Raw genomic sequence first — 102,706 nt, 5'->3', positions numbered from 1 at the left:
AAATATATATTTAAAAAAAAGTGTAGTAGAGAAGAGGACTGAATGCACCCACTGCTATCACAATACTCTATGTACTTAAATAGCAGAGCTTGGAGCCTCAGGCCATCCTTTCATCACACTCTGATGAAGACAGTGTATACTGCATGCATGGGGTCCTAATTCACATTGCTTCTACTCTTTGCTCCACAGTTACTGAATTTGAAACGCAACATGATTCTATACTGCCCCAGTTTTTTTTTCTTTTATGACGGAAAAATTTGAAGACTGTGGACTGTGGAGTTCGTCTGTGACCACCACCGGTCACACAGCGGTGCATCTCCTGGTGAAGCAAGTGCTTTAAGTGTCCCGTGAGTCTGGTAAATGTAGTCTCCAGTTTGGCAGCAGAGTGCACGTTCAACATTCAGAACAAAATTCAAACAGACATGAGAAGTCGTCTGTCTGAGGACAAGAAAATCTGCTTTGGGTGTGTTGACTTGACATGAAAAGCTACCTCACGGTTGGTGCCGCGTCTCTGTCTATCTCTTCTCTCCACACTGGCTTTAACAAACACAGTCAGTACAGTGTGCGCTGCAGCTGCCGCTGTGTGCTGCACTGTCTCAGTCCAAAACTCAAAAATCATTACCGCAACTCACAATATATTTTAAGGTAATGAAATATCCTGCTTCAATCTCGTTTTGAATATTAAAAAAAGGTGAAAAAGTGGCTGTATATTTATGTCTTATAACCCTAACCCGACAACGACACAGTCAAACGTAACCACTGGTCAGAATCCCTCTGAAGTTTGTGTTTTTGAGGTGTCTTTGGAGATATTCAGTAGGAACCGATGAGCTTGATGACAGTTGATCAAACTGTATTCATAAAGAGATAAGGAAAGCGATACTTACAGCAGTTGGTGACAGCGAAGCTGTTGGCCACCTCCAGGTTATCTATGTGTGGAGTCAGTCTGAAATCTGCCATCCCAAACTGAACCATGCCGACTCTGAATGCACTGTACTCCTGATCGGCCCCCCTGGGGAATAAACCACCTGAGACAGACACACAGACAGGACCATGGTCAGAATGACAGAGAAGACTTATATAATATCAATTATATAAACAAGGTTAGGTAGTTTTCACTGTAAATATTGTCTCACAGTACACCATAATATATAACATACACACAACACACACAATCACAGGTTTCTTTATCCAGAAACAGTAACGGGACCATGCAGCATTTTCATTTAATTATAATGCCAAAGAGTTGTTGTGTGCTCCAACAACTACGACAGCTATGAGCGAGATGGATACAATGAAAACGCCTCTGGTGTACAATGGCAGTCATAATCCTACAGTATTATGCACTTTACTGCAGAATTTTGACTGTAAAGAGGAGGTACACAACAAAAACAATGGATGAAAGGGAATGCGGAGGAACATGTGCAGTAGGATTATCCTCGAGGGTTGCTGGGGGCTGCAGGCTAGCTCAGCTGTCACGGGCCGGGAAAAAAAACCCTGGGTGGGTGTTTCCCACAGGTTTGAAACATCCTTGTGGTGGTAGCTGATTTGGGGGATGGGGTGGCGGGGAGTTGGGTGTCAGACACATAATTTCCTGCATCCTGGTGATATTTTATGCATCCATTTATAGTAGAAATGTCGTTATGTAAAGCAACAGTGCAACATTCATCTTGTGTGGTGTTAAGGTGAATCACTTCTGAGTTAGTCATGAAACTGATCCGAGTTTACGACGGACTTGAGTCACTTGAGTCAGCATCACCCAGAGCATAGAAATGCTATCGGTGAAAAGCGAGCCCACTGTCTCCAACTACAAATACATAAATTCAAACGTAGGCTAACACTTAGTCTAGCTTGTGCATTTTGATGAAGGAACTGAAACATTGCATTTCCATCCAGCCTGAAGTAGCCTATTGTCAAAAGGTTCTATCGACTTGAAGAATCAGATTCACTCAGGCTATGCAAGTATGGGCTCTTTCGAGATGAGCCAGGGCTGCACAGCACAATCACCGGTGATCAACGCACAATGCATGCCAGTTAGATTTGTCTCCAACTTGATCCTGATCCCACTGGTGTTCGGCCTACATGGGTGGTTTACATACCCACACACAACTGGATTAAAGGGGCAGTCTAGCAGACGTCTAACAGCACCATAAATAAAATCTGTGCAAACATAATGAGAAGGGTTAACCCCCAAATAGTAGACTATACACCAATCGATCAAGCCTGATTCGACTGCCAATGTCACAGTGGAATCATCGCAGTGAGAAGAAAATGTGGTCATGAAATCCTTCATAAATTACAACATGGTCATTTAAAAATTAAAGAATAGGCCCACATTTATGAATCACAACACTCACATAAGAACGTAGCACACAAAACTGTGTCTATTGTTCTCTGCCCCACGTGAGTACGGACAGCGCCGCAAATGACACATACACCAAAAAAAAAATTGATGATCGGTCAACAATAGGCAAGAATCAGATTTGACCATGAACATCTTAAGTCATGGTCACCCCTTAAAATCCGAGGCATGCTAGCATGTTGTAAAAATGTTTTATGTGCTACAATAATATGGTGAAGAATAGAAAAGGATAAAGGATATATTAGCTAAAAATTCACAACAGGCATTGCATAATTTAATATAGTTCTGTTGTCATGACCACACAAAGACCATTATCGAGGACTCTTGTGTAGAGCGACAATCTTGTAATATCCTCCATTTTTTTACTGCTTGTCTCCTTCCTAATCCACCTTACATGTAGGTAGATTGCAAATATTCAGAACACTTGTAAATGCAAAGAATTGATGCTGCAAAAGCCTCTGCTTTTTGTTTTAGGTGGGAGTATGACATTACAGGCCTTCAGGGTTCACGCTGCACTAGCTGCCCATGGATACTGTCGGACTGCATCCACAGTCCCAGCCTCCCAGCAGCAGAATCTGGAGACTGTGTAGTTTCATCAGTCAGCCAGTGAAAACACTGGAATTTTATATTTATTTGCCCAACCTGCTTTATGATCATTATTATCAGATTTCTTTTATTTCCATTTAAATGTAAGAACGTGGTCAGCTGAGTGACTGATATGTCATGTCGTATGTCTTTTTATATTTAACATTTCTTTTCTATCTTTCATTCAGCCTCCAGCAAAAGCATTTCACAATGAGTGTGCATCTTGAATCTCGAGACATCTGTAGTGAATATTGTCAGATTCTGATCAGTGAGAACAAACCAACATGTCTTCACAGGGTCACTCACAGTGCATATTGATATTGATTTTTTTTTAAAGACTGAATTCTACATAGAAGAAGAAAAAAAAATCAATATCAATTAAAAAAATCTACCTCAGCTCAGCTGAACCACTTGTGGTGGAGCTGGCAGAATGAGGTCATATTTCCACGCACACAATCTTTGGCCCCGAGTAGGAGGCTGAGGCCATACAAGGCGAGTATCTACTGGCAGTGAGGCAGAATTATTAGTTACCGTGACTGACAAGTCTTAACATGCCCGCTGAGCTTCTGTCATCAGAAACAAGGCCACTATTAATAATCAGCCATTATCTTAGTCAGGATGTCACATGGGCTCCTTCTTCATTTGTAGCCTGCTGCCAATAGTTTTTAAAGTTAGGGGCTGTGGAGAAATGATTGCGTTGTGGGTGTTTTAAGTGGGTGTAAGTGCATTACTCAGTATTTCAACCCTCAGTATAGATGATGGTAGAGTTTTTTACTTTGGTACAATAACCTGCCTAATTATCACAGCCAATACAGACAATATCAAGGCAAAAACCTCAGGAAGAGTAATGGAATTATACAGGAATACACTCAACAATATACAATAAACGAGCAACATCATCCATCCACCCACTTCGTTTCACCATCCCCATCGGACGACAATCTATTCAGATAAAATCAGGACGACCACGTCCAAAGTTTCATTCAGCCCACGCCAGCAGACCCAGTAACAGAAGCTGAAAACTTCCTGCTTTCCATAAACCAAAGGACGAGAAGACTCGCCTCGATCTGGGTGATGGCAGTGCCCAACGGATTCCCTATCGAAGTTTCCCCACAACACATTCTGCATGAGCTACGAGCAAATCAAGCCTCGCACATCAATCATGTTTTCTGTAATAACTATTTTATTTCATTTATTATGAGGAAATGGTCCTTACTGGTGAAACTCAAAATTTGCGAATAGATATAATTTATTAACGACGGCATATGAGGGCCACTGCAGGAAAAAAAAACGGAAAATATAAAGTAGCAAATTTCTCCTCAGTCCTCTAAAGCAGCGCAGCACACACACACACACACACACACACACACACACACACACACACACACTCTGCCCTGCTGTCGCACATTGACGCAGAAGTGTTGAAGGATTCTTTCTGATCCCTTTCCCATTGTTCTCAATAAGGTAATTTTAGACCTGTTTAATGTTTATGACTGGAATCATGACTCAGAGAGGGAGAAACAAAAATGACTAACGTGCAAGACTATGTAAAATAATCCATCACATCCCAATTCAATATTAAATCAGTTCAGTCAAAACAATCATTCTTCTTCACCACATAAAGTCTAACCAAATTACCACCAACCTCGTAAAAATATGACATAACCAAACTAACAAAAGGCAGACTGAGCCGGTTTCACCAAACATACATACAACCAGTCATGTAATCAACCATAGCGCACCCACACGGTCCATTTTCAATGAATCATTCTGTAACCTGCTTCAGAGCTGAGCCTCAGCCACATATCAGCTCTTTCTCCTACAGCTCTCTGTACAATTTACAGTTAACATCCTTCAGCTCATCAAAGTTTAGGGTTTTCCTTTTCCTTCTGTCTTTTTCCCTTTGTCTTTTGCCTAGCGACTCTGGTGTAATTGGAGTCTAACCTATGTAGTTTCTGCATGTTCTCATTGGTAGAGGATGGACTTTGTTCCTTCTGCCAAACACTGAATATCTGTGAAAGTCGGTGGAAGCAGTCTTTACATATCGCTTAGGCATTCAGCGACGTTTATGACATTTTCAGTCCCAAAACCGACACCTGGGTGTCGGCTGATACTGAGAACGGATCATGTACCAGTGTTCAATAAATCAGCTGTATGCCTGGTGAGTGAGAGATTGATAACAATATCACCCTTGTTACTAAAGCAACCCATGGCGCCATGTTATTTTCCACTAGTTGGCTACTTATCCTTACTTTCTGATGTTCAATTACAAATCAAGCACTAAAACAATGGCTTACAAGGTGCCTAAAACACTTAACCGCTGTGTAATCAATGTGTGTGTGTGTGTGTGTGTGTGTGTGTGTGTGTGTGTGTGTGTGTGTGTGTGTGTGTGTGTGTGTGTGTGTAATGTGTCAGCAGAAGCCGTTAAGTCCAACAAGTGGTGAGTGGAGTGCAGCGGTCCATGGCCCATACCAGGCTCCAATCCCTACCTATTGCAGCACATAAATTACTAATGAAATTATTACATAAATTATTAATTAAACTTCCAGAAGTTCTACTGCCGTTTGGAGGAGGAGCCGCTGCTGCAAGGTGCAGAACAGTCTACCTCCTACTCCTCCTCCCAGGGAGGGACCGATGAAGAAGAAAAAAAAATATTTGAATAGCACAAGATGATTTATTGTAAAATTAAAAAAAAGTGAAAAGCCATCCTTAGAAATAAAGCACTTTATTCATAGACAATGACACTGACATAAATTGGCTACACAGAGCAAAAAGTAGCCAGAACTTTTAAGTCCATCGGATTAAAGGGTTCCTTCTGTTGTGTCAGCTTGTAATGGAGCTCTGGGATCAGCTGTCAACCTGTCACGTCGTCCCGTGGAGGCCGAGACTGTCCGGATGCTGCTTCTCATTCCGTGAGGAGAGTCTGGTGAGTTCAGGGACACGTCGACAAACAGCAGCTTTGAGCCATTCAGTGTTGGATTACACTGTCGGATGCATGACAGTAAGTATGACGGGGAAAAGTTATAGTTTATTACCACATCCTCTAACGTGTAGTTGTAGATAGAGCTACACACTAAAATGAGAAGTAATCCGTTTTATCAAGTGTGGAGAAAGATGTGAATGACACTCAGGGTGTAACTCAGTATAAAAAGTGCAACTAGCGACCAAGTGAGAGGCCACTAATATTAATTTATCTGTGAACTAGCATGTGGTTCAACAATCCAAGCTGAAGTCTGCTAAATAAACAATAAAACAGCATAAAAAATGGCAAAACTTACAGCGTCCAAATTGACAGACAGCCGGTCCAGATTCATCCTGAGGTTCAGTTTTGAGGTTCTGGTCAACGTTTCAGTCAAAAATCCTAAAACACCTCGGATGATGGGAGCGCATGAATCATTTTCTACTGCTTTCTTGCAGTCGACAGAACAAGTAGCGTGCTTTGCTTAGCGGATCTGTGTCAGGAGAGGATATCACAATGGCCGACAGCTGTAGATTCAGCACCTGCTCCGTGGATGGGGTCACCTCGCTGGAGGTGGTTCTACTGATCCACCAGCAACCTGAATATGGCATACAAACCCCAAGGGGACAAATCTGATCGTCTTTACACACATCTTCTGATAAATGGGGGAGGAGAAAAAAGAAAGAGGATGCTCTTTTCTGACACTTTGGAGGTCTGTAGACACACCAAGCACATATTTAGATTTAAAAAGCCATAAGAAAATGCATGTATGAGTGACCTTTCATTGAAATGTCTCACCTATTGTATTTTCATTAAAGTGAAGACATTCGTGTTCCCCTGAGGATACATATAGTAATCCTTTATCTTTTCATCTAGGGCCATCCTTTGTTTAATGTTTTAATTTGTGAAAAGCTTTGATTTATGACCAAACACTTGCAAAACTAATGATATTCCCACCAACCTCAGCTGTACACTGTGTTTAGTGCTATTTAGCAAATGTTAGCATAAAATGCTAAGCAAGACACTGACCGTAATTAAGTAATGACTGCCCCTGCTTAGCGTCAGCATGTTAGCATTGTCATTGTGAGCATAATAGCACCTTCTCAAAGCAAAGCTGTGCAGCCTTGCAGAGTTGCTCCCATGGCACTTATGCCTGATTGAAGCTTTGTTTGTACTCGCACAACGCAGCGCTGCCTCCACAGATGGCGTACGAGCTACGAGCACCTACAAAGACGTTTCACGCTCAATGCGCCGTTTGTTGCATTATTCTCCCAAATCCCAGAGGACTTACTGTATGAGTCCAACCATCAAAATAACATCAATCAACCTTCCCGAAGACAAGGAGGAATTCTAATTATGTGTAAACTCACATCTCATGTTAATGGACACAGTTTATCGCCTTTATGCAGTATTAAAGGGATTACAATGAAACAATTTGATTTGACTGGCAAAATCATGACACTTAAATCATCAATTATTACACTTAAATCTACAGTCAATCTTATAAAGTGTAGATCTTTAAGACCTCCTGTTCCGAAAGCATTTAAAAACGAATTCAGTTGATGATTTGTAACAGCTGTGTCTTAAAAAGGCTGACCTTGCACATCGTTCCAAAAAATTCAGAGATGCGTGACCAAGAGCCACAACAACTTGCAGAGCCTTTTGCGTTCACCGTGCAAAATGCCAATGGCACCATTTTCTGGCACAAGGTGCGCGTAGGTTCACTATAGCGAGCAGGAACCACAAACTATCCAAATGCGGCTGTGCTGATCAAACTGAACTGAAACTTCATCAAACGTCAGCGGCGTCAGAGGTGCGTATTACGCCACAGATATCTGCTCTACAAATGTAGAAGTGGGCCTTTTACCACGGGTGAATATGTCTCGATTTTCTTTTATTAAAATGCCAGGATGCAGGAAATGATCACCCTGCATTCATTTTGCCAACACTAGCTGGCGGTTGCTTAGTAACTTCATCCCTACTCGAGCCTGTATATGTTACCTATATTACACAAACTCTGTGATGGTTCTAAAAACTGAAGAAACAATCCCACACAATCTGAAAAAACGGAAGCTCACCGTCTTGTTTTGCCTGTGACTCACACAAGCCCACATCATACATGCGGCCCACATCTGTTACGTCTAACCAAAGCATTAGTCTTATTAATAGATGTTGGGCAACAATGGAGCTCCATGGCATAGAGGAAGACTGCTTTGGACGCTCACACAATACTTGATAGGGGGATCAATTCATTGTAAGTGTGGGTATTTTCATGAGGAATTGTTGACAGTAAAAAAAAAAAAATTATGTAAATGCATCACAATCATTTTTTTTTCATAGCTAGGCCATATTTTCATTCTAGCAATAGACAAATTGAGTCATTTTATGTCCATGTATTTGAATGCATGTGGCTGAAAATTCAACAATCTATATCATGAGGTTGCCAGCTAGGAATGGAGCGCAGGAAATGTGTCTGAGGGGCTGGATTTGAAGTATTTTTTGCGGTTTACCTGCGTTTTAGCTGAGAGCCAGTTTGCTGTGTAAGCAGCAGCACCTTGAAGACAAACGAGCCTGCACATATGCATGCGCGACACGCTGCGCTGGTAGTAAGATGCACGCGCGTGTATAAGAACAAACATATAAAAGATGAAAATGTTGACATAATTAGAACACTGCAGCAGCAGCAGCAGCAGCCGCTGTACGGTAAGAAGGCCTCTCGTAATGAGCGGCACAAGGAGGACAGGAATGAGAGAGGCCCACTTTGGCAGGAGGAAGACACGGGGGGCGATGAATGGGTGAGGGAGAAAGGCAAACGGGGAGAATAATTAAGACAGACGGATGGACGGGTGAGGTAAAGATGACAACGTTTTGGGGCGATGACAGGAAAAAGGCAATCCTACCGATCTGGACGCTCGGAGATCCGCACAACGCCTCGCGCCATAAGAGTGTCACCACAAACAGCAGCTTCATGGTCGTGTTCGGGCTCCTCGCGCGACGCCACATCAGCCTACGGTAGCGGTTCCTACCAAAACATTACCTTCATCACACCCGATGCGAGCTCATGGCGTCATTCCAGGTTCGCTCAGAAGCGTCTCGAGCTCTCTGCAGATGCCCTATCCGCTCTCCTGAGATGCGCGTGCCGCCGCCGCCGCCGCTGCTGCTGCTGCTGCTGCTGGACTGGGGGGCGCGCGCGCCGAGGATTGCCCAGGAATACCGATGAGGCACGAGGAAGAACCGAGAGCAGCCGACAGCGAAACGTAAAGCAGCGTTTAATGAGAGCAAAATGAAACTAACTCTACAGCACGTTAACATGATTGGTGCACACAGGACAAGCACATGAACCACTCTGTCATTTTTATCACTATAGATTCTACCTGATAATATCAAACAATAGGCCTGTGTGAATAAACTGCCTGCTATAGTTCTGTTTGGCCTCGTCGGTGGCCCACAATGACATAATTCATACATTTAAGAATAATGAAACAATATGACGTATGCACACACAACCTCCCATTTATTCCAATAACAACATGCAGAAAAGCTAAATCGATTAAATTATTATAATAAATGTTAATGCTTTTTTTCTTGTCTTACTATACATAGCAATTGCCATAATAGCATTAGCATTTAAATTAATTTAAATTAATTAAAAATGTTTATGAAAGCTTCCCTAATTTCCTAACGGTTTTGAGTTTAATTATATGATGTATGGATGTATCATGTTACAGTAATTAAAAAACATGGCCTTCCTAATAATAAAATAATACTAATAATAAATACCTATAAATAAAGGTGTGAAAGTTGGAATGGTGTTTGCTTGTTATTCAAGCTTTATTTTTATTTATTTATTTATCATACTTCTTATTATAAGTTGAAGCAACTTATATAGAGCATACATTGCGAGTGTCTGGTTTAAACATTATAAGAGGATAAAATACTGATCAGTTTCACCACTTTTTCTGTATTTTGCTATACAAAATATTTTTATTATGAAAACCAAGCAATTGTATTATTATTATGAATAATAACAACAACAATAATAACAATAATAATAATGTAGAAAATTAAAGAACAGGCTGCTACTTTACTTTTGGTCCAGAAGATGGTAGTAAAGGCACAAAATGAACCTCATGTCATAATGACAAAGAAAGAAAGTGTAGGTTGATAATTACCCATTAAAGTCAGGACTGCAACCACTTTAAGACTGCTGTACTACTTTAAAAAAAACTTGACATTTCACATTTCTTGCATCGTCACCCTGAAGTGTGTTGTGTAACACTCTTCGGCACATAGGAGGAGGAAGATATAACTCTGGTCTAGTTATTGAAGGTGAATCCCTAAAGCTTGTCATTGTGTCCTTGAGCAAGAAGCCCCAAAGCAACTCACTGCTCTCAGGACAAACCTGAATACATATAAATGCATTCATGTATGCAATCCATTTACCATTATACATTCAGCATTGTACAGTAACATCAAGAGCACAACAGCTTGTGATGATGCACATCAAGAGTCTATATTTTGGGTCAAGCACAGCAACTCTGGCTTCATTTAAAGTCTCAACAGGGTCAGACTTTTCATTGACCTGATGCACACAAGTGAATGAGTAACCGTTGAACCCTCTGAAGGCTTTTCTGAGGTGGGCACAGAGCACGTCAGCAGCCTCCTGTCACAGCATGTGAAAGGCTGTAATTGGACTTACTGCTCTCTGTATGTTCAACATTTTAACAGATGATCTCAAAGCTTGGAGCCTCCAATACATCTATAAAGGGAATGTTCCAGGAGCTGTATACACAGATATCTATAGGGGTAAAAGCAAACATAAGGCAATGAAGCAGTGTCAGTGGCTGCAGACTGTTAAGTCGACAGCAGCACGTTGAGTTACTTTCCTATGTCGGCATTACATCACACAATGACATGGTGATATTAACAAATCAATCAAATGTGAGTTTAGTACACCACCAATTACCACCAAACACAGTAAAGTACTGCTTAGGCTGACGAGAGTGTCATCAGTTGTGAAGCGACCCAGCTCGAAGGAGAAGCAACATAAAACCAGATGGAATTGGTTAAATAATGTTATTTGGTTAACAAGGAACATGGGTTGTAACAAAACACAAATGAGGCACTCGACAAAGACAAATAAAGGGCCAGTGGATTGCAGTTTCAGAAAGAGAGGCAACTTAAATTCTGGGTCAGTAACCGTGGTAACTGACTCTGTGAACCTAATCGGCATGCTGGCAGGTATTTTTCTTCTTCCCTCTTACAGAGCCAGACGTTTGTTTTGTCATTGATTCAGTCCACATGTATCAAAGCACAATAATAAGCATGCTGTGTCAGTCAACAAAACATAATAATTCCTTGATTAAAAAATAATCAGAGCCCTCTGAAGCACATTTTGCCTAGTGTGTAAGTCATTTTTCCATTGATACTTTGTATGTTCTCTCCAAGTCCAAACACACAGTAATCCATCTAATCTATAACCATGAACGTGTTATTTTGTATGGTATGGATGCGGTTTGGCCTTTGATGGAACTTGCGACCCAGAGTATCCCACTACTTCTCACCTGGTGCATGCTGGGATTAGGATTGGACCCTTGATCCGACCTTGGTAAAGAAATGGATCAATGCAGGCACATGATAAAGCATACTATTTTAAGCTTATGTGGCTTTAAGTCAAATAAATATGAAGACATAGAAAACAGAACTCTTTGGGTGTACACACATACGCAGAGGGAAGGGAAGATGATTTTTTTCTTCAGGCATGTTTAGGTAGAACAAACAGAAAAAGGTCTATGAAAGGCCTTTAGTTATGGGGGCACATGGAGAAAAGACAACAGTGTTTTGAGAGAAGGTTCTCAATGGCAGGTAAAGTCATGTTTATTCGCTTTCTTGCCGAGTTATATGAGAAGATCAATACCACTTTCATGTCTGTTCAGTAGGCTAAATATGAAGCTACAACAAGCAGTTAGCTTAGCTTAGCATAAAGACAGGGGAAAACAGCTCACCTTGCTCTGCCGAGAGGTGACAGGATCAACCTACTAGCTTCTTTAAAGTTCACTTATTAACAAGTTTTATGTTGTTTATTAAGGTATACAAAGACCAAAATGGGGGGGGGGGGGGGGGGGTTCTATGCCAGACAGGTTAGCTTTGGACAGGGTCAGGTTAGCTGTTTCCCCCTAGCTTTCAGTCATAATGTTAAGCCAAGCTAACCAGCTTGGCATTGACCAAAATATTGTCAAGAATACAAAAAGGTATATTTACCAAACTTTTCCTTGTAACTTTCTTGCATTTACTTATTTCATTTATTTGTTTACTTAACAGGGAGAGTGCACAGCGTCTTAGCTGAACCAGAGTTAGCTATGAGCTAATTTACATCTGTAGTCCCTGGGCAGGAAACAAAGAATACCATCTCTGTTGAGAAAATTAAAACTGTTGTATAAAAACACATTTACAAGACAGTACATATTCACTGCACAACAGCAACAACATCATCAGTAACAACAAGATTTGACGAGATTGAAGTGCAACTTGGCCTCTTGCCCTTTATTGCATTTAGAAAATGTACCTGTGATAGACTGGTACCCTGCCTTCGCCCAATATCAGTTGGGATTGCCCCCCCCCCCCCCCCAGTACAGGATAAGCGGAAGACGATGGAGTGATGGAAATGTACCTCTTTAAGAAAATGTGTTTACTCTATAGCTTCTATCACGTCATTTGAAGCTTCGTAGTTGATTAATATGGCATTTTCATCTTTTCTCCCCACACTTGATTACTGTTTATCCTTATCGCTGGCTCGCCCCCCCAGGATGATCAGACACACTTTGCAAAATTGTTATCTCATGCTGGTTAAACCAATAATTGAGAGCTGTGCAATAACAAAATCTATAACATGTTTTGTTGTTTGTTTTTCTCATTAACTCTCACTAGCTCAACTGAAAGAGCAAAATGACTGCTGCTGTGCTACATACGTCAGTCAAAAATACCATTAATAATAATTGTCAAAAATACCATGCATCTGGTATTTTTTATATAGGGTATATTTTATATCAGGGTTGCAGTTCAGGAAGGGTTTTCATCTCTGGTCTCCAGTCTCAGGAGCTTCAAAGCAGCTTTGCTCCAGTGACTTCCTGCAGGTTCGGAATATTTTATCACCCCCACTACCGCTTTAGACTCACACTGAGCACCTTAAGGGATGTGCAAAATATTCTGCAGGTCTCTCATATTCCCTCAGTAAATTAAGAGATAGCATCATGTGGCACTCCTTGGTTATCTTGAATTTTTACAATCAGCTTTTACATCTGCTCAAGCTCGGTTTCTGAACACGCCCCACTGAAACAAAAACACAATTAAATGTGATATTCTATCACTGAAAGGGGCTCCTGAGGTACTGTATGTCAGTTGAGAAAGAGTGAACTGACATACACCCAGATAAACTCAAACACACACACACACACACACACACACACACACACCTTGACAAATACTGTGGTCAAACAAGCAACATAAACTGATTGTATACAGCAACCTTAGGCAATTAGATTCTGTACACCCAACTAACTAAATCATTTTTCCTATGTCATGTCAAACAGTAACTTAACCTGCAGTTTTTATATGAGATGACTGAGTCACGACTCTGTGACTCACAGTCTGGAGGAGTACGCCTTCTGTGTAAATGGGGTCTGAAGTGCTTTTAGCGCAGCTTTGTGACTATAATAACCTTTATTGTATACATTTAATTAAGTCTCCCCAATCCTGAGTAAATTAATCTCTATTTAGAAAGGGCAGACGGCATTGCATGAACTTTTGGCATTGCTGCGCAAAAACACATTGATTTAGTTAAGGAATTGAGTAGTTATATGATTGATTTTTATACTCTGTTTATGTGCACTTATAAACAACATACATATTCCACCTATGGCTTCTGCATCATGAACACGCATCAACACAACAACATAGAACTTACATGTTCAAAGACAGCAGCATAGGGTGAGTCACATGACCTCAGCAGTGGTTGAAGAAGTACTCAAATGTTAAGGAAAGTAACATTCTCACAGTGTAAAAATACTTCATGTTGCAAGTAAAAGAACAAAAGTATTAGAATTAGCATTCACATCCATTTGGAATCTCCTGCCACAAAAACTTGTTTGGTCAGTCAGATGATTGAGAGGACTGTTCTGTTCTGTTCCTCTTTACAAGCAGAAATTTTGTCTTTTTTTATAAAAAAAAAATGTATCTTGTTCTGTACATGGAGAACTAAACTGCATAATGGTTCAAACAGACTGTAATTGAAAGGGCAGAATGACATACTAACAAGAGCTGAATAACAGTAGAAGAAATCACAAGTTATTGGTAAAAGAAGATGGAAGATGTTAAGCCCAGATTTTAGGGTTAGGGTCACCTTTCTGGACTGGAAAAGAAAAGAACTGAGACACTGACAAAATCAGTTTTAATCATTTAATTATCCTTATTGAGACCAAAAGTCAAATGCAAATAATACATTTGTTGTGTATTTACTATCTCTGTAAAATATTGAAAATATTTTATACAAACACACCAACACATCACCTATTCACATGACACTTACTGTGTGTGTGTGTGTGTGTGTGTGTGTGTGTGTGTGTGTGTGTGTGTGTGTGTGGGGGGGGGGGGGGGCAGAATCCAGCCACAGCATGCCATTTCCAGGCCTGGGGTCTGGATCAACAACCAGATGGAGGGTCGTGCCTGGGGTCATGTGCATGTGTATGGCGTGTGCACTGAGGGTAATGGTTTTTGAGGTCTGAGAGGTTGGGGGTGGGGAGGCCAATAATTCTGGAGGTATTGTGTGTGATGTGTATGAGTTTGTTCATAGGAGCAGTTATAATGGTGAAGAGACTGAAGACTAGAATCTGGAGCGATATGGTTTTCCCTCACCTTGCAGTGGATAGGAGGGGGGCCAGCGATGTACTCAGCTGTGTTACTACTTACGGAAAGTAACAGCAGGTTAAGTGATTGCTTTGTTGATGTACCTAGGCAGAGATAATAACAACAATAACAATATAGGAGAATGTGTTTGACTTATTTCAGAGTCCTCAGGTGATATTTTTGTGGGAAAAAGCTTGCAAGAGGACCCTGAGGGAAGATTTGTCTGATTTATGGATTTCAAGGAGGTAAGGCGTTTCACATTTGTACCTTGACAAAGAAAGCCTGAAGGAAGAATGACAAAGACCTCTATAGATTTTCCTTCCTACTGGCATTTAACCAGCGTTCTCGGCACAATCCAATGAGCCATGACAAAGCCACCGCTGTCTTCTCCCCCTGAGGCTCCTCTTCATCCTCATCTCACTGTGAGATTTACATTCACAACACAGACCTTTCTCCCTCTTGCTTAATCAACTAGCCAATTATGTCGCCTGCAGTATAATTGTAATTGCTTGATTAAATATATCCCTACCTCCTCATTCCTATACGACAGAGCTATCCAGCGGAAAAAAAACATTAGCATTTCCCTTTTTATGGTGAAATCCCATGGTCGGGAAACACAGGACTGGCTTTGTTTTGCCTTCAGGACCAAGGTTGATGCTCACTTTGGGGCTTAACCCCACCACCTAACCCAGCAGTTAAGAAGCGGGTTTTATTCTTCTTAATTGGCATATTTATTTATTAATTTGCAGTGCGTTGAGTTGTCAGGGCCACCGTAAACTTCAGATAAATGCATGAATATAAAATGATATTAATTGTGGAGTATGAAGGTGTTAAATAGGGACAGGGCTTAGATAGCCATATCCCTGTTTTCCTTTCTTGATGCTAAGCTAAGTTTAGCCACGCCGCTGTCAACAGACAGTAAACAGACATCAATCTTCTCCTCTAAATCTTTTCAAGAATGCCGATTTGCAGATATTTTACAAACATGTCAATCAATTCCATTAATCCAAAATTGCCTTTCAAACGAACTATTTTGGAAGCTGGGATTCACAATTATAATTGTAATTCTTAGAGGTTTTGGCTTGAATCCATCATGTTTTAATAAACTTGTTAGAGCATGAAGTGGAATGATTTGTTGACCAGAGAGAATTCAATCAGGAGGATTGACGTGAAAATAATAATTGTTTACTATAACAAAATAAATGATAAAAATGTCTGGACTTTGGTGATTGGACTCTATGAGTATACCTGTCCATCAGAGATGCAATTGAATGAATACAATTTTCCTTATCGAAATGTGTGTTGTTTGCAAAATCATATAAAGTTGCCCCACAAACTTTATCAAGACAGATACAAAATGTATCCAGCCACAAATAAAACCTCAGTGACCTCAGTAAGATGAGGTGATTTTCAGGTGGAAGCAATTAAAAGAGGTCATGGACACGTGGTGCAATATAATCCCTCTGAAAACTGACAGTGTAAATGCTGTACCAACCGACTGAATACTAAATATGGTGTACTTTAAACACTGAACATGTATATGGAAAAACATGCCCATGCTCAGGTTGTGTGTATCAGGATTTAACTACAGGCCTGTTTCAACACATTTTAACTCTAGAACATTATTAAATTGTATCTTGGAATAAAAATTCAAAAAACAAACACATTTGGCCAATCTCAGTGAGGACTGTATTAGAGTTTAGACCTGAAGTGTAAAGATGCCTCTGCTGTCTCTGTACTTTAAATGATTACATCATGATTGCTGTTTGATTTGTGTTTGATTGGCTGAAAAATAATAATAAAGACGACTCTTAAGAATGAGGACAATTATGCCGTCACTTATCTGCAGTTATTGATCTGAGAAAATTGCAGGCCAAGAAGAAGGTACGTTTTAAGAATAAATCTGACTTGCTTGAGTGAGGAGGAATAAGAGTGAACAGAAGCTTGAATGACTATTGCTTCATTTCCACTGCCTGCTTTATCTCAACTCTCACTTTTGGTACCAGGTCCGGGATCGTCAACATGATAACCGTTAAATGCTTAATGAGTTGAGGGTTTCGGTTCAGATTCACCAGGTGGCTGACTGATTAAATGTTAAAGCATTCAACACTCCCCACGGTAAATAATTACATGATTTGCCATTTGCCTTATCAAATACACGATTCAGATTTGTTGGCTATCCTCACATCTCGTGCCCTTTGCAGTCAGAGTGTTACAATTAAAAAAAATCTATTTTATGATATGACAGTTTGGTTTAATTAAGACACTGAAACAACTTGGTTAGGTTCAGTGAAATATTGTGGTTTAGGTTACCTATTCTACGAAGGTAGGAGAACCATGTATTGCTTGAGGTCTCCATTAAGAATAAGGGACCTCCTTCAGTGTGGTTACAGTGATAACACTTGATCACTGTCACACTGAAATACTTCCACTGTTGGATGTCGGCTGTTTTGTTGACCCAGACCTGCTCATTACGTGCACTTTGTGTCACAACGTCGCCCGACTTCCTCCTTTGCTCTCATCGTAATACAACTGCTGCTCGAAGGCTTTGTCGCTCGGATGGCAACGCATGTTGTTCTGGGACTCGATTGCTGCCCCTGTTCTTCTCGGAAGGGCAGTCAACCGGATCCTACTTTTAAATGTTGTCTACCCAAGGACAACAGATGCAAATTAGTCTCCAACTCTCTGTTTTAATTGCGCTCAAGAAAAGAAAAAGTGGCCAGAAACATGACCCCAAATTAATAATCATGTTGCTGCACGTCTGCCGGGTGAGGGACTGCTAATTCGTTGCCATAACAATGTTACATAGTGGTAATGTGTCAATGTTGTATTTACGGTTAATTGTAGCAGAACCGATTGACAAAAAACAAAAGAGCAATGACAAAATATCATCATTATCACAATACATCACATAAGAATACTACAACGACGTATTAGGGCCACGGTAGGAAAAAAAATGGAGCCAAGAGAGGTGAGCAATATTCCGAGACAAAAAATTTTTTTGCGACTTTATAAAGAAGCAAATTTGCTTGTTTTAAAGTCGATTATTACGATGCTAACAACCGGCATTTATGCTCACTAACTTCCCATGAATGTTGCATTTATTTTTCTAATTAATATGTATTATAATAATATCTGATGTTTTGTATTCTGTTATGTTATTATAACACATCCAGATCTCCAACTACTGATGCACATTTGGACACTAATGGATCGGAGAGAATATAAATATACTTTCACCTGTTGAACAGCAGAAGCAGCATAGTCCAACTGCACATGTCAGTCAGGTTAATTTGGCATATTTCTCTGCGTGAGCTCAAGAAAAGGATAGTCAGTAGCCCTTCCATTTTATTTGAAGCTTGCGTATGTTAGTCATCTTCTGTTAATGTACCTAAAACTTTATTTTCAAAGAGCTGAGGACATTCAGTGCATCTCCTCCCAGCCCTGTTGCGTCAGAGGGGTCAAGAGGGGACGCACTCCACATCTCATCATTTGAGAAATGAATATCTTTGAATCTTTATATATATATATATATATATATATATATATATATATATATATATATATATGATCTTATTTACCCATCTGCAGTCGTTTGTTGCATCTAGTTAAAATATGACAAGATTGAGACTCAGATGTCCTGTAGCGAATTTGATAAGGGTTTACACTTACACTTTAACTGTGGGAAATTGCATCTACTTAATTCCAAAATATTTAAATAAAATATTCAAATTAAGTCTTCTTATGCATTTTCCCCAAATTAATAGATCAGAAATCTGTCATCAAGGTGGAAATTGTCCTAAAATTGAGCATCTATTCCTTTTAATCCCAGATCCATAACTTCATGGATTCATTTTTTTGATTAAAAAAAAAAAAGAGGGTGCTACCAATCAGTCTGGGACTAACTGAAAGGGATTCAATTGGCAATTGGACACTAACTCCACTTTCCCAATCATCAGTACCAATATTAATGATAATTCATTTGCATTTTCTAGAAATCATAACTGAAAAATATCTGTATTCTGGTAATCCCCTCATCTGTCTCAAATGCATCAGCAACATGAATGTTAATTAATGATGTGTAATAGTAAAACATTAAACGTGTATTTTTTGCATCTACTCTGTACTGTGTCTGATTTACAAATGTGGGAAGTAGTACTAACTTACTGTACTAACTTACACCTAATTTTCAGGTATCTTTAATTATTATAGTATTTTATACAGTATTTTACTTTTACTACCCACAAGTGCACAATCAGGACAATCCTGACTTATAAATGCAGGTAATTTACCATTATAAATTCACCATAATCAGAGGTGTCGACAGACATTTTAAACTCAAGTAGAAGTACAGATACTTGTGTTCAAAAAGACTAGTAGTACCGATTCTACTTCTTTATTCAAGTAAAAGTGAAACAGTACAGGTTGTGAAATGTACTCAAAGAAAAAAGTATCCCTATGAATGACGTTTGTTTTTGTTTTTTACAAGGCTAACTGAATCATGCGTCATATGAATAATATTAAAATAACAATACTCAAGTAAATTACAGATACCTGATACTTCTACTTAAGTAGAGTAAGTTTTTTTTTATTTCCCACCTCTGACCATAATACATTGAAATCCAGGTCACAGCAGCCACTGACAATCCAAATGACATAAAGATAAAGTCTATTTTTTTGGATCAAAGGTCAAGCCAACTATGCAGCAACTTTTAATTAAAGTCTCAACGGGGTCAGACTTTTCATTGACCTGATGGACAGAAGTGAATGAGTAACCGTTGAACCCTCTGAAGGCTTTCCTAAGGTGGGCACAGAGTCAGTAGGCAGCCTCCTGTCACAGCATGAGAAAGACTGTAATTGGACTGACGGCTCTCTGTATGTTCATAATTTTAAAAGATGATCTCAAAGCTTGGAGCCTCCAATACATCTATAAAGGGAATGTTTCAGGAGCTGTATACACAGATATCTATAGGGGTAAAAGCAAACATAAGGCAATGAAGCAGTGTCAGTGGCTGTAGACTGTTAAGTCAACAGCAGCGCTTTGAGTTACTTTCCTATGTCGGCATTACATCACACAATGACAATGTTAACAGATAATATTAATATTAATGAGAACTTAAGAGGTATGAGAACTTGCGATTTCTCACTGTTTTCTTCTATTTTTTTTTTTGTTAAACCACACAGACAACCTATTAATAGAAAAAAATACATTTCAAATTGAAGCCACATGCAGTAAAACATTATTTGTCTCAAAGAAGTCACTTTGAAGGCGTGTAGCTGCTGCATATGTTGCTCAACCTCTGGCTCACTGGACTAGACGAGGGACTTTCAAAGGGTTATTTTAGTAATCGGTGAAGAGGTTACCCAATAAAAATAAGTACAGAAAATAATAGTGATGCCAGCGAAAGAAACCATGAGAAGGTCTAGTTTAAGAGAGGTCCCACAGTAGGTGGCTGGATATGAATCAAATGACTGACTTATACCAATAAACAAATATCCCTTTAGCTTTCTTTTGACTTCTACATAGATAAAGCTAAATATGTGTCCTAAAAACCCACTCAGTCACTTCTTGTGGATTCCCTGAAACAAACTGTAATATTGACTCAGAGACACTGAAATATGAGAGAAACAAGACTGCATTAGATTTTAAATATCAGTGATGCAAAGTATCAATAGAATATTATTACAAACATTCATTTATTCTGATGTTTCAACAGAAAAGATACATTGCCTCTAGACCATGATCATCAAGCTTTTAGTGGCAGTCAAGGGGTCACACATATCACAAGAAAAAGTAATGAATGGTAACTGGTCAAACTGATCAAACCTCATGTCTTCCATGTGCGTAACATCTGTGAAATAAATGTTCATGTTCCTCAAGAAGAGGGTAAAAGCATCTGCAGCCGTGTTTTTCATTCATGAGATGGCCCCACATTGACACAGTCTTCGACCATCTCGAACAAGACGTGATGTGGGCCCGTACACCTGGCCACCTCGCTGGCCGTCTCCCCGCTGCTGCTACGAAGCCACGGCTTCAGGTTTCGCTGAGAGAGGAGGAGCTCTAGCGTATGAGGAGAGTCTGTCCTAAAGGAGTTCGTGTTGGAGGCGGCCAGGTGTAGTGGTGTGAGCCCGCCGTTGGTCTGGGCGTTCAGTTCGGCTCCATGCTGCAGGAGAAAACTCGCCACGGCAACCCGGCTCCAGTGGCAGGCGCTGTGGAGGGGCGTCCAGCCATCGATGGTGCGAGGGTTAACCGTAGCCCCATTGGCTATTAAAGCAGAAACCACATCAACATGGCCACTGTACGCTGCACGGTGCAGTGGCGTGTATCCGTCCTCGTCACAGCAGTGCACCAGCAAGGGATCAACCTTTAACAGCCTCTGGACTGTTGAGAGCTAAGGGAAAATGCAGAAATGCTAAGGGTCAGGAAACAAACTCATAGGCCCATGAGATAATTATGTTTTACTTGAGTAAGTCCTGTAATTGTAACAACAACTGATTACTTACTACCAGCCTTTTATTTTGGTAACAGCCTACAAAACTATTCAACTTAATTATCTTCTATTCTATCTATAATTCAGTACTTAAAAGCACAATTACTTCCTTTATCTGTATGAAGGCTGTATTATAAATACTTCTGAAGAGTGACCTTCTGGCAAAGATGGATGCTTGAACCTTTGTTGAAAGTAGGTGTAGGTCATATCGTCCTATGGTCATATCCACCAGGGGGATATCATAGAACCTTGAAGCTTTTGAAAGCATTTAGTCTGCGGGCCTGTGCTTGGTGCCACAGCATCACAGCATCACAGCATCATGCTTCGTTTAACATTATTATCGCAGTCAAAAAGAAAACTGCCTTGTGCTTGAGCCATGCACCTGTAGGCTATTAACGGGGCAGGCTAGCAGCAATCTAACACCACCATAAATATAATATATATACACCGCAAAAATACAAAATCATACTTTTCCATTTCTTGGGGTGAAACAAATATATATATAATATATAAAAAAAATGTAGAACTAAGACTTTGTAATTAAAGCTTTCAAATTCACAAATATCTCCACTACCAATTTGATTATGAGCTGATAGAGAGTCAGTGCCAGACCTCCCGCCCCAATTGATTTAATTTTTGGTGATAGATGTTGAAATCTCTAAGGGTATCTTTGGGTTATATTGGCAGGACACAGCCGAGAAGACACTTTTACATTGTCAAAATGCCTCACTAGAAAGAAATAATGAGTACAAACTACAATTACAGGACCTCCTTGAGAAAGAGGGGGACAGAACACTCTACCCAATAAGTGATTTTAAGACACAAGGGCGTCTTAAATTAATCTAAATGCAAAGTCACCGCACCAGAAATAATCAGAAAGCAAAAAACAGCACAGAACTAAACAAATATCACACACACGACAAATATAGTGTGTGGAAAATGGTTACATGGCAACAGAGTTAGTATGAATTGTGATTAAATTAGGATGGGGAGGATGTTTCCCTCCAAGGGAAGCATTGTTTTATTATCCACAAGGCGCATATAGTCTTTCATGGCTTTTACGCCTTTGAGGTTTCAAGGTTCAATAAGTGTGTTTGCCGTTTGTCAACTATTCCCTTTGTGCCATTTATCGTCTTGTGGTATGCAAAGTCACACAGGTTTTCAATTCTTCAGCATATTTCTGCATTCATTAACAACCCAATGCGCTGCAAGGCACAACCGTGTGTTTTACTTCTGTTTGAAAGTTCTGCTGTCACAAAGAGTGTATTTTCTTTCAGATTGAAATGGCACTGCAATAACTTCTTTGGGAGTTTTTTTTTATTATAGGTTTACAAATTTGACATAATTGTCTTATTATTATATATATATATGATTATAGACTTAATACACTGCTTCTGCTGTGCATAAACACAACTTTTATAATAGTCCAGAACATTTTTTATTTTGTCTGTTAAACTAAAGAAGAAAAAGCTGAAAGAACACAAATGAGAACATTAAATGAACCACTTCAACATTATTAATTTCTTACTAAATTCAAATGTGAAATTAAACCATGCAAAAAAAACCTGTTGCACAGCTGCAGTCCAGAAAAATACATTTCAATGTGTCACATTTGGGCTGAGAATTTAAGTTGTATCACAAAGCATGGCATTGAAGATATGCTGCTACTTTTCATCGTGAAAAGAACGCGTGAGCTTTTCACTTGTGATTCGTTGTTTTAATTATTTCCCTTTCCAGAGATCAGTCTCTTCAGCAACATTAAATAAACAATCTCTAACATAAATACCTCAGTGCGAGGCCCATTTAATGGAACAATGCTGGATACTTTATTCCTAAATCAGCATGGAAGCCGGTCTCTCACAAACACATTTGTTACGCTCCAAGTGCTTTTCATTTTAACATAATAAACAGATAATATCAACTATCAAAAAACAGGCACACAAACAACCCCCTCATTAGTGTTAAATGATTGCATGGGGTTTACACAATTGGTCTTTGGTCATAGCTAGTTTTTAGAAATGCTTGTTGGGGTGAGTGAGGGAGGCAGAGGGGGTGGATAGTGTACACCCTTGTGACCGAGGAGCTCCCTCTTTCAATACAGCCATTCATTTTTTTATTTCTTAAATTGAATTTGGAAATTAGTGTAAAAATCAGGATTTGACATAAACCGTGGACCATTTAGTTAGTCTAACCTGGCTAACCGTCTAAACCAACTGGCATGCTCCAGCCTCGCTACAGCTGATAAGAGGTGGGACTGACACACTCTTCTGTCCACACAAATGTGTGAAACAGTTAAAGGATGTTGAATCTGTTGTCTCCATTCACCCGCCTCACTTGCTGCTAACACCAGGCAACGCATACAAATTAAAAACAATCGATTGCGCCGCTCAATACTCTCTTTATAACCTGTAAAATCTAATTTTAACATATCCGAGTCCATCGAATGACCCCTAGCAATTGGCCGCGGAGACTCAGATGAGTGACACGTAAACTTAGCTCAGTTTTGTGATTAACGGAAAAGTCAGAGAGTCCGCACACTGAGTCGAGTTCAGCACCTCTACAGCTGACAACTGGTGCGCTGCCAAAACTCCAAAGGATTTAGTACTAAAAGATTTTGCACACCGAACGTCCTGTACCAGTTCAATATGAATACATGTATTACTCCGTATACTGCAGTAAACACTTTCAGAGACAAATTGCTCTGATGTTGTTTGAAGTGTGTGGCATTAGAACGTGTGAATAATTTGAATTACACACAGTGGGAGTCTTAATATGCTGAGCTGCAGGCTGAAAACATTTATGGGTGATCTTTCACTCCCGATTCTTTGGCCTAACTGAAATTAAGTCTCAGTGACTTCTTGATCTTAGCTCTTTCACAAAAAAAAAACTGTCATGACACTAAAAGGTGAAAGGCCTAATTGCATTCCTGTGAGCGTGACTTCCCACGCTTCAAAATAAATATTCCATCTCAGTACAGAACAAATGTGTTTGAAGGAACGAGTTAGAAGTCTATCTACCAAAAGTGAGCGCTGAATGTCTGGTCAGAGTCTAAATCTTGTTTACTCATTCTTTGAAGAGAGAGACCCTGATTTTAAATCAGAATTTTGCCTATTTTAGACTATTCTACACTCATTTTACTGCGGCAACATTTTGTCTACTTGCGTCTGTACAAAATAACATTTCATAGTTTAGCTTCTATTGTGAAAAAGGGGTTTGGTAGGAAAAACATCCATTATTCTTAAAGTAGGGTACTAAAAAATATTGCTTTGATATCAGCGCTAGTTTCAAATAAATTCAAATGATACCCACACTTAATTACCATTACTATTTACAGAAATAAAAACTAGAAGTCTACAGTCCTACAGTCTGGATATCAACTAACTGTTGATAACTGTCCTACTACAGGTGCATATGACTAATCACAGACATGGAAAGGTTAACTCTTAGCAGAGCAGCATATTTTTCAGGGCAACCTACATTTTAAAGAAATAGGAAGAAGTAAGAAACATAATTCAGGCTAAAAGAAAATTACAGTGTGAATGTGTAGATTACTATAATTATAATATCACTGCCTCACACGATACATGTGTGTATTCCATTAAATGAATGTGTTACTTTGATGTATTCCTATGAATAGAACTTTATTCAGCCCCTTGGGTAAAATTATGGTGTTTATGACAATATTATCCATATTATTTCAGCTACAACCCCAGTGGTGTGAAACAGACTTGGAGCAAAGAAAAATAACATGAATAGAAACCCGTTTTCATTTTACACAATATGCACATTAACTGGAGCTTTCCTAAAATGACACTGTTTTTTTGCAATCGGTTGTCCTTGTGTGTTAAATATGTTGGTAGGGTGAGGATTAAATGGTGCCACAGAACAATTGGTGAATGTGAACTTGAAAAATTACAAAATTTGTTTTGTTCATAAAGTAGAGTAAAAGTACACCTAAGTTGATTGACAGTTGGAACAGTTAAAAAGCACCGTTTGTGTTTAGGAAATAAAAATGCGCACACACACCATTGGTAGTTGCTTGTTCGACCTGCTGTCTGTGTTGTTGGAATAAAATTAAACGTCATGAAACATCACAACTCATTTTGTCTGTTCTTTTACTTTGGAGATTTTTTAAAAATAGATGACTAGCTGCCAAAATCCCTTTGGTGGTGGAGGTAAGTAATTGTTTTTTATGATGACCTAAGGTCATCAGACGCCGTGTATTCTTGTTGGAAATGGAATCATGAAAGGTTGTTGTATGTGGGCTTTGGCAGGCAGCTGGTTTCTGTTTTCCCTGGTGCGGTGTCCCGGCACTGAATCTTTTAATGGTATGGAGTACCAGACTACACATGCCTACTTTCAGCCTTGGCTACATGGGTTGGTCAAGTAATCTCCATCTCCATTGAACCACTATTTATCGCTAGTTGAGAAGGATGAATAATCCTACATTTAAAGAGTGGTGCCAGAACAAAACGTCACTTACGCGATTGTTTTCCACCGCCCACAGTATGAGCACCTCTGGTGTGTCTTTGAGACTTTCTTCTTTTTCTAGATACCACTCCTGTCTGTGTTCCTCCTCCTCTTCCACCTCTTCATCCTCATTCTTGCTTCCAGTCCACAGGCTGCTCGCCCCTCGGGGGATCAGGTTCCCATGTGTGTTCAGAAGTTCAAGCTGGTTGAAATCTTCTGGGAACTCCATCGCCTGCTGTTTTGGCGAATTCAATACAAAAAGAAAATGACATGGAGATATTATTAAGTACCACCAGTTCTTTTGTTGGAAGCCCAACAAAACAGAAAACTCTTCAGTTAACATACTGGGACTGGGACTGCCCCGTACAGAGGCTGAACCGTCACACAACCGAGTCTTACTAGTCAGTTATCTCTGACGTGAACTTACAGAAATGTAATATGAAACATGTATGGGTGTTGTCCTTGAGGCGTGTATCTATTCTAGCAAACCTGACTGTCAGATCAGAGAGGGCCTTGAAGATTCAACGGGCTCCTGCTGATCAGGTTCACTGTCACACTGTTCTAATGAGCACCACCAGTGATTTATATGAGTTCAGTGGAAAAAGTACAAGTCTAAAGTGAACAAATTAAAAGCCAATTCTAACAGAGACCTAAATATTATTATCTTGACAAGTGACAAGACATGGAGAGATGTGATAGTGTGAGGAGGTGTTGAAAACGATTGTACAAACAAGCTATTGTTGTTGAGTGGAATCACAAGGTTGCCTATTCTTATTTTTTGTACGTTTATATCAATCAGATCAAATATTATAAACACCACTTGTGGTAGCGTAGTTAAGTAGTGTGGTTTTAGCTAACCTGTAGCTAACGAACTGTGCATCGTGAAGCAAAACAAGTAGATAAACATTCAACAAACGTTCAGATTAACGTTTCATTGCATCAATATGAGCCGGTTTAACGGCATTTACGTCCATGTTAAACGCAGAACTGTTCGTGTAAGTTGCTGTAATGCGTGTAGTTAGCTACATAAAAACAAATACGTAAACATTAGCTTACGTACAACGGTTAGCGTTATGTTTGACATAGACATTGACGTTAATTTGACATTTACGTTGACGTCCATTTCAAACATGACGAACTACAATTTGAGCAACACGTCTCTTGTTAGCAAAAACAGTTCTCGGGAGATTTAATTAACCGACTTAAAGGTATAAAAGCTCACATGATTTAACCTCACGTTCTGGTTTTGTGGTCTCTGTTTCGGTTTTCTTCTTCGTGTTGTTGTTGTTGTTCTTCTTCTTCGTGTTCTTCTTCGTGGTCTTCTTCGTGGTCTTCTTCTTTACGGAGGTTGTCATCCACTTGGTACATTACCGCCACCATCTGTTCCGGAAATGTAACGAGTCCCCCCCCCAAAAAAAGACACACACACACACACACACACACACACACACACACACACACACACACACACACACACTGAGCTGTCAGGATTTCAGTAGGTTGTCATGTCACAACTATTTCACAGTTCATTTGCCATGAAGAAACGTAAGGTAAAGGAGGAGCGGCCATTATGTTACCATGACAGCATTCTAGATTTGCATTCATGCCAGACTGCATAGTTTGTGATTTTGGACGCAGCCATATGTGAATGAATATGGAGCCAAGTTGTTGCTTAGCTGATACCCCCCATTCACAATAAAGTGCAATAATCAAGGAGTAAACAAAAAAAGGCACAGAAAAGATCAATAAAGGCACACAAATAAAAAGGGCTAAGGATAAAATAGGTTTAAAAGGTCCAATAAAAGAGAACAATTAAAAAGTGTCCAGAGGCAATATACACTGGCACATAAAAGGAGACACTAGCCAAAGGCAAGTGAATAGAGGTGAGTCTTTAAAAGGGACTTAAACATATTTAGAGACTGGGCTGCACGGATGTGGAGGGGGAGGAAAACAAAGGTAAAAAACATACCTATATCGCCAGTTCCCCGAAGAAGATGTCATTGATCATATTGATGACAAATAGCAAGCTTATCACACTGACTTGTGCCTTTTTAAAACGTGTACAGAATACTGCAGGACTCATCACTAAATTTCATCCTGTGTGATAACCTTTCTGTTATCATCCATTCTATTATCTTTCTTATATGTGATGTTTGTCCTATTGGCCTTTAGCTACTGGATTCGGATGGATCCATGCCAGGTTTTCTTATTGGAATCACTACTGCTTCTTTCCCAGCAATAAGTAATCTTCCCTCGTCCCACACTCTGTTATAAAGGTGCAGTCGCTTCGAGAATGCTCCTCTGCCTAGATGTCTTATCATTATATATATATATATATATATATATATATATATATATGCTGACTCATGACTAACTTTCCTTCCTCTTTTTCCCTTCTTCTAATAATTTCTCCAACTTGCTCTCACAGGCCCATTTCATATTGAGCTAACTGTCACACTGTCAAATCACATAAAGCGCTTGATGGCTTGCTTGTAGGCATTCAAGGCCTTTATGCACACTTTCCATAATTCCAATATGTCCACATTTTTGCAGACCTTGCTTGAAGTAATAATCCATAATGCATACCAATATACACAGAAATATTAACATTCGGGATTTCAGATGGTATACAAAATACATGAAATCAGAGAAATGCAAGCCAAGGATGTATTACACACTTTTTTTCCCTTCATTTTGCTTATTAAATAGTGAATTTTGAATGCAGCCTTTTAATGAGCATTGCTCAACGATGCTGCACAAAGTGGCAGGATAGGACTAGCTATCTGCAACACTTCTCACTGGATAAAGGCGTCGTCTGCAGCTCTGAGATGAAAGTGTCGCAGTGGGAAAGCAACAAAGCTAAAAGTGTATCGCATATCTCAATGATCTCTTGAGATTCTTTGAACGCTTCAGTAAAGGAAGTTCGAAGCTTGCTTACTCTGCCAACTTAATTTCATCTTCAAAAACAAACCCATGCATTTTATTTGACATTATTAATAATGTTTTTTTTTACTGTCGCTCTCTACTTTATCATGTTATCTAAATGATTGTAACAAGGTCCTTGCATTCTTTGTGGATGAGGTACTTGGCTATAAGTTCTAGTATTTATCCACTTTCCCTTCCTACATTCTTCTACTGTTCTGGACTCTTCCAATCTATCTGTCTTTTTTATTATAATCTATATACATTGCATTTTAATTTTAAACTTGAGATCATTTATTTCAGATACAAATAAATGTGTTTGCCTGTCACGCCAAAGCTTTTTCAATATCGATATCAATCCTGACTCTGTCCTAGTGATTTATAATTCCACTCCCGCCTGTTCTCATGTGCTATTTTTCTTAAACTGTTAAACCTGAATATTTGTATATTAATATACTCTCTCCATTTATTGTCAGCATACCATTCCTTCGGCCAAATGTTATTTGTTCTAATGAATTATTTTCCCTCTCCTCTACCATTAACTACCAATCATTTTGTTGCATTGTCTGCTTGTGAGCAGGGACCCATCAAAACTGAACTTCTATGTCCTTTGTCATGTTAGGAGCACGCTGTGAATTTCTATGAGATCTTCTGTTGTGTTTGCCTTGTTGATAAACCTCTGTGAGCTGCAGTGGAATCTAAAGAAATTCCTGTTTTAATGGCTTGTTCTTGTCAAGGTCAAAATATATTATAAAGATGTATGTTGAAAATAGTGGCAATTTGTCACCCTGTGGTATTTATTATGAATACATTCTGATGAAAATGTCCTGCATGCATATCATCAGGATTAATCGAACCTGTTTATACAGTAGGCTACTCATGTGGACCCTCGTTCTCTGCTTAAATCGCACCACTGTAGTCCAAGGTGTAAAATGAACACATGAGCCATAATTATCCAGATGTACTTATGTATACATGCAAAAGTAAAACATCTGTAATTAAAACGTGCGGCTTTTAAATTATAATTCCAGCAGCATTCGCTATAACCACTAAGATACATTAATTGTGCCTGTATGCTGTGTCGGAATAGAATACAAAAAGCTTTTTAATTGCAAAGGGAAGGACAACTTGGATACTTTGCATCTCCAGCCAGAAAAGTAATTAAAAATATCTCGTGATAAATGTATGACATCTGTCCTATGCATACAACATCTTTAGGAGTAACTTGGGTTCGGTGAGAGCAGCAGCTGGGAATCAATTTGCCAGCCTTGTGATTGAAGAATGACACACACTAAAACACTGAGCCAAGGCCGCCATCAGTCACTGCATGAGCCACATATCCCGTCTCGGTTGGATCGGAGTATTATAATAAAGTGTCTCTGCCTGTTTTTTATTATTTTGAGTTAGACACGGTGCCTTCACTGCTAAGTAACCTGATGTTTGTTAGTGCTTCTGCTGGAAAAAAATCATTGCTTAAAAGATATATATACCTCGATGGCAGACGAGTTGTGCTGATGGAGCCTTGATGACATTGTTGATCCCTGTTCCGGCGGACGGAGTGAATGAGCCACTCCATGCAATAAAGCACTCCAACGTTGTATGTGTGTGTGTGTGTGTGTGTGTGGTGCATCATTGTTCCATGGCCAACAGGATAAAGAGGTTATATGTGGGTCCATAGCAACCAAGCCAGCAATGATGGAATTTGTCGCATTCCAATTTTTTTTCTGGCAAGACCCTAAAGACTCTTTGTGAGAACAAACTCGAGATCATATACATTCAATGCAATTCTACCGTGGGCACTTGTGAACAGGTAATTTGCCAAGCACAATGAAAATGGAAGTGAAATGACCCTGTGAAGCCTATCTTGTAGTTGTAGCCTTCAGTTTGTGAAATCAATTATAAACGTCATCTGAGCACTCAGTCTTTTACTCAACCTGCAGCTGCAATAACCATGTCCATAATAGCTTTGAGAGTTCGATAGATATAAAATAAAATACACAATGTGCACATGCAGGCAGTTACAGCACAGCACATTTGGAGAATCATTTTCCACATTATGTAGCACGCAACCAAGTTTTTGAATCATATAATCAAATCATAATACTTCTGGTAAAGGCTACAAGAAACTTTAAAAGTCGTTTTAGAACATTCAAATATTTGTACTTCTTTCACTATAAACACTCCAGATGTTAATGCTATTTGGTTTACAGTTCCCCTTTAAGTCCAAGCAGGTTGTTTTAATTGCAAGATTATCTGAGAAGAGATCCTGTGTTAACTTTCCTAATTGAAACAAACGGAAAAAGAAAGAAAAAAATAACTCTTATCAATCAAAGCTCAGCTTTGTGAAGGGAAGAGATAAGGGACAATGTGGAAGCGAGAGAAAGGGAGCGAGCCGGGGATGGAGATTACAGAGCAAGAGCAGCATGCCTACTGTGCCCAGGATTAGCACGATGTCCCAGCGCTGTTCAACAACAACCAAAACTGACGTGATGGAGATGTAATGCAAATGATGTATCTATAAACAGTAGCCCCTTGGGTAATTAATACTCAGTTGGCTCAATTCACAAGAATTGTTACTGCAATACAAGTTATTTAACTTAGATTACCCTTATCATTTGTGCTTTCAATTAACCTAATAATTGTAAGTAACGCATTCAATGAATCCAATTCATTTAATTAAAGTCAATGTTTACATTTTCTGGGTGCAACAGCAGTAAACGTGACCGACTCCAGCTCAGCTCTTACTAGCTTCGTTTGCGGACGTGACAAAATATAGCAGCTGGGCAGATTATATGCAAATGTGTTACTATGTGACGTTACCACTTTACGGATGAAAAGGCAACATTTGAATTGCGGCACTTAAAGAAGTGTTTCTGTGGGGACTGGAGACTTTGAAACTCTGGAGACTATTACATGTGGAAAAGAAATATAGCGATAAAGCACAGGGAATGAAAGGGGAAATGCATCAAAGCATAATATAAAGGGAAAGAAACCCAGATTAATCTATAATGAAAACAGTTGCAGCCTTTCATATGTTGCTGCAAGAGCTAAGTTTCTCCCCTCTCTCTCTCCCCCCTCCCTCTCCCTCTCGTTTAGAAAGCTTTATAAACTGTATCTCTCTGCCTTCGCATCACACAACTTGTTGCTCATGCTTCAGCATCAGCACGGTGACACCGCAGCAGGTGGTGAAAGTGGTGCCATGAGAGCTCCGCGGGTTTGGCTGTGCGCGGCGCTGCTGCTGCTGTGGGTGAGCGGCCCCGGCGGGGCAGCGGGACGCAGCAACGACTCCTCGCTTCTGGCGGAGGGGCTGTTCTCCCACACGGAGCGTCTGCTCAACGCCTCGGGGCAGCTGGAGAACCGGACGGGCTTTTTCCTGTTGGACTTTGACGAGGGCATGCTGGAGGACTGGCGCTCCCTGGCCAACAAGAAGCGGCGCGGCGCGGAGTCGCAGGACCAGAAAGTGAAAGCGCTGCTGGTGGCCGCCTACTCTTTCATCATTGTCATCTCCCTGTTCGGGAACACGCTGGTGTGCCATGTGGTGGTGAAAAACAAGCGCACCCTGTCCGCCACCAGCTTGTTCATCATGAACCTCGCCGTGGCCGATATCTTCATCACTGTTCTCAACACGCCCTTCACCCTGGTAGGACCACCTTTCACCTTGAATGGGGGGTAGCTCAGCCCCAAACTGTCCATTAACACGCAAAGAGGAAGAAGTATTTAGCTTATGTTTAGTCAAATATGCAAAGGCTACTATAAGTGAGTGAGAGAACAAGTAACAACAGCATGTAATCATGCAGTATGGCCCATTTCAGAATCATATCTTAATTATTATTAGTGCAGATGGTAAGATGGGGCTAATTGTTTTTGCTTCATACACTGCTGTTGATTTTTTTTTTTAACCTATGGCATATATCATAATGTATTAGTTGAGTTATATTTTCACATGAATACTGATACTGAAAAAAAACTGACTAACATCAAATAAATGTTAATGTAATAAGGGTCCATTAATGGAAATAAAGGAAAGTGCAAACCTCAAAATGTCATTGTCATCATCTGGAGTAAATGTACTTATTAGTCCTATTTTCCACCACTGGAGTACTGATTGAAGTGTTGGTATACAGTGTGTGTGTGTGTTGATTTGGATCTGTGTCTGGTGGTAAATTGTACACAATGTTCTCTCAGGTCCGGTTTGTGAACAGCACCTGGGTGTTTGGGAGGACAATGTGTCACATCAGTCGCTTTGTACAGTACTGCTCCCTGCACGTCTCCACGCTCACCCTCACCGGCATCGCACTGGACCGTCGACAGGTTTGTCCACGTCAGGAGAGTGATGTTGTGATGCTCTTCTGTCCCGTTATCCTATGAAGGAGAACGGAGCTGCAAGCTGTGCTCCATGTTCTGGTAACAAAATGGGAAGCCTTTAATACAATGAGTCCCATTTTTATAAAATGTTGTCTTCTGCAGTGCTGGAAGGCAGAATAAATACTGTGGTTATGTCATAATAATAATAATAATAATGAGCTACATTTAATTTACCCGAGTGTTTCCATTTTCTGCTATTTGCTCTGTTTCCCAAGCCCAAGGGAAATATTGTAATTTTTATCAGAATCAGAATCAGAATTCCTTTATTGTCCCTCAATGGGGAAATTTGTTTGCCACAGCAGCCAAAGGACAGAATGTTACAAAAAAAAACAAAATAATAATAATAACAATAGCAAAAATTAGTAAGTAAATAGTAAAAAGGTAAGAAATAGAATAGACTTGTATATACATATAAACAATATAGTGTAGAGTGCAGAATGAGGTCTATTGGGAGCAGTGCTGATTGTAGAGTCTGACATTAAATATATCTGACAACGTTAATTACTCTTTACTTTTCAGATTAGGATGCTAGAATTTAAAAACATTTATGTTGATAAAGTTTCTGACGATACAGCGGTTCACAAACTCTTACAAAAACCACCATTGAGCCCCTATTTAAGTTGCAATTCCACCCAAAAAGAGAATTTTCCCCTCTAAACTTTTCAGATGGTTTCATTTAAATAACTGTTACCATCAAATATTTCATCCAAAGAGAATAGATAGAATGTTTAACAGCACTTGATTTTATGAGTCAGAGGACATTTGTCTGAGAAGCAAGAAAAGTATGTTCTGAATCTAATCATATGCAAATTGCACCTCCTACATGACACATGTGATACATGTGCAAGAAAATGGATTTCTTTAGCTTCAATTTGAGTTGGCTTGTTGTATCTATAAAGATGACAGTGACATTTTATAGACGTTCCTCCTTTATTCCTTTCACCATAGAAGTGGTGGCGGTACCTGAGTGCAGGTTATTGGCTGTAATCTTGTTTTTATAACTGTGTCTGAAATTGCTCCTTTGTTCATTGACTTCTCCCTACATGAATCACAACAATGTAGACTTCATCCAGTGAAAGCTCACAGTGGACCCAATCGATCAACGAAGCCCTCTCCTCATAATGAGACACGTCGGCTGCTACAGTGAATAGTAAACAGGGATTTCAGATTTTGTCTCACTGCAGATGTGGAGATTCATGACTGTAATCTCTTGTCAACGTTGGCAAATTTATTTGCCATTTTTAAATCCATTGTTTTTGCAACACTCAACTCTTCCACAGATAACCAACATTCCATACATTGCCAATGGATTTCAACACTATTATATATTTTAGTTTATTGAGTTTAATTTAATTTCATGTTGCTTGTCAATCTCTAATGATGGGCATCTCAAACATCAATAGGTAGCAATCCAATAACTGGAAGTGGTGTCTTGACAAAACCAATAGTTTCATATTCATATTTTCATTCAACCATAAATGAAATTGGTCAAACTTGTGTTTTTAAATCTATTTGAATTATTTTCCTTTATTTTCTTTGCACACAGCTTCATGGGAGACTAGTATTCATCAAAGCCCAGTCAGATATCAAGGGTGTTTTAGTATGCAAGCATACTGAGTGCTTTAGTCAGAGTTTTATACAGAGTTAACAGAAAACAACAAGGTGTGAGTGGATTTGTATTGACTCAACCTTCCTAGAGAAAGACTTCCTGAGAAGCCGAAGGTGTGACTGCACTTGGAGCAAGATTGGTTTCTCTAATGTCACAACAGGGGCCAATCACTCGGCTTTGATTAATCAAAACCCCCTTTTAGACTGCCTTTTTGTTGCGGGAGTATTCCGCCGTTATTCCGCTCCATCATCAGTCAAAACGCTCGTGGAGCCGGAAAGGCATACCAGAATATTACACCTCTGAGACGGCAACGGAGGTAGTCACAGAGACCCATCAGAGCGAGACGAGGTGATACGGCGGGCTATCTAAACACCCGAGGCGGAAAAGACGTGACGTTGTGAAGATGCGTAACCACCATTACGGCGGAATCATCTGTCGAACGACAGCTACTCAAGTTTCTCGGGAGTCGGTCCAGGAAGGGGGAAAAACCAAAAGGTCTTTTCTCCCAAGATCAAAGAGAAATACTTCTTCTAATCAGAATAACAAAAGTTAACCACAACCAAAAATAGAAAGCAGGAGTGCAAGAGAGAGGAATATTAGGATGAGATGAAATTCAATCTGTGAAGTAACTCATTTTCTTCTAGACAATCATTCAGCTTGCTGGGCATGATATGTTATTTTTTTCCTGCCACATCTTTGATTGTATCTCTCTGTGTTGTACTCTCATATGTGCTGTAGAAATTGTATGTACAAGGTGTCATAAAGACATACACCTCCATTCACCATTGTATGCATTCAACAGCAGAATAGAAGTGATGCGAGGAGAGGATTTTAAAATATTTCCACTCTACGGTATTTAGACGGCGTGTCAACAACTTTAGGTCAAGAGTAAGACATATGATTATTTTCTGAACAGAAAGAAAGGATTGGGAGCGTGTGAGTGACGGGATTTGAAAGGGCAGAATTGAGAATCTGTGCAGGCAATGATTATGGTGCAAGCACCTCCACGTTTAAAGTGTTTTAGAAAGAGAATAAAGACATCTGGGTGGAGTGTTGAATCTAAAAAAGGTGACATCTTGAGCTGGATCGAATAAATTAGAAGAAGTGGTAAATTCACCACTGTTTAGGATCTCATAAAAAGCAAGTTAGAGAGAGAGCAGTAAGAGAGAGTCCACGAATGGAGAGAAACCACCGGGTCTCAGACTTGCTAGCATCGTTTCAAAATAGAGAGTGTAGACTATTATCTATGTTGTCGGGAGAATCTTTTGAAATACTTTGGAGTAGCAGTTTAATGGAAAATAGCCTGGGGAAGGATGCATCAGAGCCTCTGGCAATGAACTGGATAAGAGCGACCAGACTTTTGATGTACTGTGGCTTGTAGAGATGCACATCAATGCAAAGAAAAATGAATGCACAAACAGCACTGTGACAGATTTGAGTGGCAGTTTCAGAGAAACACACAATAAGACAAAGGTTTCAAGGCAAAGTCAGCCAGAGGTTTCTAGACCTTTTGTCATTGAAATCCTGGCAGATTCATGGAAAGGCTGATTTAATAAAGGGCCAATGGTTCTAGACGTGGGATGGCTCAGGGTTTTAGGCTGGCTTCTGGGCACAGACTCTTAAAAAACTAACTTAATAAAAGATGTAACGTCAACAATGACATTAGCATGACCTGGCACATAAGACATTTTGAGTGACAGATTAACTTGTAATATATCTCTAAATCAAGGCTGATGAATTTAGGGCAAGATGAGCGCCCTTTATTAAAAATGCCGTCAACTTTTGCACTGTGATGCGTTTGGGTATCCAGAGCTTCTCCCACAAGTGACAAACTGATTGAAATGATTTTAAACAGAACGGAGTAGGAATCAAGCTTGGGGAAGGAGCAAGGCCATCTGCCGGTGTACTGTTGAACGTAATAATACCCACCGGACCCCATGGTGTGTGGTTAGATACAACAAATGTACAGACAGCCTAAGTGTAGTTTCTCTGGCTGAATTTGGAGCTCGAGCCTCACCCAGGAGAACACTGTTCGTTATCAGAGTGAAACCAGTAGTCAATGTTAAGTTATTTGGAACACCGCTGCCATACTTGCTGCAATTTGTTGAGCTACAGATAGAAAAGTACAGAGGGATCTCTTGATGTGGATCTTTTTCAGGTCTACACTGGACTTGAGTTGGGTGATATGGCAAAGAAATAATATTGCGATATTTTTAGGGTGCATTGTGATACACAATATACATCTCGATATTTTGAAATCACATCAGTATGATTCTAGTAGTCCCAGCAAATGTGGAGCAAAACCTACAACAGTTTCCCCTGGTTAGTAGAAGTCTTCTATAAAGTAGCAAAAGATGGAAATATTCAGAGCATATCCAGTGCCTACACGTGGCTATGAGAGGGATCATCCAGTTTGGCAACATTCCGACACCAGACCACAGCACAGCAGGTTAGATAGAGATTTTACATCTTTTCCAAATTAGAAACCTGAAAGAGATTGATCTGAAATACATACTGGATGTATTGGACAACTTCATTCATTAACGAGCCTAGCATAGATAGGGAGTTTTCTCTCGCATGAGTCCAAGCATACTGATGATGAGCCAGATGAAAAAGTCTCCGAGCGCCACATAAATCGTTAGCCTCAATTAATTCAACAAGACAGTTCTTGGAGGCTCCATGGAGTTCTGAATGGTTTTTGCCTCAAGCTGCAGTGAAGCATATAGTCTCTCGGTTTAAAAAAACACTCTCTCTGTGCCTACAGGTGGAGCATACACATGAATGAAAATCACTTTGACGTTTTCCAATCCTGCTTGTATTTTCAACAAGCAACCTCAGTAATTTCTTCAGTGATACACGAAGGGTCAAACGATCACCGTTAGTACCGCTATGGCATAAAACAACAACAAAATCCCATTCCCTCCTCCGTTCTTATTCATGCTCAGCTGTACAGTGTGTTTCCTGTCAAACTGTAGCACTGACAACCCTACAAACCACTATTAAAACCATGGACAATAATCTTAACTGAAGCGTAAACTGTCAGAAATGTCAGTGCAGCCAATCGGGGCCGTGCGCCACTATGCAACAACATCATTCTGAAATGGGGCGGAGAACGACAGACATAGTCATTAGTTTGGTTTAACCTGCTTGCTTGACAGTCAACAAGAGAGAGAACGAGAGAGAGGAAGCTTTGCATTATTTTGCTCGACTTGTGTGCAAAGTCATTAATTTACATCCTTAAGTATATAGTTTGGATTCAATGGCCAGCAGGGAGAGTGCAGTCAGCCATTTCTGTCTGTCCTGAGTTCATTCTTCATGACAGCCTGGTAAATCCTCCCAAAAGGAGAAGAAAAACAGACTAGAATCCCCCCCAGAGAAAACTTACCCACAAGTTTTCGAACAAAAGGTGGCCTAGACTGCTAAAGATCAAGCATAATAATAAGTATTATGCAGCAATTAAACTAAGCTAGAAAGAGAGCATCTGAATGGTAAATTAAATCCTCAAAGTCTAACCCCTTGACAACAAACACTTGTTGCTATTTATCTTGATTGCTTTTCTAGCTTTTTCCACTTAGCTGATGCCTGTCAATTTTAAATTTGTTGATACGCTTTCAGATTGGCGGCACTGTGTCATTGTGCTCTACTCCAGTGTGCCTGTTTGTATCACTCTTCCAGTTAATAATATAGCCTATAAATAAAATATGGCAAATATTTCTGTTGTGTTTATCATTTGGTGCCCCCAAACAAAGCAAATTGGCTGGCACCACCTTGGACAATGCCATATATAGGTAATGCTAATTGCTCTTAAAATTGTCATGTAAGTAAGACGGAGAGGAGCTGTGGATGGATGATGTATTTGCATTGAGCCAGACTGTGTTCGTGCATGTGTTTGCACTGACTTTGATCTGTGTGTGGTGGTTTTGTTTCAGGTGATTTTGCATCCTTTGAGACCTCGCATGTCTTCGACACAAGGCGGTGTTTGGGTGGCTGTTATATGGATAATGGCCAGCTGTTTCTCCCTCCCTCATGCCATCTACCAAAAACTCCTAACTTTTACATACAGGTAAAATTAAACACACTCATACATTTAAATCCCTGTGGCTTTGTCCCCCCCTTCCCTTATCCTCTCCTTGCTGTCAGTCTTGAGGGCGTGGCTACTCCCTCTTTCTCTCTTTGGCACCTAACGAGACACACCTGCAACTCATCAGTGCCAGTTTATTTACTCGGGTTCCTGCAATCACTCGCTGGATTGTTCCAGCTCAATGGTAAATCGCTCTCTAGCTTCGTGCATTTGAGAAATCCTGCTGATCTCGTTTGTCGATTATTACCTGTGCTCCTTCCATCTCCAGAGCCCAGTATTTCAAAACTTGTAATCTGGATCAGAATAATCCGGATAATGAAATCCTCCTTTTCTCAGTCATGGATCAAGGTGATCCTGCTGACTTTATCTGAGTATTTCAAAACACTGGCCGGGTGGATCACCGTGATCCCGACCTGGCTGGATACGGATTACCAAGTCTCAAGTCTCCGCCTCCGGATCTGAAACATGGCGGACTACTTCACGGATGACAACAGCATGATTTCCCCAGCATTACTGTAGCATTCTGACACTTCTGAATGAACTGCATAGTTCATACACAACACACATACACAGTGTGTGGTCTGTACACATGTAGCCTATTTTCAGTCTGCTGTGTTGCCAATGACGTAACGCTAATAAACTCTGAACAGGTTGATGTTAGTTTAAACAGTTATGGTATAATGTACGTCAGATTAATTACCTTGTAAATCAAACCATCGACCGCAAAATTCGTAAACAAAGCCAGCGACCGCTAGCCCGCTAGCTGCTTAACACGGAAGTCAAGCTACAAGCTACCGTTAGCACGGCCGCGGCTCAATTAGAGATCGCTACAGCCTGGTTTTCAGTACGTGACAATTCATATAGTTAGCTAGCACGATATGTTGGTTGGCGTTCATATGGTCCTTAAACCGCTCAACATTAGACGACGGTAAACTTACATTTTTGACATGAAAGTCGTGCTCCCAGCTGCTCCTTCCGTGAAGTAGTCCGCCATGTTTCAGATCCGGAGGCGGAGATTTGAGATTTGGTAATCCGTATCCAGCCAGGTCGGGATCACGGTGATCCACCCGGCCAGTGTTTTGAAATACTCAGATAAAGTCAGCAGGATCACCTTGATCCATGACTGAGAAAAGGAGGATTTCATTATCCGGATTATTCTGATCCGGATTACACATTTTGAAATACTGTGCCCAGATCCTGTCTGCCAGTCTGCTTACTCACTTGTCTCCGCAACTCGAGCCCCAGATTCAGCCTTCCTCCAACATCTTACCTAGAATCCCTGTCCTTTACGGAAAAACTGGGTGCCCTGAAACCCCAACAATCCCTGTGCATTGTAAAAAATAAATCACCTCCAGCTTCATTCAAATCCGAGTGAGTCTTTCAAACATAAAACTTGGGTTGGGTTACCTGGGAAGTAGTCTTGAATGAGGAATCCCTAACAATCCAATGGTTCACCCTATTTTTCTGTTGTGCCCACCTCTGTCCACCTATTTACTTGTGCAATTTACAGTTTACCAACTTTTTTTGCATAAACAGTGTCACAGCTCTTTGTCAATCAGTTTTGTTTGTTTTTTACATTTTCTCTTGCTTCGTCTGCCACCCTGGTATCTCACACACTGTCCTTCTTGAAAAGGCATTTTTGCAATCAACGTCAAAAAATACATACCTGCGCCAGAGGCAAGACTTCCCAACGACCACCCTCTGGTTTTCTGCAGCCCCTGCCGGGTCCGTGACGACCATCGTCTTGGACTACCACTGTGGGTCATTTCTTAAAGCTGTGAACTTTGTGGCTCTGTCTAAACTCCCCTCAGCAGCTGAAACTGCGGATCTGCTTGTCCAGCACGTATTTTGCCGACACGTTATCCCCTTGGATCTGGTCTCGGACCGGGATCCCCTTCATCTTCCAAGTCTGGAAGGCCTTCTGCAACTCTCTCTAGGCTTCGGTGAGTCTGTCCACCGGCTGTCATAAACAGACAGATGGAGCAAGTCAATCAGGATCTCCAGTCAGCCCTTTGTTGTGTGTCAGCAACAACCCGTCCTCCTGGAGCACAAATCTTCCCCAGGTTGAATGTGCTCACAACTCTCACCGGTGGTGCCGAAATGTTTGCTAAGATTGTAGCTCTGCTCTGCTCCATTCCACTGAACAGAAACCCTCTTTCAAGGTCAGAGTTTGGCTTTCCACTTAAAATATACTTCTCCAGACAGTTGTTTTCCCCCTTTCCCCAATGCTGTCCTTTCTGCAGACTGCAATCACTCTTCGCTGGATCGTTCCATCAACAGTGCTCTCTGGCTACGTGCAATCTTTGGATGATCTTGCTTGTTGCTTGCCTCTGTATTAATTACCTGCGCTCCGGTCGTCTCCAGATCCTGTCCGCCAACCGCTGAACTACTCTCCAGCCTGCTCACTCACCTGTCACCGCAACTCCAGCCACCGACTCAATCACTTACTTTTACTCTGGACCCCCGAAACCCCAACAATGTCTGTCCATCTTAAAAATAAATCACTTCCTGTTTCATTTAAAACAGAGTTTGTCTTTTTCTGCGTTTGGTTAAACAAAGTCAGTCATTAGACTCCATCAATGTGAAGCATCTTCACTGAGTGAAACCCCTTTGAGGTTCCGTTGATTCCTTTGTCACGATCCATTGTATTGTTGACAAATCTATCAACACCGACACCTACCCTCTGTGGCTTTTGTACAATGTCATTTGACTCGCTCCTTTGGTCACAATGGATAAGAGTCATACAGTCTACAATTGCTTTACAGCTTTACCATTTTAGTGGGAACATAAGTTAACATCCGAATCGCAAATGTAATCGAGTCTGTTTTCAAGTAATTATACTAAAAACACTTTGGTCCAGATTTGAGGTTTTGCTATTTGTGTTTGTCGAATATGATGATTTGATGATTAGTGAAACAATATAAGCTATTTAAATGTGTCTCATTGTGCTAATGATGTTTAATTTTATTACAAGGAATCAATGAAATTATCAAGAGTATAATTAATAACAATAAAATATATGTATACTTGTTATTTGTAGGCACTTGGTTCACTAATTGATCGTTTCTCTGTACTGTAACTCTCCTTTCCAGTAAGGAAAAGGAGCGCAGTCTGTGTGTCCCAGACTTCCCAGAGCCGTCTGATTTCTACTGGCAGTATATTGACCTCCTGACCTTCATATTACTTTACATGCTGCCACTCCTAATCATCACCGCCTCCTACACCACAGTGGCCTGCCGGCTCTGGCGCCACAACACCATCGGTGACACCACAACAGCTCAGCACGCCACCCAGAGAAGAAAGCGCCGGCGGACATTGGCCATGTTGCTTCTGGTAGTCGGGGTGTTTGCAGTCTGCTGGTTCCCACTCAACTGCTATGTGGTTCTGCTGTCCAGCCAGGCCATCCAGTCCTCTAATGCTCTGTACTTCTGCTTTCACTGGCTGGCGATGAGCTCCACCTGCTACAACCCTTTCATTTACTGCTGTCTGAATCCTGCCTTCCGCCAGGAACTGAGGCTCCTATTCAACATGTGCAGGAGGAAAAGGAGGGCGGTGGTCCAGTTGGAGCCCGAGCGCCACCCTGTAGCTGCTCCTCGTCACAGGACTGCCTGGCCCGACAACCACGAGTCCTCAAGGCCAAGGCCTGCTTTGTCATGCTCAGGCCATGCCTCCTCACATCATAGTCATGCCTCCTCCGGTCAATCCCGCAACCTTAAAGACACACATGTGCTCTTCACAGCCAGACGATTCCTCACAGGAAGAACCGACATCCTCTCAGTGGAGCCCATCGTGGTCATTGGCAGTTAAAATTCAAAAGTGAATTTTAGATTATGTATAAAAGCGTAATGCAGTGTTTGCATGACTGATGGGAGAGCAACAAAGTTTATTCTTCCCACCAAATCTCTCTGAAACTGAAAAAGAAATGTATCACTTGGTTGTGACAGGGTCACTCACAGTATTATCTGTTCTGCCTACAAGGACAGAATCTCAGTGAATATATGAACATGCTGAGAATTAAATGATGTTGACCTTGATCCACAAGCCACTTCAAATCAATGCTACTCATACTGTTTTTGTGATTCTCTTGTGTAGCCAGCAGATTTATAAAATACATGGAGGGAAAGAAAATACACCAAATATTACAGCAGTTGACTTGATTCATCTTTCTTTTCTCTCTCTTCATCTCTTTGTTACTTTAAAAGGCCCCATTCACACTGTGATTTTTTGCCATCTGACAAGAAATTTGACAAATGAATTTGTGGATTAGTGCTTAGTCTAGACCTCCGATTTGGAGCTTTGCATATCAAATGCCGCAAAATTCTGACAATGTTCTCACAATTTGACTGCTGCTGCGACTCTTTATTATAACTTTCATTTTGGTTCACACTGTTAAAATGCTGCTAAAAAAGAAAGCTTGCCAGCTCACATTTCATTTAACGTTGCTTAAGTGGAGTTTGTTTTTATTCGAATTGCTCAAATATCAAAATAATACTAAGTCCAAAATATCCAACTACAATCTAACCTTTTGATTGGCTGCTAAATAGCCCACTATGCTACTTTGGATGATATATAATTGAAAGGCAGTAATGTGGTTATTCTGTGTTTATTCTGCGAATTAAATGAAAGAAAGTAAAAGTGTTTATCTAAGTTGGTCATGACACTGTCTTTTTTTGAGTTTCTCTTTTTATTTGATTATAATAATAACACCTTCAATTTATAATGCACTCTTCAATGAACCCAAAGACCTTTTTCACACTGAGATTTGGTGGAAAATAGAAAAATGGAATTGATGAAATCACAATATTCTTTTGAAAACCCAACTTCACATCGCACAACAGGTCTGAGAAACATGAAATATGATGAAATGTGATGGTGTTCAATCTAGACGGGTGCAGTGTTGAAAGGACAACCATGAAATGTACTGTGGGGTGGTCTGCAAAAACTTGTGTTAATGTGTATTTATGCACATTCAGCGCATGCTTTGTAGCAAATATTAAATTAAATAGTGCGTTATCAAACATCAAGAAACACAGATTTGTTGCTACATTAGAACATTGTTACGTGACAATCACAATGTATAACAACACATTTATATTTAATAAAAAAACAAGCCTGCCTAACATAAAATGTAAATAATCATGCAGCAAAGTGGGAATGGCAGTGAAAGATGCTTATGTGAACAAAATATATGTTTATATATTAAAACTTTTTTTTTTTTTTTTTACCATAAATGTGTATGTAGGTGTACATGTGTGCTAACGTGATGTAAAAGAAAGACTACAGACATTTTTCTCATTGTGTTCCACAGAGGAAATGATCAAAATGCCAAAATAAAAATATTTGCAACTTTATGTTTCTTCTAACATCTGTGTGTTGTTATTTTGTTGTCCATTGTGAATGTTTGACACCATGACAACCTTAACTTGAGAAAAAGTATATCAAATAAACTCAATTTGATCAAAATATTGGCTTCAAACTTTTGGACTATAATAATTATTTTCTTGAGATATAAAATAACAAAAAAAATCTGATTGAATCTCTGGGAGGAAAGAGAATTTCAACCATAACATACATTTAAAGAAAAGGATGACTTGTTAACATGTTAACATAATAAATCAAGTCAAAAGAAGGGTGATTTTCACAACCAGAGGAGTTGCCCCCTGCTGGTTATTTGAAAGAATTCAAGTTCAAGGCACTTCCACCTTGGCTTCACTTTTCAGATCAGAGGTTATCGCCGGTCTGTAACATTATGCATTTCAAAAGGTAACCTTCCCAACATTTACTGATGCATGTTGGATATAATTAATGAAATGCAGAAGAGAAAAATGCAACGAAGCAACATGTTCTCACACCAATGTGTCAAATATTGCAGGTCTGTGCTCCAAAGCTTGTAAACTATGATGCCCAGCGTCGCTTTTGCACTCGTTAGCCATGATGTGTCAATATACGCTTGTCACAAACATAGTTTCTTTTAAAATTAAACTTGCCTGCCTTCACAGGAAGGTACGTTTAGGCAACAAAACCACTTATGTTTAGGGAAAACATGACTAACAACTCCTGCGAATAGTGAGTGACAAACGAGTGACGTGATTATCAAGACAAATGCAATTCACGTTACCAATGACTGATGTGACAAAATGTCAGAGTTTACTTTTAGTTTTGCAAGGGACACAAGCAGCAGTCTCCTGGGTGAGAGTCCTGTGTATATTTGAAAGTGAGTACTTCATTGTTTTATGAATGAAGTGGTATACAAATTCAAGCAGCACCATGTGCGTTTAACAGAAAGCATAGTCAAACTTGTGCAATGTGCATGTGCAAATTGTCTCTGGAACTTGAGGTTCACCCCGTTCTATTCTGTGGAAATACAATGAGGTCCTCAAAAGGTTCCTCGTCCTCGCCGTCAAAAATAGCTATCGACTAAAAAGAGCCCCAGAAACCATAAACGGACACAGAGGGTATCAGCCTCCATGCCACGAGCATGCAGGGCCTTTCAAGGATTTTCAAAGGATTTCAGAATTAAATTTGATTAAAAATAGAGATACACTGGGAACATTAGTCAAAACGTAAGGCAGATGTATTATGAGTCTCCAACTGAGTTACATAAAAACCGTGTTTGGCCTTGTATTTTCAGGTGAGCCATGGTGTGGGCAAGGCATGTTTTTTTTATAAAGCACATTTTAGCAACAAGGCCATTCAAGGCCCTTTACATAAAACAGTGCAAATAGGGTTTTGCAAATAGTGACATTTGGTGAAGGCAGGGTACCCCCCGGACAGGTCTATCACAGGGCTGGGGACATAGAGACATTGTGACAGACAACCATTCACGCTCAAAGTTCTCACAAAGTAGGTGAACTTTCAGGTCTATCTATAGTTTGCATTTTGAAGAGATTGCAAGTCGTTTAAATATTTAATGCTGTTGTGTGTCTTTGTAAGAACTGTGATGTATTGTAAATGTGTTTTTCCTTCATTTGTCATACAAAAGACTGCAAAAAACTGTAATTGTTAATAAAAGAATCTTGATCATTATGGTAAACTTGATCATCATGTAGCTTATTGTTCACCATGCCAAGAACTCCATAGCAACTATGAGATGAGTTTGAATATGTTCTAGTTTTTCTTAAATTAGGTGGCATCCTATATTAATTAATTAAAACGTATCTCCAGTCAAGTGCCATCACTCTCTTTTGTATGAGTTTCTGATGCATGATTTAGAGTTGTTTATCATCGTTAGATATTTGGTACTGACTATTATTAATGAGACTACGACAGTGATCTTTTTTATTTCTTGGGGCGGCTGTAGCTCAGAGAGTCGTCTTCCAATAGGATGATCTCTGCTTCGATTCCCGGCTCCTCCAGTCAAGATACTGAACCCTGAATCCCCCCAAGGAGTATGAATGACTTAGATTAAATTAGATCATCAGTGTGAGAATGGGGAAATGTAGACTGAATGTAGTGTAAAATGTATGGCTAGTTTACACAGTGTACTTCATGGAAGTGTAGGGTACTAACAGATGTTCAGAATTGAGTTACAGTATAAAAGTTTGACCCGACAAAAGGTCATCTTGACCATCTGTGTCAACGCAAAGCCAATTACAGAACATCACTTTACCAGGAGTTGCATATTGGTGGATGGATGATGGGACAGAAGTGCTCTCAGTATGAGTCAGCCTTCATTTAATTGTGCAAGCACCGACCTGCAGGGCATACGGCCATTATGAAAATGCCACGACTAAGTTTCATATCTTGATAGAAAACCGACTTAGTAGCAGCAGTGTTCGGCCACACACAATTTTGATCAAATAATATACATTTTACCCTTATTCTCCTGCACACTGGTTCCCATAGTCTAACCTGATCCCTCACTAACTTCCCATTTATGAACACTGCCAGGTGCATTCAGCAAAACACAGCTGCCAGGGACAGTTTGAGCATCTGTGGTGGTGGACTGATGCTTTTACCCAGTTGGGTCTGCCCTAATTGCTGGAAGCAAATGTATGCATTACCACGTAGAAACATGAAATCGTCCCACATCCTTCATATAATCAGGCTGTTCTTCAATGTTTAAATCTCATTAATATCTCTTTTTTAAGTCTGATTATGTGTGTCTATCTCTACCTCTCCTGCATCTCTTCAAAATAAAAGCCTCCATAGAGTTACTATATCTTAACACCGGCACCGGATGAGCCTTCCTTCCTTCCCTCCCTCCTTGTATGTTTTTATATCCAGATATAGAAACACAAAGAGACAGTTATATTGAAAAACAGTCCCTGAACTGGACACAGAACCTGTCTTTGTGATGTTTATTTTCTCTATTTTCTTTATTAACTTTATGTTGCACACTGCTGAAGAGCTGCTACACAGATTTGTATTTTTCTAAGCGCATTAAAAATGAACATATTCTTTTCAATTATATCACCCAAAAACTCACATTCATCTCCCCAACTACAAGATTCTTTGGATATTTTTTGCTGCCATCTTTCACATTGTATTTGCCTTTTCCAGTTCTTCATTCAAACCACCATCAATAACTCATTTCAGACAATACAGACATGAATTCCTGAGACAGTAAGATGGTTGCCTTGACAATGCATAACCTTAAACACTTATCTCACTCAAACACATTAAGTCTCCATCTTGTGTTGATTATCTGTTTTTCCTTACCTTGTTCTCAATTATTTTGTGTATTACTTTGAATCACTCAGCTCTCTTCATTCTTCCTCGTCTCTTTTTCTGAGCCTGGGTACACACAAGGAAAGCAAACGAGTTAAAACAGGTCTAGGAGGAACCGAGTTAGAGGATTGGTACAGAATAGACCAAAAAATAAAAAATATGTTTTATTCCGAGGACAAATTCAAATGAACTCCCACATTGTCTTGGGACAACAAAGAGATTTTTCTCATTGGTTTTGACTCTCAAAAACAACTTTGGTACCTTGACATATCAAAGTGAACAATGATTTTGAGATGACAATTTTTAAAAGGCAACCGCAACCCTGTTTCCTCTCGTCTCTCCATGTTGGCCAAATTGTCTTGCAGCATTGTTTCACGGACAAAACCCCTCCTGACTTGCCTGTGACTTGATGGCTATTGAGGTTCTGCCTGAAGCAACATGAATATCTGATGTGTATTTCAAGGTGAAGAAAATGAAGTGCGCATAGCTCTCAAGAGTGTTATTAATAAGTGTGGCAGCGACATGAGAGTCATCCATGAAAGGGAACACTGGCATGGTGCTTATGTATGAGGTGTATGAGGCACCAACCCACAGCTTGCATTCCAGCTCATTGTTGAAAACATCATGTTGTCAGTCACCCACAGTGGCAAAAATCTCATCCTGCTAGCACAAACATATCTAGCTACCTGAGAGATAATCAAGATTGGTCAGAGATACACTATATCGCCAAAAGTATTCGCTCACCTGCCTTGACTTGCATATAAGTCATAAGTGACATCCCATTCTTAATCCATAGGGCTTAATAGGATATCTGTCCACCCTTTGCAGCTAGCTGCAAAGGGTGGACAGATATCATATTAAGCCCAACATTGTCCAACATCTCTTGGTATGCTGAAGCATTCAGAGTTCCTTTCACTGGAACTAAGGGGCCAAGCCCAGCTCCTGAAAAACAACCCCACACCATAATCCCCCTCCACCAGACTTTACACGTGGCACAATGCAGTCAGACAAGTACTGTTGTCCTGGCAACCACCAAACCCAGACTCGTCCATCAGATTGCCAGATGGAGAAGCGTGATTCCTCACTCCAGAAAACGTCTCCACTGCTCTAGAGTCCAGTGGCGGCGTGCTTTACACCACTGCATCCGACGCTTTGCATTGCACTTGCTGATGTATGTCTTGGATGCAGCTGATCGCCATGGAAACCCATTCCATGAAGCTCTCTACGCTGTTCTTGAGCTAATCTGAAGGCCACATGAAGTTTGGAGGTCTGATTGACCCGCTCCGTCATTTTACGTGGACTACCACTTCTTGGCTGAGTTGCTGTCGTTCCCAATCTCTTCCACTTTGTTATAATCCCACTGACAGTTGACTGGAATATTTAGGAGCGAGGACATTTCACGACTGGACTTGTTGCACAGGTGGCATCCTATCACAGTACCATGCTGGAATTCACTGAGCTCCTGAGAGCGACCCATTCTTTTCATTCCACAGATGTTTGTAGAAACAGTCTGCATGCCGTGCTTGCTTTTATACACCTGTGGCCATGGACGTGATTGGAACACCTGATTTTGATTATTTGGATGGGCGAGTGAATACTTTTGGCAATATAGTCTACAATGATCCATTGGAACATACTGTATCTTGTTACACGGATGTGCTGCAAAGCCAAAGTAACGATTAAGGTAACATATTACGTTTGTTACCAAGTAATACGTACTTTAATTACGTTTTCAATGAGTAATGGTTATTTTGGTTACAATTTTCATGTAATTTGCACAACACAGGTAACAGGAAAGAAAAGTCTGGAGAAAGTGAGCAAAGAACGGGAGGGAAGAGTTTTTGACATTCTGCTGTTTATGTGTCAAAAATAATTATTCCACAGAACAAAAAATAATAAAAATATATTTAAAAAAATTATATTTCATTTTATATTTTAGCTTCGACTGATAGTCTAAAAGTAAAGTGAACATATTTCTTCGGTAGACCTTCAAAACAGCCCACAGATCTACAGATTAACAGACATGCGCATCAGCTACAGTAATTATGGCTTAGTGCCAAGGAAAATGGTAACCTATGAGTCATAATGGTACCGTAAGGCATTTAGTCCATTACGGCAAGAAAAAAGTACTTTCTTCAAAAGATGTGGATTTATTTGTGGCTCTAACACAAAGTGCTGTATTTCTGGTGATACATTATCTCAGTGAAGAAAAAGCAAGGGTCACAAAAATGACCTGCCGACCAGGATTTCAGCTCAGCGGGAGATGTCAATGCATGGGGCATTTTTTTCTCCGTTATATTCTTTGGTTGAACACAGACCAAGTTGTCAAAACATGTATGAATAGAATTTCAAGGAAATGGGTTTGCAACCTCTTCAGCATTATGATGGATGCATCCTCTCTTTCGCCGAGAAGCGAATCTGTGTACATGTGTATATTGCATCTTGTATATCCTGTCAGTTGAAAAAAAAATCTACTTTTCAGCCAGCCAGCCAGCCAGCCAGCCAGCCAGCCAGCCAGCCAGCCAGCCAGCCAGCCAGCCAGCCAGCCAGCCAGCCAGCCAGCCAGCCAGCCAGCCAGCCAGCCAGCCAGCCAGCCAGCCAGCCAGCCAGCCAGCCAGCCAGCCAGCCAGCCAGCCAGCCAGCCAGCCAGCCAGCCAGCCAGCCAGCCAGCCAGCCAGCCAGCCAGCCAGCCAGCCAGCCAGCCAGCCAGCCAGCCAGCCAGCCAGCCAGCCAGCCAGCCAGCCAGCCAGCCAGCCAGCCAGCCAGCCAGCCAGCCAGCCAGCCAGCCAGCCAGCCAGCCAGCCAGCCAGCCAGCCAGCCAGCCAGCCAGCCAGCCAGCCAGCCAGCCAGCCAGCCAGCCAGCCAGCCAGCCAGCCAGCCAGCCAGCCAGCCAGCCAGCCAGCCAGCCAGCCAGCCAGCCAGCCAGCCAGCCAGCCAGCCAGCCAGCCAGCCAGCCAGCCAGCCAGCCAGCCAGCCAGCCAGCCAGCCAGCCAGCCAGCCAGCCAGCCAGCCAGCCAGCCAGCCAGCCAGCCAGCCAGCCAGCCAGCCAGCCAGCCAGCCAGCCAGCCAGCCAGCCAGCCAGCCAGCCAGCCAGCCAGCCAGCCAGCCAGCCAGCCAGCCAGCCAGCCAGCCAGCCAGCCAGCCAGCCAGCCAGCCAGCCAGCCAGCCAGCCAGCCAGCCAGCCAGCCAGCCAGCCAGCCAGCCAGCCAGCCAGCCAGCCAGCCAGCCAGCCAGCCAGCCAGCCAGCCAGCCAGCCAGCCAGCCAGCCAGCCAGCCAGCCAGCCAGCCAGCCAGCCAGCCAGCCAGCCAGCCAGCCAGCCAGCCAGCCAGCCAGCCAGCCAGCCAGCCAGCCAGCCAGCCAGCCAGCCAGCCAGCCAGCCAGCCAGCCAGCCAGCCAGCCAGCCAGCCAGCCAGCCAGCCAGCCAGCCAGCCAGCCAGCCAGCCAGCCAGCCAGCCAGCCAGCCAGCCAGCCAGCCAGCCAGCCAGCCAGCCAGCCAGCCAGCCAGCCAGCCAGCCAGCCAGCCAGCCAGCCAGCCAGCCAACACACACACACACACACACACACACACACACACACACACACACACACACACACACACACACACACACACACACACACACACACACACACACACACACACACACACACACACACACACACACACACACACCTCCCAATACAGTTTTCAGTTTTCCCAGCTAATTTCAAGCTCTCTTTTTATCTTGAAAGACCTCAATATTACATCTTATTTCAAGTACAGACAAAAACACCTTGTATTCACAGTTTTGTTTCTCCTCTTTATTTTTGAAGTGGCCTTTTTGTTCAATCAGCCCAACAGTGTCTGATTATTCCATGGTTTCCTGTTTCAAGAAGTCACGAGGTCAAGTCCAGATTTGTCAGATTGCTGCCATTCACCGAGTAAAGACAAATTTCTGACTACACATTTGTGCAACAAAACAGCGGATTACTTTAACATTCCCGTCACAACGGCGCAGAATAAAGAGAGGTAACATACCAGCAGCAATCCTTTAATGGCTCACATAACTGCCAGCAGATCCACAAAGGGAGACACTGCAAGAGGTATAATGCACAATGTAATCGAAGTACCTGGCAACGTGGCACAAACAAATGAGCAACCGCTACGATACCTGTAGCAAGTAAGCAGCAAGGTGCAGCGGAAACGAGGCGACGCGGAGATTACGCGTCTTCGGCAATCAAAGAGTGAGAGGGAGACAAGAGGACAACCCCCCCTGCCCTTATAGCATGTGGTCGGGTTATGATTGGACAAAGGGGCATTGGCCTAATCAGACAGGCAAATCTTTTTACTTTTTACATTAAACCAAATAACAATTCAGGTAACCATACATTTATTTGTATCTGAAATTATCTGCATTTTTCAATTAAAACACAATGTTCTTTTCTATCTTCAAGGAATGTCCATGCAATACACTCAACACCAACATTTGTCGTGAATAACTGCTCTGTCTATCGGAAATTATGATTTATACTGTGGCTGATTGCATAGTTGAATAAACCAGCTGCATAATAATTTCTACCTGGAAAACAAGAACATTACTGAATCAATAAATGTCGATTAGGACTGATTCAAATGAGAAGCAACATAATGAAAGGGAGGGTAATTTAGTTTTGAGAGACTAGACCTTTGGTTTATTAGATCTAAATTGGCACATATGTACAGAATGATGTTTAAGGTATTGTTTAGAATTTTAAAATCCTCAAACATCCTCCTTTAATACAATACAGTCACAGACATCATAAAGGGAAGCTGGAACCTCTAGTGGACAAAATAAATCTTGGCACTATTAAATTGAACAACCCAGAGTGATTAGTTGGAAGCTGACAATAATACAACTTTTTACAGTTTTTAAATGCAATGACACTCAAAGGCTTTTTCATGCAATTATATTAATATATATCTTTTCTTTTTCTCTTTTTCTTTTTAATTTAGAACATATGTCACACATAAAAACCAAAACCAGACAACCTTTTCATCATCGTTATAGTGTACAGATATACAATCTATATTCACCAATTAGAAAAAAAGTCAAATGTATAATAGCAGGTCCCACAATTACACATATATTTGTGTTGCTTCAACTTTGACAAAAAAATAATAATGCTTCTACAGAATCAAACTCAAAAATAGTTTTTTTTTTTTTTTTTTAAGCTAAATGTGCACATTTGTTGTCCTCGTGTTGGTCTCCGAACAGACCATGACTCTGTCCAGCAACCACATAGTAGCTCAACTCAAGCCCACATTACGTGTATTCAGGTCCGCAACACACAACTGGCAACCCCAATAAACTGCCAAACGCCACAAGTAATAACGAGATTATAAAGCCACTCTCTGACAACGCGGTAGATGTGGATACCTGCGAACGATAACATAACACACACACACCGATACGACATGCTCTAAATTTTATTTGTGATTGTAAGCGTTTTGCTGTTTTTATATTTGGCGCTGTGGCGCGTGCCCGTGATGAAAACCGTCGGTTCCTCCAACAACCAATCACATCGCTATAAAAGTAAAAAAACCGAAGTAGTGCGCGACGCGTCTCTGTCGCGCAGACTCACACACACGCGCACACACGGAGGAAGAGCCAGGTCTCGTTTCCCCAAAGAGGATTTCCAGTCTCGTATTAAAGGTAACAAACACACGACTCTTTTGAATAGTCTATAGCCTCCACAGTGGTCACGCGTGTGGATAACCGTTGCGTCTTGCATGTTGAATATCAACGCGAGTCTTTCCCCTGCGTCCCGTTTACGTATGTTATGCTAACCGGCGACAGCTAACTTAGCTTGTGTAGCTAACATCACCAAGTAGTAGTTAGCTTGGCACCTTCCTCCAAAGCTAACGTCAGCTTTTGTGTCACTCGGGACCTCCCGGCTCCGGTTCGCGGTGACCGATCACACTCGGATAATCCTCGCTCTGAAAGGTTTTAGGTGAACCCGGACACACGAAACCATCAAGTGAAATTCGTATGTGTGTGTGTGAACAAATGTGTAAGGGAACAGGAAATGCAACGCGAAACACCCATTTGCAGGGAAACCCATTTAAAGGATTTTGTAGGGTTAAAAACAGGGAAAGAACATAGCCAAATATGAATACAGTACGGTGTATGCAATGATAATGTTCTGTGCTGCTTACTAACTAGTCGTTAATTAGTAGTTGAGACACTGGGGGTGAGTTAGCAGACAACTACCAGGTGACCTTCATATGGTAACAGTCAACAGTCAGTATGCAGGTTGGTTCTAAGTCACAGAGAGTCAGAGAGATCTATAGAAAAGCAGTAGCATTTAAACTCAAGGATAGTTAGTGTGAAGCTGAACACACTTCAAAGCATCACTCTAAAGTTCAAATGTTAAAATTGAACCGTGCAGGTGCCTCCTTAGCTGAGGGTTCAGATGCCGAGCAGATGGACCACAGCCTCTTACAAGACCTGCTTCTTTCTCTTAGTTGGCCATTGCACATCTTTTATATGCGTTCCTGTGTCTGTTTTCTTTGCATCAGCTCTCAGGAGCGCATCACCACCAGTAAAGCTGTATAAGCACCGGGTAGACGGGACGGAAGGGGCCTCGTACGGGGAGCTGCCTGCCGAAATCGCCATGAGCTACAAACCCATAGCTCCTGCGCCATCTGGCTCTAACCACACTCCTCCAGGTTGGAACACCACACGGCCTTAACGTGTGTCATGCAATTATCTACCAGCTGACATCAACACTAATTACCATTATAAACCATTGGGAGTCAGTTCAGCCAAATACTGCATTGCCAGTAACCATAGCGACAATGCATACTCATCATAATAGTTAGATTAAGTAATGGGCATGAGAACTACCCATGTGGCTGCAGTATGCAAGTGATTCAGCACTGTTGTGTATTCATTGTAAACAAAATATAAACAATAACTTCCTTTGCTTCATTTGAATAAGGGACCCTTACAGATAACTATTATGTATACCTTACAGAGATGAGATAAAATGTTTCAGAAGACAAGGTCTGGCTATAGTGTGTTACATTTATTTTCCTCTTCTGTCCAGGCTCCTCTGTACCCTCTCCTTCCCTGCCCTCGTCATCTAACTTTAGGCCGGCTTTTAGTGACTTTGGTCCACCCTCCATGGGCTTTGTTCAGGTATGTCCGCATGATACGTATTCATTCTATTTTGTTGTCTTTGCTAATCCCATATACGTCCATCCGTGGTTGCATTAGACTTTCTCTTTGAGAGATTTGTAAAAATTCCATCCATCCATCCATCCATTGTCTTCCGCTTATCCGGGACCGGGTCGCGGGGGCAGCTGCCTGAGCAGGGACGCCCAGACTTCCCTCTCCCCGGACACTTCCCCGTAGCCCCTCCGGGAGGACCCCAAGGCGTTCCCAGGCCAGCCGGGTGACATAGTCACTCCAGCGTGTCCTGGGTCTTCCTCGGGGTCTCCTCCCGGTGGGGCATGCCTGGAACACCTCCTGAGGGAGGCGTCCAGGGGGCATCCGATACAGATGCCCGAGCCACCTCAACTGGCTCCTCTCGATGTGAAAAATTCCATCATACGCTATTATTATCCATCATCTGAATTTTTATGTTTCATACATGTGTAAGTATGAACTGAAGCTGGTTCTTGGAAATATATTATTTATTATTAAGTATAACTATTTGTTCACCCAATTGACTTTAGTTTCTTCAATTCTCATTCATTTGATTTATTATTTATTTTATTGTTGTTTATTTATGTATTTTTGTACATTTGTGTAGGTATTCATTACAGACTAACTCATGTACAATTGCCTATCACATTTATTTGAAGTCAGTTCTTGTATTTGTTTACATTCTCACAAGCTCTTACAATAATACCTAGTGCATACACGTACGACAAGTCAATGTGGGGGTTTGTTTGACTGTCTTTTTGGAAGTGGAGGCTGACCGCCTGCAATGCAAATGAATGAATAATGTCCCACAGAATTGCATACCTGTTGTTTTTCCATTTGTGAGGAACAGGGTACAAATGTTTCAAACAAATGCTCCAGCCGAGCGTGAAATGAACACACTCCCCACTGTTATTTGAAAGCTGATCATTAATTGTAACCAGGCTTTTATTTTAGGAATTAGACTTAGATTTTATGAGGGCCTTTCTTTAAATTGCTAGTGAGATAGTGATCGAGATATGGTCTGCTTCAGCTAGCTGGAGAATCTAAAAGTATCAGCCGTCAAACATGTCTTTCTCTGTTAGGGGAATACAGTAAATACTGACAGCTCTGGAAGGCTGTTACTGTGAGGCAGCTGCAGGCTTGTGACCTACATGGGAGTAGCCATGGGGGGTAGCTGACTCGTTACGTGATTGAAAAGCAAAACATTTATCTTATTGTTATTGAATATCCAGCTGTCACATGTCTTGATAGATCCTTTCATTTCTCCCCTAAACATGACATGTTTGTGAAACCCCTAAACATGACATGTTTGTGAAAATACACAAACAGCCTGTCAAAGTGTCTCAAGGATCCACCTACAGTGAGCTTCTGTCTGTCATCGAGGAGATGAGCCGTGAGATCAGGCCTACATACGCTGGGAGCAAGAGCGCAATGGAGAGGCTAAAGAGAGGTATATTTTTAAGAAATGCGTATTATATTACCTGTTAACAGTGCAAGTTGTGTTTTTATCATGAATAGTTCATAAAAGTGCTTCGCGGAGGTGAAAGAGTATGGAGTGAAATGTATCTCAAAATAGTCATGGAAGTATATTACCTGCTCTACAAATGATTACTAAGATTTACAAATGTGGACAATGGTCTGTGCGTAATAAACGTAACCACTCCCGTGCGTTTCAGGCGATCCGAGCGCACACATTTAACAATCTGTAAACCAATACAAAAGACTGACACAAATATTCACTCACCATTATTATCACTGCCTAGGCTTCAGCCATAGCCCAGAAAACTGTGCAATTAAAGTCGGCATTAAGTACAAAAACAACTGCTTCCCTCATTTTGCAGCAGCATCATAAGAACAGGTGGGCATAAATAAAACGAATATGCAGCAGCAAGACCACAAAAATAAATAGAGGCACGGGTCGCACAGGATGACAGCTTCTGGCACTACTGCTTAATGGTAACAAGTTGTCACCCAAAAACCTAGTTGTGGACAAAGGGAAGTATTACCAATTCAGTACTTTGTTTACTTCTTACTAGTACCACTACGTATGATGTACTTGTAAATTATAATTCAGATAAGATATTATTGCTTGATTTTGCTGTATATGAACACTGAACAATGAGTAAAGCCATTGTCAACAAAACACATTAAACACGAGAGACCCCGACGGAGTCAACTTTTGAGGACAATGTGTGGTCCGAGAAGAAATTCTGATGGATAGTACTGAAGATCTATAGACGTAAAAGACTGGTGTGATTGGAAATTGAATCCCACGCATTAGAAACCTCAGTAATTGCAGTGGCCATGCTGTTAATCAACAGGCAGGCAGACGGCCCTAACCCAATTATGCTATTAACGCGACCTGCAGTTGTTTTTTTTTGAGTCAATGGCAGCCCTTTTGTTATCTCAATAATGGTTTTCTTGGATGCATTCCATTTTTTTTTTACTTGACTCAGACAAATTGCCACCAATTATTGAAGCAATTTATCTTTTTGTCAAACTGTTGATTTAATGCCTCCGTGCGCCTTTTGTCTGTCTCGTTCAGGTATAATCCATGCCCGTGCACTGGTCAGAGAGTGTCTTGCAGAGACGGAGAGAAGCGCACGCACATAACCTTTTTCGAAAGCTCCTTTCACGCCTCACTCGTTCCCTGTAGAAACCTTTCCTCATCAAGACCATCAAGACCCCCTCGTCTGTTTTCCAACCGTTTTTTGTCCCCTTCACCTTTTTGCGCTTTCCTCACAAAAGCTTTTATTTAGTTGCATCGTGTCCTTCTTGTCCCCACTGTTCCCTGCATTCCCCCGGACCTATTTTTGCTCATTACAAACTTTGTGAATTATGGGTTGTAGGCAAAAAGCAGTTTTGTATCCATTTTGAAATAAGTGTGGTAAATTTCAACACATTTTAACCTTGAGCTGTGGGTAAAAAAAAAAAATGGCTGGGAATGTTTTGTGTATTATTTGTTCAGCAACAGCAAATTACAGAGAAAGTCGAGGTTTTTTTTAATGATGATATCAATGTACCAGCTGCACCTGTGCTCAAGTTTCTATGCTGAACATCACTCTGCAACCACTGAATAATTTTTGTTAATATATCTTGAATATTCCCGATTTATATCCATCCTCGCTTTGTCGTCATCATATTTTGTAGTGTAAACACACAGTAGATGTTTCTCAATCCCAAGAACACTGTACATCTCAAGTCAATTTGTTAGTATGGAAATTTTGTAAACCGGATTTTTGCATTTATGTATGTATATCTTAATTAAATAACAAACAAAACACTTTCAGCGGCTGTTGAATTTTTGAAAACGTAATAGGTTGCTACAGAATTGCAGGGTATATTTTCAGTTAACCTGCATAAAAGTAGTTGGACAACATATGAAATGTTTTATTTAAAGGAGTCATCACCTGGAAATCGCAATTTCTCTTGTTAAAACATGCATATCTGTGTTTGACCTCAGTTGAAACTTGCCTGAAAGGCTGGAGTTTGAAAGTGGCGCCGTTTTTTCGCTTCTGCTCTTTTTCCGAACAGGAATAGCACACAAGGGTGTGCATTCCTAAAGCACGAGATTTTGATTCTGCGCCTTCGGTGACGTCACCGTGGCGGCTACTTGCATAAGCCCACCCCTCTTTCACCACCCAACCCCGCCCCGTCCGCTACCTGAAATCGCCGAAGCGCCGCCATTATGTTTTGGAGTCTGCATGCAGGCAAGCCCCCCCGGCTCTGTCCTTCCTGCGGCGAATCAACGCGCGCCTCATTACATATTATACAATGCACATCCGGACCAGTCAAAACCTCGCGCGTAATCTCGCGTGATAAAATCGCGGTACGAAAAAGGGTCAGAACAAGCTCAATGTTTGATTAAAATTTTTTTTTTTTTTTCTAATAAGTTTTACGAATTGATCCAAAGCGATCCAAGGGGGGCTGGATACGTATAAAACCAGGTGATGACTCCTTTAATCAAATTTGACCTCATGAAGGTCATGCTGAGAACATTCAGCGTATTGAGCTCAGTAAACAGAGTCCATTGTCTACTTTTAAGGGCCACAATATGCGAGTGCTTTTGAAAATAAAAACCTTAAGATCACCTTGTACTAATAAATGTTTTTGTTCATTTCTTTGAATTTTCTCTATAGGACATTCAGTGCATCATTATAGCAGCAAACTAGTAGAGTAATGGTGTCCTGAGTAGAAAATGTAGTCACTCTCCTTCTCTGTGTTGAAATACGAGCTTCTACATATCATTTTCACAAATTATGTGCATGCATGTCACATCTGTTTAAGGAAAATGCAATGCCATGGATAAACACAAATTTATTTTTAGTTACATAATCACAACCGTCAGACTAATGACTGCTTTACATGAAAAGTGATGAGTAGCTCTTTGTAAGAAAGCGAAGGTGATAGTGAGGGCTTTGTTGAGTACATATTTAACAATAAAAACAATATAATAGTATAGGTTTGACATATATGAAATAAGTACATAGGAGAGGGCAAAGGTAAAAACAACAATGTGTGTTGTATAATTATGATTGTCACAGACAGCTCGGTTTCCCAGTCGCATCTACTAGGAGATGAATCGTCTCCTGCTTATTCCACTGCTTCTGCTGTAACCGAGATAGGAGGGGGTCCGGCGGTGCAAGGCAAAGGTGAGCCTGTGAGTAGATAATGTCTCTTGTGCAACAAAAAAAAAAAAAAGTATTAAAGTATTCCTTGGTTTTCTGAGCAGTGAGCACTTCTATCTGGAATATATATATCTCTAATTTTAATTATCCAACTGCTGCACACATTTCAGAAAGAGACAAATAAAAGCAGGTCCTGTGAAAAATGTTGCCATGGATAACATTCTGTAGGTTGTTGCCCATAAGAGCGTTGCCATTTCTGAAGCCATAGACTGAGTTCCCTTAGATTGAAAACCATGATGCTCTGAAATAACTCTGCTGTTGGCCAGTACATACCCATGGTTTCTATGGGATTTGGGACTTTCATTCAAGTCAAGCTAACGACGTCACTGTGGCCGAATCAAAGACTGAATTTTACCTTTAGAAAGTAAGGCAGCAAAGCAAGTCACAGTATATATATGTGTGACTTTGTGTGTACTACCTGACTGTTTGAGAATACGTGTACCATGGAGGGCAGGGCGGCAAAAGTGTTTGGCTCGGATGCTTGGATAAAAACTTGACACCAGTCGTGCCGTTTCTCCTCCATCTTGAAATTCACAGGCATCCTCTTGAAACCCACTGTGAGCTTCAACCCTGTAAGAGTGAAGATCAGATCATTCTTCACATTTCTGTTACGTCATGTTATAGCAAATAAGCTGAAACCGAATATGTGGGGGGCAGAAAGGAGAAATTTGAAGAAAATAAAACTCAAAGTGGACTGACTGTGGTGGCGGTGGCTGGCGGTGTGTTGTAGTTGAATAGCCCTTTGTAGCGACCCTTGTCCTCCCTGTCTTTGGAGCGGATCCTGTCCTCCATGGCCTTCACCTCCTTGGCAACAGACGGTCCCAGAGAGGGGTCCAACTCCAACACCTTATCAAAGTCCGCCCGTGCCTCTACCTCATTCCACACCGCTGCGTGGGCCTTAGCTCGCTTGTAGAAGGCCTTCAAGTTGTCTGTTAGGACAAGGACGGAGAAAATGAAAAATGCTCATTAATGCAAGTAAGGGAACCGAGGACATGTTATCAACAACAATAACCTGTGAAAAACACTGCTTGTGCAATTCAAGAGGAGGCATTTATTGGCCACATGGGAGAACATACAAACTCCACACAGGAGGAACCCAAACCAGGACTTGATCCTGGGCCCCTCTTGCTGCGAGGCGGCAGTGCTAACCAATACACCACCGTGCAGCCCAAACTGTGCATCATCTATGAATCAATCTACCAGGTACAGTATGCAGTGGTAGTGGCAACTTTCCAATGCTGCTCTATTTAATGCAATATGACAACCAGATGACTATTCCACTGTAAAAAATTAAAATTAACAGACTGACTTATAGATAAATTAGTTTCAAAAGATACAGTATGTAACAATTAAGATATGCTATTGACATCACACCACACACCCAAAATATACATCATGCACTAAAAAACAGAGTGACATCAGAAATAAGGTGCTGTCAAATGAAGCAGCAGTCTTCTTTCTCTGGTTGTTTTTTTGTAAGCATTTGTAAATATAGTGACACGTTTATACTGTAGTAGCAGAACAGAAACAGAAATCTTTCTTCTCTGCTGGTTCAGGTCCATCAACAACAACCTCACCTTCATATTTGAAGACTATGGATGAGCAGTGTTCGATGACTTCATAGTACTGGCCCTGGAGTAGCTTGCACTGGCAGTAGTTGAGGAGCAGAGGTGTGATCATATGGTCCAACTTCACCCATACTTCATCTCCAGGGTGCTCCTTTAAGGCGATACAAAAGTTACAGACAGGAGTTAAGAGAATCCACTGTATTGCACATTTAAATGTTTATACGAAAGAAAATGGATATTAAAAACTGTATCTGATCTTCATTATTCTCACCTTCATCTGCACATTTTTGAGGCAGGCAATGCCATTGTAATATTTCTCTGTGGCTTCCTTAATTTGGCCCTTTTTGAAAAGCGCGTTGCCCTCCTCATGGATTTGAGGCACAAGCTCGAGTTGCTCTTCGTCTGTCATAGCCCAGACGTCAAGCTGGAACGATCCCGGAGGCAGAACCTGAGCAGAGAAAGAGACTGGAGATCAGTAGCAGTCCAAGCTTAAACTGTAGGGGGGTAAAACTGTAGTTCCCCTTTTAGCACATAGCAACATATGTTACATATATGCATATAAATATTCATTGCAATATTCCTGCAATTAGAGAGCCTTATTCATTTCAGTTTTTGCTTAAATTGTGTTATATAACTTCTATCAACAACAAACAACAATTTCAGACCACAGCAGTGTCACATTACACTGCATTATATCAAGAGGTATATACAATATTGTGTCACCCTCATCTGTGTAAAAATCAAACACCTTTGGTTTCACAATAAAAACAAATCATTTGAACAAAGTTCATATATGTCAAAGTAAGATATTAGAAATAGGTATTGGTATTAGCAACAAAACTCAGGTATTGTGTTGATGCTACAACAGAAAAAACAACACTGTTTGATGCAATAATGATGTACCACCATTAATATTATGTTATAATATTAAACTCCGGGTCTCCCCTGCCTGCTCACCTCCAGCAGCTCGATGGCGAAGATAAGAGGCTGTGGACTGGCCTGAAGCTGATCCAGGTCCTTGTGCCCTAGAGAGTGGTGGGAGTGGATCTGGGCTATGCCGCAGCAATGCCTCTGGCCTTCCAGGGGGTCCTTACCAGCACTGATGTTTCTCAGGGACTGGGACACCAGCGGGTACAGGTTTGTGTGCTGAGGGGTGAACAAAAAAATCGTCAATGCACAGATGGGACCGGGGTTTGCTGCTCCATCCCGAATGACCAGCTCACTCACCTTCACATCACAGGTGAACTCTGCAACTTCGCCTTGTTTCATGCAGATGACCACTCTCTCCCACACAGCCAGTTTAAACTTCTTGCCCAGGATGAGCTCCATGGGTTTGCTGCGGCCCCCCATGGTCCTGGAGTCATCCAGCACTTTGCCATCGCACAGGCTGGTGCGGTAGTGGAAGACCACCTGGTAAACAGATAAACACGGACATGAACGCCGAGTCAGTGGATCTATCCGGTTAAAACAACTGTTGTGACGTCACTCCTTAAGGACACGAGATCGATGCAGCTTGTTTACTAGAAACAAAAGAGCAATCTGTACTAACAGGCCTACGTCTACGCTCCCATCCTATTCTGACCAATCACAACATTGGAACGTTGAGTGACGTGGTGTGACGACCAATCAGCATCCATAAACGCATGCCATCCTGTCCCGCCTCCTGTCTTTCCATCAGATGAAAAAAAATACAGAGGAAAAAAAAGGTTACCTGGCTAAAAAAAAAAGACGGCCAGTAAAACCTAAACGAATGAACCGTTGTACCGCCTGTAAGGCAGCGAAGCACACAAGCGTGTCAGCGGTGTCTGCGTACAAACGCATTGAGTTTAGCGCGACACGTATCTACTGTTATCTGACAGTAAATGTAAGCTAGTCGGTGTTAGCATTAGCTAACGTGCGTTGTCGCATTTCTTAAACTAATTCAGAGGACTGGACTCAACAGGTCCGACCGTCGACATGTTGTCGTGTTACCTTTGTTCCATTGGGAAAGGTCGACAGCTCTCCTTTACCAGGACTGATCAGTTTCTTTATTATTCCTTCCTCGAAGAGCTTACGTGCCTCTTCCTCCATCCTTTAGCCGAGTCTCAATAAACGACGGATGACGATGTTTGCCGAAGCCACCAAACCCACCGTAGTCGGTCGTTTCCTAAAACGGCCCATTGGGTCCGAGAGCTCCCTCTAGAGGTAGACTCCGGGACTGTCATTATGGGCGAGACTCCTTTCTCAAACACAAAATACCAATGTTGTGTCCTCTAACAATTTATAAAAATGCACATTATTAGTCTCTTATCACCTACTTGTAATAAGTAACTCCATTTAATGGAAGCTCACTGCATTTTAGAGGGGAATTAGCCTTTACATTGGCTAACTGCTGCACTAGGCAAGGCAAGCCAATTTCATTTGTATAGCAACTTTCAACAGGGCAATTCAAAGTGCTTTACATAATAAAGTGGCCACAGATTTACTTATTAAACCTATGTAACACTGGCAACATGAGTAGCAAGCCAAGTAAACAAACTTCTTGCTTTGTGAAGTCCTCAGTCAACCAATATTACGCTGTTAAATTGTTTTGGCACATTGTATAAGCAGGAAAAGAGAACGGTATAATAATGTGCATCAAGAGGATTTAACATAAGCTGTAGAGGCAACTTTGTCCTCGTTGACCTTTTCAGTTTTAAACCGATTGTTCCTGGTTTGAAACGACTAGCGGGCTGAGCTGCAGCTTCTGTAACATGCAGCAAAAAATATACTTGGAACGGCTGTCACGTTGCCCTTGTTTGGAAAACTATCTCAACTGACACAAATTAAAATATACAAAAAGTTTTATTGTAATTTCACAGTCATTATTCACACAACATATAAAACACAGGCAAGACCAATATCCTTCTCTTTCATGTACACATACAGCAATATCGGTTCATGTAGTGGAAATATAGCCAAGGCACTGAGTGGTTGAGTTAGTAGTGGTCATTACAACGACAAGTAAAACCATGTGTCAATAGATTTGTTTTTTTGTTATACGTGACAAATTACAATTCATTTTTTAAGATAGCAAACAAAAAACATGTAGTGAAAATATAGTGTCTTATGACATTTCATTTTTCAAAATAAGGTAGATAGAACAATTTGAAGCCTCTTCTTCCACGGACAGCACAGCTGATGTATATCACATGGTACACTGGACGAAACACAGGGAATGACATTGTAAATAGCAACGAAACAACAGGCCAAGGTCAAGTTAAGCACAAGTTCTAGGAAACAAAGTATTCATTTACCTCCAGGGATGAAGAGAAGAAATCCAGGTACAAAGAAAATAGCACTTGAAACACCTGAAAGGACAGTTTCCTTATTTACAACTTTTCTTTTGAAATATCCTTCACGCGTGTTATTATGCGTTTGTTGATGATGCTGAAATTATTGCTTACAAATGTTGAATCTGGACAAACAAGAGTTATTGTGTCATTTCGGGACACCAAAGTGCTAAAGTTGACCTTAATGGTTTCCTTACCTGCATTTGGATTCAGCTGTATGACGACACCCGTGAAAATAAGAGCTGAAAAAGAGACACAGAAGAAGAGGACTAAAAGCATCTGCCATACAGAAGGGATCAAGGTTCAGTGTGACACAGCACTGAACAAACATCCTGGTCTGCAACTTCGGAGCAGGATGTTAAAGGGCGGATGTTGAAATAATGCAGCACGTGTACAATTCATTGTGATATATGGTAGTTGCTGTGCTGTTGAAATATTCATTTGACATTTAAGTTATTTAAATGTCATTTTTATCTACGTCATCTAAGAAAAATGCACAGTAGATTTTAAATTCATGAAACTAATCTTAAAGTTAATAAATCTATTTGTCTTTGCGGTAAGACTTTATAACAGCAAAATCATTCTAATTGGATATTTTATAGCAAATTAGTTAACGACTTTGCTTAAGACTTACCAACTCCAGTGATGAGGAGAAGGAACGAAGCCAGAACAACTCTCCTGTTTTTCTTCACCAGCGGATGGGACACCCATCTGAGCAACAAAATAATGATTGTGAAAGTAAATGAGCTTCTTGTTGATGTTGCGAGTGTGATGACATTTGCGTGTGTTGCAGTTTGTTTGAACTCACCCGCAGCAGTGTGCAGAAAGTTGTGTGACGGAACTCAATGTGCTGAAGGACCACTGGGAGCTGCAGTAAGACAGAGTTGCAGGGTCGCTGGAAGGAGAGAGAGAGGGGGAATAGACTTTATCTCACTTTCAAATCACATGCTGGCAAAAAAGGGGGGGGGGGGGGGGGGCATCAAGAGGTAAGGGAGAACAAAATCAACAGTTCCACCTTTAGGACGCACCTGATTTTGAAGAAGTTATTGAAAGAGGAATTGCCATTGCTGGCCATGGCATCTTCGTTTTCCAGATTCTAAACAACAAATAATAAAGGAGTTGCACTATATATACATACAGTATATACACACACATCTATATATGCGTATATAAACACACATATATGAACATACTTATACACACATTATGTGTAATATATATATCTAAAAATATATATAATATGTGTACCTGATATTTCAGGTTACTGTGTTCAGGGGAGCCGGCGGCAGCAGCAGGCGAGGGATGAGTCTGAGGTTTGGAGAAAGTTAGAGGACCAAATGTCATCTCTCCACCTTCTCTGTCGTTATCTCTGGCCTTCCATCCCTCTGGCTCTCCTTCCTCAAACACGGCTCCCTCCTCGTCTCCCTCCAACACAAAGGCGTCATCGATGCTAAACTGCGTCGCCATGGTGATTGCCTCTCACACCCTGAGGTCCCGTGGCTTGATACTCACTGTTGATTCACAGTGAAGATCGGTGTTACTCACAGCTTTGAGAAACATGTCATGGTATCTTTTGGCAGAGAAATGTATTGTCTACTTTATTTATTGTCTACGCTTAAGCTATACGCACAAATAAATCTGTATGGCGCCTGCAAAGTGCTAAAACGGTGAATCTAAAGAAGCTACAGTGCTGCCTCGGCTTTATCTAAGTATTTGAGCAGACTGAACCAAAGTTCACCCGAATAAAGCAGCAGCTAACGGTCTGTGTTTTGTAGCTGTCTGCCATTGTTTGTGCTCTTTCCGCTAGCCGATCAGATGACCAAGAGGAAAACTTACTGTCTTCAATAAAGTTTTTCTCCGGGGAGGCTGAATCCGACTCCACGCTGAGGAAACACGGGTCACATACTTGTACACTCCGGAGGGGATTCTCTACAAAGTACCCGGAGCACTCTTTCTTTTGTTCTCGAGTGCGAAAACAGATTTGGGAAAAAGTTTTGAGCCCCCTTTTTTAACACCCGGCTCGTTTCCTCCTCTTCTTCTGCGTCGTCTTCCTCGTATTCTTCGCGTTTTCTTCTTCTTCTGGTGTTTTACGTTATGCGCTCTACCGCCACCAGCTGGTGTGGAGTGTGGGGTGTGGATTCCTTATTATTATTCCCTAATTATAATCATAAAGAAATAATAATAATAATAGTAATAATAATAATAATGATGATAATAATAACAATAATAATAATATTAATAATAATACAAATTTCACCTCTATCAGAAGATAGAGATACAAAATTCATAACTTCCTGTATTGTATTTTCATATATATATATATATATATACACACTTCCCTTTTAAAAGATTGCATTGAAGTCTCTGAGAAACCCTTCTCACTTGGATAATCTGTAAATATCTTCTGATCTAAATATACAGAGTGAATGTTTTGATTTTGTTTGAAGTCTTAAGGGGAAAAACCACCCTATTACTTAAAATTGACCAAATATCACGTCAACGAGATTTGAAGAGGGGAGTGGTTGTTATGTTATTTAATAAGTGTCTTATTGATGTGCTGAAATACATTGATTGACATTAAAGCCCCTCCAGCTGTGGATGATGACAACAACAAATAAACAAAAACTGTATTTAACAAAGAAGTAATTCATTTAACAATCCCATTAAAACACTTACTGGCATACTGTCTCTTCCCCAATACGATATGTTTGTTGTCTACAGATGTGGTAACAGGTTATCTGCCAGTAAGCGTACACTCAGCTTGTGCCACTTTATTATGTAAACACTTTAGTAAAAACAACATATGCAAATTGAAAATGAGCCAAAGGGAAACTGCTTATACCCAACTACTCATAACGGGGTTCCACTTGTCAAGACTGATCTAGCCTATAGTTTTAATTAAGAAAGAGTTATAATTAATGATAAAAAGAAAGCTGTGCCTAAGAACAGATGTCATAATTCAATACTATATATTTGTACTGCAAAAATAAATGCAATTAAGGCAAAAATAAAAACAGGAACATAAATCGTCTCCCACTTGATATCTGTTGCCAGAATGTTAAATCATGTGATTTCCAGCAAGTCAGACGACCTGCATTATGCAAACAAACATCTCTAAGCCAACAATCACAGATTAGTCATTGTTGGTTGCAGTTTAGAGGAGCAGACAGTCAGAGGTGGCGGATGGAGTGAACAGCGGCGGGAGAAAGATTACTAGTAAAACAAAAAGCAGTACCACACAAACAAACAAAGACAAAACGGAATCTGGTGACTGAATTTGAATACATTTGGATCTCCAAAAGATGTGAGTTATTTAATGTTTCTGTGACTTTCTTGTTGATTAATCCCTGAACCAAAGTGATGTTATTCATAGTATATAATTAATGCTATTTTCAAAAACAAACAAACTATACTTTATCCTGGTTTTTTTAATGGGATGAATCTCTGACAACGGGGTATTTAATGCAAATGGAAGTTGGAGCTAAATGATCACAGTTTAAAACATGTTAATAGAGGGCAACATGTTTTCTCAAATTGCGCCACATTATTGATCTTTTTTCCGGCTTGGTGCCATATTCAGTTACAAATCCTCACTTGCAAAACAACTTTGCCAATTTCATTTTACTCCCTTTGCTCTTCAGATGAAACCACAGGCTGTACTTTGCCTCTTGCTGCAGCTCTTTTTTGAGGTAGAACGTTTCCCAATATCTTCCATCATTACTGACCAATGTGCTTTAACCCCAATCCTTCTTGACTTTTGTATTTGGTAGCTTTCCCTGTAAGTGACAACATTTAACAGTGAGTTTCTCTTTAGCTTTCATCATGCACAAATCTCCGGGTGATACCTGGTTCCACTCTGGAGCTGCCTTGTCTCCTGTTTCAGACTGACTTCAATGGAGACATCACCTGGAAATTCAATGGTCTTTATTATTATTTCCACCAATTTTCTCGACGTATTGCGAAAGCACAGTCATAAATGCTTTTAGTTTGATCTTTTTCTGAATACAGGTAATGATGTAAGTGTCGGCACTCAGCCTCCCGGCTCGCCTACAGTCAAACAGGGTGGCATGTTTCTCTCTATATCCCCTGTAACTGCTGCCAACGAGGGCGATTACTTGTGCCTGATGAAGGAGAACAACGTGGAGATGATAACGATGTACAGCGTCACAGTCGAAGGTGAGGGACATAGATACACCCTTGGGTTTTACCATACACAGTGGAACGTTTTTCCATTTTGGTGGAATATATATTCAAATTCCAAAAAGCTTGACGCTCAAACACTTTGTGTTTTGCGTCTCTCTCCGCAGCCTCCGTTAGCTTCACCATTAAGGTCAACGAAGGCGTCACCGTTCACCTCCCGTGCCATTTCCCGCCTTCCAAGCCATTCAAGGCCAATGCACTTTGGTTGAAAGAGGCGCCTCATGGCGAGAAGACGCAGCTGTATCTTGATGACGATTCCACGGTTGATAACAAGAGAGTGGAGCGTCTTTATCCACTTGACCATGATCAGACCCTCATAATCAGGGATGTTGTCATGGAGGATGCTGGAATTTACCTTTGCCGGTCTGTTGAGGGGGAGGCATTGAGCTCCATCTATATGATTGTTGATGGTAGGTTTGGCAACCTTTTACATCCCTAAAATAAAAAAAACAAGTAGGTAGAACATTAATGTTCATTTTTATCCGTCTGCCCGTATGTCTTCCAGCTGCTCCCACCGACGCTCCTCCCTCATGCAGCGGCTTCACGGCAGCGTGGGAGCCCTGCTGGGACGAGAACGGGCGCACAGGCGAACCCATGTTGCAGGAATCCCTCACGGAGCTTTCCATGAAGCTCTTTTCTCACCTCAGAGAATCACAACCCGCCAGCAACTTGCTCTTCTCTCCTATCAGTATCAGCGGCATATTGGCCCATTTGTTGTTAGGTATGACAAAGGAAGTAGGTTCTTTAATAATTATTCATTATTCAGGTATTATAGGCTACTATTCTATAAGTATTCTTATTCGCATCAAATCCTGTGAAAAGACTAATACCAACACTGAGTTGAAGAATTTGTCCAAAAACTTCATCAATGAGCCATACTGTTGCAAATATCCCTAAGATACTTAACCCAATTATTTTTTAAATGAAATGTCTTTCTCTACTTATATCAAATGTCAGACAGAGGTTGCAAGTCCAGTATATTTCTTTCTTTATATTATTTCCTCTCCTTTCCCGTTATGTGCAGGTGCGAGGGGTGACACCCGTTCAGCCATCGAGCGGGCCGTCTTTGTGCCACATGACTTCCACTGCTTCCACCTCCAGATGAAGAAGCTGAGAGAGAAGCTGGCCGGCTCCTTGCAGATGGCTTCTCAGATTTACTATAATCCACGTATTACCATCACTGTGTGAAGCTCCCAAAATAGCCTCCCTCTGCAGTCACATGGATGCACGCAGAGGTCCTGAGTGCATGCAAACATCTTCACGGCCGTCGCTCACCGCGGTTTCTCTGTCCTCTTCCCTAGAAATGAATCTGAGCGAGTCCTTCACCAACCAGTCCGTCCAGTTCTACGCAGTGGAGCCCACCAGGCTGCTGGAAACCAGCGAGGAGAACACACAGATGATCAACAGCTGGGTGGCAAATAAGACCAACAATAAAATCCAACACTTGGTCGACTCCGTACCTCCCAGTACACAGCTGATGCTGCTCAACGCCGTCTCCTTTAGCGGTCAGTAGGCTACAGTGTGTGTGTGTGTGTGTGTGCACGTGGAAACGGGCTCCAATAAATGTGTGTATGTGTGTGTGTGTGTGTGTGTGCTTCAGGTCAGTGGAAGGTCAAGTATGAAATGAAACCCAGGAAAGGGTTTTTCACAAAACTGGATGGAGATCTGGTGACGGTGCCGGTCCTCTATCACCACAAATACACGACAGCTATGTCGTATGTAGTTGAGCTAAAGGCACAGGTAAGGAGGAGCCAACACGCACTGTAACACACACACTTCACACAGCAGATGTCTCCAAACCTGCGACAGAGATGGGGGAAAGGTGCAATAGCGAATACAGCATACTTTTAATGGAACCCAATCTGGCAAAATGTATGTTATATATAAATATGCATTAATGTTTACGTGTATTTTTTGGAGATATTTTGAATTTTGGTAGAAAAAAAGTTTGGGATCAAATCATTTTGGGACCCCTGCTGTCACACTGTGGACCCCCTAGGGGTCCCGGACCCCCAGTTGAAGACCTCTGCTATAAAGCAACACCTGGATTTCCCCCCCCCCCCCCCTCCCAACAGGTGGCGAGGTTTGCTCTCACGGGTGACAGCAGCCTTTACATCCTGCTACCTCGCTCCCACACAGTGATGGACCTGCAGAAGATGGAGGAGAAGATGACGGACACAGCTGTGCGTCACATGATCGAACACATGAAAGCAGAGACTCCTCAGGCGATGGAGGTCACTCTGCCCCGGATCAAGCTGGATGTGGAGGCAGACATGAACATACTCATCAAGAAATTAGGTTTGTCCATCTTTGTGTTCAGAGTCATTCAGCTCATTAATACCACACATTCAAAACGAAGCCCTGAACGTCTCATTTGTGGAAATAAGCTTTCCAATGACTTAATCGCTGTGTTTTCCCCCCACCATCACCTTTCCAACTTTTTTCCCCTCCCCGTTTCCCGCCAACCAGGACTGTCGTCACTCTTCGAGGGAGCCAACATGTGTGGCCTCACCACCAAAGACAGGGTGGTCCTGGACGACGCCAGACACAGAGCCTTCCTCGCCCTGACCGAGCAGGGAGTGGAGGCCGGGGCCGTCACCACCCTGATGTTCTCCCGCTCCCACCTTTCCTTCTCCGCCCTGAGGCCTTTCATCCTGCTGCTGTGGAGCGACCTGGCCAACGTGCCACTCTTTATTGGCAGAGTGACCGAGCCGGTACAATGAGATTACATGAGCACAATGTGCATTCAGTATGAATATTGCTTCAGGTGGTCACTAAAGTGAGCAGTGACCCTCACAAAAATACAAATATATATCCAGGCTTGGATTTGAATTGTTTTCGACAACAAATAAACACATATTAACAGAAAAGCTATGCTGTCTTCTGTTTCTGAAGAATGAAATACAGTCGAGGATCGCATGTGATTCAAAGGGAGACAGACAACCACTGAAACAACTTCAATTTATTTTTGTGAAGAAGTTACACAAACCCACCACAGGATGGCAGCCACACTGTGTGATTGACATTGACAGTGACTACACAGAGACTGCAGTAGTGAATTCCTCATCTCGTTCGCCCCTGTCCGCCTGCATCATTACCACCGTTATCAATTTAAGGAAGACGAAGTGTCAAAATCTGTGACAGTAAAGGTTCAGTTTTTTTCATTTTCTTTTTAAAGCAATAGCTTGCTTGGTAAAGCACAGCAACTGAGCGAAAATACCCTGAATCATCATATTCACAAACAAACAAACACACACTGATGGCAAGGACTGTAAACACATCAGCATTCAGAAACGCTCGGCTATGGTTGCACTCTATCGTGCGAGCTGACAGTGACTGCTAGACATGCAGCTGTATTGCAGATAAAATTATTACACAAGCAAAGCGGGGGGTCAATAGACACGAGTCAGAAAATTGAGTGAATGTAAACACTGACACAGGAATGAGCGACCGTCCGGCCTGAAACGTGAACTCCATTAGATCGTCGTCACCCAGCCGAGCCCCAATCAAAGCACTGAGCATTCCCAGAAAATGCATCTCTGATGCCTGATAACATAATGTTGTTTTGGTTTGATTATCTCACTGCTGACGTGCTGGGAGTTTTGATGTGCATAGAAGAGTACAGAATAAACCTTGCCCCCCCCCCCCCCCATGTTAAAGTCTTTTAAGGTCTAACTGAAAATGTCTTTAAGTAAGCATACTGTTATCATTTAGTTCCAAGCTTCGATAATGCCCAAGCCCTTTTTTTTTTTATTTCTAAACCTAATTCACCACTGAAGGATCCTTCTTTTTTTTTTTTTTTTTTTTTTGCAGTCGGCGATGAGACATTCACAAGGTTGTTAAAGGACACAAATAATATGAGCAGCCGGATCGATGCAACAGTTAGAAAAACTCCCGGAGGCCATTGACCGACTATGGGTGTGCTGTAGTGAACCGGTGGATGGCCAGAGACGGAGTAATAGGTGAATCTGGGGAGTACATTTGATATCCTGTCAGGCCTTTAGAAAACTCACTATAGACCTGATATTTAAGCGGTCAGAAGTAATGCGATGAATTGAATGCAGCAATGACTCTCTCTTATGGTTTGGAGGAGATTCCAGCCAAATGTCTTAAATAACTTCTTGGCTTCCTCTCAGTGTCTGAGGGTGCACAAAGTCAGATTAATGGACATTTTCAAGCTTTCTGGATCCCCCTGTTCTCATACATCAGATGACAGAACCAATCAAATGGCTGGATTTTCAAATTAATACACCACTGACGCAATGTTTCCATGCGGGGAGAAAATGTTGCATCATCCCCGACTGTTGGAGCCACTGGTTGGTTATCAGATTATGCTATGGAAAAAGGGTAGGCATGATAGGCTTAAGCTTCAGCCATACACCTTTTTTTCCTCATTTCATTTGTACCCCATTATTTATTCTTCATAATGTGGACTCCTTTTGGGAAATTGGTAATAAGGATCACAATATATTATTACACCGATTAGTAAAAGTGAAACAAATTCAGTACTGCCCTTATTCACGTGTATCAGCAAATCATTATTACATTCAGAATTGCCGCAGCGAATAAAAGATGAGCAACACCAAAGAATAAAACGATGAAGAGCCGTTACTGGTGAGTACCAGCACACTTGGTCGGAGCAGAATCGACCAATCTCGTTTTGCGAAGGTACGAACAAAAGAAAAGGAATATCCATTCAGCGTTTCATCGGGAAAGTAAAAAAAAAGCGGTCAGAGGTTACGCATCAAGATATATCCCATTCTTTAAAGTTGCTCTACGACTGGTCGGCAATGGGAGAGAGGGAGGGCAAAGAGTCTGGCACACATGATTGACAGCTTGTCAGGGTCCCCCCAGCCAGGAACACTCACACCACCGAGGCCTGTGGCGGCGGCGGCGGCGAGGATTCTGCTCTTCAACGCGTCTTTCGTGTCCTTTGTTATTATTTCTTCACACCTCTGTGGTTCTGAATGAATTGAGACATTTTGAATGGGGGCATGATGTGAATACAGATAGACACGAGCACTATACAGACGCACTCATATTGTCAAAGCTCTCATGCACATACACACACACACACACATTCACACACATATATAACTGACACCTTAATGTCCAAAATGAAGGCGTATAGAAAGCCACTGTCACCTAAAGACAATGAAAGACATAAGAACAAGAACACTGAAACGCTAAAGGTACAAATCCACCAAATGGATCATTTTTGTGCTTTATAATATGGTGTGTTGTTTTGCATCAGATCAACAACCACTAAAATAGAAACTTCTCAGTACAGTTCGCCCTCGTCACATCCCCATCCCCGTAGCTACATACCACATTATGAGTTACTGATTGGCTTTTGAGTACATTAATCTCAAATCTCTTCATTAGGTGTAAATTTCAATGACGGAATATGAGCGACTTCACACAATACAGTAAGGTCTAAAGCACAATTTGTGAGTATTGTTTTTCGTTACGTCAACACTTTTAATGAGGACATCGTCACAATTTGGTTCACCTTTTAAAAAAAAAAAAAGAAGAAGAAAAAAGTCAGATTACACCATATTACGTCACCGATATTAGTATGAATATCATATACTAATATTTGGTAGAGTAATTATTGGCGTTATATGAACATTTTCAGCATTATTATTATTGCATGTTTTATCCTTTGCTCTTTTACGTGGTCTCGGTTCTCAACCATCTTCCAGTGAGACAAATATATGTTTGTGTGTGTGTGTGTGTGTGTGTGTGTGTGTGTGTGTACGCATGAATGTCTTGTGTAATCTAGTCCGGTTTTTCGCTGCTCGGGGCTCCTTGCTGTGTGAGCGTATGCCAGTACTCCACTTTCTTCCCTTTGTTTTTGAGACAGTCGAACCAGTGTCTGAGTCTCTGTCCGCTTGCATTGATGCCCAGCTCCACTCCACCTGCAAACCCAGAGGGAAACGGAGAAGGAGACTGAGGAGGTGATAGTTGGAGGGCAATGACAACCAGACAGAAATTGGGGAAGAATCAAAGGAAGGAGTTAAAAGGGAAAGAAAGAAAAAGGCCAGTGGTGGAAGTACATAAGAATACTTCAGTACTTAATAAAATAAATTATTCCCAATCTGAGGGGTGATGACATGATTAACAGGTCAAATGTTAGCTGATTTGCCTCAAAAGTCAATTACATTTGTCTTTCTTGTCACTTGGGGTCAGCAGAAACACCGACACTGAAGCGGCTAGCAGCACGTTTGTACATCCGGCGGTTATCGTTTACTTGGAGTCATGTGACGGGCCACCTGATTAATGTAAGTCCAATATATCTTTTTGCTGCCAAATGCTCCGCTATGTTCTCTCCAGCTAGTCAACGACCGTGTCCGCCTTTTGTTTGCTCAGCAGGGAGCGTTCAGCGGGTGTTGAGAGCTTCTCCACTGAAAACAGCTGCACTCCGGCAGCCAAAAACAAGGAGGGCATTGAGAGTGAACCATATTGGCAAAGATGGAGGCCGGACAACTAACCGATGATGTGAAACTCCAGCAATCATTTCCTGGAGACTCTGAAAGCATCTCAGTGTTCAACACATGACATAAAAGCAATTACACCACATGGAAGTTTTGTGAGAAAGCACTCTTTTGGGGAACTTCTAATACATGACAAGGGGTCCCAACTGAAAACAACCCTTTTCTGTAAGAGGTCACATGTTCCCAGTGAGGTCCTGCAAGAAGTTTGTGGAAAAGGCACAGATATCCCAACACACCAAGTTGAAACTTTACAGTCACGATTCACTACTTCCCACAGACATCCACACCCATGTGACACGTTCAGGAGTCACATGACTCCCACAATAAGAGGTTAAATATCTAAACTCCCCACTAGTCAGCACTGGAGAAGCCTGTTGGATGAGAGGCGAAGCATCTTTGATAAACCTTCCAAACATTACCATGACCTAGATGACTGAGAATATTCACAGACATCAATAATCACGCCAAAAGAGATTATCATTATTATTATTATTATACTGGCAGGCAGACAAATTCCTCCAGGCAGAGAAAAAGAGAAATAGCTGGGGAATTACAAGACAAAAGAGATTTAGATAGCGGACGATTTATTGAAAGAACATGGGGGTATAAATATGCAGAGAGGCAGCAAATGACTCAGGTGAAAGTGAGCGGAGGTGACGGTGGCGTCGGTGGCGAGGCAGACGGCGAGGCGAGGCAGAGAGATGCAGGCAGTTGTCACGCCGAGGTTATTGCAAAGCCATTCCCTTGGCTGCGATTGCACAGTTAATGGAGCATGACGCTTTAAACATGGTATTTTGGCAGTGCTGCTTTCTATTCCAACACCACCTTGGAAAATGACAGCCCCGCGAGCAAACGAGGCTGGATTGTTGATCAGCAACTCATCTGATTTAATGCTGCCTGCTTCCTCTCCTGCATCCTTGTTTCCTTTGCTTTGCTTTAACACACACAACTCTGACAGCAGGTCAACACCTCTTGACGGGGTTTCTATAGGATAGTCACGCACACAGCCTCCGGCCACACGAAACTCCCACCGCCTCCGAGCAGAGATCGATAGATGTCCTCTGAGCCTGCAGGCTTGCCAGTGAAACATTTGTCGGCCATCTTGACATGCGTTGGGGGAAAGAAGAGGGATGAGGTACCAGAGCTGGAGGAGATGATATAAATGAGGGCGAGGCTGGCGAGCAGCAGCACTCGCACAGGTTCGACCCTGTTCCGTCTGCTTATTTTGACCCCTGGAAACAGTTTTCCTCCGCTACACATCTGCCTCATTCAACCCAAAGAGCAGACACACGACAACGTGTGCTGGACTTCAGCAGAACTGTAGACCTGAAGGCGTCTGCTTCAAACATCATCAATTTCACTAACCTTCCAAAAACCCGACAGTCCAACGGGCATGCCCACTTCAATGGCCCCGGCGAATGGCCAGATGTGCGGAGGTGAGAAAGTATGCTGGATTCGAACTCTTCACTCCAGCCCGCTTTTAATATTCCACACAAAACTACTTCCACTACTCTTTTTTTTTGCGAGTACAACAGTTGAATTATAGCAGCACTATGAATGCGAATGTGTGAGCCATCATCCACATTGCATCTCATCAAAAATAAATAAAAAACCAACAAGCACAACTAGCAAAAGTCACATACCGTGACACTTTCATTATGAGGCCTGAGCATTGAAATAACTCTCCAAACACAGCTTTTAATGCAAACTGGTTAAATAAGGTGTCATTTTAATACGGATCAGCAGACCTGAAATATTTGCAACTTACTTACTTTCCTTATTAAGAGATTTGACTCAAGAGATTTGACATTCGGCTTAAGACTTGACTAAGATGTCTTAAGATGCACGGGTCGACATTTTCCTCTTCCGAGACTGAATCTGATACCAGGTATAAATCTCTATAGCATTCAACTCATTGGAAACATTTTTACATGAGGTAACGAGAGGATTACAAGGGAATGCTGTGCCACTAAAGGCTGAGTCATTTGGATTAAAATGAATACACGTCATTTATAGCTGATTTTACTGAATTTTCATTTCAAGACATTAATGCATAAACCTCAGTCAAATTATGGCCAATACCTCATCTGCTTATTGGTACCAATAGTGGTCTGGGGTACCGGACCCCCTCCTTGAGCTAGTCTCAGATGACTTGAGATGGCTCGACTTGCACTAAAAGCCTTGTTGACATGTTAACTGTAAGGTTTTACAAGATTATGGACATTATAAATGTACCACAATCAGAGGTTTTGTGTTTGGTCAAGATGAAATTCCCATCTCTTCTTTCTTTTTATCGATACGTCATCCACCTGATGTATTGCTGGTGTTCTCTTGTGTACTCTTGGGCTGTAGTGTCAATTCCCTCATTGTTCAGTTTTCTCTTCCATTTATCTCTGAAATCTCCCCTTTTACCACAACGTCCTCTACGTCTTCAGCTAAACCTATTTGCCCGCTTGTTATTGCCCTCACACTCGCTGGGAAGTGCACTCGGATTATGTTCGGTCAGCCTCTTTATCAACTTGTTTTCTCCATTCTTCTTTGTCTCGGTGTCATTTTTCTCCCCCGCCCCCAATTAACATCACTGGCAGGCCGACGTACCTAAACCGCTGCATGATAATGGTGAGGGGAACGGCCGTTATCTGGGACTGTACATTCGACTGATGGCCTTTCCTCCCAGCGGGGCTAATAACTCACTGGGCTTATCTTAACACTGGGTGTCTTCCCAACAACCCCTCACGTCATGCGCGCGCACACACACACACACACACACACACACACACACACACACACACACACACACACACACACACACACACACACACACACACACACACACACACACACACACACACACACACACACACACACACGCACACACACACACACACACACACACTGCGCAGAGTAAAACGCTTTGATCTGAAGGCCTTCAAGCTCACAGGGTGGTAATCCATTCTTACTGCCTAGTTCCCCATCGCTCCCCATGTGCTCCACTGCTATGATCTACACATTAGCCCGTGCCAAAGCTGTTAAGCAGTCTGACGAAGCAGCAGCGATCTGATGCGCCAAGACCACGAAAAGGACGGGGGGATCCTTTTGATTTCCAAAGCATCTCCATTTCCTTTTCCACTCAAGCTCTCCTTCGCGTTCTCAAACCTCAAGCGTCATAATTACCCCTCGTCTCTCTGCATTTCTTTTCTTTGCTCCTCTCTCCGCCCACGCTCGGCCTGGTTTTTAATGTTTTTCTTGCAATCGCGCTGCTTTCATTCCGACACTCTTGTGCCGTCTTTGCTGCTGCAGCTTCCCTCCACTCCTCTTTTTTTCCCCCCCATTCAGCCTACCTATGAAGTCGTTGCTCATTCCCAAGTCGTAGTCCCACACAGAGATCTCCAGGGTCTTCTTCGCCAGCTGGTCCAGGGTAACTTCATATGAAAACTCCTGTGCAGGTGGTGCACACAAGAGCATATTAACATCAATGATTCATTAACATAAGTGAAAAGAATTTGTAATTTAGTGCATTTTCCGTCGAGAAAACATTCAGATTGATGCCGAGAACACGTTCAAGAAGGCATGCCAGATTTGAAGTAAGATTTAAAAAGGTAATTACTATGCTCATCCGAGCCTCAGATACACTACAGAACATCGTATTGAGCTCAGTGTAGAAAATCAAAGAAGCTGCCAGGTGGTTTGTGGTAATTTTTTACAGCAGGAGCCAAGTTGTACCTCATTGAATTCTGGGTTGAGAGTCTTTTTCTTCACTGATGTCTTGTTCTTGGACTTCTTCCCCATGTCTGGCTGCAAAATGCTGAAAAAAGAGGAAATAATTAATCAAGACCTCAGACCATTGCTGATTTGAACAGTTAGAGGATTGATAGTCAAAATATTGATAGAGATTAAGAGGTTTTATTGATTATATTAATAAAAGAGATATAGAGGTTTTACTGACAGAGATTTAGAGGTGCAGTCTGGCGAGGGTTTGTACAATAGAGATCCTCAAATGCATTCTACCTTCCCATCAAGGTCGGAACAATCATTCTTGCTGAGATCAAGGGAATAAATCCGCCACTTCCTTAAATCATTTGGCCCGTTGTGAACTTTGGCAGGAACAAAGGGAAACAGAAAGTTTGCAAAAACCTCTTTATGAAATAACTGTGACCCAGAAGTCTTTTGAACTAAGACGGGGACAATGAGAGAGTTAAAGAGAAACAGGGAGAGATAGTAGACCACAGCAAGATCCTAATCATGCCGATGTCAGAGGAGTGTGCGCTCCAGAAAAGAGGCAACAGAAGGATCGCTAAAGGGCAATGGGAGTCATCATCAGCATAAATTCAGAGTCAAGATGTTCAGGCGGTGAGATATCTCACTCTCCCAGCCCCCCCGCCAGTGACGAATCCTGGCCTGACAGCTGATGCATTAGATGGGCTTGGGGATGTCGCTGCAGAGCCGGGAATCAGAGCGAGTGAAGGATGGAGGTGGGGAATGAACAGGAGGAGGAGGAGGAAATGATTAATGGTGGCACCGAGGGTTGAAACACTGTACATGGTCAGTAATGTTTCATGATGTGAAATGACTGGGCTGAAGTTGTAGTTCTCACTGACAATTGTGAATTTAGTCCTCCCACATGCTCTCGTTGCAAATGTAAGAGATGCAAATGTACAGGGTTTACTATAAGTCTTATGTGATTCACATATTCTCGCTTCAGTCTTCACCAGGACTGACTAAAAGAACCTCAATATCAGAGTTTGTCCAGATGTTCACATGGGCTTAACTGGAGATGCGTTTTTGCTGCTGCTCACCACTAATTCCTACATAACTGACTTAATAACCTGTGAAGGGAATTCCAAGATAGACACCACTGCATTACTCACCATAAATGTGTTAAAATATTCACAAATATGATGATCCGGCAGTGGGTGGGTTAGAAACAGGCACAGACATATTGGTATCTAGGTAGGAGGTGCTAAGTCTCGTCAGCTGGTGCAGCGACAGATATACTAATCTTAAATTTAACATTGTGAAAAACGAGGACATGCGCTATTAGGGGCAAATAAACAGCTGTAGCCAAATTAAATGAGCGAGAGGCATGCACACATGTTTTAACAGATGTGTGTTTGGTTAAAATGCCCCCTGGAAGGACATACAGTAGACAGACTCACACACTACTAATAACACTGCATAGCTTTCCTGTTTCTAGTGTTTGTTCGGTTGATGCCATGTTACCAAACAGCTTCTCGTCACTAGTCACAGCCTCTGTTAGGTGTTTACTGTATATTTAAAAAGGTCATTTTCTCCATGAGCTAATCAGCATACAAATACCTGCTGCTTATACAACGGTCTGACTGCCTCGGCAGGACAAGAAACGAGGAGAAAGACAGAAATCCACAGAGAGAGTGGGCCAAACAAAGCATCTATTTGACCGGCAGCATGTGAGAGGGTGAGGTGAGAGCCCGGGGGAGACATCTCAGTCTGAGCTGCGCCAAATCACAATTTTACATGCGGCTCTGAGGGGCCGTCCAGATGGGGGAATTCCAATTTCCAGAATAACAAAACAGCTTTTGACAGCATTCAGAATAACTATAGCGGATATAAAAATGTTCTGTATGGCGGCGATCCGAACTGTACCCAAATTACCAAAACAAATTCTCCAAAACTGTGAAGAATAATTTATGACACGGAAGGCTGGCCCACAGAGATAGAGGGGATTATCCCTCCACTTATTGTTGGCTGTTTCCGCTAACAGAAGGCAAAATACAGTCGTTTTCTGTGCTATTTAAGCTATATGCCCAAAACCTCCATTGACTCATGAGGTGAACAGCAGGTGTTCTTCTCTATAATGATGATGTTCCATAAAACAATTTTGTTTTTCTCATATGGGTCAGCACCCTGGAATAGCATACTCGAATCCAATGCAGAAAGCTGCTTCAAAACACAGCCTCGACGAAACCTTAAGTTTAGTAGATTTCCAAAGCCATGTGTTTTTGCAGAATCCCAGGCGGAACAAGATTCCTAATAGAAGCACTTACAGCCCCTGTCGGCCGGTTAAGAGGAGTGAGGAGTCAGCAGTGACTGTATAAAACAGCCAATAAAACATTTTTCCAAAAAAGTGTGAATTGCCGCAAACCGTGCGAGCTCCTTGGGCATGCAGTCAAAAATTGGCGCATGATATATTGGGCTGAGGAGTGAACGAGATTAGCTGCAGCGAGACAGATATGCAGACGGCTAAACCCACGCGGCCAAACTGCATTTATGCTGTTTTTTTTCTATGTGCAAATGAAATCAGGTCATGTAACGGGACAAGGTCTAACATAAGCTGATTTAGTGGAGACGAGGCGGAGACGAGCAGAAGAGCGAGAGAGCGTCCCTGTGAATGAGAGAAAGAAACAACAAACGTATAGAAACGACGGGGGGGAGGTGAGGGAGAGGAAGCAGGTGTTGAAAACGGGGGAAGCAAAGACACGATGCCGAGACGCAAAGAAACACAACAAAAAGACGCGATAGATGAGCGACAATTGAGACGAGGAGCTAAATGTATGGCTGCTGCAGAACGGGAGTCATGATTTTCGTTTCACACGAGCATTCAGAGGGAAAGAGAGAGGGAGAGAACAGAACGGCGAAGCTTGGCAGTGTGCTTGGTCAGCAGGAAATGTCTGACATGTTTTGCTCTTATTTTCTGCCTTCACATGTCTTTTTCCCCCCTGACAGAATAATTCACTTCACATTTGAGGTAATGTGTGAAGAGCAATATAGGTCCTTCTGAAGGGTGTAAACTCATTTAGCCTTCACATGCTCATTTGTCCTTTTAAATGGATGACAAATTAGTGAGTAATTATTCTGACCTTGTGTCACTTCAATGGCTTCTAAAGTTTGATCAGGAGTGAATTGAAAAAGCCCTTTAGACAAATGCACGGAAACACAGCGTGGATAAAGACGGGCCGGCATCAAGAGGAGTCTACGCATCCCTCGGGAGTATTGCCGGTGCTACATCTGCAGGACATCAGCGCTCCGACAGTGAAGCACACCGGAAAGCAAGCTAAGCAAACTAATTCTATACTTCTGTGTCGACTTAATTGCTCTGCGCTCTCCAGAGACTTCATTCACCTCCAATACATTCACCCCTTGATTTTTTTTGTGTGCGTTTTCAGTTAACTTCACAAAATAAAACTTCAGAGTATTAATTAGGTCGGGAAATCACACAAAAGGATGCATTACAAGAGCAGCATATATACTGGCAGGCCGACGACTACACCGGGGTAAACTTGGCTCTTTGTGCCTGTTACAAACAAGAACAAAAGGAAACTTTGGCAGGAAGACAAGCAAAAAATCCTAATAATCCGAGTGCCAGAAATATGAATCAGATCAGAGCAGCGGTTTGACAAAGTCGTGTAAAGTAAAAGAGTCTGTACAAAAAAGAATAATCCAGTGAAAGGATGCCGAAGAGGAGGGTGACGCAACAAAAAAGGAAGACAAAGACAGCATAGCGGGGAAGGAGAAAGGAGTGAGGGAAAGTGGAGGATGAGATCGATGCTCTGGGTGCATATGTCATTTTTCCGATGGAATATTGCGCATCAAAGTAGACCAATAAAAGAACAAGACGTGACTTTTAAAGTGGAGGAACAAATCGATACCTCTGAAAGATAGAATAATTTCAACATGTGCGTGTGTGTCTGAGCCAGAGATTTCATTTTCACAAGACGTGAGCTTCCTTTCGGGTGTTTTTTGCTTCTATTTATCTATTTATCTATCTGCAGAAACGTAAAAATCCCAATACTTTGGGTGAGTGTCGAAGAAGCTTTGTTCAATATAATAATTGTTTTTTCAATACAGTAATTGTAGCTGTCTCATTCAGACTAAACTTCCCCCGATTCCCCATGCTTCCCATCTTCGACAATCCCTATAAATTAAACTTCATATTAATAGGGGGGGCTGGAGCTGATCCTGGACAAGTGCATAATCAGCTGATCACATTTCCTGTGAGGTTTCCTGCTGAAAACCTCACAGGATAAAAGAATACTGTACACCACCCCTATCTGAATGACACCAGTGCACATTCACTTCACTTACGTTGCCACTGGCAAAAGCATGTTCCACTTTTAAACCTACACTAAGCACACACACAGGATCAGGAGGGTGCTCGGACTAATCCGCCTCTTTTTCTGCATCTTTTACCGACATCCTAAGGCCGTAAACAAACGTGGTCTTGGTCAAAGGGAACAAGTCAAGAGTAGCTTACTGCACCTTCAGTCCCTGTATTCCAATCACACTATTTTTGATCCACTGAACAAACTCAATGATACTTTAGAGCCATTAAAACCTGCAGCTTCTTCTGCCTCGAAGCCTCCCACTACTGGAGGTGGCGTCGGCTACAGGATTGGTTGTGCTGTGTGGGAGCTCTCTCTCTCTCTGGTATTTAAATGCACCAGGCAGGTCAGAGATGGACTTATGTGGGTTTCGTTTGTCACGACCCATGCCCAACAGGCAAGTTGGCTCAGGTGTTTTCAGCACTTTGTCTTTCCTCGGCTCTGTGTTCGAAAAGATACGTTGCAAACGCCTTGCATTAGCCTGACAAAATGGCAGTTCGCTCAGATTGGCAAAATAAGTCTACAATTGCTTTAATTATTGATTAAGCTGAACATATTTTTTATTAATTAATTAAACTTAATTGTTTAATCTATGAAATGTCAGTAAATGACAAGTCTCATTAACCCAAGGTGACATTTTCAAATTGCCCTATTTATCTGTCCAACAATCCAAACTGCAAAGATATCTGATCTACAATGATTTAAACAAGAGAAAAGCAGCAAATCTGCACATTGGAGAAGCTGGAACAAGTGAATGTCTGGTTTTATAGGCAGTTTTTTAGACTTATTTGAATTGGTATTATTCCTTGAATAGAATATAGTCATGTTGTTATGTAGATGGACTCAATCTCTTTTTTCAAGTCTTCTTCTTCTTTTTGTTGGCTAAAATGTTTAATTTCGTGTTTAGTTGTCCACTTTTAGACTTTTAGTCTGCCAGCTGTGTCCATATTACACACTAATGCTAAACAGCTTTTGGTGTATTCAGAGAGGGTAAATTACAAAATGAAGTATACTCAAAAAGTCCTTTATATGCTGGTCAATTATGTGTGCTGTTAATGTAAACTATTGTCCCACAGTGCAATGCAGAAAGGAAAGAAAAGGAAAGGAGGAGCTGCTAACAGTTGGAGAAACATTTTTTTTTATTTTTGAAATTAAATTGGCAGTGGCGTTCTGCGGTGACAGTTTTTCCAACAGCAATCAGCTCCTCTATTTCCTCTGTGATTGAGCCCCTATTTGCGGTTGGTCGTTTTTGCCGGTGGGAGTTGGCGTTTTTGATGATTAAGGTGTGGAAAATAGAATCGTTGCAGAGTGGAGGCCGAGTTGGCAACAGAAGTGATGTGTTCGCCCCGCAAGGTATTAAACGTGTTGACTGTCACTGGACTGAACAAAAAATGCTCATGTTTGGAGCCAAAGAGGCCAATTTAAAACTCAATAAACCTAAAACTTGGAGTCCAGGCCGTGGTATTTGATGTTCTGTACCTTGTGACTTGTATGCTTGTAATGCCTCTCTGGTGTAAACCTCAACCAAATACACACATTTATCTGGCCACTAAATCAGACCACTTTGCTAATGTAATGTCCGACTCACTGACAGCACAATGATCTGGAGAGTCAATGTGGTTCTGTTGTACCTCATCATTGTTTAGACTCACAGAACAATGCTGCCCTGGAACCATATAAGCGTGAAGTGCAGCTACATATTTTCCTTGGGTGCTCCAAACATCTAGCTGGTTTGTCTATGTGTGTAGCAAATTTTCTTTCCCCCCAGCAGCATATAGAGAAGCTCTGGCTCTGACCTCGGTCTCTTCTTTGCTGAATGTGTGGGAAAGCCTTAGGCTGCAGTCAAAAAGTCAAAAAATAGGTCCTAACGCCTTTTCTTTGACCTCCGAGGGAAAACGTCATGAGGTTAAGGAAAGGTGGAATGAGAACTCAAAAGGATTTATGAAAAGTCGTCCGCAGTTCTCAGAGAATCCGACTGGACTTTCACTAAGCTACGTCATTATAATGGACCCGCTGATGATTGACAGCTGATGATCCACACTGGTGATGACGTGCGTCTGCGCTGGAGAAACTACAATAATGGACTACAAAAAGCCCATCGTCCACTTCTCCCCATGTTGTTGGTTCTATTTCTATAAACAGCTGGTTCACTGAACGGCTTCAGGTCCAGCAGCTCCTCCTTCCTGTTTGACCGTTTGCTGTATTTACATTTCATTTTAATTTGTTGTTTTACTTTCTTTTTTTCAAACTTTTGAAATAAATAAATACAAATACCATTAAATAATTATCACTGTCCACACACATTTATCAACACAATGCCAATTACTATATGTCTGCATGAAAGGAACTGCCGAGGTGTGAGGCACTTTAAATGTTGCTCTTACAAGCAATTGTGGGTCGGCGTAATCTCCTTTCCTTTCGTAAAAGGAAGGTCCATGTATCCTTTGCCAAAGAAGATCTGAATCTTTACTTTGCATTTAGAGAATTCATACAGCTCTTATGGCGGCCACTTGTTTACTTCCGGGTCACTTCTTCAGTTAGGAACCTTCCTAAGCAAAAAAGAATATTCGACCGCAGCCTTAATAAACTACATTAGAAACTGTAGTTTTGCGATTAATTTTTTGTGTTGAGATTTAAATTAAGAAAAAACATTTCTTAAAAAAAAAAACTTTATTGCCATTTATTAAATGACCAGTGTATATGGGAAGAAAAGGTGCAAAATGTGTATTATTGCTGTGCTGTAAGATGCAGTGATAACATTTGGGTGCACCTAAATTATGTGCTGGTACACCTAAAGGAAAGTTAGGCGCACCAGTGCGACCAATGTAAAAAGTTAGTCTGGAGCCATATAAACCCCTTCCTCATATACACAATACTGACCGCACTTTTCAACTCACTGACTTCAGTCTTCACACATGTACTTGCCGATGCAGAACAGTTGCATTTGAGCATAATCTGTAGGATACCAGGTTTTTGTTGATGAATATCCGACGCCACTTACATTTTGACGAAGGGGTCAGAGTAGCCGTTGGAGTCCATGGCGGCCAGATGGGCACAGCGTATGATCCCAACCAGCAGGCAGCCCTTCTCTGTGTTATAGCACAGTGACACCAGGATGCGTCCACGCTGGGGACACAGAAAACAACAGCGTCAGACACAGCACCTGTTTTCAAACCTGACATTTCCTTCCTCCGTGAATAAGCCGTGGGGAATCCTCCGGCAGGGCCAATAACGTTTCCTCGAAAACCTTTTCACTCTGAGAAACTAGGATATGGTGTTTTTTATATGGGCAACAGGAGTATTCAAATTAAAGCTGGTAATTAAAGACTTAATCTGAGCCCGGCAAAATGACACTGCTCCTTTCTCCCTTTAATCTCCTGGATGATCCATAAACCGAGTCTAATCAGAGACCAAAAGCTATTAGCCTCCGTCTCGCAAATCGTGAGGAGAAACGAGATAAAACACCAATAGAGGAGAAAAGCGCTGCACCGGCAGCCTTGGAGTAATTTACTATATTGCTATGTGGAGTCCTGTGAGCAGTTTCCTTTCACACTAGTCTATTAAAGTTCATGTCTGAGAAACATATACTGAATAAAAAGAAAACATCGAATTAAACTCTCCTTTTCTTTAAAAGGTGGTGAGCATAGAGGATGCAAGGCAAATGCTGCAATGATAATAAAATGGATAAAAAGGTGAAAAGGAAATTACAGGAAGCCGTGGTTTGGCTGAAAGTGGTCATAATAAGATTGGTGATGATAGTCTTACCTCCTCCTCTGCCACGACCGCTCCCTGCTCCACCATTTGATTGTTAGCTTCTTTATTCTGAAACGAGGAAGTGAGACATTATGGTTATAGCCTACGGAGCCTCCAGGTGAATATCTACACCACATTAGAATGCAGTATTTCAAATTGATGACTGATAGCCCCCAGGGACACGCGCGCAACAGGAAAAGAGGACACGTCTTGATATATGTATGTCCACAGAATCCCATTTAATATGCATGTGCCTGGTCATACCCCCCCCCCACACACACATAATATACCTACTTGTGCAATTCTCTCCAGGCCCATATTGTAGCGCTTGTTCTCGCCCTCTCTCAGTTTCTTCAGGGCGACTCGCACCTCTCCGATGAATTCATTTCGCCCGAGTCTGTCCATGTCACACACACACAGCCTTTTGCACGCAGACATGCATACAGAAGCGAGAGGTGCGGAGAAGAGAGAAGCAGGTGAGTCATTGAAAAGTTACAGATGAACCCCCGCCGCAGCTTCGTTCCGCTCATTATAGCGAAGCAAGCCTAGGCGGTGCCAAATATATCCAAACTGCCATTCCGAACAATCAATCAGCTCCTCCGTCAAGACGGGTTGCCGGCGGTTTCACACGAGCAGCCTCGTGAACGATGAGGAAGTGGCGCGACTGCTGAAGAGAAAGAGAGGGTTTCCGAAGGAATTTCAATCATTTGCCGCCCGCCCGTGAGTCCACCGGACACTAATTTGTCGTAATTGAAACATGCGAGAGGGAGGAGATTCAAGCAGGTAATCAGTTAAAAGGACATCGATTTTGTGTTGCAGACGGATAAAAAAGAGTGAAAGCAGGGGTTCATTTGCAAACATCGTGGATAATAGTTTGACTGTGAATACTCAAAGGAAAGCCAGACTAAAGAGTCGTGCCGCGGTCATGACGTGTTACTCTTTAGTTGCATCTTTGTCTGAACTACTACAGTTCCGTAAAAAGGATGTGTGCACTTTTTTTAAACTGATGGTGATGTTTGACGGAAGGTGAATATTCCATCAGCTACAGAACAGCCTTCACAGGCACTTCACAGCCCGTCACCTGCTACAATATTCCCTCTGTGCTCAAATATTCCCAGCAGCACCGCCACCGCTCTTGATTTCTACCCTCGCTCTTCCCCCTCTATTCTCAACCTTTCTCTCCGGCTCTCCACACACACCTTGCCGCTCTCCCTTATTCTCTCCATGTCCCTCTGACATTTGGACGTTTGACATGCTGGTTCCAGCCTTTTAGTCATAAGGGATGAGTATCTCTGGCGAGAAGCTTCAGAATAACTCTGACTCATGACCACGGCTGTCAGATGATTTATGTGCCTCTGATCTGTCATACACACAGGGCGCCTGTGATGAGATGAAGGTTGCGGTGAAATGTGACACCACTTCCGCCTGAACCTTTGGCGACATATGCAAATGCTACATCCGTTTCTGTGCACCCTCTCTCCCTATTACCTGGCTCAATGCCTCGAAAACACAACCAGATGCACGTAGATATGATTTCCGGGATGCGGAAAACGCAGACGAATCGCAGAATCTGACAATGAAAATGGAATCAACTGTAAAACGCAGAATTCTGTGGAATAGATGGAGTAGTAGTAGTATTAACAAAAGGTGATTTTTAATGAAACATTTCACTCAAAACCACAAATATGATGGCGCTAGAGAAAAAGTGAGTCCATAGAATTCATCACCTGGGGAGCATGAATGTCTATACAAAATGTCACGGCAATCCACCCAATAGTTGTTGAGACATTTCCGTCCACGAATATGGTCAACATGAGCAACGGAGCGACAAAGCCACTAGCAATTCAAAGAAAGCAACCCCAACCTAAAATACCTTCCTCATCCCGCCATCTAACACCTAATCACAGATATATTTTTCTACTCATGACTATATCGGCACCCGACGATGCATCTCACCTGAGGCACCCAGTAGCCAATCTCGTCCTCCGTCCAAAACCAAATCAAGTCCTATATTTGTCACTACATCCCCACAGCCGAGGACAGCGACAGTCCATTAAGAAGCCTGACAGGGACGGAGAGATAGAGGGAAGAACTTGAGAGAGAGACTAGACCTGGCTGGTAGTCCTTTAACACACAAAGCAGACACACACACACACACACACACACACACACTCTCGTTCTCTCATCCCAACACCTCCACAACCCCCGTCTCTCCTCTGTTACCTGGCAGTCTCAAAATCATTTGAGTGATAAAAGCCACAAGGACTCTTGAAGATGAGATGCTCCCCAAAGTCGTAAAAGTACAATTCAACTACATTTTTTTGGCACGGAGAAGCGCCGAGTCATTTAAATGAGGGGTGGGATTGAGGCACCGCATTACCACCGTCACTGCTAAATGACCTGAAATTTGCCCAAAGGCAGAGGCGGACTGCAGCACTTGATAGGGAAATTTGGACTTAATCTCAAAATCATGCCGGCCTCGCTGCAATAAAATAATCTTCAGAGCAACTCAATGTGTCTCGTATTCAGACTTCAAAGGCGACGGATAAATCTGCTTGTGCCGCTGCGGCTCCTCGTGTTTCTGGTGTTTTCTAGAAATCAGCCTCGAAACAAACTGATTTTTTTTAAACTTTAGATAAAGTAAAAACATTCTTTCTACTTAGACAATTAGAATTGTAGACTCAATAATGGACTGAATAAATTCCAGTTCAGTTGATTTTTCACTCAAGACTCGAGCACCTCAGGCAGCCGTGCTGCACCAATTGAAGGATTAGCTGGTTTGAGGCCAACCGTGAAGTCTGGATTGAGGACATTAGTTATTAGTTTACTTGGCTGATTCATTCTTTATAACAGACTGGATCTCCAGTGGCCCTGAGAGATAACGTCTGCACACTGGGGGATAGTTGAATGCGGAATATTAAAAAAAAAAAAGCATATAAAAAATAATGCAACTTTCAAGACTTTTTTCTTTCCTCTCCAAGCTATTTCATATCCAGCATCTATTTAGTCATCCCTTTCTATTTAAGTGCATTTCGTTGCAGGATAATGGCTTTATATAATCATTTTACCTGCAAAAGAGTGAATGAATGTCAAAATAAATAAATAATTGCATGAAACAAGTCTTCTCCTTCCACTTAACACACCACATAAATCTTCTTACAGCATTTATTCTCCAGTAAAAGCATGGAGGACACCAAAGGGGTGCACTGATTGGGCTTTATCAGTCCTGATACCGATACAGACACAAGGGATTCTCCGGAAACGATTCATGCATAAAATCCAGCACAATTTTTATCTAATTAATAACAGCCTTACTCTTACTTACAAGTCTATGCAAAAATCAAACATTTTCTACTGCGACTGCTTCACATTGTGGTCAACTGCTGAAACGAAAATCAGATCTTAAAGATCACAATTTACAAAACCGGAAGGAAAAAGCTGCTTAGAAATAATCCTTGTTCTCAAAATCGCTTTCATCTAGAATCAAATGGGTTTGCTCGGACTGCGGCATGGCCCAGTTCAACTCTAAACCGTGCGCCGTCCGGGCCTTCAGGTAGGTCTACAGCGCAGGCTGGACGGCGTCCTCTTGCTCAGCAGTTCACAGAGCACGGGGATCAAAGGATACATCATCCCCTCCTCTGCACCCTGCTGGGACCGGCAGAGCGGGCGCAACCCCGTGAGTAAACATCTCTCCGGGGATCCCTCTATTTCTCCCTTCTCTGACTGCTCGCTGCTTTCTGTGGAGTAATGAGAACAAAGCCTGTCTATTGGCTGAGGCAGCGTGCTGGCACCTGAACACATCCACGGAGGGTTGCAGCAGGTTTTCTTCCTCTATCTCTCTCTGTCTGCTGCTTGCTTTCATTCACTCCTGCTCGTCCGCCGTCTCACCTATTTCTCACTGTCCTCGTTTTTTGCTGATTTTTGGCTCCCCTTTGAGTAAACTCACTTTTTTTCCTGAGCTAAATGAATTCCCTCATTCATCACTTTATCCATCTCACTACACTGGAGGCCCAAAACCCCCCCAGCCCTCCTTTCAATTGACCCATGGATTCTCTCCGTCCCTCTATTCCATTATGTTCCTCAATCTTGGCCTCCCTAGTTTCCTTTTCCACACCAGCCTGTCACTTGACATCATTCACACTTTCCCTCTGCTATCTTTGTTGATCTTGGCAGTCGCCTCTCATTCTCTCTCTCTCTCGCGCTCTCTTGACACGGGTCACACTCCTCCTCGCTTTGGTTTCCCAGAGCCTCCATGCTGGTTTAGGTTCTGTGTGCTATGTCCTTGAACAAGGTCAGGTGGGTTTCCTCTAATTTCAGGGTTGTCTCCTCCTGCTGATGTGTGTGGATGTGTGTGTGTGTGAGTGTGTGTGAGATGGGGGAGGGAGGGAGACAAAATGTTATTTCTGAACATGCGTGTTTGTAAAAGCTCAAGGACGTGTGTTGTTTGCGTATGTGTGTGTGTGTGTGTGTGCTGTCTGCATACGAAGGACCGGCCATGCGTGTCTTCCCGGCCAGTGATTGCCCTTGACATGCACACACGAGGACAAGCACACACCTGACTGCCTGTATTTGTGTGTGTGTGTGTGTGTGTGTGTGTGTGTGTGGGGTAGAGATGGGATTCATGTGTTTGCGCGTGTGTGTGTGTGTGTGTATATCCATGCTTGCATTTCCTCAGGATAAACAATACCATCCAACCCTGTTATGAATCCGCTGAGCAAACTGACACTGATTGTACACAGCACAAGCGTTCACAAACAAAGCACACACAAAACTCCATCTCTGAATCAACTCACACGCACAGGATGACAGGAGTGCGTCAGACTTTTTGGGCCAAGATGGCCACGCTTGACCTCAATCACTCCATATGGAGGGAATGGTCGGGAAGGAGGGGGCGGAGACTCGCCGCGCAGCCAACACCTGAGCTGTTACCGCAGCAACAGCAAGTGGAACAGTTGGCCGGCGTCGCCTGGCTGAAATAATGAATTACCTGGCGAAGCCCACTGGGAAGCATAGTCGGCTGCTGGCAGTTCACTGAAGGATTGAAAGCATGGATCTTTATACCTCCGCATAATAAAGTGGTCATTTGGCCGTCTGGGGAAAAGTGCTAATTGCTGGCCACAGGGAAAGTCAGAGAGGAGCGCCTACCTGAGAGTTTTGGTGGTCATGTCGGCTGCTGTGATGCCATGATACATCAACGTTTCGTTCCACACTGGGTTAAGCGTATTCTTCAGGGTTTTTGTGCGCAGCTTGTTTGCCTGAGGGGACAAAGAAAAATAAATATGTAAGAAATCAAGGGAAGGGATGAAGCAAAAAGAAGAACAGAGGAATGAGAAATGTTTTTTTATGGGTGAAGGAGCAACGTCTTCGGATCAGAATGAATGAAAGAGAATAAAAGATCATGAAAAAGCTAAATGAGGGACACAAAAAGATCAAGAGAGGAGGAGAGAAAGAGTGGGGCGAACATAATCTATCTCCGTCCCTCTGGAAATCACAGACATCTGCTGCTGACTTTGTAGAGGAGAGCGAGAGGACACCTGTCCGTCTGTCTCCACCCCAACACGATAGGACAGCCAAGCCTCCGAAACAAGCACCGTCTCAAACACAACACAGCACAGCAGCCAATTAAGTGGCACAACACAGTCAGCATGAAAAATGAAAAGCTTTCCAAGAGAAAATGCCCACAGGCCCTTAATAGCTTCACCATCCATGACTAAAGTTTGCAGCCACTTGCCGCCTCATTTCCCTGGGTGCCTTCAAGTTGTGTTGATTTTGTTTAATTTTGCATTTCAGTTTTTCTTTTGTATGTATTATAACATTTGTAAAGCGCTTCTGGAAATGTGGCACGCATCCCAATAAAGTGCATGTTTACCGACTCCCTAGACACATTAAGTACACACACCTGCAAAACTCAACTCAAATGATGTTCTAGACACATTATTGGCAGGAAATGTGAGTCAAGAATAATGACATAATACCTTACAGAGCCAAAGGAACAACTAAGTGACTGTTCTGAACTGCAGGTGTGGCTATCAGTGGTAGAAAGTATTTACTCAAGTACTGTAAGTATTATTTTGTGTTTCAATTTTATTCACTTAACGACATATGTGGAATAAATATAGTGGAGCACAATAGTGATTTTAAATATCTATAGTGAGGATATAAAATACAGTACGCTAAAGGATACATCTTGTAATATTCTAATATTTTTCTCATTATAAAATTAAATCCCACTAAAATCAACTCTAAACTGATAACAAGTGTAATCTTTAAGCCACAGCCTGATACAAAGCTGCTTCTTCCTCTGTGCCATAGAGCTCCATTACTGTCCAAAAACCATCAAGTCCAAGTCAAACACAAGTTAGAGTGTCTTCAGCTTCTCTCACAGTTTCAAATGTTTGAAGACTAATCCTACACTCAGGGGTGTTTCCAAAAAATAATCCAATCAAATCAGACTTTGGGCGACGAGCAAGCCGGTCATATAAAACCACATGTCACTACGCCATTGAAGTCCCGATCAAAATGCAAAGGATTTGATTTAAATCCCTCTTGTAGCTGTACAAATATTCTGATTCATTGTGAAGTATATGTCACCGTACAGAAGTTCTAGACACCCTGACTTCCATTTCAATGAGGCTTTAAAGCCTGTAAAGGCTCAGTAACGAGCAGTTTGAACATAAAAGCATGACTCTAAGAACAGGACGGTAAAATTTCCTTTTCCTTGAGGTTGACAACAGTTGAAGTGGTGATGAGGCACACTTATCCAGTTGGGAGCAGGTGTCCAAAAGGCAGGCAGGGGTCTTAACTAACATGCTAAGGGTGGAAATAAATGGAAGAATGGGGGGAACACTGTCTCCGGGGAATAGAGTGCGTGGATGGGCCCTGTGTTTTGTAGACCTGGAGGCTGGCGGATCCATCGAGAACCACCGAGGAGAGCCGGTGTGCATCCAAACCCCAGGATGACGAGCCAGTCATTGAGGGCCTATGAGCGATTAGCAGGACATCTAAAAGGTTCAGTATGCGACTGCTTTACCTTCGATTCCTGCTCCAGAAGGTTTGGAGGATCTCCACTATAAGCAGAAGTACTCTTGGACTTGAACTAGTCTTACAAAGGCAACCAGCTTCACATTCTTTGAGCCTGGGTGGAATACCGACGTTTAATCTGTTAAAAAACAGCGTCAACATGGTCTGGAGACGCTTTAGCAGGGCGCTCGTATTCCAGGATCCAGTGGTTGGTCCAGACCGACAGCTGCTTGGCCCCCGCCATCCAGCGTCTGCACTCTTCCAGAGCTAGCTTGACAAGCAAGTAGGTCAACATTACCGTCCTTTGGAGGACACATAGATCCACACATAGGCACAGGATCCTGCTTGGTCTTGGAAAAACAAAAACAAATTTGCACTCCCCGGAGCACGTCAATCACGACAGCTTGGAAAGCTGTAGGTGCATTGTTCATGCGGCAGCACCATAGTGATGGCGTGTTAAATGTTTCCCACTCATCAGGGTCATCATTAGGGTTATTATTCAGATATTAGAGAGCTCCCTTTAGAGCCATTGAGGACACTGTACAACTGTTTTCACATGTCATGACTAAATTGACCTTCATGTGTGGAGGGCCTCTTTAAAAACACATCAATAAGCCTCGGGCACTGTTGTTTTATTTTGAGTCAATCCCACATGCGGACTGTCCTGGCGCCATAAATAGTCATTAGACCATGAAATGTGCATAAATCCGCCATTGGAAATAGTCCCAAATTAATGCAGTTTTTAATCCTGCTTGAGTTGAGGTTTGTTCAGAACTACAGTGGCCAGCTTCGGGGGGAGATATTTATTTGAAAATATGCATTCGTGACCCACTTTTAAAGTTTTGCATTTCAGCAAGAACAATTGGATCGGGGCTGAGTGCCACCGCCGGGCATTAAAGTCTGACAGTATAAACAGAAGCACCAACGCATTGTTGATTTTGTCTTCACATGGAATTTGTTGACAATAAAAAATAAAAATTTTGAGTATCGACAGTCTTAACTTTTAAAATGTGCAATAGATAAATGAAGTGGAAAGAAATATATCTCAACTAGTTACACTGAGACATTCCTCCTTGCACGATGAAAACTTATAATTTCATTCTTTTTTGTTGTTTTCTTTACATTATGATTTTCCACCACTGATGCTTATGTATAACTATATCTGTACTCCCCTGAATGTCCAGTTAGCAGAGAAAGCGTGTTCTCTCCAAATACTCTTGCTTATGTCTGATGCTATGAGATAAACACCTCATCTCTCTCCCTCTGCCACAGACAGCCTCTTGCCAACGCCTCGGGGCCCTCTCTCCCATTTTCTCTTCCATTTTCTCTCTCTCTTGGTCTGTTTTTGTCCCCACATCTCATTGTTTCTGGCTGTGCCGCCTTTCCCTCTAACTCCTTTCCCTCTCATCACTGTCCCCCTTTTTATTCTCCAATTTTGGCTTATCTACCCGAGTCAGCCCCCTAGAGCTCGCTCTATGAAGGGAACACATTTTTTCTCTCCAATTCATGTCATTTGTTTGATTCATTAATGTGCATTGCTGTGACGTTCACAGGCAGAGTCACGACTCGCAGCGGCGTCGGGCGGCTGCATGTGTGCCAGCGAAACTCGACAAAACAACTATAGCCTATTTCACAAATAATCACCACTCCTGATTGACTGAATCAGGCTTCCGAACACATTCCTCACCATGTGCTTCATCTACAAACACTTAACACACCATTCTCTCTCCCTGCCCTCTGTCACTCCCCGCCTCCATTTTCCCTCCACACTGGTGCTTTTGCATCTGGTTCTAAATGTTTCATCTCTCGTCCTCCATCTGTCCATCACACGCTCCCTTTTTTCCCATCCTTCTGTCTGCATGGATCTTCTTCTTTTTTTCTTTTACTTATTTCACACCTCTCTCTCGCTCAATCTCTAGTTCCCAGAGCTGTGGATGAAGCGTCTGGCTGTGATAGAATCATCCAAGCACCTCCACTAGAAGCATCAACACGGAGGCTCCGGCAGCGAATGTGTCCCCACATGTTTGTGCGTGAGAACGAGGGAGGGCGTGACAGAGGAGGAGGAGGGGACGGATGAAGGCAGAGTCTCTGTGTGACTGTGACCAAAGCCTCAGCAAGTGTCTGCATATACGCAAGGTCATGAGTCGCATGCGTTGCGGTGGGTGTTCGACATGGCAAAGACAGCATGCTGGACCGTATGCTGTTTAAACAGCATGTGCTGCAGGATGCTGAGTCCGAGGAAGAAGGAAAGGAGGGGACGTGTGCCACTGCTCTCTGCATTTGGACAACTCAATTCTTTCGCAAAAACTCTGGATTAGTCAGCGCAACGTTTGCATGCCGACTCCAGGTGTGGAGGTGTGCGAGTGTGTCGTATACTCACTTCTACACGTGGACACTCCCACTTTTCAAGTGACGTAGCGCCTGGCTGGCGGGTACATAACAGGCGACTGTCCATTGGTAGGCTACTTACCTACTCATTGACGCTTTCTCTGCACCCTCCCCATCTCCACCACCCCTCTACCCCATCAACACTCGCCTGTTGACGTGAGCCGTGTAACAATCCTCCCTGTTTCCATGACAACCACCTGCTGCTGTCCTCCTCTCATCTGTCTCTATGTCTCTCCCTCCCTCCCTCTCTCTCTCCCCCTTTTTCTCACTCTCTGTTGTCACCCCTCTCTCCGCACACTGTTGGTATTTCAAGGTCAAAGAGGGTCACAGCCAGACGGAGAGATCGAGACAGAGATGTGGAAAGTGGGGAAAGGAGAGCGATAACAACGGAAGACAAAAACAGACAGAGGAAGGCCAGAGGACAAAAACATCCCGCGGACGTCGTTATTGTTAGACCCTGCGACCTCAGACAGTTGCCTCATTCAGCCTATTTTGGCTCGGCACCCTCCTCCTCACTTATCATCACCTCATTTCCTGTCAACCTTGAGCCAAAATGGCCGACAACAGGTTGCATTCAGCCCTAGCTGTGAGGTTGCAGTTGTGGCAAAAACCTTATCTTCCCTGCTGCTTGAGCTGAAAACAAGACAAGAGCAGCGCAGCAGACCAGAACGTGTTTGTGCTCAACAAAGCAGAGCACTTGACGAGCCACATTAAGCAGTAACCAACGGAAATGCACCCCGGCTCCATGGCTTCAAACGACACATTATATTAGCCTACCGTCATGTTAGGCTTCCTTTTTTGTTTTTGCAACATTTTGACTGTTTCATGGTGTCTCAATCAACAAGGGAGCCAATTATTTTCAAAAAGTAAATAATTGTTTTTCTCCACTTGAATAATATATGAAATGCTTCCTATTTTTAGGCTTTTTCAATAAATTATACTTTTTTTTGTTGTTGTCAGCAGCTTCTGTGTGATGTGGAACTTTCCTGAGGGGGTGTCAGTGTCTGGGACAGCCCAGTGTGGTAGCATGTTACGTTAATTGCCACTGAGGTAAGGCTGGAGCAGTGACCTTGCTAGCCCCGGGGAGAAGATGAAGCTTGACGTATGGATCCGCCAGTCCATTGGAGTCCATGGCTTTCAGTCCCTGTGGACACACACACACACACACACACACACACACACACACACACACACACACACACACACACACACACACACACACACACACACACACACACACACACACACACACACACACACACACACAGAGAAGTGTCAAAGGTAACGTCATCATGCCCTCAAACACAACCGACAGGGTCAGAAAAAGACAGACGTCTTCTACTGTAGTTACATCTCAATAGTGCTTCTGGGTGTTTCTTTTCAAGCCACTATTTTTCTACCATCCTTGACTCCTTTTTTTTTTTAATCCACATGGGAAGCGTTGAGTGTGATTTACATAATTAACATCACGTGAGAGTACACAATATGTAATTCAAGGCGTGTGTGCTTGTGGAATGGCTAAAGCGAATGTGTCTGCCGCAGCAACGGAGCAACGTCATCCGGCATTTCATCGTGCCGTGAGACGATTCAGTCTTGAAAATGACAGGCTGCAGAGGGTGGCGAACACGTTTCTTTAAAAAAAAGGTTGAGCAAAAAGCAGTCTGACGTCTTGTGCAAACGTAAACGCATTACAGGGGAACCGTTTTTCATTGGGACTTCAAGGAGGATTATGCAACCACGCAGAGAGACGGGAGTCTGTTTGTATCGAAGTTATTAAAATGGTGTGTACCTTTGCCTTGTTGATAGTACAATGAAGACAGTTGTTCTCCTGATCAAAGAGCAGGGTGAACTCCAATGTTCCCAGGTAGGCTGAAAACAACACAAACCATGGCAATTACTGCTAGTAAAGGGACAGTCTCTCTCCCTCTCTCACACACACACACACACACACACACAGTCATATTTGTAGCAGATGGCCTCTTAAAAACATGATGCTGCCTGACATGAATTGATCCGTCTTGTTTGATTACTGCCTGGGAATGAGCAGAAACTTTGCAGGATGAATCCTACCATTGCTACATTGTGGAATAAATCACCAGGCAGCCATGTCAAATAAAGTGGGAGTGACACTCTTGGAGGAAAATGCTTGACTCCACAGTAACTGAAAGCATATATTGTGCTTCTGCGAAATTACAGAAACTAATTTTGAGTAAAACAAACAATGACTCTCCTCTCCAAAGTTTTTGTAATTGGTGTTTGTTTCCCTGCTGCATCGCCTCATAATTTTCACACTAACAAATATACAAAAAAAAACTTTAACGCCATTTGTTCACCCTCCCCAGAACTCACTGTCATCGTCATCAGAGTCGACAGCGTCCTCCCTGTCTCCATCGTTGTCCCCCCTCCTCTCCGCCTCCTTGAATCCCCCACCCGTCTCCCCGTTGAAAGTCTCCTCTTTTAAGATCTTCTTCTCCCTCGGAGGGGGTGGCGTGCAGGGGTAGTCGTGGAAACGTGGGAAGAAATCTGAGATCTGTGGGATGGGGAGGATGGGGCCTGGGCACACGTTGATGGCAAAGTGCTCCTGCATAGAGATCTTGACCGGCGAGGGAGGGGGCGGACCGGTGGAGTGGGGCGTCGCCGAGGGAGAAGAGGCGGACGAGGACGGGGTGGAGGTGGAGGAAGGGGGGATGGCCAGGTGGGAGGTGGAGGGGGGCGGCGGGGGTTTGGAGACGCTCATGTGGACTGTAAGAACGGGACTGTGGGATGAAAATGAAAAGAGAAAAGAAATGAATGAGATGAGAAAGAATTAGAATAACAGCTGGCATAGCAGCAGAGGGGAGGAACAAGAGGCTCAGAACCAGGAGAGAAAAACCACATAAACTCCCCACTTTCTGGGAGTTTGTACAGCAGCACCGAGGGTCATCCATATGCAAGGCGAGTCAACATTGACGATATGTCGTAAATCACAGCACATATAAATCATCCTGGAGAGGACAAGAATGATGGATCTATTTCCATCCTTTCACGCAAACCCTGGTCTTTACGACAGCAAAAATAGAATCTGCCAGAACCTTTGGCACCTAAGTGTGACTCACATATTGTGTCAGCATGCACACCAAGTCTGGTGCTCTGAATTCTTATTCAAATGTAGCGCCGTAAAGTATGAACAATGTCACTTGTGTCTCTGCACTTCTCTCTAATCCTCCGCTTATCTCCCTCTCTCTCAAGTCCCCCGTGCAATATTAACATATTATTCGAAGGCTTTCTCAATCCTCAACATATTTGTCAGCAAATTAAGCATAATGACTGTTGCCAAAACTTCAGCCTCGTTATGCCAAATGCCATCATTTCCTATTTTCCTCGCACTGATGAAGAGAGAGTGGGGACACGTTTTCTCTTATGCACTCCCACAGTGCAGTCTTTATTATATCAATAACTGGTTTCGTTTTAGTGATCACAAAGACAAACTTCAAGCTGTTTCCTTTCTTTTTTCGCTGCTTATGACAAAATAACCAGATGCTGCTAGATTTACTTAAAACACACTTTATATGACAAAACTACACAGTCGGGTCATTTGAGGATGCATGTCAGTTCTCATCCCATCTATGTATTGCATGTGTCCATCATGTAGTCACTCTTTTAGGATCTGTTGTTCGACCATATATGAATACTAGCCTGTTTGGCTCACTGTTATTTGACTTGTGCTGCTTTGAAAAGCCTTATATCAAAGTGTTGACTCAAGGGCTACAACCACTAATCATTATTTTGATTGTGATTTAATCAACTCATCCTTAAGTTTGCAAAAAGATCAGAAAAAAAGAGTTAACGATCAAATCAAATCATAACAGAAAAGCAGCAAAATCTTCACATTTGAGAAGCTGAAAAAAATGACTCAAACTATCAAACGCTCGCAAACAATTAAGATTTCAGCTCGAGTTAACATCCACTTTCGCAGCTGACAGAATCTGATGAACCGGTGGGATTTCCCCGCTTTCATTGCATGCTTAAATAGTCTCGTATGACCTCCCGTGTGTTTTCCTCTACAGTATGCATGTTGGAAATAGATCACAATCTCCCTCGACATTGAAATTGTTTCATTTGTACATAGAAGCCAAGCAAAAAGTATGAACGGACAAAAAGCTACCGAGGTGATTCCTCCTCAGCGTGGGTGAAAACACTGAGATGTTTTGTTTGCCATTGTTTAAATCAGTATTGCTATCAAACCCCTCTATTGGATCATAAAACATATTTAGTCTCCCCTTCTGACAGACACCGATGTACACGTCTATACACTAAACACACCATTCATATCCAAACGGAGCGAGGCTACGCTCGGGTTGTAAACTTGCATTTCCAAGAGCACGTCCCCTCTCTCCCTGCTACACTAACTTACAGCTCTTAAGGAGACTCTCTCCGACACACAGGCATGTGCTAAGACTCCCCATGCACACATCCAGTCCCCAAACTGCCTGTTCCCATCTTCAATACCTACACTCATTCGGTCCCCCTCACACTGCTGTTATATAACAACATCCAGATTCACTGCTTGGCCAGCCACGTTCAAACCGTCACTTGCAGCATGTTGCTCACAAACTCGATCGCTCTCGCCCATCGTTACATACGGAGACACGCAGGCACATGTGCACACGCACATGCTCCCACACACACACACACACAGCCATCCACTAATACGTACCCAGGGACAGTCTTCATCTGTGCCAGCACTCCATCTTCCCTGCTCTCACGTCCTTTGTCTCTCACACACTGAGAAGCATGCAGACCAGCTTTGAGTCAATATATCCCTCTGTACTCTCTCTCTCCCTCTCATTTTCTCCCGTCTCTGTTCGTTTGCTCTCCTCCTCTCCTCCGTCCCTCCCTCCCTCTCCCTCTCTCTCTCTCTCCCTTCCCCTGTAGTGACGTCTCTGGTTAAAATCCTCATCAGTCCTCTGCAGACTGTGCACATAGTGCTGTCCCTCACTTTTGCAGCAGTGGGGGGATTTAAGGAACCCCGGGGGGAAAAAATAGACATGTGTGTGTGTTTGTGTGTGTTGAAATCGATTTATATTTGTATATGGGAAAACACTGACAAGCCACAAAAAGATCCACTAGCTGAAGGACAAAGAAGGGAAATTAAATTCAATGTGTCGACAGCACCGAACAAAACACACTTCCAGCCATACCATCACACTGCCAGATGACTTTGTGTTGGCTGTGGCCACTGGCAATATCATGCAGACATATGGGAGTGTGTTTGCCTGAATGTGTACAATAGCAGCCTTTGAGGCTGACGCCAAGATGAATCAAAGACAACAATACATCAATAACAGTAGACTTGTGCAGGGGGGACATAGGAACATGTATTCAATGGATGAATGAGTGCATGATAATTTAAGACCTTGATAGTTAATTACTTTTCAAGCTATTTCTCGGGGGTAAAAAAGGAAAACATGATTTTGAACTGATGACATAATCCAGTCTGCAACAGAAACACATAACTTTGGTTTGGAATCTCAGAGATCTCAGCAGCAACATTTGGTTAAATACAATTATTTCCATATTTTTTGATTCTGTGATTGTTGACGAGTGTATTTTCACACATTGCACGCCTGCCAAATAAATCCATTTGGATTTCTGTTGTTTCCCACTAATAAGTAATATCACTATGCAGTATATACATATATTTCGTAGGTTATGATATTATTGAAAAATGGTTGAATTTGCAATTATTATTTTTAAGAAAAAATTGGGTTCTGTGGGATCCAAAAAACAACAAAAACCATACGAGTTAAGGGGAGAAATATATTTATTTTTAGGCAAAAAGGGGACGTGGAGAACAAATTGAAAAATCAAGTTCAAAGTAAATGACAGAAAACAACTTACAAAATGAGCTAAAACCACTTTCCTTCTGTCATGAATAGCAGGAGAACTCATTTGACTTCAGCACATGCCAGAGAATATAAAAATGTGATAATATATCATTTAATTGACACAGCACTGCTTGGAAAAGCACCAGAGCACTAATTAATAAAGATGTGATTTTCCATGGTTGATAATGAACAACATCCAGCCCGGTCTATTAAATTAGCGGTCAGCTGGAGGAAGAGGTGGGGTTGTCCGTTTGTAAACACTTTGATTTACTTTGGGCATCTCATTACTAACAGCGTCAGCTCATCAATATTGTGTTAACAGACCATTACACTGTATGACTTTGTAGAAAGAATAGGAGAGATGAATGAGTTGAAATGAGATAAATGAAAGCTCAGTCTACCATCAACTATCCATCTATAAATAGGCGTTTTAGAGATGGGCTACATGCTTTAAGTGGCTTGAAATTAATTCAAAAGTCGAGAGATGACGAGAATCCTCTCATGGTCTTCGTGGTTTCCACGGAGCTGCTTGTCCTTTCGGTGAGAAGGAAAGAGTACACATGTGCAACTGTGCATAGGTGAGCGCCACAGCAGCAGCTATGTCAGTTATCAGACAGCTGCAGAGCGCTCACAGCTGACCTGCTCACCACCAAAACTCTCAGACGCACTCCACATGGCTGTCCAAATTGAACGGGCTATTATCGCAGTCTCGACACGTCTGGGTCGTGGGTGATTTACACAGAATTTGTGTTCTGAT

The 102,706-nt window shown here is 42.0% G+C and overlaps 7 protein-coding genes across 10 annotated transcripts; 3 read left to right on the top strand and 4 right to left on the bottom strand.

Moving 5' to 3' along the window:
* Positions 1-14,536: 14,536 nt before the first annotated feature.
* ankrd49 (ankyrin repeat domain 49) lies at positions 14,537-27,103 on the bottom strand. Of its 3 annotated transcripts, XR_014596813.1 has the most exons (4): positions 26,988-27,092; positions 25,779-26,000; positions 20,632-21,196; positions 14,537-14,859 (listed from the first exon to the last, which is right to left on the bottom strand). XR_014596813.1 is itself a non-coding variant. In XM_084005235.1 (3 exons), the coding sequence occupies exons 2-3, from the start codon at positions 25,992-25,994 to the stop codon at positions 20,717-20,719; spliced, it is 696 nt and encodes a 231-aa protein (XP_083861361.1). In that variant the 5' UTR covers positions 25,995-26,000; positions 27,003-27,103; the 3' UTR covers positions 19,211-20,716. The 3 variants fall into 3 exon arrangements, 2 of the variants coding, with proteins under 2 accessions (XP_083861361.1, XP_083861360.1); XM_084005235.1 differs by lacking the exon at positions 14,537-14,859 and having other exon boundaries at positions 19,211-21,196; positions 27,003-27,103; XM_084005234.1 differs by lacking the exon at positions 14,537-14,859 and having other exon boundaries at positions 19,211-21,196.
* Positions 27,104-31,886: 4,783 nt separating this feature from the next.
* Positions 31,887-42,549, top strand: LOC311011555 (G-protein coupled receptor 83-like; the record flags this gene model as incomplete). Its single annotated transcript, XM_084006589.1, has 4 exons — positions 31,887-32,327; positions 32,873-32,998; positions 38,591-38,724; positions 41,835-42,549. 4 exons carry the CDS (start codon positions 31,887-31,889, stop codon positions 42,547-42,549), a joined length of 1,416 nt encoding a protein of 471 aa, XP_083862715.1.
* A 10,428-nt stretch (positions 42,550-52,977) lies between these two features.
* Positions 52,978-57,860, top strand: cdk2ap2 (cyclin dependent kinase 2 associated protein 2). Its single transcript, XM_084005938.1, has 5 exons — positions 52,978-53,082; positions 53,949-54,098; positions 54,479-54,570; positions 55,909-56,029; positions 57,125-57,860. Exons 2-5 carry the CDS (start codon positions 54,044-54,046, stop codon positions 57,190-57,192), a joined length of 336 nt encoding a protein of 111 aa, XP_083862064.1. The 5' UTR covers positions 52,978-53,082; positions 53,949-54,043; the 3' UTR covers positions 57,193-57,860.
* Positions 57,861-59,023: 1,163 nt separating this feature from the next.
* Positions 59,024-62,959, bottom strand: aip (aryl hydrocarbon receptor interacting protein; the record flags this gene model as incomplete). Of its 2 annotated transcripts, XM_084005936.1 has the most annotated exons (7): positions 62,807-62,959; positions 62,063-62,245; positions 61,793-61,981; positions 61,107-61,283; positions 60,845-60,986; positions 59,967-60,196; positions 59,024-59,837 (listed from the first exon to the last, which is right to left on the bottom strand). In XM_084005936.1, exons 1-7 carry the CDS (start codon positions 62,903-62,905, stop codon positions 59,832-59,834), a joined length of 1,026 nt encoding a protein of 341 aa, XP_083862062.1. In that variant the 5' UTR covers positions 62,906-62,959. The 2 variants fall into 2 exon arrangements, with proteins under 2 accessions (XP_083862062.1, XP_083862061.1); XM_084005935.1 differs by lacking the exon at positions 59,024-59,837 and having other exon boundaries at positions 59,952-60,196.
* Positions 62,960-63,639: 680 nt separating this feature from the next.
* Positions 63,640-66,194, bottom strand: tmem134 (transmembrane protein 134). The gene is made up of 8 exons (XM_084005270.1): positions 65,983-66,194; positions 65,395-65,657; positions 65,175-65,242; positions 64,955-65,041; positions 64,781-64,857; positions 64,344-64,388; positions 64,111-64,164; positions 63,640-64,013 (listed from the first exon to the last, which is right to left on the bottom strand). Exons 2-8 carry the CDS (start codon positions 65,611-65,613, stop codon positions 63,931-63,933), a joined length of 633 nt encoding a protein of 210 aa, XP_083861396.1. The 5' UTR covers positions 65,614-65,657; positions 65,983-66,194; the 3' UTR covers positions 63,640-63,930.
* A 1,100-nt stretch (positions 66,195-67,294) lies between these two features.
* Positions 67,295-71,103, top strand: serping1 (serpin peptidase inhibitor, clade G (C1 inhibitor), member 1). Its single transcript, XM_084005493.1, has 11 exons — positions 67,295-67,450; positions 67,788-67,835; positions 67,961-68,066; positions 68,155-68,322; positions 68,454-68,756; positions 68,852-69,067; positions 69,371-69,514; positions 69,648-69,851; positions 69,947-70,086; positions 70,422-70,644; positions 70,816-71,103. Exons 2-11 carry the CDS (start codon positions 67,788-67,790, stop codon positions 71,067-71,069), a joined length of 1,806 nt encoding a protein of 601 aa, XP_083861619.1. The 5' UTR covers positions 67,295-67,450; the 3' UTR covers positions 71,070-71,103.
* Positions 71,104-73,045: 1,942 nt separating this feature from the next.
* On the bottom strand, positions 73,046-100,916 carry doc2g (double C2-like domains, gamma). Its single transcript, XM_084005902.1, has 11 exons — positions 100,779-100,916; positions 98,432-98,838; positions 97,872-97,951; positions 97,152-97,226; positions 91,820-91,929; positions 86,969-87,095; positions 86,687-86,743; positions 85,923-86,047; positions 78,567-78,648; positions 78,185-78,281; positions 73,046-74,267 (listed from the first exon to the last, which is right to left on the bottom strand). The coding sequence occupies exons 1-11, from the start codon at positions 100,793-100,795 to the stop codon at positions 74,128-74,130; spliced, it is 1,317 nt and encodes a 438-aa protein (XP_083862028.1). The 5' UTR covers positions 100,796-100,916; the 3' UTR covers positions 73,046-74,127.
* Positions 100,917-102,706: the final 1,790 nt, after the last annotated feature.

The sequence above is a fragment of the Eutrigla gurnardus genome, assembly GCF_963514095.1.
Source record: "Eutrigla gurnardus genome assembly, chromosome: 3".
NCBI classification, from domain to species: domain Eukaryota; kingdom Metazoa; phylum Chordata; class Actinopteri; order Perciformes; family Triglidae; genus Eutrigla; species Eutrigla gurnardus.
Note: the sequence above shows the minus strand (reverse complement) of the source record. Positions and strands in the feature narration are given on the sequence as shown.

Bases quoted from the DNA above. Each gene is read 5' to 3' on its own strand.
- ankrd49 (XM_084005235.1), bottom strand. From the start codon at position 25,994: ATGGAGTTCCCAGAAGATTTCAACCAGCTTGAACTTCTGAACACACAT. The intron at 21,197-25,778 runs GTAAGTGACGTT...ATTTTCCCTTAG, and splicing joins GGGCGGTGGAAAACAATCGC to CTCTCAACAGTCCAGAGGCT.
- cdk2ap2 (XM_084005938.1), top strand. From the start codon at position 54,044: ATGAGCTACAAACCCATAGCTCCTGCGCCATCTGGCTCTAACCACACT. The intron at 54,099-54,478 runs GTTGGAACACCA...TCTTCTGTCCAG, and splicing joins CTCTAACCACACTCCTCCAG to GCTCCTCTGTACCCTCTCCT. The intron at 54,571-55,908 runs GTATGTCCGCAT...ATACACAAACAG, and splicing joins CCTCCATGGGCTTTGTTCAG to CCTGTCAAAGTGTCTCAAGG.
- tmem134 (XM_084005270.1), bottom strand. From the start codon at position 65,613: ATGGCGACGCAGTTTAGCATCGATGACGCCTTTGTGTTGGAGGGAGAC. The intron at 65,243-65,394 runs GTACACATATTA...TTTGTTGTTTAG, and splicing joins ACAGTAACCTGAAATATCAG to AATCTGGAAAACGAAGATGC. The intron at 65,042-65,174 runs GTGCGTCCTAAA...CTCTCCTTCCAG, and splicing joins AATAACTTCTTCAAAATCAG to CGACCCTGCAACTCTGTCTT.
- serping1 (XM_084005493.1), top strand. From the start codon at position 67,788: ATGAAACCACAGGCTGTACTTTGCCTCTTGCTGCAGCTCTTTTTTGAG. The intron at 68,323-68,453 runs GTGAGGGACATA...CTCTCTCCGCAG, and splicing joins GTACAGCGTCACAGTCGAAG to CCTCCGTTAGCTTCACCATT. The intron at 69,515-69,647 runs GTATTACCATCA...CCTCTTCCCTAG, and splicing joins TCAGATTTACTATAATCCAC to AAATGAATCTGAGCGAGTCC.
- doc2g (XM_084005902.1), bottom strand. The intron at 91,930-97,151 runs GTCACTGCTCCA...TTGTCCCCTCAG, and splicing joins TTCTCCCCGGGGCTAGCAAG to GCAAACAAGCTGCGCACAAA. The intron at 74,268-78,184 runs GTAGGCTGAATG...CTGGGTTTGCAG, and splicing joins AATGAGCAACGACTTCATAG to GTGGAGTGGAGCTGGGCATC.